The following is a 137,648-nucleotide window of genomic DNA, read 5'->3' as shown; positions in this document are numbered from 1 at the left end:
GCTGGGACAGCCCATCCTGAGGTGAGTGTGTGAACCAATAGCTGAGTGAAGTCAGGTAGGGAAGGCTTTCCATTTTAACTGCTAAATCAGGTTTCCTAATGGGATGAACAATTGTTTCAATGCAGGATGATTAGGAAAAGATACTATTTAATTTCCCTGGGATTATTATTTTTAATAACTAGCTTTTACATGTAACTCTCAGTGCCACCTTTGCTTTAGGGAAGGCAAAACTGAGTGCCAGGTGTGCTTGGCACATAGAAATAGAGGTTACCATGAAAGTAAGCATGGAAATCAATTGAGGTTGCACAGAGCCACATGTCACCTTGCAGTTCAACTACAGCATTTGCTTCTCTAGCTCTGCAAACCATGCACCCCTGGGAGTGTGGTTGTGGGAAGTCTTCTTTCTGCCTTAATACTGTGATGAGCAGGGCCATAGAAGTGACAAACCTGTCCCACCTACCTGGTGTTCAGAAAGCTCTGGTACAAGCTCATAAAGCAAAGCTCCTCATGGCTGTTTTCATCTTCTCTCTCCTGCACATAGGTGTTGGCTGGGGCTGGAGGGCTGGTTTAGATAGAGAAAATCATTAATCATAGAATCAAAGAATGGTTTGGGTTGGAAAGTACCTTAAGAACCTCCAGTTCCAAACCCCTGCCAGGGGCAGGGACACCTCACACTACACCATATAGTGTAAGCAGTACAGGTGTAAAGCAGCACTGCTATGGAAGGCAGGTTCACCCCCCAGCACCACACTGATGGTCCCATCTCTATTAATCTGCTGTCACCAGAGCTGTGCAGGAAGAAAAAGAAGTGTCCTCTTCAAATCAGGTTTCTGGCTTGCAAAGGGACAGGCTTTAATGTACACTTGCTCTCTGTCTCATTACCTAGGGCTGGCATGTCCTTCCACCCATGGATGTCCTATATATTTGCCATATATATAGGATTATGTCTAAAGCCTGCCCAGTTTGGCAGTCAGAGCCATACATGGGGACTGTGTTCGATTCTGGGCTCCTCACCCCAAGAGAGACCTTGAGGGGCTGGATGGGGCCAGAGAAGGGCAATGGAGCTGGAGCAGGGCCTGGAGCACAAGAGATGGGGAAGGGCTGAGGGAGCTGCAGGGTTCAGATGGAGAAGAAAAGGCTCAGGGGGGACCTGATGGCTCCATAGGAGTGACTGAGGAGGATGGAGCCAGGAGGGGCTGAGCTCTGCTCCCAAGGAACAAGGGATGGGACAAGAGGAAACGGCCTCGAGCTGCACCAGGGCAGGTTCAGATGGAGACAGGAACATGGCTCAAGCACCTTTCCATTCCCAGGAAGCAGAGCTCTTACCTGCGCTTGCCTCCCATCAGGTTTTGGATGAATTTCTGGACCTGAGCATTTCCTCTCATCTTGCTGTACTCACTGGTGAAGAGTCCATCTGAGTGCCTCTGGGACCTGGGAACATGCAGTACAACACCTGGTCCTCCCAGCCATGGGATGTGGGACTCATCACAAGACACAGGCATTTCTCCCTTCCCACCATCAATGTGTCCTGTATCCCTCCCCTTCACCTCTCCTGTCTCATCTTGAACATCCTCTGGATGAGGACAGTGCTCACACTGGCTCTGGAGCTGGAGACAGCTCACCCCCATGGACACCACCCTCATTGCTGGGATCCCATCACCCTCTGGAGACTTCCAGGCACCAGGAGAGTGGTTTAGACTGGTCCTTACCTCTCCTTGAGGCCCATCAGGTGCTTGACCAGCTGCCGCACAAAGGCATTGCCATTCATCTTGCTGAGCTCGCTGTGGAAGAGCCCATCAGCATGTCTCTCAGTCCTGGGGAAGAAGTCAGGAGAGGAAGAATGCTGAAAAGGAATGGGTTTAGGACCAGAGAATGAGATTTAAACTGTACCTTCAAGGAAACAGGGTTCCAAGAATGTGGCAAAGCTTCACACAAAAAAAGAGGCAAATCTTATAGGAACTCATCTTTGTTCATCCTCACACAGAGAAACTACCTGCACTTGCTTCTTTCTGGTGTGATCACCTTACCATAAGGATATGGGAATGGGAGGTGATCACCTTACCATAAGGATATGGGAATGGGAGGTGATCACCTTACCATAAGGATATGGGAATGGGAGGTGATCACCTTACCATAAGGATATGGGAATGGGAGGTGATCACCTTACCATAAGGATATGGGAATGGGAGGTGATCACCTTACCATAAGGATATGGGAATGGGAGGTTAATGCTGATGCAGCACAAAAGAGCAGGACAAGAGACTGGGGAAGTAAGAAGTTAGACACCCAGGTACCTGGTTGAGGAGCAGGTAGATAACAGCAGTGGTACCAAAGCCCAGCACTGGCAATCACTGAGTAACAAGGCATCAAAAGCAGCGCTCAAAGGCCCTGGTTGTGGCCATGGGAGGAGCCTCAGCTCTGTCCTCTTCCAGCCCAGCTCCTTTAGTCCTCTGTGCTTTAACTGTCCCTGCATAGGAGGGAGGAGGGACAACCCTGCCAAGGTGATACCCAGGACTGTGAAGTGGTGAGCTGACAAGACTGACTAGTTTTAGTTATGTTTTCATAGGACTAAGCTATTTGAAGTAGAAACTTCCACCTTTATCAGCCTGTGTAAGTACCTGGCAGGAAAACAGGCTCAAAAGTGTCTCTTTTCCTGTAGTTTGGTCTATCTGGGGCCCTGATTTTCTCTCCCAAACAAATCAGTTTCTGTTCTTAAGCAAGACAAAATGTTCACAACATTTGTCTCATTCAACTATATCAATTTAGGCAAGAAAATGCCCAAGATCCAAGCAGATGTGAAGATAAAAGACTGACTATAGCTCACAGGCTCTTTGAACAACAAGCCATGGAGAAAGGGAAGCAGAGGCAGAGGGAGCTCTTACCTCTCTCGGGATGGAAGAGATGCTGAGAGGTGTGATAGCACAATCATAGGAACAATCAGTTGCCACAGAGCAGTCGTCAGGGAAACCATGTTCTCTCCTGAGTTAAAGCACAAGCTTATATGAGCAGCAGAAATGACCTTGCTCTTTGTCTGGTAGAGGCCACAGGCCACACAGAATAAATAACACCACAATATAACAGGCAGAAATTCCTGCCAGGAAAAGTTGTATTATTTAAGATACAATAAAGAACAGTTCCAATCATTCATGTCAGTTCATTGGAGGTTGGTTGTAGTTGTTATCCCACCACTGTTGTAGTTGTTATCCCACCACTGTTGTAGTTGTTATCCCACCACTGTTGTAGTTGATATCCCACCACTGTTGTAGTTGTTATCCCACCACTGTTGTAGTTGATATCCCACCACCTGGAGCACAGGTCTGAGGGTGGCTCTGTGACATGATGGATGTGCTGGAGTTTTGCTGTGAGTCAGTATAATACGTATGGAATACACAGGGGAGTATCATGTAAGTTAATCCATCAGCAACAACACCATGGAGTAAACTCCATTCCACTACAAGTCTCTGAGAGCTGACCCTTCAGGGAGAGGATTTAGAGCCCCCACATCCTACAGTTATCAATATACCTGGAGGATGCTCAGGAGAAACCTATTTGGGATTTTCCAGACCAAATCAATGGCATGTACTAAGTGTTCATGTCCACCCAGGGGAAAGGAAGAGCTCTGTGTATGCCAATATCTGCCTGTGCCCTGACCTTTCAGGAAGGAGAAGAACAATAACCACATTACAGTAGCAGCAGAACCTCCTCTTTTGATTCCTTACTGAAATAAAAGCCCATTTTGTTCATCACAAACCATTGCAAAGGTTTTCCCTTTTATTTCCAGGCTCTTTCTGCAGCCTATGCCTGCAGAGATGGGGCTGTGCCTTTGTGGGTGCTCACATTTACCCAGGGATTACTAGGGAGCTGTATCTGTAATGTGTAATACTCCTGCACAGAAGCAAACCTGCCCTTCTATCCCTGTCCTGGAAACCCTCCCATAGCACTTGTTAATCCCAGACCAAAGTCCTCCCACTTTGGTTTTACTTTAGTCTGGAACTAAGTAATAAGAGCATTAAAGAACTGTCAGAGTTCCCTGAACAGGTCCTAGCCACCCTCCTGGTGTGTTTCCTACTCTAGGGATGGGAAGAGACTTTCTATACAGAGATGCATTTGCTGTAAGCCACAGCACAAATACAAACCAGGGCTCACAGAGCACACAGGTGAGAGGGTTTGCATGATTAAGGAGCCATAAGCTTTATCTCACACACACTTGTGATGCCCTAATGTGTTTTCCTGCCTGATTTGCCTTTGAGGAGGGTGGTATATGTAAAACAAGGACACTTCAAAGTCTCTTATTGGAGTCCAAGCAAACCAGGCTCCACAGTTCTGCTTCCCAGCTGAAGGGTGAGAAAGAGCCAAGAACAGCCACTGAAACCAGAGGACATCATCCATCCTTCAGGGGGGAAACCTGCATTCTGAGCCTTGCCCCCAGCCAGGGTCTCACCACAACCATTTGGCTTTCCCTGTGCCAACCCTGGGCTGGGTTTGTCTTAGAGCATCGCATTTAAGAGCCTGTTTTAACCCCAGCCCTAACTCCAGACTTTCCTCTCTTCATAACCTTCCCAGCTGCTAATCAAGTGGATCAACTTCCTTTTCCCTTCCCCTAACTTTGTCTTCCCTGTGCAGATCACACTTGCTACAGTTAGGAGCAGTAATAGCTGCTGGGGAGGAACTCCTCCTGTGTGTCAATAATGATGTATTGCATTGGGGTTTAAATCAGCCAGACCCCAGGGAGGAGGTAGATCTTCAGTGTCCTCATAGTAGAGCTGTTTAAACCTCCTTAAGAGACTTCTGAGCTTTCAATACATGCAAACTCCATAGCTAGCTGGGACCTATAGCTGGGAGAAGTGCTCACCAAGCCAGCTCAGGACCAGGGAGCATCTCAGACCTTCCCAGCAAATCCTAGGACTGAAGTGTCAGATGGTACCCAAAGGCTTTGCTGAATCAAGGCTCCATCACCCTGCAGGAGCTATACTAGTAGGAGAGCTTCCAACCAGGCCATTTGAGCACCTTCTTGCTCCTACCCATCTGCTGTAACCCTAAAGAACATGTATTTCTGGAAGCCATCTGCTCCAGCTTCTCTTTGGGTCCTGTTCTTTCCCCTGCTCACCCCAGAGGAGGAAACCCCCCCCTATAACCAGCACTGCAGTTCAATAGATGGATATCCTCATGGCAATGGCCAGCAAAGCATCACGGGGGCTGAAACCCACCACCTGAAACCTGAAAGAGGGGACAATGCTATGGGGCCAGCCTGACCCATGGTACTCACCACCCCTTGGTCACCCTGGGCTCTGTGCTGTCTCACAGCAATGATGCTCCACTGACCCACTCCTCTCCATGGCCCCCTATAAATGTGCAGCCCTTATCAGAAGCAATTATTTGGGTAAAGATATGAATATGAGTAATTGGGATTAACAGCAAATAACCAGTTCTGCTGATGGGCAAGAACTGCTGCTCCTGTCTCTAGTGACAGTAATTCCTTGGGCAAACATCCCTGTATGGATTGATTCATTGTGGTTGTCATCATTATCTCTCCTCCTGACTTTAATTACCTCTTGATAGCAGCTTAATCTGCCATTCCTTGTTAATCCTGGCTTGCCTTTTGTTTGCAGCTGCCAGGAACTGGTGGGGAGTGCATGTGTGTACTGGGATTTGCCTAAACAACGGGTCCCATTTGAGGGCAAGCACTGTCTGAGCAGTGGGATAAGGAAGGGACACCCCCATCTCAAACTGTGGTTTCACAGCTGTACTGGGGCTGTATCACAGCCTGCACCACAGCTTCAAGAGATGCATATTGATGCATGCATAGGAAACATCTGGCATAAATCCCCTGCTTTTCCAGGGGTTTGGAGCTGGTTGCATTCAAATACTAAAGGGGGCATGAAAATAGAGGGAGAAAACAGGATTATGACCTTTCTCTCTTTCTTTATGTTGTATAAAGTAGCATGAAAGGATTAATGATTCTAAATAAATCTTATCTTCCAGCTGGAGAAACAGGAGTTAATACTACACCACTTCTTATCTACTTACCTTGTCTTCAGAACAGCAGAGGGCATCCCCATGGCTGGAAGGCTGGGAAGGATCTGATTCTCCCTGTTACCCCCACCCTGCTGAGCACCAAGCCTCAGCACCACTGCCTGTGGCTGCAGGCTGCAGGCAGAGCCCTGAAGACGAGAGGGGAAGAAACAGCAGGGACATTCCATGTCCCATTCCAGGGCTGCAATATGGAGAGGTGACATAGCCACTGGTGGGACTGGGAAGCCCATTTCCTCCTTCAGACAGTGCAGGTCAATCCATCTTCCTCTCCTTTCTACAAGGACTGGTTTCCTCAGCTGCCTTTGTGCTGCCATTGCTGTCTGGGGACCAGGTCCTGCTTTGGGAGCCCCCAGTGACATTGGTGACATCTGAAATTCGTGTGGTTTTGTTCTCTGCATCTAAATCTTCATCTTTTCTGTATTTGTATTTTCTGGCTGTGTCAGTGATGGCAGCTTCAGTTTTAGAACCATAGAATAGTCAGGGTTGGAAAGGACCTTAAGATCATCCAGTTCCAACCCCTGCCATGGGCAGGGACACCTCACACTAAACCATGGCACCCAAGGCTTCATCCAACCTGGCCTTGAACACTGCCAGGGATGGAGCATTCACAACCTCCCTGGGCAACCCATTCCAGTGCCTCAGCACCCTCACAGCAAAGAATTTCTTCCTTAGATCCAATCTAAACCTCTGCTGTTTAAGTTTGAACCCATTACCCCTTGTCCTGTCACTACAGTCCCTAATGAACAGTCCCTCCCCAGCATCCCTATAGCCCCCTTCAGACACTGGAAGCTGCTCTGAGGTCTCCATGCAGCTTCTCTTCTCCAGGCTGAACAGCCCCAACTTTCTCAGCCTGTCTCCATACAGGAGCTGCTCCAGCCCCTGAGCATCCTCGTGGCCTCCTCTGGACTTGTTCCAACAGTTCCATGTCCTTTTTATGCTGAGGACACCAGAACTGCACACAATGCTCCAGGTGAGGTCTCACAAGAGCAGAGCAGAGGGGCAGGATCACCTCCTTCACCTGCTGGTCACGCTCCTTTGGATGCAGCCCAGGATACGGTTGGTTTCTGGGCTGTGAGCTTGTTCATGGTGCTGCCAACCACCTACAAGTAACAAAGAGGAACAAACACATAGGAACAAGGCAAGGAGGGGAAAAGTTCATTTAAAAAGGCTAAATAACATATAAGGAGCTAAAAATGAGTCATGTGATGTCCTTTCCTTCGCAGAGAACCTCAATGGGTCTGAACTGCCCCCAGCTCCTGGAGAAACTCAAGTTTGCTGTGGGCATCCAACCGGACATAGGGAAGGAGCATCCAGAAGAGGCTGCAATGATGAGGTGGCCCCATGATGGCAGCAGAGGGTGAGGAACACGACAGCAAAATCTGGGGCTGGAAGAGCATGAACCAAGCAACCTGGTGTCCCAAACACGGAGGTTTGCCTGGCACCAACCAGGCAGAGAGCGGAAAGGTGATGGGGTAGGAAACTGTGTGGCTATGACCAGTACTGCTGCAGCATAATGCAGGTGATAGCCACGAGCTTAGTCATAGAACCATAGAATAGTTAGGGTTGGAAAGGACCTCAAGATCATCCAGTTCCAACCCCTGCCATGGGCAGGGACACCTCACACTAAACCATGGCACCCAAGGCTTCATCCAGCCTGGCCTTGAACACTGCCAGGGATGGAGCATTCACAGCTTCCCTGGGCAACCCATTCCAGCTACCTTAATGCAGCTCCTGAGCTCCCTGATGAGGAAGTTATGACCCATGAAAGGAAACCCAAAACCTTTGGGAGCTGAAATGTACACCTGAATAAACAGGAACCCAAAGCAAATCCCCAGCCCTGAAACATCTGATTGTGCTTTAACTGGAATTAACATTAAACCTTCACCAGGAGACACTATGGAAGCAGGAGTGATAAACAGCATCAGCTGAATGGAGCCTTGTGAATCTACACCTTCCCCTTCTCCATTGGTGTGAGCATTCAAAGTGGGAGAGGACATTCCCCAGCCTGCCTGCAACAGAGATGAAGTGTGATTAGATCATCCATCACTGTCCTCTCTGTGCAGCATCATTACAAACTCCCCATCATGGACTAAGAACAAGGGAAAACAACATCACTGCCCTCATCCCATCCCTGCTCCTTGCCCAGTTGTCACAAAGCTGCAACAAGTCAGATCCTTGCCACCCACTGCCAGTGACCTACCTGTTCATGGGACATAACCCATTGTACAGGGTGTAGAGCACCAAAGAGGTGACACTAAGAAGCACTGAGGCCATGAGAGGACAGGGACACACATGGGTCTGTGAGCTTTGAGGCTGCTCCTGAGCAGGACATGAGCTGCCCTGAGGACATTGCCAGCTATAAAGCCACCAGCATCTTGGTGCAGTCACTTCTGCTTAGGCTTGACACCGACTGACATGCACAACGTGGGGAGCTGCATTAAGTAAATCCAGGTTCAATCCATTCACAGCAGCCACAGTGTTGGCTGGGAACAGCCTTGTGCATGGCAGTGAGCACAGAGCAGCCAGCCCCAGTCTGATAGCAAGAGCCTGCATTAAAGGGTACACACTGGCTAGTGCACACAAGCTGACCTATTCCAAAGGCATCAAAGCTAAGAACAGCAGAGAAGGTCCTTTCATTCCCCTTTACAGTGTGAGGGAGTCACCACACACACCTGCAGTGTGAAATGCAGCACCCTATAACCAGGTTAAATGTATTAGCCCCACAGCTGGCAATGCTCAAGGAGAGCACATGAGCCTGTGTTGGAGGAAGGCAGAAGGAGCTGCATTTGGGACATCCTGACCCCACAGCACATGAAGGATGCACGCAGGGTCTCAAAACCAGCACACAGAGCTTGGCAGGGATCATTATGGGGTTTGAAGGGGAGAAATTCCCCTTCACACTGCAAAGAAGTTAATACAGGAGAGCAGAAAAGCCTCTGGCTGTAGGAGCAGTGTGGATGCAGTCAGACCCCACCTGTCATGTAGACCCTGATGCTCCTCCCTGGACCAGGAAAACCCATTCAGCCTTTGGGGATGCTGTTTATCCAGGGCAACCCATTGCAGGCAGCATCTCTTGGGGTCAGTCCAGACCCCAGCTGTGTTACTGCAGCAACTCAGGCTCTGCTGTGACCACTCTTCCTCATGGAGACATCCCTGTTGGCACATCCCAAACCATTCCTACAGCCTCTGCACTGCTCTCATTGAGGTCTATGGCCTCAAAGCTAAGTGCACAGGGTCCACACAGGCTGAGAAAGGTGGGGAAGGACCAACTCATCCATCACACACATCCAGCAATGCTGCCACAAGCCCTGTTGGAGCTGCCTAGGTGCACTGAGCTATGAGGAGGCTGTGACCTCATCCAGTGGTGGCCCCTGCTGATGACACGGGAGCTGACTGGGGTCAGATGGTGCCAGGAACTGAATGGCTAAATCCTTCCTATGTAAAATACCCTTTAATCAGCTTAGGGACTGTTCAGGAACTTCTACCTCCCCCATTTCCCTTCCTTAACCTGTGTGTGAGTCCATGTGTGTGCTGGGGATTTGCTCTTGTACATTCACAGCTGAGCCTGCCCCATGTCAAGGAGCTGATCATGATGCTGCTGGCTCCTGAGAGCACATTGGAGTCATTGTCTAGCATCACTCCTGAGTCTGTAAGGGAAAGGATCCTAATTGCAATAAGGGGATTGGAGGATTTAAAGGTCTAAATGCTCCTTCCTTGCCCAGGAGGGTTTCAGGAGGGGTTTTAATCTTTACCACCTGATTTGGGAATTCTGGTGCAAAAGGGAAGAGAGGGATGGGAGGAAGGGGTGAGTAGGAGGCTCTATATGAGTCCTATGTGATTGTGGGACCATAGAAAAACACACAACATGCTCCCAAGCCCAAAGTGGACTCAGCTACTATTCCCAAACCCTGAATAGGGTAGGAAACAATCCTTGTCATGGGATAAACCCAGTGTCACAGAAGCATGCCAACCCCTCATGGTGTTCCTATCTCCATCTAAACCTGCCCTGGTGCAGCTTGAGGCCCTTTCCTCTTGTCCCATCCCTTGTTCCTTGGGAGCAGAGCTCAGCCCCTCCTGGCTCCATCCTCCTCTCAGGCACTCCTATGGAGCCATCAGGTCCCCCCTGAGCCTTCTCCATCTGAACCCGCAGCTCCCTCAGCCCTTCCCCATCTCTTGTGCTCCAGGCCCTGCTCCAGCTCCATTGCCCTTTGGGGCTACATGGCAGCATCTGATTCAGCAAGGGGCAAACTACCCTGTCTAGAGGGAAGGTGCTGGACACACCAGCTAGCTCCATGTTTGGCAGCATTACCCAGGGGCAACAGCATCCAAACCTTTGTGTTAGGAGCTCTGGGCTGTGCTACAGCAGAACTCAGCCAATCTAACCCATGTTGGATCTGCTTCCAGGCAAATCCTTGGGTGAAATCTGCAGTAAAACCAGAATCTTCTCTTCAAAGAAGAGATTAAAGGAAATATTTGGTGTGTGGCTCCCACTGGAGACATAAAAAAGCTTAAAACCTTTTGCTAAGAAATGGGAAGAGAAAAGGGAAAAGTTCCCCATTGGTGCACAGATGGTACCTGGGGCGCTGGGACAGTGCCTTGGTTCTCCATGGGTCCTTACCTGTCCATGGGTCCTTACCTGTCCATGGGTCCTTACCTGTCCATGGGATGGAATGAAGCCCTTAGGAAGCAAGCCAGAACATCTCTCACCCCATGTTCTGGATCAGGATGGGTGCTAGGCCAGAGGCTCCCCCAGGGATGCTGGGCTGCCTCTCTAGAGATGCTCTGCCTGGAGATGCTGGGGCCCAGTCTCTGTCACCAAGGAAGCCCAGAGAGCTTTATAAAGACCTGCAAAGACAAACTACCAGCCCCGTCAATCACCTGTTGCTTTTATACACCCTATGGGCCTTCTAAATCTCCCTTGAGGGCTATGAAGGTGGTGAACTGATGGTGCCCAGAGAAGCTGTGGCTGCCCCATCCCTGGCAGTGCTCAAGGCCAGGTTGGACACAGGGGCTTGGAGCAGCTGCTCCAGTGGAAGGGGTTGGAGCTGGAGGAGCTTTAAGGTCCCTTCCAACCCAAACCAGTCTGTGAGTCTGTGATATGATTCTGTGACTGCCAAAGTGGGTGCACGCTGCCTGTCCCCAGGTGTGTGCACGTGTTGGCATGCTTCTGTGACACTGGGTTTATTCCATGACAAGGATTGTTTCCTACCCTATTCAGGGTTTGGGAATAGTAGCTGAGTCCACTTTGGGCTTGGGAGCATGCTGTGTGTTTTTCTATGGTCCCACAGTCACATAGGACTCATATAGAGCCCCCTACTCACCCCTTCCTCCCATCCCTCTCTTCCCTTTTGCACCAGACTTACCAAATCAGGTGGTAAAGATTAAAACCCCTCCTGAAACCATCCTGGGCAAGGAAGGAGCATTTAGACCTTTAAATCCTCCAATCCCCTTATTCCAATTAGGATCCTTTCCCTTACAGACTCGGGAGTGATGCTAGGAAATGACTCCAATGTGCTCTCAGGAGCCAGCAGCATCACCCACAGTGTGGTGGATGGAACAGATACCACTGCAGGGACATGATGGGACAGGACACGAGGCCTCCTCCCCATGAGTGCTCTGGCCACCCATGCCCTCCTGGCCCAGCATTGCTTCTGCCCAGCCAGAAGCCACCTTGTATCCTAAATGGAAGAGTTCCAAGCGCCTCCAGTCCCCAGCAGGGCTCAATGCTGCTGCTCCCCATGCATGTGGCCTTAGCACAGCTCTAATTGGCATCAGCGTCTGTAATCTCAGCCTCCAGCTGTTTGCTGGGTCTGGGAAGAGGAGAAAGCACTTCAGAGGATTAGTTGTAATTATAAGGATGCCAGGGACTGTGGCCAGGCTCTGTGTGAGCCAGGCTCTGGGTTCAGCTTCTGTGTGTGGCCAGGCTCTGGGTTCAGCTTCTGTGTGAGCCAGGCTCTGGGTTCAGCTTCTGTGTGAGCCAGGCTCTGGGTTCAGCTTCTGTGTGTGTCCAGGCTCAGGCTCTGTGTTCAGGGTCTGTTGCCAGGCTCTGTGTTCAGGGTCTGTGGCCAGGCTCTATGTATGTCCAGGCACTGTATCCATGTCCAGGTTCTGTGTGGGCCAGGCTCAGTGTCCATGCTCTGTGCTCAGGCTCTTTATCCAGGTTTTGTGTTCATATCCAGGCTCTGTGTCCATGTCCAGGCTCAGTGTCCATGCTCTGTATCCAGGTTTTGTGTTCATATCCAGGCTCTGTGTCCAGGCACTGTATCCATGTCCATGTTCTGTGTGTGGCCAGGCTCAGTGTCCAGGCTCTGTGTTCAGCTTCTGTGTGTGTCAGGGCTCTGTGTCCATGTTCAGGCTCAGTCTCCAGGCTCTGTGTCCAGGCTCTGTGTCCATGTTCAGGCTCAGTCTCCAGGCTCTGTGTCCAGGCTCAGTGTCCATGTCCAGGCTCAGTGTCCATGCTCTGTGTCCAGGCTCAGTGTCCATGTCCAGGCTCAGTGTCCATGCTCTGTGTCCATGTTCAAGCTCAGTCTCCAGGCTCTGTGTTCAGGCTCTGTGTTCAGACTCTGTGTCCAGGCTCAGTGTCCATGTCCAGGCTCAGTGTCCAGGCTCTGTGTCCATGTCCAGGCTCAGTGTCCAGGCTCTGTGTCCATGTCCAGGCTCAGTGTCCAGGCTCTGTGCTCAGGCTCTATCCAGGTTTTGTGTCCATGTCCAGGCTCAGTGTCCAGGCTCCATGCCCATGCTGACAGGCTCACCCAGCTGTTCCAGATGTGCAGTACCAGCAGTGAAACAGCAGCTCCTGACAGCTACACAACTGCTGGGCTTCATTTTGCCTGTATCCCTCTTTGGACTTCATCAAGCACATGAAAGAACATCCCTTCCAGGTGAGCAAGAACAGGCTTTGTGAAGGTAGGGGTGGAAAGAGATGCACTCATCAGTGCTTGCTGCTCACAGGCCTGCCCTTCCCTGCCCATGCTGCTTTCCCCTTCTCCTCCTCCCCAGGAGGTTTCCCATAACAAGTGGCTCTAATAAGCTCACTGATGCTTTAAAACCAGTAGGAGCTCTTGAAGTCTATTAATGTGATTTGCCCTATGACACAAACCCTCAGATTTCACCAGGTTATCCCTGTGTGAGATCAATTATGTGGCTTAGTCTGAACCCTCAGAACCATCTACTGTTGTCTCGAAGCTGAGACAGACAATCCAGCCATGTTCCCTGTAGCTCCATCCCCACAGCTAATCCCCATCCCAAACACATTAGCTTTTACTTACATGGATCTATCCCAACTTGCCAGCACGTTGAATGTCCAAAGATCTATTTGGTGAGTACATAAATCCCTGCAGCCTATTGGAGGGGGCTCAAGAGAGCCTGAATAGCCAGGAGAGCTTTGCCATCCTCTTCCCCTCGTGCAAAGGTTAACCTGGAAGGCAGGATGCTGCTCTGGCTCCTCTGGGAAGTGCATTGCAGTGTGAAGCACGATGCCTTTGCTGCAGATGATGTTTTGCACAGGGAATTGCTCAGCTAAATATAACAAGTAAAAGGAACACGATTGGCCTTAAAAGCTCTTGATTTTCATCCCTTTGTTCCCAGCCTCAAGGTAGCCCCAGTGATCTGTTGCTCAGGTATCAGGGTCCTATTCAACAGTTGCCTTTTAGCTGTAACTCTGACAGGTGATTTTGTTCTCTTTTGCTGTTTGAGAACCCAGTGTCTCAAATGGGAGAAGCTACAGAGAAAAGCTCCATGTCTATGGGATGCTCACAGGTCTCCCAATTCACACCCTTCCTGATGCTTTGAACCGGCTCAGGACTGAATCCTCCACTAACTCATCCTATGGGAGTCTCTGTGGAGCTCCTGGCTCCTTGGCTGGCTGCTGGGGACCAGCTCTGCTGCCAAGGCAGATCTCCCACTGCTGTGTTGGGCTGCAGAAGAAATGGGTGTGTTGCTGGTACTGCCATGGGCTGGTCTCTGGCCATTGAGTTTGGAGGTGGCTGGAGGCAGTGACAGTGACATTGAGCTCACAAGCCAAGTCTTTGCATGCCAGAGGCACAGAAGGAAGGCAGAGGCCCTAAGAGGTATTGGGCACCAGTCTAATTTCCCCTTATTTGACAAGCAGTGACATGGGATTACACAGAGACTCCATCCCTGGTGTATGGACAGTGTTGTCTCTGGGATGGCTGGGGGGTCAATCTGATGGTTTCAAACAGGAAACTGAGGCACCATTTTGAGTGAGGTGAGATGCTGCTGTTCATACCTTGTGTCCTTCATAGCATGTCCTTAGGACAGAATAAACCCTTGTTTCCTGACCATAGAGCAGCTATGTGTGGCTTTCCCAGCCTCTTCCCCCTTCTCTAAGCCAGCAGCCTGTCAGTGTGACAGGGAACGAGGACACTGCAAGCTGCACATCCAAGCAAAACAGGGCTGCTCAGAACCACTGACCACATCACTCTCCAAAGGAGCTCTTAAACACTCACTGTCCATCTCTTTGATATATAACTCTTATTGCTTTCCATAAGAGTAACCAATGACTCTGTCAGTTGTCATCTGGTTTTGCTCACAGTGACATGAGTTCCATTACCTGAAGGGGGTATAAGGATGCTGGAGAGGGACTCTTCATCAGGGACTGGAATGATAGGACAAGGGGTGATGGGTTCAAACTGAAACAGGGGAAGTTCACATTGGAGCTAAGGCAGAAGCTGTTCCCTGGGAGGGTGCTGAGGCGCTGGCACAGGGTGCCCAGAGAAGCTGTGGCTGCCCCATCCCTGGCAGTGCTCAAAGCCAGGTTGGACACAGGGGCTTGGAGTTGGAAGGTGTCCCTGCCTGTGCCAGGGGGTTGGAGCTGGATAAGCTTAAAGTCCTTTCCAATCCAAGCCATTCCACAGTTCTATGACCTTCAGATATGCTGATGTATCACTGCATTTCCTTCTCCTCTACTAGGACAGATCCTCTTACCCAAGACAGGATTGTGTCTGATGCTTATACCTGCCAACAGCAAGAAAAAGGTGCTTTTCTGCTAACCTTTGCTGTGTAGGATTCACTGCTCCCCTGCAGATGCTGTGACACAGCAGATCCAAACTAGTCAGCCCATGCAGGATGTGGTGTCTGCCAAGGGATGTGCTATGGGCACGAGGAGGAACCATGGGCCTCAGTGATGGTGAGCAAGGCTTAGTGCAGCCTGTGAGTGTGCAGTGGAAGAGCCACCCTAACTACTGCTCTGCACAGCTGCTCGGGTTTGGGCATCAAAAGCCTTACTTCAAATTAGTTTAAGCTACTCCAGGATTATAGTCTAGGATTAAAGCACTGCTAGACTGGAATAAGGGTTTCCACACTGAGAATTAAGAGTCATTCTGCACTAACCCACAGGGAAAATCAAGATAATGAATAGAAATTAACTGCTAAAGTGGCTTAGATACAAGGCGTTAATCCCTGTGGGAAGGCAGCCTGCAGTCACAGCCCCATCCTGCTCTCTTTGCTGCTCAGGTAGTTTAAACACAGACTAAGGGTGTTCTGTCCACACAGGGTTTCAGTGCCATTAATGCACTCTAAAGCCTTCTTTACCTAATTTGAGTTGATTTCTTGGGGTAAAAGGGCTCTAGTAAGAGCAGTTCTGCTGTACTAGATCACTGAGTGAAGGCTGTGACAGCAGTGACATTCTATGACCAACCACCAGACCTGAAAGCTGTGATGTGACCAGGGGACAGAAACCACTGAGCACACTCAGACCCTCATGACACAGGGGTTTAAAAACACCATGGGGGTAGTTTTGTCCCAGTTCACTGCACTGGATATCAGTTCACTAACACTGGATAACACTGGATAACTGGATACAGATCTTCCTTGTCTGAACTCCATAGCAGATGGGGACACTCCATATGTGTCTGCCCACCTAAGCCCAACACCAACTGTTCCCAAAGGAGCACAGAAACACAGAGCCAAAGGTGAGAGTTCCCATTCCAGTGCTGTTTGGAGAGAGACCTGGTCCCACTCAGAGGAATAGAGGGAAACGTGCTGGTTTTTACCACTCACAGAGCTCCTGACCGCTGCTTTGAGGTGGGAAGTGCCAAATAGGGAACACCAACCCACTGCTGCTGTACCTGGAGGAGGGGAGCGAACCGAACTCTCAGCGGTGTCAGTGCACAGCTTTCCTCTTCCTCCTGCTCAAAGCCTAATCCTGAGAGAAGGAGACTCCTCCACTGCAGGCGGCGGCCGGGGTCAGTTGGACAGCGAAGGACAAGGCGTTAATCCCTAATCAACAAGGCGTTGAGCCCGGACCTCCAGCACTCACCTGGGCCACCGAATGAACCGGGCTGCAAGGGGGGACCGGTCCACGGAGAGCATCCTCAAGGGCTGGACGGGGGTACCGGGACCGGCACCCATGGAGGACCCTCCCGTCTCCGCCTCCCCGTAAGCCGCTCGGTGACCCAGTTGGGAGCGCTGGGGCCGGCTGGGGGGGACGGACGGAGGCTCCTCCCCGGTTCGGGTCGGGGCCGCTCCCATGCTCCGGTCTGCCGGGGCCGAGCCATGGTCAACGGCAGCGCCGGGGCCGAGCCCGAGCCCTGCAACGGCACCGCGCTGGCCCCGGCGGCCGCCGGGCACAACATCGCTGCCCTGGTGCTGGGCATCGTCCTCATCCTGCTCATCGTGGGGGGCAACGGGCTCGTCTGCCTCAGCGTCTGCACCGAGCGGGCGCTGAAGACCACCACCAACTACTTCATCGTCAGCCTCGCCGTCGCAGACCTGCTGCTGGCGCTGCTCGTCCTGCCCCTCTATGTGTACTCCGAGGTGAGCACCGGGGTGGAAGGGACTGGGGGTCCTGAGTTACAGAGCTGCGGGGGGGGGGGGGATCGGCAGGAGACCGAGTATTGAAGGTTAAAGCCCATCTCCCCTTTGCTCCTCACCTCCATCCCTCCGGATCGGCGCTGCCATCGCTGCTGCTCAGCCGCTCGGGACAGCCCCAGCCCTGCTCCGCTGCAGGGACATTGGTGGCTCTTTCAAACCTCCTCCGAGTCCCTTATGGCATCAGGGTCGTCAGCATCGCAAACCCACTGCAGGACAGCGAGCGGTGGCAGCGGCAGCCGGAGCCGGCGGCTTCGGGGCTCCCCCGTGTTCCTTTCGGACCGTTGCCGAGAGGCAAATGCCCCGAGTGGAGATGCCCTGGGGGGGAGAGGGTCCCCGGTCCGGATCAGCAGCTATGGGGAGTCCTTATGTTCCCATCAGCAAGTGGTTAGAAAGGGAGAAAGCTTCTGTGCTGTAAGGTGAGCAGGTTTTGGTGGTAAGCATAGAATAGGTTAGAAGGGGACCTCAAGGATCATCTGGTCCGACCTTTCATGGCAAAAGCACAGGGTAGACCAGGTGGACCATAAGGGAAACCTTTAGCCAAGAGTCAGGTTCCCATGTGGAGTTGAGAGGAGAAAGAGGTGTTTTTAGGGAGCTAAGTGGGATCTGTCACTGTACATCAAGGTGCTTTTGGTTAGGTTGCTGCAGGGCTCATCCTGGCAGCTCCTATGGCTTGCACACGTCTGACCCTGCATGTGCTGGAGCCACCGTGAGGGTCTTTGGGTCAGGTTTTCTGTTCACCTCCAAGACTGGGCAGCTGAGGGTAAGAACAGGAGCTCTGGAGGTTGAGTGGGTTTGGATGTCTCTGTGATAGGGAGAGAAATGCTTACTGAGAGGATTGAAGATGCCTTTGATTGAGGATGCTCTGTTGGATGGGGGTGAGGAGCCTCACTAGAGCCTGACCATTAGCACCAGCCCTCATCTCCTTCCCTGCTACTGTGGATGAATACACCACAAGCCCAAATAGCAGGGGTTTGTACCTATCCATGTGGAAGAACACAGTCCTCTTCTTTCCAGATATGGGGAGAGTCAGGACATAACCTTGTGCACAGTGAGCAGCCCCAGAAAGCTTTAGTCGGATGAGCCTTGCATTTTCTGATAGCCACATGAGCTGCAACGTGGTGGCTTAATGCTTCAGTGGAGAGTGAATGGGGTTGGCCCCATGAATGAGACTAAATGGTGCTCCCATCCTTGAAGGCAAACACGAGAGCACAGCAGCAGTGTTTGGTAGCATCTCCCTTCTCTCCCATGGCAGGGCTGCTGCTCAACACCTCACAGGGGTGGGGTTATACTTAAGCAAGGCAGGCTGAGGATTAGGGTTTAGGATGCTTTTAGCCTCTCTACCTGGTCCTAGGACTATGCAGGACACTGTGACCTCTCTGAACACAGGTATTCTGGAGGGACAGGCTCATCTGGGGACCATACCAGCAACCAAAGAAGAACAGGAGCATTAGATTCCCTTCTTCCCAAACCAATGAGAGGAATCCCCTCTGTGCTGTTTGGTTGTGGTGGGTTTGCTCTTCCTTCATAATCTCTCTGCTTTTGGTGGCTGAAATGTCTCTGTCTTCATCCTTCTTCACAGCTGCTTTTGCTGACTTGGATCTCCTTTTCTCCTTGCTCTTTCTGTTGTCTCTCCATGCTTGCAGCTCCTGTTTCTATGGGCAGCCATGCACACTACTGTGGTTTCCTCTTGCCTGCAGGCTTGGGCTTTGCTGACATCTTAAAATGCAGGTTTATATGCTCTGAGGTACTCTTCACTTGGGCATCAGCATGGTGAGGCTTTCCTTGGGTACCACAGCATCCCACAGATCCTGATGCTCAGGCAATGGGTGTCCAGCCCTGCCTTAGAACCTCAGAAACACACTAAGGGGAAGTGAGAGTAACCATTGAGGCAGTGCCTGGGGATGGGATTCTTGTGGAGTTCAGTTTTTCCTTCCTTGGAGGCAAATTAAACCCAGAATCAGGTGCTTGACAGGGGCTACAGTGGTTGCTGCGTTTTAACACCAGCTGGAATTCAACTTGCCTTCTGTATCACTGCATGTAGCCACTGATAAGGCAGCATGGGCAGTCCTGAACGTTCAGTTCCGGCTTTGTTCTTGGTGTGGGGTTTTCCCTTGGTGGTTGGTTTTAACTTCAGTGCAGTGTAAAGGTGACTTTGAGGGCTTGAGAACCAGCTGAGAGGGTGTTTTGCTGAACAGGAACAGTGAACTCTGTCCACTTCTTTCATTCAGCAGGAGATGCTTGTTCATCTTGTGCTTTCTTCCTGTAAGAAGGCTCCTTGTGTTAGGTGTTTGGACCCATCCCTCCCAGGCAGGGCTTTAGAAGACAGCTGGAGAGACTGAACCTTTGAGGTGAGATCTGACATCCCATCTCCCACTGGCTTTGGAGAGGATGGGATTCCTTCCTGTGAGATGTGAGTTCTCTTTGCTGTTCACAGAAGCTGGCACACGGTGGGAGAGGCCTTGATCTTGGCTGTTATCTCTAGTTGCTCTAAAAGGTGATTGTGATGGTTTAGCTGCAGTGGTTGTCACCTGTTCTCCTTGTGTTCTTCTGAATGAGCCTAACTTCTTGTCACAAATAAACCCTTAGTCCATGGGGAGGATTCAGGCTGTAGGAACCCAGATTGTGTCAGTTCTCCCTGGACACCCCCTGTTTGCCCCTGCAGGGTTGGAGGATTGCTGGAAGCAGGTGCTAGACAAGGGAAAACTGCTCTGTGTGGTCACAACTCCTTCCTTTCTGTCCCATTTCACTATCACTGCAGCCTCAGTGGGAACCAGAGCTTGGCAGAAGGGCAGGGAATGGGGCGAGCTAATGCAAACCTCCCCTGGTCCACAGTGTGCAGTGGTGTTCTCTGATGATGATGGTCCCACAACCAGTATAATAAAGGACAGTCCTTGGCTCAGAGAACTTTGGAACTAAGCTGAGTGACCTGGAGCTCTGAGTCTCTCCAGGCATACATTAAAGCCTATAGACCTCCCCAAAGCCCAGCCTCTGCTATGTGAGATGAACATTCCTGCCTGCTTTCTGCCCTGGCCTAAATCTCTCTCTAGTGCTCCCTGTGCATTGTTGGCAGTTCTTCAGGCTGTGTTTCTGTCCTCATTCATTTGTCCTGCCAAATTCACCTACCTGAGCAGCTCAAGGTGATGCTTTGGGCCTTGATGAGAAAGTGCTAAAACCGCTGTCACAAAGCTGGTCCTCCATAAACCCGAATGTTGCTGTCACTTGTCAGTCCTGATCCTTCACAACCAGGAAGCAACCTGTGGATGTGAAGGAAGAAACATCAGCTTTCCACTGGCTTAAAGCATCAGTTTCCAAGCTGGGCCTGTTGATGTGAACTCCAGTGTTTGCAGCCAGTTTCTCATCATTAAAGAAAAGCAGATGAACTCCCTCTGTCTGGAGTGTTGGCTTGGATGGAGGTGGATGTTTGCCATGTCAACCACTGCTATCAGCACACACACAGGGAGTCATACACCAACTGACAGTGTGATGATGCAGATGTGTCCAGCTCCATCCACTGACCTTGTTGAACACAGAACAGGGACATGTTCTAGTGCTTGCAGGTGTTGATCACTACACACCAGCCTGCCCTGATGTGCAGAAGGTGCTTCTCTTCCAACTTGCTTAGCAGTATGACAGGGAGAGGTAAAAACCCAGGGAGAAATTAGACTGCTCTTCTACAGCAGCCTTGTCTTTCTGAGGAGTGTGTAGGGCTCTCCTAGCAATCAATCTGGTGTCAGTAAGGCAAGGATGATGGGAAGTGTCATGGTTTAAACCAAGTCCACACACAGCTCATTCATTTACTCCCCCCCTTTGCTCCCCCAACTCCCAGAGAGTTAGGAAGGAGAATCCAAAGAATGTAGCCCCCATGGGTTGAGATAAGCACAGTTTAATAGCTAAGGTATAACACAAATCACTACCGCCATTACTACTACAAACAATAATGATACAGCCAATAACAAGTGAAGAGAATACAACACCTCACCAGCCACCAACCCATAACTCACCCCACCCTGCCCCACTGAGCACCGACCAATACCTCCTCCATCCCCCCAGAGCTCAGCCCTTCTGGGTCTCTCCCGGTTACATCCTGGGTATGATGTGCTATGGTATGGAATACCTCTTTGGCTAGCCTGGGTCAGGTGTCCTGGCTCTGCTTCCTCCCTGGCAGAGCATGAGCTCAGAAAAGGCCTTGGACAAACCAAACATCAGAGCAGTAACTCAAACCATCGGTGCTATCAGCACCGTTCCCAGCCCCAAAGTCAAACCACAGCAGTGCACCAGCTACCAAGGAGGAGGAAAATGATTGTTACTACTGAACCAGGACAGGAAGGAAGGGGAAAAGAGGTGGCCTGGAGCACTCCCAGCTGTGTACAATGATTCCCCTGCCTTTGTGTGAAGAGATTCCAGGACAAGATACCAGATTCAGCACTGACAATGGGGGTTATCACCCCCCTGAGCCAATGAGGACATATGGGAAAGCAGAGCCACATGTACTGTGGAGGTACTCCAGAATCTCCTTGAGCTCTGAGTGGCTTTGCCACTAGACATCTGCATGGCTCCAAGGCCTTGTCTGTGTTTAACTGCCTCCTCTGCCCAAAGGCTCCTTGACAATGGCAGGAGCCAGAGCCAGTTTCTCCAGTCCCCATTAACTGGAGCTATTCCCAGCAGAAGTCAGGCTGAGCAACTTGCACTGTGGTACTCACTGTAGAACATCCCTCCTACCTGCCTGCTCACACACTGCTCCTCTGATCCGCTCTCCTTAATCCACGCTGGTTTCCTGAGCTAAGGAACAGGAGCTGCTGCCAGGAGCTGGGTAAGGCAGCATTACATAAACATCTTTACCACTGAGACCTGTGTGAGCATGGGAAAGGGGAATGGTTTCAGCAGTGCTTACCCAGCTCCACCTCACACACCCCCAGGGCTGGACCTGTACTGTACCAAGTACTATTACACAAGCTGTGCTCTTGGTCAGGGTGATGCTGTTCTGCATAGAACTTGCTGGGTGTCATTTGTACCCTGGTATCAAAAGGGATCTTTGAAGCATCTCATGTGTATGTGTGCCTGTGATGCAGTCCTATTGAGAGGCCAGAGCTCTCCCCTCCTCCACATTTCCTATGGCTCTATGAGTGCATGTCATCCCTTCTGTGGCAGTGTTCAAGATTACTCATTCCCAAATCTTACAGCTTTAGTGGGAAGAGATGTTCCTGTAGGCCTGACTGGTGCCGGAGCACACAATACTGGGAGGTGATACCCACCAGTGCTAAGGATTCTATTTTCAGTGACCAGTGATTGTGGGGAGGTGTCTTAGAACTGTGGGGCCTCATGGTTCAGGTGGATGATCAGACTTCTCACTCTGAAAACCCTTGACCTTAATGCTTTTGAAGCCAAGAAAGGATGTTAGAGCAGATCATAGGATCATAGAATAGTTTGGGTTGGAAAGGACCTTAAGATCATCCAGTTCCAACCCCTGCCATGGGCAGGGACACCTCACACTAAACCATGGCACCCAAGGCTTCATCCAACCTGGCCTTGAACACTGCCAGGGATGGAGCATCCACAACCTCCCTGGGCAACCCATTCCAGTACCCACCTTTGTCTTGTGTCCCATCCCCTCACCTTCCTCTCCCCTTGCAGCTTCATTGTGTCCTCTGGAGGGTGCAGAAGTCATCACAGCTCATCACAAAGACCCAGCATCAGCTCCTCATGAGCATTGGGACAGTTCTTTGATGCTGAGCTTTGTTCCCTTGCAGGGTGCATTGCTCTTCTGGTTGGTGTTGTAACCTCCTTAGCAGGGCTGGGCTCCTCAGGGTAGCACCTGTAGTCTCTATGGGATGTGCTTGAGCCATGTCCTTGCTGAGGGCAGGAGGATGCTTGTTTGGAAACCCAGCTGGGCAGCTCCTCATTCACTTTGAGGTTGCTGGTGCTGGTGTATCTGTCTCATCATCACCACCAAGGACTAAAGGATGTCCTTGTGCCCTCTGCTTCTTTGTGAGCCTGTTTGCATACCTGCAAGAGGGGCAGGTGTGAAGCTGCTGTGTGGAAGCGTGTGACAGAACTGAGACAAGAGCTGTTGTCATCTAAACCCTTTGGCCCTGTCCTGGCTCATGCCCTCAGGAGCACTGGTGGTGTAAGAGCTCTTCAGGCAACAGGCTGGTTTGCAAGCAGGCAGATATCAGCTGGGTTTAGGGATAGGGACATCAAAATGACCCAACAAGGAAGGCAGCCTGCAAGGGTGTTTGAGGAGCCAAGTCCCATCTCCTGCCATCCACTATCCTACTAAATATCTTCCATAACCTCTTTGTATTCAGTTATAGAATGGTTTGGGTTGGAAGGGACCTTAAATCTCATCCAGTTCCAACCCCTTCCACTGGAGCAGCTGCTCCAAGCCCCTGTGTCCAACCTGACCTTGGGCACTTCCTTGTAAGAAGCAGTTGAAGTTGTTCCTCCTCTGCACATCGTGGTTGAACCTGAGCCTAAGTGCCATTTGTAATGAGATTCTGGTACCACATAAGAGACCACAGTGGCTGCATGTGAGCTCACTGACATTGCCAGCCCTGCCTGGATGAAGAAGCAGCCAGTCTGCACCTGGAATACCTCTGGGAAAGAGGCCTGTGTCTGCAGCAGTGACCATTATCACCTTCCTATATACCCTCCTTGTCTGCCATGGCACATTGAGCTATGGGCAGACCATGACCCTCCCTGCCCATACAGTTCTCCATCCTCTTCCAAGAAGTCCTGCCTGGAGGTTTTGAGGATGGTGGCCAATACCATCCCCATGTGAAGCTCAGCCTGAGCTGTGTAGAGTTACACAGAGCTCTGTGTAGGTACAGAGCTACCAGCCAGAGCTCTGTGTAGGTACACAGAGCTGGGTACCACCAGCCTTAGAAGCAATGCAGCAGATAGGTTGGCTTGGGGGGGGGTTATACTTGCAGCCCTGTTCTGCTTTGCTAGGGGAGGTCCTTTGCCTCCACATCATGTCCTGCTGAGCAGCATCACCATGATGAGCATCATGGGGGGAAACAAAGGGCCTTATGCTGAAAAAGGGAACCCAAAAGTGCCACTGGAAGTGGAATCCCTTTGGAACACATCTTAGAGGCAGCTTGAGCCATCTGTGGTCCCTAAAGCCCTACACTGTGTACCTCAATGGGCTAATCTCCTCCTGTGATTAGGTACCACTCAATCACATGGCCCTGCAAAGCCAGCCATGCCTCTAATCCAAAGTCACTCACCCATCCAAGAGGTTCTTGGCACGTTTTGCAGTCAAGAAGCATGGGACAACAGGAAGCCCTCACCCAGTATGGTCCCTCCAAGTCAGTGCTGGGGAAAGGGAAGGGTTTGAAGCATCTCCTAAGAGCCCAACATGAATCTCTCAGCAAAGGCTGCATCCTCTGCAGCCCAACAGCCCTTGTCCTTTCAGAACCAATTAGTTCCCCAACATCACAAGGTTCTGGAACCTGTAGACCAGAATCAGATTTGACCTTGGCAGGATCCCAGTTGAGCTTAGCAACAACTTGGGGGTTGGTTTTCCTCATTCAGCTCCCAGATTCACTGTGGGGTGGCTGATCCATGCTGCAGGAAGCATTGAGGTCTGAATCCAGCCCTTCCCAGGAGGCTCAGGCTGCCTCTCAAGGAGATGGTATAAAAATAGGCAGACAGTTTCTTCAGTCTCCTTTGGCTTTGCAGCTCCACTAATCATAATCCTGTGCATGACATCATTACTGCCTGGTATTAATCCTGCTCTGGCAGGGACAGGGGGTTCTGCTCCTGCCCAGCATTACATGGCTGTGTTCCTTGTGCCAGGATGGGTAAAACCAGAACCTGCTCTTTAGCATCTCTACATGAACAAATCCACACTCTCAATAGGTTGCATGGGGTCAGTAAGAACAAATCCACACTCTCAATAGGTTGCATGGGGTCAGTAAGAACAAATCCACACTCTCAATAGGTTGCATGGGGTCAGTATAGTTAGACTACACGGGTACTGAGTGACTGTTACTATAGGTTTGCTTTGGGGAGAGCCTGGGGAGTAGCAGTGTAGTAGGGGTGGAAGTGCCTGCCTCACTCTGGGGTCCCCTGGCTGTATGCCTGGGGGAATGGGGCTGCTCAGGGCATGTGCTCTCAGTTCACATCAGTCTCGGTCACGTAACCTGTGTGTAAGTGCTGGGAGGTGCCACCTTTCCAACCCTAACTATTCTATGATTCTATGATTCCTTAGCCTAAACTAAAGCCCTTTCCTTACTTTACCTGTTTTAGAACCAAACACAGTGATGGATTAAGTGTTTCTCTTCTTGACTTCATCCCATCACTCCTTACTTGGCGCTGGCACATGGTAGAACTCTCCCCATCCTTGGCACCTCCTCTGCTGTCCCCATGCAAGGTGTTGGGCTTATTCCTCACCCTCTTTAGATGCTGGATGGGGCTTTTTAGCTTCCTCTCCCATTTCTTAGCAATAGCCTCCCCTGGATGGTCAAAGCTGGTCCTGAAGTGTGTATTACAGAGCTAACCCAGGGATGTGGTGCTCTGGCTCCAGGGGATGTGCTCAGCTTCAGGTGTGCTTCCTGAAGGTTCATGTGCCACAGAGCAGCTCCACACACACAGATGGAGTATTGATGTTCTAAAGAGGAATTAATAGTATATAATCATATATTATGTATGGTTTATGTACTTTACTATGCATTACCATAATATAGGCTGTATTAATATAAAGACATTATTTATATATCATAGAACCATGGAATGGTTTGGGTTGGAAGGGACCTTAAAGCTCCTCCAGCTCCAACCCCTTCCACTGGAGCAGCTGCTCCAAGCCCCTGTGTCCAACCTGGCCTTGAGCACTGCCAGGGATGGGGCAGCCACAGCTTCTCTGGGCACCCTGTGCCAGCGCCTCACCATATGTTCTATATTATATTGTTACATGTTCTATAATACAATGATCCCTATATCTAGATATGTTCTGTATTTATATATTAATGCAGGGTATAATACATAATATTAATTAATTGATAAATTATATGGATTAAAATATAGGTATATAAAATAGAAGAAAGTCCCTAGGACACATATATGTTTATATATATATATACACATATTTTTATATAACACATTGCACACACACAAAAATATATAAGTTATATACATTGCAAATAGCAACATATTTGTTATAATATTTATTACTACAATAATATATATTTATAATAGTAAGAGTATATGTACACTATATATAGTGTTTGATGTTTTGCAAAGTTCCAGGGACATTTTATATTTCTTTGTATGCAATTTAATTTATAAATACATTAATTTTAAATCATATTTATAAATACATATATCTATGTGTGCATATATTATATATAAAAATAGATATATAATATCTATTTATTTATATATATATGTATTTGTACAGGCCAAGGGGAATGGCTTGAACCTGCCCAAGAGAGGGGAGACTGAGCTGAGCTCTGAGGCAGAAGCTGTTCCCTGTGTGGGTGCTGAGGCTCTGGCACAAGGTGCCCATAGGAGCTTGTATGGTTCTTGCTGAGCTCAGGTTCTCCTCAGTGTTCCTTCCCAGTGCCCTCCCTTTGTGTCCTGCTCCTCACAGCAGCAGCAGCCGGGCCCAGGACCCCATTAGAGCAGGCAGAATAGGCTCAGTTTGCTGTGCCTGGACTGGGTTGGACCAGAGCTGCATCCGGACTCAGTGTCTGCAGCCCTCATACAGTGCATGGGATCAGAGCTTGGAGTTAACATGGGAATGAGGGAGCCTTCCCTCCTCTGAGCTGCTGAACTGGGGTGGAGGGGGCTGAGCTTGAGCTGAGCAGGGGTTTGAGCCCCTCTTATTGTCAGGGGAAGACTAAAGCAGCTTCCCTTGTACTTACATTAGAACTCTGATCCAGATGCTGAGATGGTCTCGTCCTGGAGGCAGGTCCTGGTACAAGGAAAGGAAGGTGACATTTGGTGCTTTGATCCTGTGCTCCTTGAGCTCATCCTTGCATTCCCATCACCAGCAGCCATTCCATTCAGAGGACCCTGCTGAGCAAACATTCCTGTTCCATGGGCTGGTATTGACAAAGCACGAACCCTTGGGCATTTCCTGGCTTTTTGGGTTTCTTCTGAGGGTTATTTGGGCCACAGAAGTGTAGATTTCTACCTTAATACCCTTTAAATAGCAAAGCCAACACCTGTGAGTAATACAGACCAACCAACAGCACCTGGTCCTGGCCTCTCACTGGCACCACTCCTGCTTCACCCTGAGCACCTGGAAAGCAGAACAAGAGACAGTGTCTGACTGCCTTGAACAGTCTGAGCTTGGGCTTAGGGTGACAGACCCAACCTGTTGTGTTGGGTGACTGAACAGACAGTGTCTGCCTTGAACAGTCTGGCCTTGGGCTTAGAGTGACAGACCCAACCCGTTGTGCAGCACATGGGAACTACTCACATCGGCTGCAAACAGGGTGTTGGGACAGCTGGGATGTGAAAGAGGAGCTCTGCTCTGGCCCTTGTTGAGGAGTCTCTCCCTGCATCCTCAGTGACCTGTGGCTAGTAGTGCTGCGTAGGGAATGCTGAGCCCTGCATTACTGGGGGGGTGATTTTGGGGTGGAATTTGAGGAGTTTGGGGTTTTGAGCCCACTGGCTCCCATTAATGGGCCTCTGCACCCTTAGTGTGTGCCTGTTTAGGGTCCCACTCACTTGGCAGTGCTGGTGTGCAGCTCCAGGACAGGCTGCTCACCTGGAGGGGAGGGTGAGTGATGGAGGTGTCAGGCATGGAGCTGTTCCATGGCATTATCACACAGTGGGACATGGCACCTGCTGATCCCAGGGATCTTTCCAGTTCCAGGGAGGTGTGTGGTCCCTCAGCACGGTGCTGTGCGATGCTCTGATGACCATGGACGTGATGCTGTGCACGGCCTCCATCTTCAACCTCTGTGCTATCAGCGTGGATCGGTAAGTGCTTCCCTCCTCTTCCTCATGCCAGAGGAGGGAGTGCTGTGTCCTGGACCAAGCTGCTTGCCCACAGACCCCATGCTCTGCCCTTCCATCCTCCCCCATCACCACCTTCGTGTCCATCAGTATCCTTGCACAATGACGTGATAAGGGCAGAGCATGGGGTCTGTGACTGGTTGTAACCCAGGCCTCGATGCTCCAGGTGAATTAACCAGGGGCAAGGGCAGTGGCAAGAGGTTTGGGACCACCATACTGAGACTGACTCACCTGGGACACCTGTGTTGGCAGGTTTATCGCTGTTTCAGTCCCCCTGAACTACAACCGGCGACAGATCGACCTGCGGCAGTTGATCCTCATCTCCACCACCTGGATATTGGCCTTTGCTGTCGCATCCCCCGTCATATTCGGCCTCAACAACGTCCCAAACCGGGACCCCAGCTTGTGTCAGCTGGAGGATGACAACTACATCGTGTACTCCTCCATCTGCTCCTTCTTCATCCCATGTCCTGTCATGCTGGTGCTCTACTGCGCCATGTTCCAAGGACTCAAGCGCTGGGAAGAAGCCCGGAAGGCCAAGCTCAGGGGTGGCATCTACGGCCCCAACAGGAAGCTCTATCACCCTGGCACCTTCATTGCAAGCGAGCAGACCAGGCTGGACCCAGACGAGTGCAACCCCTACACCCTCTCCAGCCATCCCGGGGACTGTGGGATGAGCAATGGGATTCAGACTGTCTCCTACCCCCACCTCAAGTACCCACAGCCGGGACACAGTCGGAAGCAGGCCAAGATCAACGGCCGGGAGAGGAAGGCCATGCGGGTGCTGCCTGTTGTTGTTGGTGAGGAGTGGTTGGGGATGGATGGGCAGGGCAGGGGATGCCTTGTTTGAACCTGGTGAAGCCAACACCCTCATTGGCCTCCCCTAGCAGGAGCCATAGGGCCTCAGGATGCTGAGGACTGGGCTTTGTCCTTGCTGGAGGGGGTGCTGGTGAGACAAGAGCCACCTTCCTCTTGTTCCATCTCCCCAGTGCCCAGGTCATAGAATCATAGAATAGAACAGTTAGGATTGGAAAGGAGCTTAAGATCATCCAGTTCCAACCCCTGCCATGGGCAGGGACACCTCACACTAAACCATGGCACCCAAGGCTTCATCCAACCTGGCCTTGAACACTGCCAGGGATGGAGCATTCACAACCTCCCTGGGCAACCCATTCCAGTGCCTCAGCACCCTCACAGCAAAGAATTTCTGCCTTAGATCCAATCTAAACTTCCCCTGTTTCAGTTTGAACCCATTACCCCTTGTCCTATCACTACAGTCCCTAATGAACAGTCCCTCCCCAGCATCCCTATAGCCCCTTCAGACACTGGAAGCTGCTCTGAGGTCTCCATGCAGCTTCTCTTCTCCAGGCTGAACAACCCCAACTTTCTCAGCCTGTCTCCATACAGGAGCTGCTCCAGCCCCTGATCATCCTCGTGGCCTCCTCTGGACTTGTTCCAACAGCTCCATGTCCTTTTCATGTTGAGGACACCAGAACTGCACATACACTTGTTTAACACCCACCCTCCCCTTGTCCCTGTGCCTGGTTGTGGCATCTGCCACATCCATTGCCCATCATAAGGGAATGATTATCCAGGGAAAAATCTCAGCATCCCTTTGTGCAGAGCAGTGCCCCAACCACAACCCCATGGACACAGCAGGAGCACCTACAGCCTTTGTAACCTAACCTCTTGTGCAAGGTAAACCTGTGGCTCTTGGCAGCTTAAATGCAAATCTAAACTCATCCATAACTCAGGCTTTGCACCAAGGTTTAGGACAAGCAAGACATCCTTGTCTGGGTGTAAGCACAGCTCTCTGCATCAGCCCATCTGCTGCTTTCACCTTGGGGCCATCTGAGCTCTCTCCCTTCTTGTTTAGCCCAGGCTTGTGTTAAACCAACCCCTTTTTTGGTTAAGTTTATGCCTTTTTTGTTAAACCAACCCCTTTCTAACATTCCCTGCCCTTCCACAGGTGCTTTCCTCTTCTGCTGGACTCCCTTCTTCGTGGTCCACATCACCAAGGCTCTCTGCAAGTCCTGTGCTGTTCCCACACAGGTCACCAGCACTGTCACCTGGCTGGGGTACGTCAACAGCGCCCTCAACCCCATCATCTACACCGTGTTCAACACCGAGTTCAGGAACTTCTTCCGCAAGGTCTTGCACCTCTTCTGCTGAGCCCCTGGGGCAGCAATGGGATGGGGGGGTTTGTAGGGTTCATTAAAGCTCTATTTCTGCCTAAGGGCTGCTGTCTTTGCTGGGGGAGGAGGGAGAGGTGAAGGCTGCAGGGTCCCAGCTGCTCACAAGGAGTTACAGGTGAGTGCTTCTGGATACAGCTCTGGTACTTGTTTAACACTTGGTGCATGGGGTGAGCAGCAGAGGGAGGGCAGGGCTGGGCCTGGCTTTAAGTGGAGGGTTTTGACCTGGGCTCACCTCACCTGAGCCAGCATTGAAGGAAGTGAGTCACCCTGTCCCATCGTGGTGCCTGGAGATGGGAGAGCTTTGATCCTGGTGGCTCCTCAGGCCTGGAGAGTCACAGATGGGTCCCTGCACAGGACAACAAACCAGCCTCCATCCTATGGAACACAGGGAGTGACAAACCAGCCTCCATCCTCTGGAACACAGGGAGTGACAAACCAGCCTCCATCCTATGGAACACAGGGAGTGACAAACCAGCCTCCATCCTATGGAACACAGGGAGTGACAAACCAGCCTCCATCCTATGGAACACAGGGAGTGACAAACCTGCCTCCATCCTCTGGAACACAGGGAGTGACAAACCAGCCTCCATCCTATGGAACACAGGGAGTGACAAACCAGCCTCCATCCTATGGAACACAGGGAGTGACAAACCAGCCTCCATCCTCTGGAACACAGGGAATGACAAACCAGCCTCCATCCTATGGAACACAGGGAGTGACAAACCAGCCTCCATCCTATGGAACACAGGGAATGACAAACCAGCCTCCATCCTCTGGAACACAGGGAGTGACAAACCAGCCTCCATCCTCTGGAACACAGGGAATGACAAACCAGCCTCCATCCTCTGGAACACAGGGAGTGACAAACCAGCCTCCATCCTCTGGAACACAGGGAATGACAAACCTGCCTCCATCCTCTGGAACACAGGGAGTGACAAACCAGCCTCCATCCTATGGAACACAGGGAATGACAAACCAGCCTCCATCCTCTGGAACACAGGGAGTGACAAACCAGCTTCCATCCTCTGGAACACAGGGAGTGACAAACCAGCCTCCATCCTATGGAACACAGGGAGTGACAAACCAGCCTCCATCCCCTGGAACACAGGGAGCATCATGTAATGACACCTGTAAGACCCACACAGGAAGGAGCAGACTCATCAGAAGCTGCTGCCCTAAGAGTGGTGTTTTCTATCTCCTCTTTCTCTGTTATTAACTTTCCTGTGGCTCCAGATAGGATTTGTGATGCTGGATTGGGCCACTCCGATTCAGGGGGACCCCTCCTGGACTGTGAGCTGAACACTGTCCTCAGCCACCAGTACCAAACAGGAGTGAGTAACCAACAGAAGTGATGCCTGACAGCCATGAGGCTAAACCCCACACCCCCAGCAGTGTGATGGTGCCTGGTTTGCCTGAACTACTAAAGCAGCACATTAATAATGAACTGACCTTATTGCAGGTAACAAAGCAAATCACTTCCCAGTGCTCACCACAGCTGGAATCAGCCCTGACAGGACCAGGGCAGGACAACCCCCTGCTACTGCACAGAGGGTTAGATCTGATGAGGATGTGTCTGCAGCTGAGCAAAGGACATGCACCCATCACTGCTGCTGCCACTCTCTGCCTTCACCTATGGGAACTGACACAGAACCACTGGCACGTGGCTGCTTTCACCTCGTTTTATTTAACGAGTCCTTTTGCACTGGAGCTCCAGTGTAGAAGCCCCAACATGTTCCATGTTTGCCCAGCACAGAGGGAACACAGGGAAACACCCAACCAGAAGTCAGGCTTTCTGCTGCAGGCTCAGAACTTGTACCGAGCTCTTCAAGGCAGTCAACTAAACCAGAGGTCACTGTTCAGAGCAGAGGCAGGAGGGGACAGCAGTGGGTCCCATTGAGCCTGCTGCAGGCTCAGCTCACTGCTGTCCTGTGGTGGAGGCTCCCTCGGTGAAGCCAAAGCTCCAGCACTGGAGGATTTCACAGTTCCTGTTCCACTCAGAGTCCCAGAAGAGGCTCAGGATGAGGCCAACGAGGTCCCTGCATCCAAAAGGCTTTCCAAGCCGGATCTGTCCATGCACAGGGTGCAGGTGGTGGAGGACCCAGTCGGTGGGTGGCTGATCCAGTGGCCACACGGAGGTAGCTTTGCTCAGACACTGACTTTCTCCATCACGCTGTCTGTGACGTGCACATCCTCAGCCTGCACTGCAGCTGCCTGCCCACAGATGTGCTGATGGTCCTTCCAGTCCTGCACAGGGAGACATGGGAAGGGCTGAGAACGGATCCTTGGGAAGGACAAAACTATGCTGGGACCCCCCTGAGCTCCATTGGAGCAGCTCTTTCTCCAGCACTGCAAGGCTCCAGTGCTCAGCCCGACAGGACTAACAATGGGCAGGAAAGGGGCCGTGTGCTGGGTCAGTATGGGAGGTGGAATGTTGGCTTCTCAACCCAAACACTCATCTAGGGCATCCCTGTCAGCTCGAGGAGAATCCACTAGAACAGAGTCAGAACCAGACTTAAACCCTCTCCTGGACCAGCCGGTGCCCTGTGGGACAGCACCACACACTGGTCTTAGTCCAGCACCTGCAATGGAGAGGAATGGAACAACTTCCAGAGCTGACTTAAGCTTTTAGGCTGAAGCAGGAGAACCCCCTCTGCTTGCTCACAAACCTGGGGGAGCCTCGAGGAGCACCTCCAACCCTCCCACCCTCTTGCAGCACTGAGCACCAGCAGTGGCTTGGGCAGACGTTCCCTGGCAAGGGAGAAGCTGGTTTTTAGATCAGAGTTAGACCAAAGCTTTCAGACACCACCAAGAAGGTGCATGCAAGTGCTGAGGCCTCCCTTACCCTCTGCTCTGGGCCCGTGCAGCTGGTGCCTGTGCTTTGTCAGCCCATGTGGCACAGCCTGTCCCCAGTGTCACACACACTGCAACAACTGGGGGGCAGCTCCCCCCCAGTCCCTCACCTTCCTCTGGCAGTACGTGGAGCAGTAGTTGACTTTGTGGCATCCTGTGCACTCGTTGGTCGCCTCCCGGCCGCAGTTGACACAGGATTGCTGTGAACAGGCAGCAAAGTGACCATGTCAGAGAGGACAACACCAGAGGGGTCCCCAAAGCTCTGAGCTCAGCTCAAACGTGAGCTTTGACAGGGTTGGTTTATAAACCTGCGTATGCCTGCGAGAGGGTCTGAGGTAGGACAACGGGAGCAGGAGGAAGGATGGGGCCCTTCAGTTTAATCCTTTCTAGGGAGGAGGAAGGGATCTGTGTCCCTGCACCAGGCCCCATAAACTGTGTCCCAACAGGGAAACAGGAGATGGAGTAAAACTAAGAAAGCTGTAACAGGAGCAGGGACTTGAAGTGAGGCCAGACAAGATACATGGACTAAAACTCCCACCTGGTTTCTAAAGGCTGTTTGTGTCTATTGCTTTCATCTGTCTCAGTGACAGCAATTAACATAACCTGACTGTTGGCTGGAAACACCATTGAACTACCCCAGGAAACAGCACTTCAGAGAGGACTCTGCTTCCAGCTCATTAAATCCTGACACATCATTAGCACGTTGGAGCTGTGCTGGGAGCCGCTGACAGGCTGCTAAAGCCTTTGGTGTCTTTAGTTCCAGCAGCTCCTTCTCTCTGAGCACAACCAAGCCCTGACAGCACCTCCCTGATGTACCTACAGTTAATGGTGCCATGGAGCTGTGCTGGTGCTCCCGGTGTACACCGGGATTCAGGCCAGCAGAAAGGGCCAAGCCAAAGAGCAAAGACACAGGACACCCCCAGCTCACCTTGATGATGATTTCTGTCTTCCCATCCACATCTTCTGGTTGTTGAAATAACTGGTTCTGGTACTGCTGCAAGGGAAAAGCCACCAGGGCATGGAGTGAAGGGTCCTGACACTGAGCTTGCTTCTATGGCACCCCAAACTGCAGCTGCAAGAGGATGGAGGGGAACCTCATCCCCCTTCTAACAGAGGGGGACTGTGACCTTGTGGAGACAGACCAAGCAGCCTGTGGCAAACAGCCTGAGGTGACAGTGCCATTCAGGACAGCCCTCATTCAGTCCTGCTCTCACTGCACCCAACCAGGCCTCCTTCATGGCTTCATTACCACGAGAGAACAGCACCAACCACAACCTAAGGAGTTAGCACAGGGAACAGGAGGAAAATGCCAGTGTAGGAGGGCCAGGAGCCATCTCCATGAGCCAAAGTCTGGGTCAAGGCTGCAGACAGAGGAGTCTGCAGGGATGGCACAGGCCAGAGAATGGGTCAGGGGAAGAAAACCACACAAACCCTCCAAGGCTTCAGGAACAGCACCAGCCACAACCATTACTGCTCCTTCTAACAGAAGCAGAAAAGGGCTTTCCAACAGGTTTGGAATCAAGCAGTGCCCTGGGGGTGACACTTGGGGTGTGCAGCAGCTTCAAACAGCTCAAGAGGAGCCCATTGCCCTGCCATGCTCAGCACAGCTGAGACAGGAGCCCTGAACCAGAGGAACCCAAACCTGATCCCGACTGGATTATCTGCTGACCCCGATTTACACTTACTGGGAACAGTTGCAAAGCACATACAAAGCTGAACCCCACCTTCAGGCAAAGCGACTGCGACCCACACATAAGGAGATTAAGGGCTTAGTTCACAGGTGTCTCTGTGAGCCCACATCCCAGCAGTTATCCTCCTGTGGCATCACAACCTTTGCATCCCCAGGACACAAGTCAAATTAGAACATCCCAGGCGGATGGAGGTGGTGGTGACAGGAAACCAGGACTCAGTGCAAGTGAAGGGATGGGAATGCAGCTGCTGAAGTGGTGCTTCCCCAGCTGACACCTCTGCACACACAGCCCCAGGGTGCTGGGGCATCCAGGGCCGGAGCTGGTCCCTCTGCACCAGCCTGGGCAGGGCAGTGCCAGGAGGGATGTGCTCAGTCCTGCTCTCATCATAGAATGATAGAACAGTTAGGGTTGGAAAGGACCTCAAGATCATCCAGTTCCAACCCCTGCCATGGGCAGGGACACCTCACACTAAACCATGGCACCCAAGGCTTCATCCAACCTGGCCTTGAACACTGCCAGGGATGGAGCATTCACAACCTCCCTGGGCAACCCATTCCAGTGCTTCAGCACCCTCACAGGAAAGAATTTCTTCCTTAGATCCAGTCTAAACCCCTGCTGTTTAAGTGAGGAATTCAGGCCATGAAGAAACTATGGAGATGGAGAAGGTGTGATAAGAGAGAGGATCAAACCAGACACATCCAGATCTCCCATCAAACAGCTCCAGTAAACCAGTGACCTCCAATTCCCAACCAGTTCCCTGCTCCTCTGCACACACCAGTGTTCATTTGCTCACCAGAGCTGTGTTACCTACTGGTCAACCCTCCTTAGGTTAACTTCCTACTCCCTAACCCCAAATTGGTTTAATCTAAGGCTGCTTTAAGCTCCCAGGCTGTTTCCAGAGGGGCTGAGCTCCGAAGGCATCACTGCACCACACAGGAGCTGCTTCAATTAAAACACATCCCAGCACCAATTCTTTCCAATGGAGACAGAAAACCCCATGATCCCATTTCCTGAACGGCTCCATCACCTCCCAGCAGTGCCTCCTGCACTGAACTGGGGAGTCCATGTGCTCTGATAGAAACAGTGCCTTAATGCACACTCCAACAAACGGACCCACAGAGCTCAGTGTAAAGCTCTGCCTTTAACCCACCCCTTGTGGGCCAGCTCCTCTCTCCTGCAGGAGACCTGGAGCCTTTCCTGCCCCAGTCACTCTCTTCCCAAAGGCAGCACATCCAATGCTCAGGAAGTAACCCCAGGATCAGACACAGTCACACCTGACAATGGGCAGCAGCCGCCTGACGATGCTGTGATGGAGGAGCTGTATTTCCTCAACCCACACCAACAGGGCTCTTGGTTTGCTTTTCCTTCCCAATGTCATTGCTCCTACTTGGAAGTAACCTTATTGTAACTTACATCTGGTGTCTGCCCACACAAGGCCCTGCTCAGGCTGAGCCCCGCTGTGCAGGTGCCTATTCCCACATGGAAAGCACCAGGCTTGTGGCCACCACCACCACCATCATCATCATCTTCATGTCTGGAAGGAGCTCTGTGGGGGCTCCCAGCAGCAGCCCTGCAGGCAGCACTCCCATCAGGACACATTTAATCACCTCCTTACACTCTGCACCAACTCCATCCAAAGGGAGGATCTTCACAAGTGCTGGGCCTGCAGACAGCCCTGACTCCCTGGGCTGAGCTTAACGCTTCCTCCCACAGCCTTATACCCAGAGCCTGCACTCCTGGCAGGCAGGAAGCGTTGCTCTTGTGTCCAAGGGGAGGCTCTGAGGCCCAGAGAGGCCACGGACCCACCCAGGAGCATCGGAATCCCCTCTGGCACAGATGGAACCAAACTTTGGAAGAGATCTTCCAAGTGAAGAAACTCACCTTGAAAGTCACCAGCCAAGCCCCATCCTGGAGTGAACTCACAGGATGGGAGAGGACAGAGATGGATGCAGAACAAGTGAGGAATTCCAGATTATGTGCCAGAAAAACTGCCAGTGAAGCTGATAGCTCCAGCACTGGGAATGTGACCCAGGGGTCCTTCAGAACAGGACATCACCAGACCCTGACATGGGGCATTACAGGGCTAATGACAGCTACACTGTCCTAATGAAAACCTCTTGTGCCATAGAATCACAGTCACAGAGGGGTTGGGGTTGAAGGGAGCTCAAAGCTCCTCCAGCTCCAACCCCAACCCCTTCCACTGGAGCAGCTGCTCCAAGCCCCTGTGTCCAACCTGACCTTGAGCACTGACAGGGATGGGGCAGCCACAGCTTCTCTGGGCACCCTGTGCCAGCGCCTCAGCACCCTCCCAGGGAACAGCTTCTGCCTCAGAGCTCAGCTCAGTCTCCCCTCTCTTGGGCAGGTTCAAGCCATTCCCCTTGGCCTGTCCCTACATCCCTTGTCCCAAGCCCCTCTCCAGCTTTCCTGCAGCCCCTTTAGGCACTGGAGCTGCTCTCAGATCTCCCCTTCAGGAGCCTTCTCTTGTCCAGGCTGCCCCAGCCCAGCTCTCCCAGCCTGGCTCCAGAGCAGAGCTGCTCCAGATACATCTTGTAGCTGCCCATATCCCTCTGTCATCCCCACTCCCATCCTTATCGGTGCAGTTAAAGAAAGGACATGACTGCTGTGTTCTGGTCCCACTCACTAATGACAGGACTGTTCAAAGGAAGCTCAGGATTACATTCTTCCCCTTGTTGATATCATCTTGAAGGTGGCAATGCCAGCATCAGAGAGGAGCTGTGGCAGGAAGGGGAGCTGCTCAATGTAGCAAGTGAAATCCTAAGTGCAGCATGAAGATCAAAAGCACTTGAGCTCTGCATCCTCAAGAGCTGAGATGCTGAACCACAGAGTAGCTCTGCAGCACTGTGAAAACCAAAGGCACACATTAGTTCTGGCCATGGCAGTGACGTCTGTGCATCCAGCTGGGAAGCAGCCTGCTCCTAACAGATTCCTTTAATCCTGCTATGTATTAAGTCACTCTTCCAGGAAGAGCTGTTACAATAGCAGCTCTATTACAATTTAATCTGTTGGACAGAGCTCCCCAGCTTTGATCCATTGGCACAACCTCTCAGTGCTACACACCAGAACATGCTGCTGGATGGAACTCAAGGGCTGCAGGGGCACCCACGCTGGGGAGCAGGTTCCCACCATGCATTAACCCTTGGCAGTTCTGTCAGCAGAACAAATACAAAGTGGTAATGAATCATGGAATCCCAGAGCCAACCAGGCTGGAAAAGCCCTTCAAGCTCATCCAGTCCAACCATTCCCAGCCCTGCCCAGGCCACCCCTAACCCATGGCACTGAGGGGGGTGACCCCTTGCAGGGCCGGTGCCTGCAGCCCTGCCCTGGGCAGCCTGTTCCAATGCTGAGCACCCTGTGGGGCAGGAATTGTTCCTCAGCTCCATCTGAACCTGCCCTGGTGCAGCTTGAGGCTGTTTCCTCTTGTCCCATCCCTTGTTCCTTGGGAGCAGAGCCCAGCCCCTCCTGGCTCCATCCTCCTCTCAGTCACTCCTATGGAGCCATCAGGTCCCCCCTGAGCCTTCTCTTCTCCATCTGAACCCGCAGCTCCCTCAGCCCTTCCCCATCACACTTGGGCTCACCTGTTTCCTCCTCTGTGTGAAGCTGCTCTGGCAAAAGCCAGCAACAACCCAGGCAGGAGGACCCCTCCTCCCTCTCAAACACCCTCACTGCCAGAAGAATCACTTTGACCACACACATACCTGGGAAAGAGCCTTGAGTTATAAATCAGAATGAGACTGGAAAAGCACCTCTGACCACCACAGAAGCAGAGAGCCAATTCCTTGGGGATGCTGGTGAGGGACTCATCATTAGGGACTGTAGTGATAGGACAAGGGGTAATGGGTTCAAACTGAAACAGCAGAGGTTTAGATTGGATCTAAGGAAGAAATTCTTTGCTGTGAGGGTGCTGAGGCACTGGAATGGGTTGCCCAGGGAGGTTGTGGATGCTCCATCCCTGGCAGTGTTCAAGGCCAGGTTGGATGAAGCCTTGGGTGCCATGGTTTAGTGTGAGGTGTCCCTGCCCATGGCAGGGGGGTTGTAACTGGATGTTCTTAAGGTCCTTTCCAACCCTATTCTATGATTCTATGATTCTATGTTTATTGCAATCCCTTCCTGTACCCACAAACCCAGAGCTCTTCCCAAATATGGAATTCATCAGGAGGAATTCAGCAATAGGTGCTTGTGATAGGGCCCAGAGGGTTCCAGAATCCCACACACAACCCCAGGCTTGAGAATTGTTACTGGATATGAAAATAATGCCACCATGAGTGAGTGCTTGTATCAAAACACACACAGGGAAAGGGGCTTCCTCTGGCACCAAACAGGTGCTCATCCCTGCCTGGTGAAGTCAGCACTTTAACCCACACATGGCAGTGATTTTAACTCCCAGTCCTGGGGCAGGAAGGATCTGGAAGTCCACTGAAATGAACTGGATGTGGATCAGAGGCTGGGGGATGGACTCTAAACACCTCTTCCAGAACCCACTGCAGGGATGAACACAAGGGAAGACACAAATAAACTGGAACAAGAGCAGAAGATAAACCACATCCTATGTCCATCTCTAAACATGTCCAAGCTTCCAATTTTCCAGCATCCCACTCTGCAGGGCTCTCCAGCAGCAGATGGAGACACCCATCCTGCCCAGGCAGCAGGCAGGGAAGGAGCTCAAGGTATCACACACCTGCACATCAAGGATGCAGTGGACAGGAGAGTTTAGCAGAGCCAGCATGGCAAAGAACATAAAAGACACTGCAAGAACTGTCACAGGGGTTCTCAGCCTCCCCACACAGGGCTCTTGCTGCACACTCCTGCCTATGAAGTCAATGGAAAGGGGTGTTAGCAAGAACGCTGATGGCAATGGCAGGTAGTGCAGTGGTGCACAGGAAAGGGGCTCACCAGCTACTGACAATGACACCACATTCCCAGGATGTTGTTCCCACTTCCCTCCCTCAAGTCCACACCAGCAGCTGTGGACCTGTGGGAGAAGGGGAATATGGAGCCAGATTCAGAGTTCATGAGCCGGTGGTGAGAAGAATGAGGGTCCCTACCATGCATCAACTGAAGAGAAGCAGAAGAACAGGGAATTCATTGCAGATAATCCCTTACAGAGGAGAGCCACCGAGCACAAGCCAATGCTCCTGTAACACCAGCCAGTCTTCCAGTCTTCCATGGGACATCACCTCTGCCTGCACAACGCTCAGCAAGACACCTCTCAATGTCACTGCTCACCTGCTTCATAAACTCTACAGCTTGTTCTTGTTATCCCTCTGCCTCCTGGGGCCACCAAAGCCTCTCTGACAGCCCTGCTCACCTGCCACAAAGCAAGCAGCCACCACAGCGGAACACTCACCAGCTTTCCTACACCAGGATCCAGTGCCCACATCCCATGAGTTTATGGATAGCTGATGGGACAGCTCAGGCCTTGTGACACCCAGCACTTTGTGCAGCTTGCTACCCACAGCTCCTTTCCCCACAATACAAATAACTGGGGGATTTCTCTTGATAAGCCATCAAGGATCAATTCCTAAGGGTTGCCACTATGGCTACAGGCAGTGAAACTCAATGAGGTGCCACCCTCCATCCCTCAGCCCAAACGATGCCCTTGGCTGAGCCACCTCAAACCCCAGTGTGGTTACCTCCTTCCTGTCCACATCAGCTTGGATTTTGGCCTGTGTGACTGCAGCTTCCCGGAAGGAGGAGCTGGCCTGCTTGGCCTGCTCGATCAGCGTCTTCAGCTGCTGGGCTGTGTGCAGCAGGGAATTGACCATCTCCTCCAGGTAGAGCCAGCTCCGCTGCTCCGTCACCTCCAGGCCGTTCACCACCGAGGGGGATATGGCTTTGGTGGGAGTGCTGGGGGGCACTGCCAGGGCAGGGAGCGAGGTTAGCACTGAGGAAAGGGAGAAAAAGAGGATACAGGGAATTGGGTGTTTCGTTCTGTAAAGTGGGGAGTTCCTGGTTGTGTTTGGCTGTGACTCCCCTGCACCTCCTGAATGCTGATCTTAACCATAACCCTGATGCAAGACTGGAATGAAACCAACACACAAAATTCCATGTATTACAAACCTGCATTTTCCAAGCCATCTGCTATGAAGCCCTTTAAAATTTCATGTCTTTGGACCTCTTCATCCTGGATCCTACCCATAACACAAACTATGGCTGTAAAAATACATGTAGCACACCACATTTAGTAAAAGGTACTCACAGTTGTATGTGTCTGTTTCAGATACCCTGGGTATCTGACCAGCAATGCTCACTGCAGCTCTGAGACCTCTCCTTGCCCAGTCCCAAAGGTGAGAGTGAACAAGCACAGCCCAGGTGGAAGTTTTACCTTCAGACACTACCATGTCCTGACATGGATTTACTCTGCTTGTGGCAGTTTGCAAGAAGGAAATGACTTGCCTACACCCTTCTCCTCCAGAATGCCTCCTACAACCCTTCACTCTTGTAGGAAGTAGAGTGCTAGAGGTAGGAAATGAAATCCAAAAGCACAGAAGCCCAGGGATGCTCCTAAACACACTCCAAGGGACATTAAAGGAAGACCAAAAACCCCACCAGCTCCTGAGGTGCTGTAGCTTTTACTTGTCACCCTAACCACAACCTCAGCAGTAACTGCTCTGTGTAGGAAGCCACCAGAAGGAAGCTGAACTCCCATCCTGGTAATCAAGTCACACTTCCCTTGAACTTCATCTCCAACCCCCTCAGTTATTTGGGCCCTGGGGTTCTCCCTATCCCAAAGTCCTAGAACACCAACACTGCCTTAGCCTTACAGCTGCAAATGCTGCAAGGAACCAACAGTTATTGTGCCCCTAAAACAGCTCGTGCTCCCACCACCACGTCTGCACTGGGAGACCATGGTATGAGGGAATGAAATCTAGACCCAGGAACCCACCAGTACACAGTGTGAGCTCACCTCAGGCAGCACTTCCAGGATCAGATGTTACCTGGCTTTACTGACCTGACTTTTCCACAACTTAACTCTAACTCTAGCCATCTGCCATGAAAATAAGTCCAACACATTCCCATCTACCATCTGAGTTCCTCAGAGTTGTTTCTTAGAAGCAAGGGGTCTAACTTTGTCAGCAATCTCCCACCACAGCCCTGGGTGTCACTACAGAGACAGGCTTTCCAATCCCACTGCTCTGTCTCTGGCAGCTCCAAAGAGAAGGGCAGAAACAAGCCCCAAACCTCTCTCACTGAAGGACAGGGCCACAGGAGAGCAACTGCAGAGCCCAGTTACAAACATACAACAGGAGACCTCGCAGTCAGGGAAAACCTTCTGGAGTACCCTTCACATGGTACTTAAAACCCAACCATCAATACTGCCCTGAGCAGCAAGAGACAAGCAGACCCCCCTGCTGCACCAGTTACACCTGCAGTGAGGAGAAGCAGCTGCAGACCCACAAGACTTCCTGCAGGATGGATATCTCCCAAGACAGTAACTACTTTAAGTGCATTAAACACTTTAATCCTGTCCATGTCACACCTGGTGGTTCTCCATGTATGCAACAACAAGGATCCAGCACAGCTTTGGAGGAGAGGACAAACCTCAGACCCCATAGAGCTGCAGGCCACCACGTGTTAGACGTGTGACAGCACTGCAAGGCCACCACACAGGTAAAGGGATATCTGATGCTGAAGCCCTTAATTAAAACACTAATTTCAATCAGGTTGCACATGAATGGCACAGAACTATTTGCACTTAGATATGAGGAAGAGATAAGCTGGCCCTTTATCATCAATAGGTGTTTGCAGAGGAGCCTTTCCCACTGCTGCACTTCCAGTACAATATTTATCCCAGCAGGGCATTTGATAACTTATCTAACAGGAATTCCTTCCAATCCCTCATTCTGGCAGGGGGTATCAGGCAAGAGAAAGTGTTCACTGGTGGAAAACATCAATGTTTAATTAATAACAATCAAGATCTGACTAAGACTTAAAGCCAACAATGAGATTCCATTCCAGACAGAGCAGGAATGGGCTGTGCTGCTCCGAGTAAGGAAATAAAAGGTCATGCAGAGGGGAGAACACAGGCTTTGAACCAGAAAGGCTTCAGACTGCACAACAGAATACAACACGTCAATGTGCTCACTTCTTGATGTCTCAGAGAGCAGTAAGAGGGATCAAACCCAGCCTCTTACACTCCTCTGTGTCAGCAAGATCAGAAGTATCAGAGTAACCTCACAGAATCACAGAAACTAGAGAAGTAAAAGGCCTGTAAATCACATCACCAGCAGTGTTCCCTGCTGGATCTGCTGGCCAGGCTTGATGGAAACAAGAACAGCCCAAGCTGGCAATTCCAGTTTCTCCAGCACTGTCTGTTTCAGTACATCAACACTCAGACAGCATCGTGCTTCACTGAATTTAGCAGGTCTACCCATGGGAGGTCATGGCTTAGGGAATGTAATTACATTTGAAGAGATATTTGATAATCAGTTTAACCCATCCATCAAAACCTATAGGCGTGATGTGCATTATTCAACCATTAAGGGATGGGGAACTGACCCTGGGTGGGAGAACAGCAACCAAACCTGTCCAAAGGCACCTCCAGCATCTGCAGTGGATTCACAGAGGGATGTTAGAACAGTTGCAAAAGCTGCTGTGATGTGATTTTAGAGGGGATGATCTCTGGTCAAACCATAAGGACATGCTTAGCCACAGTGCCCAAGTGTGACAGCAGCTGTGGAGCCAAAGGCTTAGAAACCAAAGGGGATGGCAAGGATGTGGGAAGCAGGATCCCAACAGCCTCCTCGGGTGGAAACCACACCTCAAAGCTCTCAGTAACAGCACCAAAAGCTTTGCACAGAGCAGAAAATCTGCTTGTCCAGATCTTAATAACCTCCTGAGCAAAGTTTATTCTTCCCCCTCAATCTTTACCTTAGCTGAGAGAGCAGATTAGAGAGCAAGCTCAAGCAGTGCTGTCTCACACAGGGACATAACACATACCAATCTTGGGATGAGACGTTGGCAACGCAGCTTCAGGAAAAGGTGAGATCTGGCAGTTGTCCTGGTAACTGGGGTAGTGAGGCTCTGGGTGACTGACCCTGCATGGCTGCTGGCCGTTGGCATCCTGAACTGTGGAACAACAACACGGTGAACCCCTGAACCACAGCCAACAGGCTCTCCTCATGCTTCTGCCACCCTTCTTTCTTTACAAGGTATGAAAGTTCCTACACTCTGTGCTAATTCCAATGGTTGCAAATGAGAAACAGGAGCATGAACAACCTTGTACCGACTTCATCTCTGCTTCCACTTCTACAGGCAAAGGTTACTGCTGCTTCCCTCCTTCACCCCCAGGTAGTTACAGTAACCACAGGGCTCCAAAACACAGCTCTGGGAACAGGACAGTTCCCTCAGCAGAGCTCACAACCCCATCTATGAGTCAGACTGAAAGACCTGAAATATGTCATGTGTCTCTATTTGGTTTGATTTATTGTGGCATTTGCCAGCATTTACCCAGACTCTTCCACTTGTTTCAAGCACTCAGCTAGTTACCTCTTTCTTAGGGTAGTATTTTAGGACAAAGGAGGAGTGAAAGGATCACAGAGATGCCATAAACACCTAGAGCTCAGCAGAGATGAGCAGTAGCAGCTGCAGCACCTGGGCAAACTTCTGACTTCTGTGCAACTGAGAAGATTTCAAGCTGCCCAGATCATTCTGAAGGAAGGACAGTGAGTTATGAATAATCTCTCTGTAAACTACTGAGAAATAACTTCTTAATGCAGCATTCAAACTGCTTCTTGCCATAGCAGTGGGCATCTGATCCTTTATTCATAGAATCATAGAAAGCTTTGGGTTGAAGGGACCTTAAAGCTCCTCCAGCTCCAACCCCAACCCCTTCCCATGGAGCAGCTGCTCCAAGCCCGTGTCCAACCTGGCCTTGAGCACTGCCAGGGATGGGGCAGCCACAGCTTCTCTGGGCACCCTGTGCCAGCGCCTCAGCACCCTCCCAGGGAACAGCTTCTGCCTCAGAGCTCAGCTCAGTCTCCCCTCTCTTGGGCAGGTTCAAGCCATTCCCCTTGGCCTGTCCCTACATCCCTTGTCCCAAGTCCCTCTCCAGCTTTCCTGCAGCCCCTTTAGGCACTGGAGCTGCTCTCAGGTCTCCCCTTCAGGAGCCTTCTCTTGTCCAGGCTGCCCCAGCCCAGCTCTCTCAGCCTGGCTCCAGAGCAGAGCTGCTCCAGCCTGTTTCCTCCTCATCACAGATGTTAGCAGACATACGTACACCCCAACTCTTACCAGTGGCTCCAGTGAAAACATCCCCCTGGGATGTGCTCTCCGAGATAATGGCTGTGGCCTCCACTGTTGATGTGCGATCGAAGGTCAGAGCTCCTGAGGTCGTGATCTGTCCAGAGGGAGTCACCGTGACTGGAAACAGCAGAAGCACTTTCATGATTCACAATCAGCACAGGGGCCTCGGGGCTTTAAGTGCTCACATCCCTGTCCTGGATCATCCAGAACCAGAGAATTCACAGCCAATGGCCTCTGAGAACCCAAGCTGGGATCACACCAGAAACAGTTTCTGGTTGATTGTGATTTATTACAACTTTAGCAAGAGTGGTTCTTACTATTTAAATCAACACAAAAACCTGTGGATTACAACCAGTTCTACAACAGTTTGCTTAGCTGGGCAATTCTAGTGGGCTGTCTACACAGAGTAATGTCTTATGCTTGGGCAATGCAAGGAACAAGTCACAAAATCCTTTTGGATGAACATTCCCAAAAGGCTCCAAAAAGTTTAAAGCCCTTTTTACACAGGAGTAACTAATCTGGCACCATTAACAGGAAGGGGCTGATCTGTGGCACTGATTCTGTGGCACACTGCTCAGCCAGAGCAGAGCATTATTATCTGCCAATAATGATTAGTTTCAAGGCATTAAGCCTACAGATTCATGAACTATGAGCTATCAGATATAAAATATGGAATATGTGATATTAAATACGTGGCTACTATTGAACTGCCCTCTCTCAATGGCAGCATGAGCAAATGTGCAACCTCACAGCACCTCACATTAACAAACCACCACAGATTTGGGGGTGATTACAACAAAAAAGACCCTATTTGGGGGGATAAAACCAAAACCAACTCGACAGAATCCCTGTGTAAGTCTCTTCCCACCATTGCTGCTAATTTAACCTTACTGTTGGCTGGGTTTTTTGGCATTTCTGCTGCTTCCCCCTCCCCCTACTTTGCAGTTTTATCACCCAGATGCCTCTAGTGTGAGGAGAGCAGGAGGACACAGGGATGAGACTGGCAACGTGTGAGCTGGATGAGCTTGCAAATGAATCTGTGTCCTCACACAGATGGTTTGATCAAACTCAGTGAGTAACAAAGTGTGTCCTGCACGTTGGAGAGGAATGTGCAGATAAAAGCATCACCTTCTGCCTCCTTCATTAATGACTTTCAGGCTCTGGATTTCATTCCAGCTGCTTAGAGCCTACTTTTCTAGTTCAAGGAAGAGCACAAATCTTACTCCACAGCCCCCCCACCAGCTTCTCAAAGCCAAACCCCAATCTCAGGGGATGGAGAAGGGATTCCTGGCACAGCAGTAAATGTCCAGGCTTCTCTACTCCACTTGCAGTTGAGATGTGGCAACACTGTGCTAGTTTCTGCAGTGAAATCAGCCAGACACTCAGTCAATAAAACTACCACAGAAAAGGAAGTGGCAAAACAAAAGGCATTTCTCCCAGTTGGCCAGTTCCAAGGGGGCACTGATAGACATAAAATGTCTATATATAGACATAAAATGTCTATATATAAATATATATATATATAAATAGAGAATTACAGAATAGTTAGGGCTAGAAAGGACCTTAAAGCTCCTCCAGCTCCAACCCCAACCCCTTCCACTGGAGCAGCTGCTCCAAGCCCCTGTGTCCAACCTGGCCTTGAGCACTGCCAGGGATGGGGCAGCCACAGCTTCTCTGGGCACCCTGTGCCAGCGCCTCAGCACCCTCACAGGGAACAGCTTCTGCCTTATCTCCAGCCTGAACTTCCCCTGTTTCAGTCTGAACCCATCAAAAGGGGAAACAGTTTTTACCAGGAGAAAAGAACCTACATGTAGTAGCAGCTGTGGCAGGGAGCAGGGTGATGTTTTTGGAGCAATCCTTCTTTGCTGGAGCTGTAGGCATTTCATTCTCTTTTTTCCTCCTTTTATATGGCACAAAGAGTCGAACAGGACCACTCTGGGCAAAACAAACCAAAGGAAGGAAAAGAAAAGAGAAAGGAAAAGGAAAAGGCATTAGCTGAGGCAGCTCTTTGGAGACTTTGGCTTCACTTTCATCTTCCCAGATGCAGCTGTGCTCACACAGCACATATCCCCATGGAAGATGTGCAGCTTGCAACAAGTGATCAAAAAACTCATAGATCTCCAAAGCAAAAGAACTTTGTGGGGAAAAAGAAGTCCCACTCAGCTCCCTCCAGCTGGAGGGGCCCATATTCAGCCTCTTTCTTCTATTATTTAAAGAGTAGAACTGGCAGATAATCAACCACTGGTGGAAGACAAGAGAACTAGAGTGAGGAAGATGCAGGAAGCTGTTAGCTTCAAGCCTAGGAAACAAGCAAATCACGCAGTTCATGGCAGAACAGAAATGCAAACCACTACTTCAGGTCCCCCTGAGGACTGCAGCTTTCAGGACTTTAACCTCATGTTTGAAACAAAGAAACAAAAATCCAAACAAGTAGTTTAATATGAAAACATCAACCCAACACAGAGGATTTACACTGCATCCTTGTAAAAACACCTTTTCCACCTCAAAGAATTGTGGAACATCACAAATGGTCTTAACAGCCCCGAAGGCTTTTCACATAAATACATTATTACTTAGAAAAGAGAAAAAAAGAAGAAGAGAAAAGCAGTAACTACTATCCAGTCGTAGCAAGGCTGTGGTGCAATAGTACTACCTATTCCTTATCTCCTTTCTTTGGGAAGCACGGATGCAGCACAGCCAAACACAGGACTTGTGAATGCTTTTAGGACATCGTGACCTGCTCACAAACAGCTGTGGCAGCTGGAGGATGAACTGGTTTTAAACTCATGGATGTAAAGCCTACAGCTCACCAGAGTCATGTCGTCGCAGCAAGCAGCACAAGTACAAGAGGCAGCATGAGGATTTAAAATCCCATCCTGGAAGGAGAAAATGGCTCAGTGTTAGAGTCACCAAACCCATAAGCATAGCTGTAACCTGCCAGAAACATGCAGACAGCTCCCAGAGAGACAACTCATTCCCTAATCCATAACCAGCACAGAGGAGCACAGTGAAGGGAGAACAACCAAATCAAAAGGCACAAATGTGCCAATCTGAGACGTGAGAAAGCTTCTGCCCAAGCACAAATCGACTGCCACCCTAATGGCAATGCTGACTTCCCCATGAAGCTCCTCACTGCAGGAAATAAATGACCCAAAGTAATACCCAATCAATGCTGCAAGCAACGAAGATGTTTGTCATGCAAACAGAATTAAGCAGATCAGGTTATTGAATTACAGTATTATGGGTGAGAGCTTACAACTCAATTTCTGTGCTACAGCTCAAGGCTGGACTTCACCCTGCAGACTGTAATCCCTTTTCAAGTACAGGATTTGCTCTGTGCTGCTTGAAAACCCACCCAGAAAAACCCCTCTGACACCTCTGATTCTCAACCAAGGTTGCCCCAAGGCCCCATCACATGTAACTGCAGCAGCACACACAGCTTGGGCTGCTCCACCTGCCTCTTCAGCAGGAGGGAGGAAGCAGACTTACGTGGATAAGGCACTGCAGTGGCCTCCCAGCATAGCGGATGCTCCTCTTCCAGTCTTTGCTGCTGGCTCGTCCTGCCATAGCTTCAAACTCGGTAGGGCTGTACCAGTTGTCTCCTTGTTTAATGCACCTACCACGGCCTCCTGAAATAAAGCAGAGGAAAGACATTGTCAGTAAAGGTTAAGAATCATGTTGTTGTTTTCCTAAAGAAGGAAATACTGAACTTGCAGGACTAAATAGCAGCTCATCTGTGACTATCACCAAATACACCCATCTGCTGCTTCTCACCACTCCAGGCTAACCATGCCCATTGATTATCTTGGCTCCAGCAATGACTGTGCATGTTTAGAGAGCTCCATCTCCAGGCCTCACCAACACATCAAAGAGCTGGAAAAAATCCCTCATCCACAGGAAGGATGAGTCTTTCCTGTAAAACCACCAGGAAATGAAGCTCCTCCTTAATTTGCACTTCAATTCCTAATCCTTCTGGTGGTGAAGGCCACTCTGTCCATGATGGAAGCACTGTGCTGTGCTGTCAGGCTTGCTGACTGATGCTGCTGCTGTTGCTTCAGCTTTCCCACAGAGAGAAAAGAGAAGAGGAGGGGCTAAGGCAGTGAAGGAGTCCCACTAGGAGACAAGCTCTCTCTTTTCCCTTCCAGCAGTCATTCTTTAGAGAAACATGGGTCTACTGAGACAAAAAGAACATGTGAGGAGTCAAGCTATTGCTGGGGAGACTCACTGCACAGCAGCTGGGATCTTCACAGATTAAAGACAAGTTCAAAAGCCTCTGAAGACAGAGCAAACCAGAAGAGAACAAGGGATTGGAAACTGCCTTTTCTTCCCTCAGGAAGAGCACTGAAAAGTAACTTGATTAAAAGAAGAGAGCATCAAAGAGGAGCTGTCACGCTTCCTCCTCACCCAAGAAGGTCACTGTTACCTGAGCCAAGTCTGTTCTTATAGAGGATGCCACTGATGTTCCGGCACCTCACCGGGAGCTCATTCTCGTACACAGACGGGTCCCAGTTGTACTTGGTTCCAGTTTTCTCTTGGACAGATGTTAGAGGGGTAGGAGAAGATTGAGGTCCTTTGGAAAAAGAAAGAGAAAAGAAAGATGATGGCAACTGAAAAGCACACTGAAAGTACTGTTACCTGCACAGCTTGGCCACAGCAAGTGTCAAGCGATGAACTGATGTGATCAACAGCTCTCCACAGCCACGTGTTACATGGTGCACCACAAAAAAATCAGCTTCAATGTTCTCAAAATCACAGAATCCCAGCCTGGTTTGGGTTGGAAGGGACCTTAAAGCTCCTCCAGCTCCAACCCCAACCCCTTCCCATGGAGCAGCTGCTCCAAGCCCCTGTGTCCAACCTGGCCTTGAGCACTGCCAGGGATGGGGCAGCCACAGCTTCTCTGGGCACCCTGTGCCAGCGCCTCAGCACCCTCCCAGGGAACAGCTTCTGCCTCAGAGCTCAGCTCAGTCTCCCCTCTCTTGGGCAGGTTCAAGCCATTCCCCTTGGCCTGTCCCTACATCACTTGTCCCAAGCCCCTCTCCAGCTTTCCTGCAGCCCCTTTAGGCACTGGAGCTGCTCTCAGGTCTCCCCTTCAGGAGCCTTCTCTTGCCCAGGCTGCCCCAGCCCAGCTCAAAATGACTGACCAGAAAGCAAACTACCTCTGAGGAAACACTAACAGTGTGTTACAGGCTGAAACTGTAACCTGCAGAAGGCCTAAGCAGCTGGATGCCTCTTCCCCTTCCTAGAGGCTGAGCTGCAGCTTGTTGCAGACGGCTGCAGGTTTGTTGTGCCATCTTGTGGCAGATGCTTAACCACCAGCAAGTGGCCTGCCCAGAGATAAAACTGTATTGGAACCCATGTGCAGAACTAGAACTTTAAAATCCAAGTGCAGAACTCGCATTATCTATATTAAGGATCCATCTGCCTTTGGGTTGGGATGGATGCAGAAAGGTTTGTGACAGCTCAGCAGCAGGGTGAGACTTCCCCAGAAGCTTATTTGCAAGGGGCAAGGCAAATAAGAGAATTTAAATGTATTTCTGACATGGAAATACAAAACAAACCATAGAATAACTCTTGTGCTCCCAGGAAATACAAGCAGCACCATATGAAGAGGGAACAAATGATCCTTCTAAAGCCACTTTACATGACATCATGCACATAGTGGTTTTTACTCCTAGAAACACAATGAAAGTGGAGAAAAGTGACCCCTCCAGGCGAATCCCAGTTAAAACCAGAGTGCCTTATACCTGGTGTGAGAGGTGCCGAGGGCCCCTTCAGCCCCGTGGTGTCTACAATGCTGCCATCCGTGTGCACCACGATGAGAGTGGCTTTTTCAGGGTTCAAGCTGTCCCCAATCTGCAGGGCTGTTCTCCCAGACTGCGGAGGAAATACAGGCTTGAAATCCATGGAGTTACAAGACCAATGTGGTTTAAGACACCCTTCAATCCTCTCTAAGGTACCCTAAACCACCAATCGCTATGGCAGTTCTTAGGTTAGTTTGGGAGGTTTCAGCCAACCAGATTCAAATGTTACACGTTCCAGGTTCATTCCAGCATGAGTCTATGAGGGTAGAAAGGTAAAAATCACTTCTATAAGTGATAAAGGAGAAAACCACATCCCCCATCTAACGGTTTTGGGGCTTCAAGCCTGTATCCTGTGATATAAACACACCTTTGGCCTTCCCACTGCCCAAACCTTCATTCACACCAAGAGAGCAGGGGGGCATTGCTAACACCATCACATAGAAGGTCAGACTCACCAACACGTGTCCCGAAATGGAAGCTGCATTGGCCACGGACGTGGTGAACACGTTGTCTGCAGAGGCACCAACGCTGGCCACGGTCACTGTGGTGACTTCTGCAATGCAAAGCAGGCATGAGGTTAACACTGTGCTGTGTCCATAGGGCTTCGTAATGCACTAACCATCAAGGAAGGGCTTCACGTTTCCTCCTTCCTTCCTGTTCAAGAGCACTCGTGGGGTTTATGGCCCCTCACAGGTGTTATGAGCACCTTCATTGGGGTTTTATCAAGCTTTGGGTTAAATGTGCTTTAATCTCTTTGAGACCATAAAAGCCGTTATCAGCATGGGATGAACTAAAGGGGAAATGAGTATTGCAGCTACCCTGAAGCCCCAAACCAAACTGTGATGCTGTCTATTAGAGGAGGGGTGTCTGGCAAACATCAAGAGATCAGACTCTCCCTCTGTATCAGTTCCTAAGGTGCCATCACCTGCTCCTGGCCCAGTTAAAACCCATCCAAGCTTACCCCCTGTTCCATGTGTTGTACCTGCCTGGCTAAACCCAGTTCACCAGTGCCCCACAGGGCTGAGAGCGACAACAACCGCTCAGCTCGCAGGGAGCCGGCGCTGAGGCCTGAGGGGCTCCGCCATCTCCGGTGTCCCGCAGCTCCCCGCAGCCCTGCCCGTGTCGGGGTGTTCAGTTAACGGGACAGGGGCTCCCGGTACCCTGCTCGTGTGCGTGTTCCTGGGAGCTCCGGAGCAGTGTACGAGGCTCGGACACAACCGGAGCCGGGACACAACCGGATCCCCTCAGCCCCCCTCACTCTGAGGGGCGGACACCGGGAGGGGGGAGGGGGGGGAGCTGAGGGAGCTGCGCATGCGCGCTCCGCCCTCCCTGACCTGCGAAGGTGGCGGCGGCCTCGTCGGCGCTGGGCAGCGGCTCGGCCCCCATGTCGATGTGTTCGGTATCCGCCGCCATCACCGTCACCGCCGTCACCTGCGCGGCCGCCTCCGACTGCGCGGCCGCCGCTTGCGGAGGCTGCTGCTGCTGCTCGGGGCCGTCCGCAGCCGCCCGTACTGCGGCTGCCGCCGCCACCGCCGCCGCCTCCGCTAACCCCAACTGCTTCGCCGCCGAATCGGCCTCCTCCATGCGAGGCAGGCGGAGGGGGCAGACCGGGGACGGGCCCCACAACCGCCGCGACCCCCGGGGGGTGCTGTGGGGAGGGGGCCGTGAGGTGGGGGGGGGGGGGATTGGTCCTTCGAGGTCACTCGAGGGCTGTTTAGCGGGGGGGGCCGAACACGGCCGAGCGCTTCCGAACGCGTTCGGCAGCCGGACTCGAGCGGTTCCGACGGTGCCCGAAGTGTCCCGAGGCCTCGTCCGAAGGCTGCCGGTGGTTCCCGACGAGCGGGGCCCGTGTTTCCTGCCGCCTGGCCAATCCCGAGGCAGGACACGGCCGAGTCCGCAGGCGCGCGGCCCGAAGCGGTACCTTACGGTTGGGGGGGGGGGAACCCGAGCGAGCCCGAACAGGGCCGAGTCCCCGAGCGGTCCGGCCCGAGAGGGGCGAAGACTCCCGAGCCCGTGCCGGTGGTTTCCGATCTCGCCCGAAGGCGGCCGCGAGCGGAGCCGAGCAGAGCCGAGTCCTCTCCGAGCGCAGCCGAGCTCCGCGTCCAACGGAGACGCCCGAACGGGCGGCGCCCGAGTCCGCCCGAACGCGACCGAACCGGGCCGAGCGCTCCGATCGCAGCCGAAGGCGAGAGGGGCGGGGTTAGAGCGGCGCGGAGCCTGCTGGGACGGAGGAGGACCGGGGGGGGGGGCGGTGGGGCAAGATGGCGGTTGTGAGGCCAGGTGAGCGGCCCGGGGCCGTTGCTACCGGCAGCCGTTTATATGCACGTCCCGGTGGGGCTGAGGGGAGCGGAGGGGATGTTTGTTGTCTCCTATCGCCCCAAAGGGTGAGGGGACACGGATTGAGGAGGGGCTGAGGTGGAGCCAGGCCTTGGTGCTGAGCCAGGCCTTGGTGCTGAGCCCGGCCCCGCAGCTTTATCGCGACAGCAGCGATATGTTGAGGTAAATCCGGGCAGCTGGACCCCTTCCACTGGAGCAGCTGCTCCAACCCCTGTGTCCAACCTGGCCTTGAGCACTGCCAGGGATGGGGCAGCCACAGCTTCTCTGGGCACCCTGTGCCAGCGCCTCAGCACCCTCCCAGGGAACAGCTTCTGCCTCAGAGCTCAGCTCAGTCTCCCCTCTCTTGGGCAGGTTCAAGCCATTCCCCTTGGCCTGTCCCTACATCCCTTGTCCCAAGCCCCTCTCCAGCTTTCCTGCAGCCCCTTTAGGCACTGGAGCTGCTCTCAGGTCTCCCCTTCAGGAGAATCACTGGTTATGAACCACTGGGATTCAACGTTCATTCCTAATGAAGAATTCCCACTTCTTTCAAAGAACTCAAAGGTATCCCCAAAACATGTAAATTTCAGCCCTAGGTAGAAAAAAACCTGGTTTTGAAACGTTTGGCTTCAGTTAGTGTTTGCCATATGCTCCCGTTCAGTTCATCCCCCCCAGCAGCAACGCAGACTGCATTAATCCTCCCAGGGAGACGTCTCGGGGAGCTGGGATTAGCAGCCTGTTAGACCTGGAATTATCTATTTTAATGACTCTTTAAGGCAGGATCCCGTTCACGGGTGTGTTGGGAGGTTCCTGTGCTCAAGCCGGTTGAAATGGGCTGGCTTGCTCGGGGGGAGGCAGCGCGTTCCCAGTAATAGAGGCTGTGCAAGCCCTCCCTGGCATAGGGGCAGGAAGGAACCCAGAGCCCTCTGCTGGAAAAGGATGCGGAGAAATAAGCTTCAAAATAAAGCTTATTTATTATAAATTTTTAATAATTTATTTTTATAATGTATTATAAATTATTATAAATCCCCTGCAAACAGGGAATTCGCATGGGGTTGCCCTTAGGGTGGAATTACTGCTATGGGGCAGCGCGATGAGGCTGTGCTGGTAACGCTTCATACACAACATGCACAGATCCAGATGCTTCCTGTGGGATAACGACAGGTCTGCAGGTGCAGTTGTGCTGTTTGGATTGGTTTCCAGTGAGCTGAGCTCTTAGGCAGAAGCTGTTCCCTGGGAGGGTGCTGAGGCGCTGGCACAGGGTGCCCAGAGAAGCTGTGGCTGCCCCATCCCTGGCAGTGCTCAAGGCCAGGTTGGACACAGGGGCTTGGAGCAGCTGCTCCAGTGGAAGGGGTTGGAGCTGGAGGAGCTTTAAGGTCCCTTCCAACACAAACCAGGCTGGGATTCTCTGATTCTACTTCATATTCCCATCCTACTTCCCAGTCTAAACTGGAAACCAGAGATGCCTCTGTGAAGTGCATTGTCTTGGTGTGACTTTTGCCTGGGGGCTTATACCAGGGTAGAAAGAGAAACCCATTTTAACCATTAGTCACTGCAGCAAATGTATTTATGAAACCTTTAATTCCCATCCTGCAAAAAAGGAACTCAAGCATTTTGGCTAAGCAAGGGGACAGGTCTGTCCGTTTACAGAGAGGACACACAGACAGGAGCACCACCTTAAATTCTTCCCTATTGCCCCTGTGTTCCCAAATTGAATCCCTTAAATAGGTGCCTAACGTTAGTGGGATTAATTTGGGCATAAAGCTATTAGGGGATGAGGACATTAACGTTGAGGAGCTGTGGGACTGAGAGGGTATGTCCCACTGACTGGATGACAATGGGGTGTCTCAGGGCAGACGGATGCAGTGGCCTCTGATGGACAGTTCTGCTCCCTGTGAAACAGATCCTGACTTTTCAATTCCTCCTGTGGCTGAAAGAGGCCAAGAATGTTAATGAGTTATTTAAGAGCTGCTTTAGTAGGTCAGTGCCATCCCGTTGTAAGGGAATGCTACCTGTGCTTTTGCAGGAAGAAAGGAAGGGAAAATGAGACGTGTGGGTTCTCTTGTAGGAACTACAGGTAGGATTCTGTGGGTGATCAGAATAGATTACGGTTTTACATAGAATCACTTTGCTTTTGAAGGGAACCAGTTTGGAAGGCTGTTATTTAGAGGAACCGGGAGCCTGATGTGCTACACAAACACTTTCTCACCATTGAAAACCAAATGGTACCTTCTGGTTCCCTTCCCTGTCTCCCTTCTTCCTGCATGGTTAGAGGGGATGAATGTCATCTGCTGCGCAAGGACAGGATAAACGGGTTCTAAGTAACACCTGGGTTCTTCTTCATGTTGGGAAGGAGATGGGTTTGTGTCCAAGTCACTTTCACAGCAGGGATTTCCCCATATTAGTTCAGAATGAAGGGATTTGAAAAGGTTCTTTTTGGACTCTGTGAGCTGAGAAAATGTTGAATCATCAGTGACCTGACAGTGATTCTACAATCATGTCTGACCTCAAAACAGCTGTTTCTGCAGCACTTTGGTTGCATCAGTTGACTGATTCTCTTTTCTTTTTCCCTTCTCCACCTAAAGGAAGATCTGAATCAGTTGTATCCTTTTGGTACCTGTCCCCCCCCACACGTGGGAACCTTCCGGAAGCCAGGCTGAAATGTGCTCCCATCTTCCCACCCAATAAACCTGCTGGATTCGTGTTACTCTTTGGGTTTTCCATCCACATGAAGCAAAACTGGTAAAGCATTTCCCCTAAGACTGTTTTCTGCAGCAGTAGCTGAGGTTGAGTTGAGATCCTGCCCCTTTATCCCAACTCAGTCTTGACAGAGAGCTGACAACCCTGTTTTATGATCCCAGAACTCTCATTTCCCTAGGAAGCACGGCTGAAAATGGGATTTGTGGACTGCTGGACACAAACCCCATGCAGCAAACCCCACAGGCAGCTGGCACAGACAACAGGAGGTAGGAAAAGCAGCTTTCAGTAGCACTTCCTCTCATGTTAATTCTCCCCTTACTCCTGCCAAGCTCTAAGTATCTCTTGAGAGGAGACACCCTCAGCTTCAGAGATTTCCATGCTTAGAACCCATCTAGTAATTTTTCTGCTCCACCTTCCTTCAACTGGAAAAACACAAAAACCTGGTTCTGGTTTAATGACATGGGAACTGGGATACAGCCACTGCAAGTGGGTGGCTGCTCCATGCAGGAACAGGCTGGGCAGAGCCTCTAAAAGGTGCCTGGGATGAAGTCTCTGCTTGGAGATACTCCAAGGATTTGAGAAGGGTGGGAGAGAGAGGAGGGGGTATTTTGAGTACAGAAAGAGGTGGATATAATGAAATCAGAACAGATAACTCAATGTATAACTTAAGTTATATTATTTACAGCTAAGGAAGGCATTTGTCATCAAAAATACATAGAAGTGGATTCTTGGAGCCACATTCCATGTGGAGGTGAGCTCCAGGATGTCCTACACTGTCTGGCATTGGGAACATGCTGCTGTGCCTTAAGAACAAGATTCCTTCAGTACATATGGACCTGCCATACAGGGGCTGTGTCTGTCAGTGGGCTCCTGAAGGCATCCAAGATTGTGGTGTCTCCAATAAACCAGGCTTAACGCTGGACATGGCTCAGCCCAGCCTGTGCAGGAGCTTGTGGCTAGGAAAGGGCTCATCTCTGCTGGATCCAGAGGGAGCTAAGTTAGGCAGGATGGTACCTTTAGGTGGTTGTTACTTCAGGATGAGAGAATCAATCCTGAGCTTGCTGCTAATGTCTCACTGTAAGACAGCCCCTGTCCTTCAGGGACATTGTTAGGAATGTGTTAAGGCTTGTGGAGCTCTCAAATGCTTTGGCAGTGGGTCCATACAGACAAATAACCAAAGCTAAATATGCCCTTACACTATCCAACAGACAGCTTTGTCAGCAGTGAATTAAGGAAGTCTGTTCCTGATGGATTTGCATCTCCAAGTTGAGCTCGTGGCCTTTCTCAGAGGTGTAACCAAAAGCACAGCTTTCAGACTTCCCATCCTGTGGGCATGGGATGGGAAGTGATGGGGCCTGACTGCTTCACAGAGCCACCTCTCTGCAAAAACTCTGGAATTCGGTGTGTTGGGAGCCTGCCAACCCCCTGTCAACTGCTTCAAGCTGACTGAGAGGGAGAGAAGTTGTTGTGGAAACGAACACATGCACCTCCCTCATGCCCTGAGGCTAAGAACCACCCCACCACATACCAAATCACATTCTTTACCAGGAGCTGAAGCCCAACCTGAAACAGCAAGTTCTTATCCTGACTCCTGATGTTTGCAACCTCGGGTACTCTGAATCCTACCCCATAAACCCTTTGCAGCTGATCCATTGAGGTTAAAAGAACACAGTATTTTGTAGTTACTGGGAAACGGTGATTTTAGGAAGCAGATCCCACCTTATCCCTATGAGAAATCCTTAACAGCAGCTCTCAGATGGCAGCTGTTCCTCTACAGCTTCTGTTTTATGTAAATGGATTTTATTTAGTCTTTTACATCGTGGCAAGTCTCACTATGTTGATTTATAAAGGTAAGTTGCTGCTGTTGTAAGACAGGAGGAGGCTGGGTGCCTGTGGCAGAGCTGGCTTCTCAGTGTCCCTGCTGGCTTATCCTACCTCATTTCTGCTGCTTTCTTCTCCAGGTCAAACTTTCAGCTATCCAGGAGACTTTTTGTCTGTTGATCTTACCCTGCTTGTCATTATGGCCATTGCTGAAGTGCTCCGGTTGTACCTGGGTAGGTCATGTTGTCACTGTGCCTTCTCATGCAGCTCTAAGCACTGATCATTCTGGAATCAATGTGTGTCAAAACATGCCAATTGAGCAGAATAACAGGTATTTGGAGGCTGTTGTTCACTGATGTCATTAAGCTTTATCTACTGATCAATAGATTTCACCTCTCTCATGAAGACAGGCTCAGAGAGCTGGACTTGTTCAGCCTGGACAAGAGAAGGCTCTGGGGAGACCTAAAGGCTTCATGTGCACCAGTACTCAAGGCTTCAAAGGGCCTCCTGACCCCTGCCCAGATCTTGCTGAAACTCCATAAAGTCCTTTTTTAATAAGGAAACAAGTTAGTATTCAAATCTGTGCTTGCTGTTGCTGAGAGCAGGTGGGTCTGTGCTGGCTTCAGCTGATTTGCCATGGGGTGATCCCAGCCCGCTGCCTTCAAGCTTTGCACATGTTTGCTTGGAGCGGTTGGGGCATGAATAAAGAAGTGAATTTCAAGCCTAATGTAGTTAAACAGCAAAATCTACCGAGACTGCTTCAAAATAAGATGCAAGGAAGAGAGAAGAGAAGCTTCTCCACAATGGTAGTAACCTGAAATAGGAGTAGCAGGGAACAGAAGAGATTTTATAGTGTATAAGAGCTTAAGATGAGGATTGAATGCTCTCAGCTGTGCACTGCAGTCACACTAAGTGCAGGCTGTGCAGGTTGAGGGTTGAAGTTTGATGGTTGCCCAAGAAGCTGAGTGGTCAAAATGGGTTTCAGCTTCAGAGCTGTGGTAGGAAGAGGTGGGAGCCAGGACTTGAGTATCCACAGACTGCTCTTTGTCCACATTAACCTGGGTCAGCAAGAAGTGGATTGTCCACTGGTGCTTGGGTTTGTTCTGATGGTCACTGACAGAGCCTGCTCAGGCCAGTATGTGCTGAGCTGTAAGAACCAGAGCTGGTTTTGAACAGGAACATTCTAGACTTAGAGCTGTGATACTGTCAGAAGAAATCAGACTCACATCAGCTTTTCCTTTCCTTCAAGGTGTAAGGGGGAACCTGGCAGAAGAAGACAGTTTGTTGGGGCTCAGCCTTGTGATGATAGTGGGCAGTGTGTTTCTGGCTGTGTATTTCCTGGTGTGGCAAACCTATGTGCTGAAAACAGACGTCATCCTCAACAGTGTTCTGCTCGTCTTCTATGGGATGGAGTCAATTCTCAAGGTCTCAGCCATCGCTGCTTTTAACGGATAAACCTACAGGTCTTCAACGTGGTATCAACACATTTCTAGTATAAAAGGTTGGGGTTATAGTTCATACATTTAATACTTTTATATATAAAGTCCTGTCAAGCTTTCCTCTGTTTAAAGTACATGGTTTTGAGGGGCAGACCTGAGTGACAGGTAAAACATCCTGTCCAGCAGCTGTGTTACGCTCTCTGCACTGTCAGCTTATGGGCAAAGGCAAGAGGTGATTCAGCAAGACCTCTTAATGCTCTGGTATTCCTCCGGGATCCACACTCCCTATTCATTCCCAACACACAACAGCAACCAGGGCATCATCTGAGCCCTGTTGAGATGCTCGGATCACAGCACCTGCACCCAGAGTGACACAGAACTGAATCAGGGTGACACAGCACGGGCTCATTTCTGCTGTACCACCACGTTCGTGTTTGAGGGCACGGTTTCTCTGCTGCTCTCATTTGTGTTCTCAGACCCCAGTGGTAATTACCCTGACTTTACTAGGGCAGAACCTGATTTATCCCTGTGGGAATGAGCTGAATTGAGTTTTGTGCACAGTCGGAGAGCTGAGCTGCAGCGTTTGGGCAGCTGGAAAGACCAAAGGCCTCTGTAGCATGAGGGTGTGTTAGTTTAACTAGGATGGCTTTAAGATGAGCCTAAACATTGACTTGCTCTTCTGGCCTACTTAAAAGTTCCAACAGGAGTATTTCTGTTTGATGTTACACGTGTTTATACTACAAAAATGACTACATTTAAGTCTTGTCTTTCAAGTTATGAGCTGTGTTGAAGCTCAGGGTTTTTACTGTATCAAACCCATTTGTTAATGGGAAGTTTGGGGTGTTTGGGGGGGTTTGTACAAGCAGGTTTTATATTTGGAAGTTCTTATAGTTGTATTTACTTGTTCAAATAAATGAAGTTTTGCATTTAAGAAGTGTTTGAAGTGCAGAGCATCTTGGTGACATCCTAGGCTACAACTAAGCTACACAGAGGAGGCTCAGGTGAGCCTGGGGTGTTCACAAGACCCCTCTGATCCTGCCACTGCTCCATGTAGGCCATTCTCCTGCTCTGGGAAGCATGCCTGAGGTCTGCCCTTGTTGGCAGTAGCCAGGGGCTGAAAATCCAGCAGTGCAGGCCCTGTACAGCCCCAGCCACACTGCTGGCTTCTGGTGGTGGTAGGAGGCAGTAAAAGATGTAGCAGCTCCTGTGCAGGGGCCCAGTCTCATCATTTACACCCAGAAGTGCCACTTCAAGCACCAGATAACCTCAGCTCCATCCACATTACACCAGCTCTGTCCACATCATAGAATCCCAGCCTGGTTTGGGTTGGAAGAGACCTTACAGCTCCTCCACCTCCAACCCCAACCCCTTCCACTGGAGCAGCTGCTCCAAGCCCCTGTGTCCAACCTGGCCTTGAGCACTGCCAGGGATGGGGCAGCCACAGCTTCTCTGGGCACCCTGTGCCAGCGCCTCAGCACCCTCCCAGGGAACAGCTTCTGCCTCAGAGCTCAGCTCAGTCTCCCCTTGGGCAGGTTCAAGCCATTCCCCTTGGCCTGTCCCTACAGGCCCTTGTCCCAAGCCCCTCTCCAGCTTTCCTGCAGCCCCTTTAGGCACTGGAGCTGCTCTCAGCTCTCCCCTTCAGGAGCCTTCTCTTCTCCAGGCTGCCCCAGCCCAGCTCTCCCAGCCTGGCTCTACAGGAGCCATTACAGCAGCTCTGTACCCGTTACACCACCGAGTCCTCAAACTCAAACCACACACACTGACATGAACCCCCATGGCCAGGCCCTGCTCAGTCAATGGCCCAACCAACCTGCAGGAGCACAACTGCACCCAAAGAGCAGCAGAACTGGGTGCAAGAAGCAGCACGGAAGCTGAAGAGCTGAATGCTTCTGCATGACTCAAACACCCACTTGTCCTCCCAGGTTTGCTTGGCATGATGGAATGTACCCATCACACTTGTTCTGAGGTGTGCCAGACACACGGAGCTCTGTGTACCCCGTCAATGACAAACCCAGCCCAAGCCAACCCCTCTCTGTGTGCAAACAGAAGCATTTCCACCTGCTCTCCACAAAGCTCTGCAATAGAACATCTGAGAGCCTTGAAGGAAACACTGCAAAGAGGAAATCAGCTTTACCTGGAGGTGGTGCAGCAGATGGGGTCACATGTGTTATCCTCAAGGTGCAGCCTCCTTCCTCCTCCTGGTGCTCACTACAACAAGATCAATACAAACCATCAGCACAACTGGAGGTAGCAGAGAACCAGGGTTTAGGTTTAAGAGACATTAGAGTAAAGCTAGCAGGAGGTGTTCCTGCCATGGGGTGTTTGACCCCACCACAGATCACCACCCCCTCAGTCATGGCCCTGCATCTATTCAGGGTGCTGTGCCATAAAACTGGATCCCCCCTGCAGTCCTCATCCAGCTCTAGGGCAGCAGCACAAGAGGGATGTGGAGCTGATGGAGCAAGGCCATAGGAGGCCATGGAGATGCTGTGAGGTGGGAGGTGTTGGAACTGGATGAGCTTTAAGGTCCCTTCCAACACAAACCAGTCCATGATTCCATGGTTCTCTATGGAGATAGAGGGATATATATGATATAAAACATGCTGAACGCTTTGCTCCCTGACCATGCCATAGATGAAAACCAAGCAGCAGCACAGAGTGACAATATGCTGACAGTCAGCAGTGGGGTAAACAGACCCATATGGTAATAAACACCCATTTTGAGCTCATTCAGAGCAGGGCCTGGTGGCTTTCACACTGCTTATGGGGTCCTGGATGCTGTCAGTGCCTACTGGGGTTTCCTGGCACCAACCCAGACTCGCACCCTCACCAGGGCAGCATTTGAATGGAATTCTATCTTAAATAGTCCATGTTCTGGTTAGATAAGCAGATACTGGGGGTGCTTCTGCCACTGACAGCCCTTCACCCCATGATGAATGTGGGATGAAGAAGCTCCAGCAGCTCCTTCATCTCAGCTGTCTCCAGGCTTTGACTGGGAAATGCCACTGGTGCTGCTGATGCTGACTCCACGACTGCTCCTCTCCATGCTGAGCTGGAAGAACACCCCAAGTGGGAAGAACACCCCAAGTGGGAAGAACACCCAAGTGAATCAGGCCCTGGCCTCAGAGGGTTTCTCTGACCCTTCCAAACCATTCCCACTGTTGGGATAAGGCACAGTGAAGCCATTGATGACATTCACCAGACAGAAGCTTGCAGGAGGGTTGTTCACCAGGAGGCCCAACCCTCCTGGAACAGGACGAGCCAGTTGGATGGAAAGTGCATTAAAAACACCTATTTTGAGGAGCTGGGTTTGGGTGTTTGCTCTGCCAGGCAGAAGTCTTTGTTCTCCAGCCATCACTGGGGTGTCTGCCGCCAAGCTCATTTAAAAGGCTGATCCCGAGAGGCAAGTTTGGCCTCCCTGGATTTCCAAGCTGGAGATACTCTGGGAGATAGGGATTCATTGGTCCTCAGCCTTCCTGTGTTCCTCTGCAGGCAGGAACCATGTACAGCCCAAACGGAGCAGGGCTGAGGACGTGGTGCTCATCTGGAGCCAGCAGAGCAGGAATACCAGGAGCCCCCAGCACAGCAGGGAGGATGTAATAACCTCCACTGTGGTTTTCCTCCCTGCCCAGAGGAAGAGCTGCCTCCTCCATGCAGCAGTCAGAGGTTTCCTGTGGGTGCAGCACCTCACAGGAGCCCACTTCATTGTGGATGTGGAGCTGAGGCTGGTAGAGCACCCACAGTACCTACCACATCAAATGGCTTCTCCAGCAGAACCCTGCCACCTCCCTGTCTGCATCCCAGCAAAGCCAGTGCTCCCAGTGTGTTATCCCAGTGGTAGATGGCACGCTTCAGAGGGTAGGGATCTGCTGCACGAAGCCTTTCCAGTGGCAGGGATGGCACTGATGCTCCCACTGCATTTCCCTTCTGTTGAACCAATAGCCCTTCTCCTGCCTGGAATTGTGGCTGGCAGCCTCCAAGACCTGCATCTCCAGCGCATCCTTTGCCGAGGTCCCTGGGATCTCACTGACACCGCAGTGAGGATGCTGCTGGGTGCATCACACCGAGCATCAGTCCATGTTCCATACGGTAGCAGGGGCTCATCTGTCACATAGGGAAGTGGCTCTCCCACTGCCCATCCGGCTCACCCAGCAGCATTCCTCCTGCAGTAACTCACCTAGGGTGTTCCCTGCTCCTCCAGAGCGGAGCACAAGCCCCCTTTGCAAGGCAGGCACCGAAGGAACCCATAGGAACCCATGGGGCAGGGAGCTCAGGAAGCCTCCAGCCCCATGTCCCATGATGGAAGTGCCTATTTCCTTCTCTAGTGTCAGAGTTGCAGCTCGTTCTGCCCTGAGGCTGGTGACAAGGGGTCTCTCTACATGCTATGGGTTCAACACACACCATAGGGATGGGGGGTGGCCTGTGATGCACCTGCACTGCAATACAATGGTCTCCAAAGCCCCATCCCTGGCAGTGCTCAAGGCCAGGTTGGACACAGGGGCTTGGAGCAGCTGCTCCAGTGGAAGGGGTTGGAGCTGAAGGAGCTTTAAGGTCCCTTCCAACCCATTCCATGACTCTGCAAGAAGCTTTCCCTGTGCCCCACCTGCAGCCCTTTCCTCCCCTCCTACACCACAGCAATTGCTTCACCTCCGTTCCTCCCCAGGGTGGGTTTAGCAATCACCCCTCTCCCTTTGTAAGCCCAGCACAGCTCTGCCAAAGCCGGGTTTTACCTTTGCCCACTGCCAGGGGCCGAAGCTGGGGGCTGAGACGTGGGCACAGCCAGGCCCCACTACCCCCTGCCAGCTCCTGGGGCAAGACAAGAGGCTTTACAGCCCTGTAACCCTAAGGAGCACAGTGCCATGGTGTGGGGTACCCCAAGGGGCTCTGCTCCTCACCCCAACTGCTTCGGGGACCCCAAGAATGAGGCTCTGTGTCCTATGGCACCTTTCCCTGCTGCGGACAGGGCTGGAGGAGAACCAGCCATGACTCAGTGCGGAGGAGAGCACCGGGCTGCACAAAAGGTGCCTTGTTCCCCCCGCAAGCAGCCTGCCAGCGCATCCCCTCCCTGCCCGGCCATGGAAACCCAAGCCCCATTGCCACCCGTGGCTGCCTCCGGGCTCCCCATTGTACACAATGTTCTCGGGTGGGAGACACCCCAAGTTCCACACGTCCCTACCGAGCTCCCCTCGCACGGGCAGGGGGCGGCCGGCTCCGGGTTACACAGTAACCTGTTGCTCCGGGTGCCAGCTCCACCTCTCGCTGCCTGCACATCCCTCCCCTCCCTGCCTGCTCTGCGCTGCCAGGAAGCCTCTGTCACCTGCTCGCAGGCAGCCGGGCCGAGCGGAGCCGGTACCCGACGGCAGAGGGGAGGCAGCGGCGCAGGGACCCCGATCCAGGCTGGGATAACGGGGGTGGGCTCTGCCTTGCTCCGGGCTCGCAGGCAGAGGCAAAGGGAGTTCGGCTGCTGGAGAATGGCAGCAGGATTGAAGTAGGAAGTGCCGGATAACTGCGGGAGAGGACACACGGGAGCGGAGGGGACACGAGCGGCTTCGCAGCACCGGTGAGTGCCGTCCTGCGCACCCGAAGGCTCCACATCCCCCTGCCCAGCGTCCGTCTGCTTCCGAAGGCCGGTGGGTGCAGCGGTGGGGGGAGTGTGGCCGCAGGGGCTCTGCTTGGGATGTGTTCCTGTTGGGGGGTATGTGGGGAAAGGGGGAAAACGGCTTTTTCCAACGTTGTTTTTGGGGTCGTTCCCGTTCCTGCGCTTCCCACCGGGACGGGCCCGGTAGGTGGCACTTGTCTGGCAGCCGAGCGCCCGTTCGGCACCGAGCAGAGCCTTGGCTCTGCTCCAGTCTGGAGAGGGCAGCTGGGAGCTGCTGCTGCTTGTTCCCAACCCTCGGGGGTTCCTCCTATGGGATGTGCGTGGAGGGGATTCGGCCGTTCCCAATGGGCACCAGGAGCTGCTGCGCTGGGTGCGTGTCTCCATCACCGCATCCAAACCGGAGCTTGGAGCTGCCCCGTTCCCTCTGCTCTGCCTCCCTCTAAGGGCCTGGAGCGCAGTTTTCCTGTCCCCTTTCCCTTATTTGCCTGGAAAATGCCAGAGCAAACTCCACCGGGACAAGGCTCAGGGACGAGTCATTTGCCTGACGTGAGGCTTAAAGGCTGGGAATAACTGTGAGACAACACAGTAGTAAAACCCACTGATTGCCCTGTTGTAATTAGGGCACCAGGGAGTAACGCTTGAGTTGCTGGGCTGCTCCCAAACGCTGCATGGAGGGAGGGCTGGGACAGGGATCGGATCCATCGGTGGCTGCTTTGGTGGGATCTGCGCCTAGAAGGGCTCGTTTTGGGTTCCAGAATGACACTCATCAGCCTGAGGCACAGCCCAACTTTCACCTCAGCACATTCCTGGCTCCATTTAATGCAGGGATCAAGCTTTAAGGTGGTTAGGAGCAAACAGGAGTCCTTCGTGTCCAGAAAGGGCAGGCAAGGAGCCGAATCAAGTCCCAACACAGGGCTATAAAGAGGGGCTTGGGATCCACTGCAGGAGGATCTGTGAGTGGAAAGGTTGTTGCTTTGCCCTGCTTAAAAGCAAGGCTTAAACTGGGGATTAAGGTGATAGGAAGAGTTTGATCTGGCCTGGGTTATACCTGGTGCTGGTTCCACTGCTGAAGCTGGAGGAGGAAATGTCCTCTGGCACCATCCCTGTGCCATGGGGCAGACCCTGTGCCCAGCTTGGGTGACTGCAGACAAGCTCCCATCAGTTGGGGTGGCAAAACCCAGCCCCAAGGCTGGTGGAATGGGTCCTGAGCATCACTTCTGGGGCTCCGTCTGCCCCACTCCTATGGGTGCAGCACCCGAGCTGCACGGACCAGCTTGGGCAGCAGCTGCTTTGCAGGTGGATCAGAGGGAAGAAGACACTGTCTGCGGTAACATGAACAGCAGGCACCATTTTGTGGCTTCAGACAAGGGCTTAAAGAGCCAGGGAATGTGCAGGATGAACCCAAGCTCTGCTCCATTGGAGACCCTGTTTGAAGGGCCAAATCTGCCAGAGGTTTGTTAGGATCTGAGCCTTGATGGGCTGACTTTGTGCTGCAAACTGAGTGCTTTCCATAGGGTCATGGATAACTCAGGCCAGAAGTAAGAGATTCCAAAGAGAGCCGGATGCACAGAAGGTCTCGGGAGGTTTCAGTCCTTGTGGTAAGCAAAGGAAGGAGTGAACCAGGGTGAACATATGCATTGGCTTGTGTGGGCTTGAGAAACATCCATATAAAGTAAGTCCGGGTGCAAAGCCTGAGTGCGTGGGGAGCCTCAGTCTTATTCCCATAGAGCTGGATCCCGGCCGGGTGCTGCATCTCTGTTACACTCCCTCTTACTTCCCTCTATCCATGCCATGGTCTCCCTGGCAGTGGCAGGTCAGGGCAGTTTATGGGTTGGGTGGTTTTCTCCTTGGCCTCACGTCTGCTTTCCATGGCAGCAGTCAGCAATGCCCCTAACCCAAAGGTGCATCACCTTCAGCCTGCGCTTGATGTGATGGGCAATAAAACCATCACCATCCAAAACCACTCCAGCCCTGTGAGGCCTCCTTGGTGTCCCCATAGAAGTGCCAGGGGATGCCCACAGACTTCCCAGAATGACAGAGATGGTTTATCAGGAGCAGTGTATGTGCCTGGAACAGCAGCAGCACTGGGCAGATCCAGGTGCCCATGACTGTCAGCACAGCCTCCTGACCCTCCCTGCTTTGGCCAAGGGGCAGCAGGTACCCAGAACACTGCCCTGCCTGCCCAGGAGCTGCCTGAGCCTCCCAGTGGATGGGAGGGCACAGGTGGTACCTTGAGCATCCTCCCTGCTCATCCCTTGCACCATCAGCAATGGTGCCTGAGTGATGCAGGAGACAGCATCCAAGGAGGATCAAGGCTCCTGGATCTCCCCTTGCCACCAGATCACAGCTTCTCATATCAGGATTACAGCAGAGAGAAGCATTAAGGGTTTTCATGTAGCAGAGAGGCTGTGAACAGCAGCTCCATCTGCTCACAGTGGGATGCTCAGGAAGAGAGGATGCTCTCAGCCATCCCTGAAGCATTTAGCTCCTCTGGATCAAATCACTGTCAAGAGGGAGTCAGAGGGGATCCCAGAGGAAGCCAACCCCATACATTGGTGGTGTTCTGCTCCCATTAGAACAAGGGGAAAGTTTGTCCTTCCCCAATGCATCCAGACGCTTCCTTCCTCCTGGCTGGGGATGGTGCCACCAGCAAACCAGACACTCAATGCCAGGGGGTAACCAACAAGCCCTAGTGTTTGTACTTCCTGATAATCCAGATAAATGGGGAGGAAATGCAAGGAAGGAGGGAGGGAAGGGTGTGGAGCCAGGGGCTGGACTGGTTTGGGGCTCTTCCCCATTCACCTGCACTGCAGTTCCCCCGGAGAGCTGAGCCCTTGCTCCCATTCCCAAATGCTCCCATTCCCAAGTGCTCCCATTCCCAAGTGCTCCCATTCCCAAGTGCTCCCAAGGGTGTTACTGCAACGTGTTCATTGCCACTGAGGGAAAAGCCCAGAAGCTTCCCAGCCCATAGGAAGAGGAAGTCAGGAGGTGGCTGTTCCTGCAGACACAGTTGACTACAGAGGATGGTGACAAATCAGCCCCACTCACAGGCATAGAGTCATGGAATTCCAGACTGCTTTGGGTTGAAGGGAGCTTAAAGCTCCTCCAGCTCCAACCCCTTCCCATGGAGCAGCTGCTCCAAGCCCCTGTGTCCAACCTGGCCTTGAGCACTGCCAGGGATGGGGCAGCCACAGCTTCTATGGGCAGTGTCCCACAAAGGTTTTCCTTACCCTGTTGAGACATCTCCTGTGCCAGGAATCCTCATCTCAGGTACCACATCCAGACCATGGTTGGTTGGTCACTCACTGAGGCTTAGCCCATCTCTTCTCTTCTCCTTTCCCACTCCCTGAAAGGCTCCCACTGCTTATCCCAGCTGGGATGGAGGAGCTGAGCACCAGGACCCAGCAAGGGGCAGCCAATGGGGTTTTGGAACAGCCCTAACTCTTGTGATGGGCAGATCAGGTACAAATGAGCCCTCAGCACTCACAGGTGAAGGCAGCTCCTTTAATGGCTGCAGGAGCAGCAACACTCCACAGGTGGTGGGTTGGGGGCTCTCAACACCTTACAAAGGGCCAGCAAATGCTTTTGGTTTCCAGCTGGGTTCTGGTCCCCAGAAGCTTTTTATGGGGTGAACTTGTGTGGATTTTGTTCTTCCTGCTTCCTCTTTCTTTCCTTTTTCCTCCCTCTGTCCTATCAGCCTCAACCCGACCAGGTTTACATCCCAAAGAGGTAAAGTGCAGCCCATGCGAGGGGCAATAAACCAAAGGTCAGGCACCCAGCTCAGCACTGAGAGCAGTTCAGAAAGTGAAATTAAGAGCAAGGGAACAGGCACAGACCGAGTCAGCATCACCCATCCCAGAGCACTGACACGTACCCAGCTGAGCTGTTTCCAGCCTCTTTATGTGTTACAGGTGTTGGCTGCCACCAGCAAATGCAAAGCAAACCCAAACCCTGACCCACAACACAAAGGGCTTGTTCTGTTCTGCCTCATTGCCACCAACAGGACTGCTTTGGGGTCACTCCTCATCCCAGCACATGGGTGGCAATGAGGAGGGTGCTGCCCTTGTTCTGGGTGTTGCTCATAGGTGGTAACAGAGGGTTGGGGCTTAGGCTGTGGCTTGTGGACACAAACCCCCTCCAGGTCTGGTTTGAGGCTGTCAGTGGTAATGGATGGAGGAAGGAGCTTCTGCTGCAGGTAAACCCAGAGGTGTCCATTTGCTGAGCCTCAGACTCTGCTTCATCACTGAATTCACTTGTAAAAACACTGGGGAGAGAGGAGAGGAAAGGAATTGCACCCACAGCATCCCCTCATAATCCTAGGCTGGAGCCTGCTCTCAAGCCTGACACTGCTGCCTCTCAATGAGAGCTGTGAGGAGCCCAGCAAAGCCAGGCTTTGTGCAGCTCTCATGCTCCCTAGGAAGACATCCATGGTTTCCCCTGGGGAGGAAGGGAATGGACTCGTCTGTGGCTTAATCTCAAACACTTTAACCCATGGAGGCAGTTTGACTTGTTCCTGATGCTCCTGGTGTTGTTCCTGGCTTGGGATATGGGGCTGTGCAAACTCCTTGAAGAAGGAAGAGGAAAACCATGTGTCCAGGTGTACTGATCAGGTGTGGATGGTGATTGCTCTAAGGTTGGGTAGTAAGAAATGGCTCCTCGGTTGATGTACATGACCACAGTGATATTGCACATTGCTCCTTGCTGACACTGCAGCCCTTAATATCTGTGTCCCAGACTGCACCCAAGCAAAGCCTCTGATTGGAATTAGACCTCAAGAGGCTTGAGCCATGCCCAGATCCACATGAGAGGCAGGGGAAGGAGCCCTGTAGCACCAGGCACCTGCAGGCCAGCATCTCTTGGTGATCTCCAAATGGGCTTGGTGCATTGCTGACTCACCTCCACCTTCCCACCACCTGAGAACACCTAAGCTGCAGGAGACATCTGAGCTATGGGAAGGGCAGTTTGCCCCATTGATGTCAAAGGGCTCATTCCCAAGCAGTGTGAGTCAGCATCCTCCAGCTGGGCCTGCAGAGCTGCAGCAGCTGAGAACACAAGTCCAGCATCCAGCTCACTCCAATGAAGTCAGAGTAGGCTGGGAATAACATAGGGAAAATCATCAAATCCCAGCCTGGTTTGGGTTGAAGGGACCTTAAAGCTCCTCCAACTCCAACCCTTTCCCATGGAGCAGCTGCTCCAAGCCCCTGTGTCCAACCTGGCCTTGAGCACTGCCAGGGATGGGGCAGCCACAGCTTCTCTGGGCACCCTGTGCCAGCGCCTCAGCACCCTCCCAGGGAACAGCTTCTGCCTTATCTCCAACCTAAACCCTCCCCTGTTTCAGTGTGAACCCATCACCCCTTGTCCCATCACTACAGAAGGGACAGGTTGAGAGAGTCATCATGGCATGAGCAGCTCTCAGGGCTACTGTAGATCCATAGGACTGTCCAGTTGGATGCTGTGAGTTGCTGCTACTTGAATATGAAGCTGCTGAAGCTTCAGCAGCTTCAGTGACTGGCAGAGGAGCTGCAGCTCAATGGGATGAGCTGCTGCACTCACCTGGGCAGGAGCAGGTTGAGCAGGATCAATGGAGGGCAGATGTACCTGAGCTGTGCTGGCTGCTGGGCTCTGCCAGCATGAGCAGGTAACACCCTAGGTGTGGCCAGGGCACTGCATCAGCAGACATGGAAGCATCCTCTTCCCTCTGCTCCCAGCTTGGGAATGAAGAGGGAAAGTCCCTTATGTATGTGATTGAAGTTATGGGACATCCAATAGTCCAGCTTGGAAGGGAGACAGTTGAGGTGCTGCTGTCCTCGAGGTCTGGGATACAGCCCATGGTGTGGAGACAGTGAACAGTGCATTACTGACAGAGCTGGGGGCATCCCATGATGCTGGCAGCTGGAAGTGCCCCATGGACAAAAGGAGGTGGTCAGGCTGAGCATCTTGCCACAAGCCGTTCAGGATGCCAAGAGTTTACACGTAGCCAAATGCAGTTGGGCATATTCAGGGATGAGATGAAAAAGGGCAACAAAAGCTCCTAAATCCCAGTGCTGGAGGCTGGGAAACACTGCAGAGAGCCTCCCATGTGCCTGTCCTGTTCCTGTCATAGAATCATAGAATAGTTAGGACTGGAAAGGACCTCAAGATCATCCAGTTCCAACCCCTGCCATGGGCAGGGACACCTCACACTAAACCATGGCACCCAAGGCTTCATCCAACCTGGCCTTGAACACTGCCAGGGATGGAGCATTCACAACCTCCCTGGGCAACCCATTCCAGTGCCTCAGCACCCTCACAGCAAAGAATTTCTTCCTTAGATCCAGTCTAAACCTCTGCTGTTTCAGTTTAAACCCGTTACCCCTTGTCCTAGTCAGACTCCTGCCCCTGACAGCTCAATCTAAAGAGGACCTGGTTGGTCAGGACATCCAGCTCAGCAGTACCCCCACAGCAAGTACCAAGTGATCCATTGGGATCGCTCCTGCTTTCCCCAGCCCTGGTCTGCTATAGGGACCGATCCTGTTCCTTCCTCCTGGCCCTTGCAGCAGATCCGGGCGGGTTTGTGCCAAGGCTGTTAAAACATTCCTGCAGTGTAAGATTAGAAAGTGCCATTTCGATAAAGCCAACCTCACACATCCTTCTATTCTCCATGGAACAAAGAGCAAAGGGAACGTTCCTCTTCTGGCTTTGGAATGGGTTCTCATGGGACTGGTCTCTCCTTGGAACTGGCTGTTCACGATGCATCATCCAAGGGGATTGATGGCTATCCTGAAAGCCCAGACACCAGAGATCAGCCCAGATAGGAGCTGAGCAGGCTGCAGAAGCCCAGAGGTTGGTGCTCACATGCAAGGGGAAGCTCCACAGCCTGCAGTGATGCTGCTTGAGCCATTCCCAGCTCTCACTCCTGGGATGCTCCTTCTGGAGTCACATTCTGGAGCTGATCTGGTTGGAAAGTGTAGCAGTGAGTTAAGAAATGTCTATATGGGGGAATAGGGATCCAGCCCCATCAGTTCTTGCTCTGGTTGGTAGTGGCTGGGGCCAGCAGGAGGCTGGAAGGGCTGAAGCTGCTCCTGGAGCCAACACTGACTCCTCACAGTGGTGAGGAGAGAATCAGGACCATTTGCTTGTCTTCAGCCTGGGTTTCAGAGTGAAAACCAAGTGGGAATGTGGAAGCAGGAGGGAGGAACTGCCAGGATAAGGTTGCTGTATCCAGGAGCATCCCTAAGGGTTAATACAAGGAGCAGTTTGCTGACTGAAGGCTCCAAATGCCACATGCAAGGACATCAAGAGGAGTCCCTTAAAGGTGTAGGCAGTGCCTGAGCCCATGTGGATCAGCAGCACTTGTGGCCGTGCCCATAGGGATGCCAGGCACTGCCTGCAGCTCTTCGCTGAGGAACAGCCCATTGCTTCCTCCAGCACCAGTTCTCCAAGCCAGGTAGCACATCCCAAGCAGCCACCTGTGTATCCCCCTTGGTGAGGATGTAAATGTCTCTGGTGGGAGCAGATCCCTAAGGAAGCACAGGAGACCTCCATGAAGCCAATGAGCTGACATCCCAACTGTGATGTGTGGTTTGTGTCAGGAAAGGAGCCTGTTTCCTGCACAGGGATGTTGGGAATAGCAGATTCTCCTCCCATCACTGCTTCCTTGTCCTTGGAACACGAAGTCAGAGCAGGGATATCCCCAGCCGGGCAGGAAAGGTTGGTTAAACATTCCCAACAGAACATGGTTTGTATCAGCAACAAGCGAGGGGGAGACTGTGGGAATCCAGGAATGTCAGCACATTGCAGGTAACACAAAGACTGACAGCAAATACCCACTTGGATGAACTCCCATTTCTGCCTTTCAGAGGTGACTGGGAAGTGATAAATCCCTGTTTTCCATATGGAGTTGTAGCTATCTTGACATATCCAGAGGGGCTGGTAAAGCATCGATCAGAGCAGACATCCTGGGATTGAAAAGGCCTGGAGCTGGACTGGGAGCTGGGCTGGGGCAGCCTGAAGGGGAGAGCTGAGAGCAGCTCCAGTGCCTAAAGGGGCTGCAGGAAACCTGGAGAGGGGCTTGGGACAAGGGATGTAGGGACAGGCCAAGGGGAATGACTTGAACCTGCCCAAGAGAGGGGAGACTGAGCTGAGCTCTGAGGCAGAAGCTGTTCCCTGGGAGGGTGCTGAGGCGCTGGCACAGGGTGCCCAGAGAAGCTGTGGCTGCCCCATCCCTGGCAGTGCTCAAGGCCAGGTTGGACACAGGGGTTGGAGCAGCTGCTCCAGTGGAAGGGGTTGGGGTTGGAGGAGCTTTAAGGTCCCTTCATCCCAACCCCTTCCATGGTTCCATACCCCCCGTCCCGCAGCACCAACCCCCCCGCGCTGGCACAGGGCTGGAAGGGGACCCCCATCCCCTTACCCCAGTGTCCGCAGGGGGCAGGAGGGGCTCCGGAGCCACCGGCAGAGCTCCAGGACCCCATCAGCTCCCAGTTCATTGTCGCTCAGGTCCAGGCAGGTGAGCGGGGGGGTCCCCATAGCCAGCGCTCGGCGGCAGGCGCCCGTCAGGCGGCAGCTCCCCAGGCTGCGGGATGCAGGAGCAGGGATGTGGGATGGAGCCGCTCATTCCGCTTGGGAATGGGGAGGCTCTTACCGCAGGGTCCGCAGGCGGCAGGAACGGGGCTGCAGCCCCTGGCACAGCAGCTCCACACCCGCATCCCGCAGCCCATCGCTGAAGGACAGATCCAGCTCCTCCAGGCTCGGGCTGGTGCTCAGCACAGCGGCCAGGTCCTGGCAGCAGGCGCTGGTGAGCCGGGAATAGCGCAGACTGCAGGGAAAGAGCCTCAGAGACAGCCTGGGGACCCCCAGGACCACCCCACCGTGGTCCCCAGCCCGGAGCACAGGGGTGATGCCAACCCAGGGGACCCCTTTGGGTACCGTTCCAGTGCTCCCATCCACCCCGGGGGTTTGGTTGACTGGGGAATGCCCAGGGATGCTGTGGGGTGGCAGGAGGATGCTCAGGGATGCTGTGGGGTGGCAGGAGGATGCTCAGGGATGCTGTGGGGTGGCAGGAGGATGCTCAGGGGTGCTGGGAGGTGCTGGAGGGGATGCTGTGAGATGCCTGTAGGTGCCAAAGGGATGCTCAGGGATGCCAGGGGGATGCTGGGGATAGCAGGGGGGGATAGCAGGGGGTAGTGGGGGGATGATCAGGGATGCTGGGGCTGCTAAGGGGATGCTTATGTCTGTACAGGGATGCCCAGGGATGCTGGGGGGATGCTATGGGATGCCCATAAGTACCAGGGGGATATTCAGGGATGCCTGTGTGTGCCATGGGGATGCTGTGGGATGCCTGTGTGTGCCAGCTCCCTCTTGGCACTCGCGCTGGGCAGTCACTGATGGGCGTGTCCAGACCCTGAGTGGGCGTGGTCAATCCCCGAGTGGGCGTGGCCAGCTCCCTCTTGGCACCCGCGCTGGCCAGCCAATGATAGGCTTGTCCAGACCCCTAGTGGGCGGAGCCAGCTCCGTTTTGGCGCGCCCGCTGTCCCGCACGCTAACGGATCGGTTCCGCGTTCAGCCCGTTTGTGCCGTTCGGAACGGGCCTGCACGGGTGCCACAGCCACCGCTGCAAGGGGCTGATGAGCGGATAGACCCCACAACTGGTTAAAGGTGTAAAGCAGGTATGGTTTCATTCAGCGCTGAGGTGCATGGGGATCGCTCCTCCAACGCATGCACACCTCAGGGGTGTTCTCCCTTTACATTCATTCTCTTAAGGTATACATAGACATGAGGTTGCTCAATCCGCCTGTACATATTGATTATCTATCCCTGCTTCGTATTACAATGAGCCGGAAGGTCCTTTGCACCTGCGCAGTGCCCTTCTGGTCATGGGCAGGGGTCTCAGGATGAAGTAAATGTGTCTTCCTCTTCTTAAACTTTACAGCTTTTAACCTTCAGACCTGGCCTTAGGGTCTGGTCCGTGCCCAGTCTGCCTCTCCCTGGCTTATCAGTAGAACCAATCATCTGCTTTTGTCCCTTGTCAGTAGAACTGCATCTGCTTCTCCCCTCCAGCAGTGATCAATGCCTTGGCATGTTAGGTACTTAGGACAGACAATACTTTTGTTTAAGCAAAGGAGTTCCTTTAACCCCCTTGTCCAATTCCTCTGTATTACCCCCCTGTACATTGGTTACCCCTGTATCATGGCCTCTCCCGTGTTTCCTGTCTGCTGCAGGTCACCCCTCTTACACCACATCGGTGCCTTTGCCCGTCCCTGTGCATCAATGGGAAGCTGCCTCCGCACCCTCCCCATGTCCCCCTATAGCCTCCAACCCTGTTCAGCATTGATGGAGTCCTCCAGGTCAACCCCGGCCTCCACCGAGCCCTGGAGGCAGCTCCTGCTCCATCCGCTGCCTGCACCAGGTGGGTCCCCCCCGGCTGCGGCTCCGCTCCGGGCCCCGTTATCGGGAGCCCTGCAGGTGGCTGGGGAGCTGCATGTGGTCGATGCCGACATCGGGTCCCTGCTTGGAGGGGGGGAAACCACCTCCTTCCTGCCTGCACCGCTGCCGGCACCACCTGCAGGCACCGCGGGGGGGCTGCTCCCACCCCAGGGTCTGCAGGCACCCCATGGAGGGGAGCACCCCAAGGATGGGTGCTGCTGTGCTGGGGGCTTTGGGCTTTGCTCTGTGCTGATGTTAAGGGCGGCCCTGTGGGGGGTTGGGTAGGTTTTGGGGTGAATCCTGTTGCCATTGGGCTCTAGCCAGGCCCACAGCAGAGTCAGTGCCATGGGGGGATACCGGATGGGTCCATGCACCCCATTGCAGTGCTGGGTGCTACAGGGGGGAGTTACTGGTTCACACTGGGGACATCCGGGCTCCGAACCCCCGTGGTGAGATGTGTGACGCCAGAAGCGGAGCCGAGCCTCATATTTGGGCACAGAGCAGGTTATTGGAGGCTGGGGCCTCGCCACATGGGAGATAACCCAGCTGATAACGGGCTCAAAAGGTGCTGCTGCCTCCATTGGCTCCGGCACTGCCTATAAATCACCCAACCCACCCCACGGGGGGGGTCTGGGTGTGCGAGATGGTGCCTGTGATGGTGCTGGGGGTTCTGCTGTGGGTGCAGCTCAGTGTGGGGCAGCCATGGAGCACCCCAGAGCCCCAGGCTGAGCTCAGCACCACACAGGGCTCCCATGAGCTGCGCCTCGTGGGTGGTGATGGGCGCTGTGCCGGGAGGGTGGAGGTGAAGCATGAGGGTGAATGGGGCTCCGTTTGCAGCTATGACTTCGACTGGAGTGCCCACTGGGCCACCGTGGTGTGCCGGCAGCTCGGCTGCGGCACCGCGGCCACGTCGTCCCCGTACGCTCCCTTCGGGCAGGGCACCGGCCGCATCTGGCTCCACATCTTCTTCTGCCGCGGCAAAGAGGAGATGCTGCAGGATTGTTCCCATCTCGGATGGGGCCAACACTACTGCGGCCACGAGCAGGACGTGGGGGTGACCTGCACAGGTGAGCCGGGGGAGGCCGGTGGTGCCGGCACAGCCGCCATGTGCCGTAGCAATGGCTATGGCTGAGCCGGTGCCATGGTGCAGACGCGTTGGAGCTGAGGCTGGTGGAAGGCAGCGGTCCCTGTGCCGGGAAGGTGGAGGTGAAGCTGCGGGGACAATGGGGTGCGGTGTCGGATGACACATGGACCATGGAGGATGCAGAGGTGATTTGCCAGCAGCTGGGCTGTGGCTCGGCCACCAAAGCCTACATAGACGGCAGCAGAGCAGACAGCGATGACAGACCCATCAACGTGGTGATGGTGAACTGCCATGGGCACGAGAAGGCGTTTTGGGAGTGCAAGGTGGGGGACTGGGGGCCCTACAGTGACCTCCATGACTTTGACACCGGCGTCGTCTGCCAAGGTAGGAACCGGGAGCTGGTGCTGGCACAGCACAGAGCCCACGTTTGGGTTGGAAGGAAGCTTAAAGCTCCTCCAGCTCCAACCCCTTCCACTGGAGCAGCTGCTCCAAGCCCCTGTGTCCAACCTGGCCTTGAGCACTGCCAGGGATGGGGCAGCCACAGCTTCTCTGGGCACCCTGTGCCAGTGCCTCAGCACCCTCCCAGGGAGCAGCTTCTGCCTTATCTCCAACCTGAGCTTCCCCTGTTTCAGTCTGTACCCATTACCCCTTGTCCTATCACTGCAGTCCCTAATGAAGAGTCCCTCTGCAGCATCCTTGTAGCCCCCTTCAGACACTGGAAGCTGCTCTGAGGTCTCCACACAGCCCCAGTGTCCTCAGCCTGGCTCCCTACAGGAGCTGCTCCAGCCCCTGAGCATCCTCACGGCCTCCTCTTGCCTTACCCCAACACCTCCATGTCCTTCTTATGCTGAGGACCCTGTCTCTGCACCCAGTGCTGCAGGGGGTCTCCCCATAGCACAGCAGAGGGGCAGGATCCCCTCCCTGAGCTGCTGCTCACGCTCTGGGGGTGCCCCCAGCACATGGGGGGGTTCTGGGCTCAAGCTCACACTGAAGCTGGGTCATGGGGAGCTGCTCCTCACCCAGCACCCGAAGTCCTGCACCCCAAGTCCTTCCCAATGCCTGATCCTGTCCCTATAGGGTTCTCCCGTCTGGTCGGTGGTGATGGCAGCTGCTCGGGGCTGCTGCAGGTGCGGCAGGGCCGAGCCTGGGCCAGTGTCTGTGAGGATGCTGTGGACCTGAACGCTGCTCGGGTCGTGTGCCGGGAGCTGGGCTGCGGTTCGGTGCTGGCTGTGGTCGGGCCAGGGCTGTTCCCTATGGGATCCGAGCCTCAATGGGACACGGGATTCGAGTGCACCGGCACCGAGCTCCTCCTCAGCGCCTGCAAGCGACGGGCACGGAGCACCCAGGGCTGCAGTGCCCAGGCCAGCATCATCTGCTCCTGTGAGCACCGGGGGCAGTGGGGGGTGTTGGGGTCCCCCCCGCACCATTGTCACCCCCCAACCCTCTTTGTGCCGCAGCCTACGGCGGCTTCCGACTGGTGAACCACAGCTCCCACTGCGCTGGGCGGGTGGAGGTGATGGAGGGGGGGACGTGGGGGTCCCTGTGTGCCAGCGCCTGGGACCTGCCCGATGCCCACGTCCTCTGCCATCACCTCGGCTGTGGCTCTGCCAGCTCCGTGCCCCCGGGAGGCTCCTTCGGCAGCGGCAATGGGACCCTACGGGTGGATGCCTTCGGATGCAGCGGCACCGAGCGGGTCCCCAGTGAGTGCCCCGTGGTGGGGCTGGGGGAGCCGAGCTGCCCCCCAGGGCATGCGGCGGCCGTCGAGTGCTCAGGTGAGGATGGAACGGGGGGAAGAGGCTCAAGGGGCTTGGAATGGAGGATGGGGGGTCCTTTGGGGTGAAGGGGAGATGAGGTGGGGTCCAGCATCACCCCAGGACCCTGTGCTGCAGCCCCGTGGTACAGCCGGTGCTTTAGGGTAGGGTTTGGGTTGGGAGGGAGCTTAAAGCTTCTCCAGCTCCAACCCCTTCCACTGGAGCAGCTGCTCCAAGCCCCTGTGTCCAACCTGGCCTTGAGCACTGCCAGGGATGGGGCAGCCCCAGCTCCTCCGCTCCATCTTCAGGCGTTACCGACTCCCTGCGGCTGCTGGAGGGTCAGACCCGGTGCGATGGGCGGCTGGAGGTGACCACGAGCCCTAGCTCCTGGGCCGCTGTGTCCGCGGGGCTGCGGGACCCCCAGACCGGCTCCGTGGCCTGCAGGGAGCTGGACTGCGGCGAACCGGAGAGGGTGTACCCGGTACCGGCCCCCAGCGCCATGGGGCTGCAGGAGGTGCAATGTGCGGGCAGCGAGGATGCTCTGGCGCAGTGCAACCGGTCGGTCACGGCCGTCGCTCCAAGGCAGGCTCTGGCTGTCGTGTGCTCCGGTGAGTGCCCCGGTAGGGCCGGGGGGTGCCGGCCCCGCAGGCAGCAGCCCCGGTGCATCCCGTCCGTGTCCCGCAGGCAGCCGGCGGCTGAGGCTGGCGGGGGGCCCCGATCGCTGTGCGGGACGTGTGGAGCTCTACGTGAACGGCGCTTGGAGCCCCGTGTGCCAGGACGGGTGGGACATCCCGGACGCCACCGTCGTGTGCCGGCAGCTCCGCTGCGGGGCAGCGCTGGAGGCCTCCGGCTCCGCTCGCTTCGGGCCCGGAGCGGCTCCGCCGTGGACGGGAGCCGGTGGCTGCACCGGATCCGAAGCTTCCCTTTGGGATTGCCCAGCCCCGTTGGAGAGCGGCTGCCGGAGCGGCGGTGGGGCCGCTGCTGTGTGCTCCGGTCAGTGCCGTGCACCCGCACGGGCGGGGGGGGGGGGGGGGTGCGCGCACCCGGAGCGGCGGTGGGGCCGGTGCCATGTGCTCCGGTCAGTGCCGTGTGCTCCGGTCAGTGCCGTGCACCCGCACGGACAGAGGGGGGTGCGCGCACCCGGAGCCCTGCTCTGAGCCCCTCGTTGTCCCCCCCAGGTCACCTCTCCCTGCGGCTGACGGGCGGCAGCGGCCGCTGCAGAGGGCACCTGGAGCTGCTCCATAACGGGACATGGGGCCGCGTGTGCGCCGACGGCACCAGCCCGGCCACGGCCGCGGCCGCCTGCAGGCAGCTGGGCTGTGGGGACCGGGGCATCCTCGGCGCTGCCCCTGCCCCACTGCCGGCCCCCGCTTGGCTGGCCTGGGTGCGCTGCCCCGACGGGGCGCGCTCCCTGTGGCTCTGCCCCTCGGCTCCCTGGCGCCTGCAGCCGTGCGCGCCCGGCGGGGACGCGCATGTGGTGTGTGCTGAGGACGGCGCTGAGGAGGGGGGGGTCACCCCGACCCCGGGGAGCTCGTGCCCGCACGGGGGCGCGTGCACAGGTAGCTATGGGGCTGAGCCCTGCGCCGGGCCGGCCGCGATGCGCGTCCTCGCCTCACCCGCTCCCGTGTCCCCGCAGATGTCCCCACTGCCACCCCCCCGCTGGCAGTGCCAACGGTGCCAACGGTGCCAACGGTGTCAACGGTGCCAACGGTGCTGAACGTGGTGCTGGGGGTGCTGCTGTGCCTGGCGCTGGCTGGGCTGGCTCTGCAGTGGTACCGAGCCTGGGCTGCGAGGCCAGGTGGGTGCCGGGGGTCCCATCGCCATGGGGTGGCACAGAGGGTGGGCATTGGGTGCTCCGGGTGAGCGCTGCTGCTGTTCCAGAGCCTGGCAATGCCGTCTATGCTGTCTATGAGCAGCTGGATTACACCGTGGTGCCAGAGCACCAGCAGGTGCCCAGTCGCCCAGGTGGGTGCATGTGTGTCCATACTGGGGCAGCTCTGCCCCACGGCCCCACTGCAGCACTGGGTGATGCTGGTGTGTCACTGGCTCATCCCATGGCGTGCTGGTGTCCCCTGTCTCACTGCATCCTCTCCCCACCAGGCTCCCCAACAGAGGGCTCAGAGACGAAGCTGCCCTATTACACTGCAGGGGACGTGGAGGAGAGTGACCCCAGCACAGCCCCAGGTAAGGATATGGGGACAGGAACCCAGCGGGGACCCCCCTTAGGAGTGGGGAGCGAAGGGAGCACAGGATCCCCTAATGCCACGGCCTCCCCATCCCTGCCCCAGGCCCCCCTGCCCTGCCTGAGGACGGACCCCCCGATGGCTACGATGATGCTGAGGCTGTGCCAGAGGAGCTCCTTGGCACTGGGGACACCCCCGAGGGGGTGGCACTTGTAGGTGAGTGTCCCTGTGCCATGGAGAGCTGCCTTGGGGGGCTCATGGCTGGGGGAGCAGCAGCAAATCTATGGGGCTGCAGCAGACCCCACATGGGTTTTAGCAGCTCCCACTAAGGCACCAGCCTCTGCTGTCCCCAAGGTTGGAGCCGGCCCCCCCCAGGAGGCACAGGGGACCCCCCGGAGCAGCCGCCAGGGGATACAGGCTATGATGATGCTGAGGTTGGCACCTTGGGGACATTGCTGTGAGGATGCTGTGGTCACACCACACGAGGCCATAGGGACACAAGTGTGGGTGTTGGGGCTCTGACCCCAAGGATGGGTGGCCCTGGCTATGGAGGTCACCTCTCCCTGCCCGGGACCACAGCACAACAGCTCCAGTGTCCCTCTGCCAGCAGCACTGCAGGGATCTGGGTTCAGTTTCACTGTGAATTCCCATGGTTTTCCCTATTAAAGCTCCAAAGGTGGCTGGAGACTCACTTCCAGGTTGGTACCTTGCTCCCAGGAATATCAATCACCCTTGGGGATGTGGGGCAGGAGCTGGGTGTGACTGGGACAGGGAGAAGAGCAGTGGAAGAAAAGGGAATAAGGGCCCCAGTGCCTTTATTAGGCATCAGCCGACACCAACACGAGTGTTCCCACCAACAGATGGGGGTCTATGTAGATCTATATAGATCTATTCCCCACACATGGGGAAACAGGAGAGGGAAGGATGTGACCGGTCCTGCCCTGACCACAGCGGATGCAGGATGCAGGATGCAGGCAGCACCTCCTCCCTGTGCCCCATGCATGGGGCAGGCTCAGACCCTGAGCAGGTTCCCCCCCAGGTCCCCAAGCACTGGGCTGGGAACGGCTGCGCTGGCTCCAAGGGCTGTCCTAGAGGGGGGCTCCTCTCCGGAGCATGGGGGGGACCCTCCTGCCTGGCAGGGCCCCACGGTGGAAGGGGAGCCTGGTCATGGCCCCTGCCTGCGGTGCCTCCTGCTCCAGGAGGTACCCGACCCTCAGGCTGGGCTTTAGCTGCTGCAGGGCAGTGAGGTCCTGCAGCACATCCTGGGGCAGCCCAGCCGTGCTCAGCCTGTAAGGAGGGGGAAGGAGCTGTGGGGTCACCCTCTGCTTTGGGGGGGCTCAGGGAGAGCTGAGAGCAGCTCCAGTGCCTAAAGGGGCTGCAGGAACCTGGAGAGGGGCTTGGGACAAGGGCCTGGAGGGACAGGCCAAGGGGAATGGCTTGAACCTGCCCAAGAGAGGGGAGACTGAGCTGAGCTCTGAGGCAGAAGCTGTTCCCTGGGAGGGTGCTGAGGCGCTGGCACAGGGTGCCCAGAGAAGCTGTGGCTGCCCCATCCCTGGCAGTGCTCAAGGCCAGGTTGGACACAGGGGCTTGAAGCAGCTGCTCTATGGGAAGGGGTTGGGCTTGGAGCTGGAGTAGCTTTAAGGTCCCTTCATCACAACCCATTCCATGGTTCCATACCCCCCGTCCCGCAGCACCGACCCCCCCGCGCTGGCACAGGGCTGGAAGGGGACCCCCATCCCCTTACCCAAGTGTCCGCAGGGGGCAGGATGGGCTCCGGAGCCACCGGCAGAGCTCCAGGACCCCATCAGCTCCCAGTTCATTGTCGCTCAGGTCCAGGCAGGTGAGCGGGGGGGTCCCCATAGCCAGCGCTCGGCAGCAGGCGCCCGTCAGGCGGCAGCTCCCCAGGCTGCGGGATGCAGGAGCAGGGATGTGGGATGGAGCCGCTCATTCCGCTTGGGAATGGGGAGGCTCTTACAGCGTCCGCAGGCGGCAGGAACGGGATGCAGGAGCAGGGATGTGGGATGGAGCCGCTCATTCCGCTTGGGAATGGGGAGGCTCTTACCGCAGGGTCCGCAGGCGGCAGGAACGGGGCTGCAGCCCCTGGCACAGCAGCTCCACACCCGCATCCCGCAGCCCATCGCTGAAGGACAGATCCAGCTCCTCCAGGCTCGGGCTGGTGCTCAGCACAGCGGCCAGGTCCTGGCAGCAGGCGCTGGTGAGCCGGGAATAGCGCAGACTGCAGGGAAAGAGCCTCAGAGACAGCCTGGGGACCCCCAGGACCACCCCACCGTGGTCCCCAACCCCGGAGCACAGGGTGATGCCAACCCAGGGGACCCCTTTGGGTACCGTTCCAGTGCTCCCATCCACCCCGGGGGTTTGGTTGACTGGGAAATGCCCAGGGATGCTATGGGATGCCCATGGGTACCAGGGGGATATTCAGGGATGCCTGTAGGTGCCATGGGGATGCTTAGGGATGCTGGTGATGGAGGGGAGCACCGCAAGGATGGGTGCTGCTGTGCCAGGGTCTTTGGGCTTTGCTCTGTGCTGCTGTTAAGGGCTGCCCTGTAGGGGTTTGGGTAGGTTTTGGGGTGAATCCTGTTGCCATTGGGCTCTTGCCAGGCCCGCAGCAGGGTCAGTGCCATGGGGGTTTGCTTAGGGATGCCTGGGAATGCTGTTGATGCTGGGGGGATGCTGTGAGATGCCTGTAGGTGCCAAAGGGATGCTTAGGGATGCCAGGGGGATATTGGGGATGCAGGGGGGATAGCAGGGGGTAGTGGGGGGATGATCAGGGATGCTGGGGCTCCTAAGGGGATGCTTATGTCTGTACAGGGATGCCCAGGGATGCTGGGGGGATGCTATGGGATGCCCATGGGTACCAGGGGGATATTCAGGGATGCCTGTGTGTGCCAGCTCCCTCTTGGCACTCGCGCTGGGCAGTCACTGATGGGCGTGGTCAACCCCCGAGTGGGCGGGGACAGCTCCGTCTTGGCGCGCCCGCTGTCCCGCACGCTAACGGATCGGTTCCGCGTTCAGCCCGTTTGTGCCGTTCGGAACGGGCCTGCACGGGTGCCACAGCCACCGCTGCAAGGGGCTGATGAGCGGATAGACCCCACAACTGGTTAAAGGTGTAAAGCAGATATGGTTTCATTCAGCGCTGAGGGGCATGGGGATCGCTCCTCCAACGCATGCACACCTCAGGGCTGTTCTCCCTTTACATTCATTCTCTTAAGGTATACATAGACATGAGGTTGCTCAATCCGCCTGTACATATTGATTATCTATCCCTGCTTCGTATTACAATGAGCCGGAAGGTCCTTTGCACCTGCGCAGTGCCCTTCTGGTCATGGGCAGGGGTCTCAGGATGAAGTAAATGAGTCTTCCTCTTCTTAAACTTGACACCTTTTAACCTTCAGACCTGGCCTTAGGGTCTGGTCCGTGCCCAGTCTGCCTCTCCCTGGCTTATCAGTAGAACCCATCATCTGCTTTTGTCCCTTGTCAGTAGAGCTAAGCATCTGCTTCTCCCCTCCAGCAGTGATCAATGCCTTGGCATGTTAGGTACTTAGGACAGACAATACTTTTGTTTAAGCAAAGGAATTCCTTTAACCCCCTTGTCCAATTCCTCTGTATTACCCCCCTGTACATTGGTTATCCCTGTATCATGGCCTCTCCCGTGTTTCCTGTCTGCTGCAGGTCACCCCTCTTACACCACATCGGTGCCTTTGCCCGTCCCTGTGCATCAGCACCTCCTCAATGGGAAGCTGCCTCCGCACCCTCCCCATGTCCCCCTATGGCCTCCTGCACTGTTCAGCACTGATGGAGTCCTCCAGGTCAACCCCGGCCTCCACCGAGCCCTGGAGGCAGCTCCTGCTCCATCCGCTGCCTGCACCAGGTGGGTCCCCCCCGGCTGCGGCTCCGCTCCGGGCCCCGTTATCGGGAGCCCTGCAGGTGGCTGGGGAGCTGCATGTGGTCGATGCCGACATCGGGTCCCTGCTTGGAGGGGGGGAAACCACCTCCTTCCTGCCTGCACAGCTGCCGGCACCACCTGCAGGCACCGCGGGGGGGCTGCTCCCACCCCAGGGTCTGCAGGCACCCCATGGAGGGGAGCACCCCAAGGATGGGTGCTGCTGTGCTGGGGGCTTTGGGCTTTGCTCTGTGCTGATGTTAAGGGCGGCCCTGTGGGGGGTTGGGTAGGTTTTGGGGTGAATCCTGTTGCCATCGGGCTCTTGCCAAGCACCACAGCAGGGTCAGTGCCATGGGGGGACAGCGGATGGGTCCATGCACCCCATTGCAGTGCTGGGTGCTATGGGGGGGAGTTACTGGTTCACACTGGGGACATCCGGGCTCTGATCCCCCGTGGTGAGATGTGTGACGCCAGAAGCGGAGCTGAGCCTCATATTTGGGCACAGAGCAGGTTATTGGAGGCTGGGGCCTCGCCACATGGGAGATAACCCAGCTGATAACGGGCTCAAAAGGTGCTGCTGCCTCCATTGGCTCCGGCACTGCCTATAAATCACCCAACCCACCCCACGGGGGGGGTCCGGGTGTGCGAGATGGTGCCTGTGAGGGTGCTGGGGGTTCTGCTGTGGGTGCAGCTCAGTGTGGGGCAGCCATGGAGCACCCCAGAGCCCCAGGCTGAGCTCAGCACCACACAGGGCTCCCATGAGCTGCGCCTTGTGGGTGGTGGTGGGCGCTGTGCCGGGAGGGTGGAGGTGAAGCATGAAGGTGAATGGGGCTCCGTTTGCAGCTATGACTTCGACTGGGATGCCCATTGGGCCACCGTGGTGTGCCGGCAGCTCGGCTGCGGCACCGCGGTCACGTCGTCCCCGTACGCTCCCTTCGGGCAGGGCACCGGCCGCATCTGGCTCCACATCTACTTCTGCCGCGGCCAAGAGGAGATGCTGCAGGATTGTCTCCATCTCGGATGGGGCCAACACTACTGCGGCCACGAGCAGGACGTGGGGGTGACCTGCACAGGTGAGCCGGGGGAGGCCGGTGGTGCCGGCACAGCCGCCATGTGCCGTAGCAATGGCTATGGCTGAGGCTGGGCCGGTGCCGCGGCGCAGACGCGTTGGAGCTGAGGCTGGTGGAAGGCAGCGGTCCCTGTGCCGGGAAGGTGGAGGTGAAGCTGCGGGGACAATGGGGTGCGGTGTCGGATGACACATGGACCATGGAGGATGCAGAGGTGATTTGCCAGCAGCTGGGCTGTGGCTCGGCCACCAAAGCCTACATTGATGGCAGCAGAACAGGCAGCGATGACAGACCCATCAACATGGTGATGGTGAACTGCCGTGGGCACGAGAAGGCGTTTTGGGAGTGCGAGGTGTGGGACTGGGGGCCCTTCAGTGGCCTCCATGACTTTGACACCGGCGTCGTCTGCCAAGGTAGGAACCGAGAGCTGGTGATGGCACAGCACAGAGCCCAGGTTGGGGTTGGAAGGAAGCTTAAAGCTCCTCCAGCTCCAACCCCTTCCACTGGAGCAGCTGCTCCAAGCCCCTGTGTCCAACCTGGCCTTGAGCACTGCCAGGGATGGGGCAGCCACAGCTTCTCTGGGCACCCTGTGCCAGCGCCTCAGCACCCTCCCAGGGAACAGCTTCTGCCTTATCTCCAACCTGAGCTTCCCCTGTTTCAGTCTGTACCCATCACCCCTTGTCCTATCACTGCAGTCCCTAATGAAGAGTCCCTCTGCAGCATCCTTGTAGCCCCCTTCAGACACTGGAAGCTGCTCTGAGATCTCCACACAGCCCCAGTGTCCTCAGCCTGGCTCCCTACAGGAGCTGCTCCAGCCCCTGAGCATCCTCATGTCCTCCTCTGGCCTTACCCCAACACCTCCATGTCCTTCTTATGGTGAGGACCCTGTCTCTGCACCCAGTGCTGCAGGGGGGTCTCCCCATAGCACAGCAGAGGGGCAGGATCCCCTCCCTGAGCTGCTGCTCACGCTCTGGGGGTGCAGCCCAGCACATGGGGGGGTTCTGGGCTCAAGCACTCACTGAAGCTGGGTCATGGGGAGCTGCTCCTCACCCAGCACCCGAAGTCCTGCACCCCAAGTCCTTCCCAATGCCTGATCCTGTCCCTATAGGGTTCTCCCGGCTGGTCGGTGGTGATGGCAGCTGCTCGGGGCTGCTGCAGGTGCGGCAGGGCCGAGCCTGGGCCAGTGTCTGTGAGGATGCTGTGGACCTGAACGCTGCTCGGGTCGTGTGCCGGGAGCTGGGCTGCGGTTCGGTGCTGGCTGTGGCCGGGCCAGGGCTGTTCCCTATGGGATCTGAGCCTCAATGGGACACGGGATTCGAGTGCACCGGCACCGAGCTCCTCCTCAGCGCCTGCAAGCGACGGGCACGGAGCACCCAGGGCTGCAGGAGCCAGGCCAGCATCATCTGCTCCTGTGAGCACCGGGGGCAGTGGGGGGTGTTGGGGTCCCCCATGCACCATTGTCACCCCCCAACCCTCTTTGTGCCGCAGCCTACGGCGGCTTCCGACTGGTGAACCACAGCTCACACTGCGCTGGGCGGGTGGAGGTGATGGAGGGGGGGACGTGGGGGTCCCTGTGTGCCAGCGCCTGGGACCTGCCCGATGCCCACGTCCTCTGCCATCACCTCGGCTGCGGCTCTGCCAGCTCCGTGCCCCCGGGAGGCTCCTTCGGCAGCGGCAATGGGACCCTACGGGTGGGTGCCTTCGGATGCAGCGGCACCGAGCGGGTCCCCAGTGAGTGCCCCGTGGTGGGGCTGGGGGAGCCGAGCTGCTCCCCAGGGCATGCGGCTGCCGTCGAGTGCTCAGGTGAGGATGGAACGGGGGGAAAGAGGCTCTGGGGGCTTGGAATGGAGGATGGGGGGTCCTATGGGGTGAGGGGGGATGAGGTGGGGTCCAGCATCACCCCAGGACCCTGTGCTGCAGCCCCGTGGTACAGCCGGTGCTTTAGGGTAGGGTTTGGGTTGGGAGGGAGCTTAAAGCTTCTCCAACCCCAACCCCTTCCACTGGAGCAGCTGCTCCAAGCCCCTGTGTCCAACCTGGCCTTGAGCACTGCCAGGGATGGGGCAGCCACAGCTCCTCCGCTCCATCCTCAGGCGTTATCGACTCCCTGCGGCTGCTGGAGGGTCAGACCCGGTGCGATGGGCGGCTGGAGGTGACCACGAGCCCCGGCGCTTGGGCCGCTGTGTCCGCGGGGCTGCGGGACCCCCAGACCGGCTCCGTGGCCTGCAGGGAGCTGGACTGCGGCGAACCGGAGAGGGTGTACCCGGTACCGGCCCCCAGCGCCATGGGGCTGCAGGAGGTGCAATGTGCGGGCAGCGAGGATGCTCTGGCGCAGTGCAACCGGTCGGTCACAGCCGTCGCTCCAAGGCAGGCTCTGGTTGTCGTGTGCTCCGGTGAGTGCCCCGGTAGGGCCGGGGGGTGCCGGCCCCGCAGGCAGCAGCCCCGGTGCATCCCGTCCGTGTCCCGCAGGCAGCCGGCGGCTGAGGCTGGCAGGGGGCCCCGATCGCTGTGCGGGACGTGTGGAGCTCTACGTGAACGGCGCTTGGAGCCCCGTGTGCCAGGACGGGTGGGACATCCCGGACGCCACCGTCGTGTGCCGGCAGCTCCGCTGCGGGCCAGCGCTGGAGGCCTCCGGCTCCGCTCGCTTCGGGCCCGGAGCGGCTCCGCCGTGGACGGGAGCCGGTGGCTGCACCGGCTCCGAGGCTTCCCTTTGGGATTGCCCAGCCCCGTTGGAGAGCGGCTGCCGGAGCGGCGGTGGAGCCGGTGCTGTGTGCTCCGGTCAGTGCAGTGAACCCGCACGGGCGGGGGGGGGGGGGGGGGGTGCGCGCACCCGGAGCCCTGCTCTGAGCCCCTCGTTGTCCCCCCCAGGTCACCTCTCCCTGCGGCTGACGGGCGGCAGCGGCCGCTGCAGAGGGCACCTGGAGCTGCTCCATAACGGGACATGGGGCCGCGTGTGCGCCGACGGCACCAGCCCGGCCACGGCCGCGGCCGCCTGCAGGCAGCTGGGCTGTGGGGACGGGGGCAGCCTCGGCGCTGCCCCTGCCCCACTGCCGGCCCCCGCTTGGCTGGCCTGGGTGCGCTGCCCCGACGGGGCGCGCTCCCTGTGGCTCTGCCCCTCGGCTCCCTGGCGCCTGCAGCCGTGCGCGCCCGGCGGGGACGCGCATGTGGTGTGTGCTGAGGACGGCGCTGAGGAGGGGGGGGTCACCCCGACCCCAGGGAGCTCGTGCCCGCACGGGGGCGCGTGCACAGGTAGCTATGGGGCTGAGCCCTGCGCCGGACCGGCCGCGATGCGCGTCCCCGTCTCACCCGCTCCCGTGTCCCCGCAGATGTCCCCACTGCCACCCCCCCGCTGGCAGTGCCAACGGTGCCAACGGTGCCAACGGTGTCAACGGTGCCAACGGTGCTGAACGTGGTGCTGGGGGTGCTGCTGTGCCTGGCGCTGGCTGGGCTGGCTCTGCAGTGGTACCGAGCCTGGGCTGCGAGGCCAGGTGGGTGCCGGGGGTCCCATTGCCATGGGGTGGATCAGAGGGTGGGCACTGGGTGCTCCTGGTGGGCATTGGGTGCTCCTGGTGAGCGCTGCTGCTGTTCCAGAGCCTGGCAATGCCGTCGATGCTGTCTATGAGGAGCTGGACTACACCGTGGTGCCGGAGTACCAGCAGGTGCCCAGTCGCCCAGGTGGGTGCATGTGTGTCCATACTGGGGCAGCTCTGCCCCACGGCCCCACTGCAGCACTGGGTGATGCTGGTGTGTCACTGGCTCATCCCATGGCGTGCTGGTGTCCCCTGTCTCACTGCATCCTCTCCCCACCAGGCTCCCCAACAGAGGGCTCAGAGACGAAGCTGCCCTATTACACTGCAGGGGACGTGGAGGAGAGTGACCCCAGCACAGCCCCAGGTAAGGATATGGGGACAGGAACCCAGCAGGGACCCCCCTTAGGAGTGGGGAGCGAAGGGAGCACAGGATCCCCTAATGCCACGGCCTCCCCATCCCTGCCCCAGGCCCCCCTGCCCTGCCTGAGGACGGACCCCCCGATGGCTACGATGATCCTGAGGCTGTGCCAGAGGAGCTCCTTGGCACTGGGGACACCCCCGAGGGGGTGGCAATTGTAGGTGAGTGTCCCTGTGCCATGGAGAGCTGCCTTGGGGGGCTCATGGCTGGGGGAGCAGCAGCAAATCTATGGGGCTGCAGCAGACCCCACATGGGTTTTAGCAGCTCCCACTAAGGCACCAGCCTCTGCTGTCCCCAAGGTTGGAGCCGCCCCCCCCCAGGAGGCACAGGGGACCCCCCGGAGCAGCCGCCAGGGGATACAGGCTATGATGATGCTGAGGTTGGCACCTTGAGGACATTGCTGTGAGGATGCTGTGGTCACACCACACGAGGCCATAGGGACACAAGTGTGGGTGGGGGGGCTCTGACCCCAAGGATGGGTGGCCCTGGCTATGGAGGTCACCTCTCCCTGCCCAGGACCACAGCACAACAGCTCCAGTGTCCCTCTGCCAGCAGCACTGCAGGGATCTGGGCTTAGTTTCACTGTGAATTCCCATGGTTTTCCCTATTAAAGCTCCAAAGGTGGCTGGAGACTCACTTCCAGGTTGGTACCTTGCTCCCAGGAATATCAATCACCCTTGGGGATGTGGGGCAGGAGCTGGGTGTGACTGGGACAGGGAGAAGAGCAGTGGAAGAAAAGGGAATAAGGGCCCCAGTGCCTTTATTAGGCATCAGCCGACACCAACACGAGTGTTCCCACCAACAGATGGGGGTCTATGTAGATCTATATAGATCTATTCCCCACACATGGGGAAACAGGAGAGGGAAGGATGTGACCGGTCCTGCCTGACCACAGCGGATGCAGGATGCAGGATGCAGGCAGCACCTCCTCCCTGTGCCCCATGCATGGGGCAGGCTCAGACCCTGAGCAGGTTCCCCCCAGGTCCCCAAGCACTGGGCTGGGAACGGCTGCGCTGGCTCCAAGGGCTGTCCTAGAGGGGGGCTCCTCTCCGGAGCATGGGGGGGACCCTCCTGCCCGGCAGGGCCCCACGGTGGAAGGGGAGCCTGGTCATGGCCCCTGCCTGCGGTGCCTCCTGCTCCAGGAGGTACCCGACCCTCAGGCTGGGCTTCAGCTGCTGCAGGGCAGTGAGGTCCTGCAGCACATCCTGGGGCAGCCCAGCCGTGCTCAGCCTGTAAGGAGGGGGAAGGAGCTGTGGGGTCACCCTCGGCTTTGGGGGGGCTCAGGGAGAGCTGAGAGCAGCTCCAGTGCCTAAAGGGGCTGCAGGAAAGCTGGAGAGGGGCTTGGGACAAGGGATGTAGGGACAGGCCAAGGGGAATGGCTTGAACCTGCCCAAGAGAGGGGAGACTGAGCTGAGCTCTGAGGCAGAAGCTGTTCCCTGGGAGGGTGCTGAGGCGCTGGCACAGGGTGCCCAGAGAAGCTGTGGCTGCCCCATCCCTGGCAGTGCTCAAGGCCAGGTTGGACACAGGGGCTTGGAGCAGCTGCTCCAGTGGAAGGGGTTGGGGTTGGAGGAGCTTTAAGGTCCCTTCATCCCAACCCCTTCCATGGTTCCATACCCCCCGTCCCGCAGCACTGACCCCCCCGCGCTATCACAGAGCTGGAAGGGGACCCCCATCCCCTTACCCCAGTGTCCGCAGGGGGCAGGAGGGGCTCCGGAGCCGCCGGCAGAGCTCCAGGACCCCATCAGCTCCCAGTTCATTGTCGCTCAGGTCCAGGCAGGTGAGCGGGGGGGTCCCCATAGCCAGCGCTCGGCAGCAGGCGCCCGTCAGGCGGCAGCTCCCCAGGCTGCGGGATGCAGGAGCAGGGATGTGGGATGGAGCCGCTCATTCCGCTTGGGAATGGGGAGGCTCTTACAGCGTCCGCAGGCGGCAGGAACGGGATGCAGGAGCAGGGATGTGGGATGGAGCCGCTCATTCCGCTTGGGAATGGGGAGGCTCTTACCGCAGGGTCCGCAGGCGGCAGGAACGGGGCTGCAGCCCCTGGCACAGCAGCTCCACACCCGCATCCCGCAGCCCATCGCTGAAGGACAGATCCAGCTCCTCCAGGCTTGGGCTGGTGCTCAGCACAGCGGCCAGGTCCTGGCAGCAGGCGCTGGTGAGCCGGGAATAGCGCAGACTGCAGGGAAAGAGCCTCAGAGACAGCCTGGGGACCCCCAGGACCACCCCACCGTGGTCCCCAGCCCGGAGCACAGGGGTGATGCCAACCCAGGGGACCCCTTTGGGTACCGTTCCAGTGCTCCCATCCACCCCGGGGGTTTGGTTGACTGGGGAATGCCCAGGGATGCTGTGGGGTGGCAGGAGGATGCTCAGGGATGCTGTGGGGTGGCAGGAGGATGCTCAGGGATGCTGTGGGGTGGCAGGAGGATGCTCAGGGATGCTGTGGGGTGGCAGGAGGATGCTCAGGGATGCTGTGGGGTGGCAGGAGGATGCTCAGGGATGCTGTGGGGTGGCAGGAGGATGCTCAGGGATGCTGTGGGGTGGCAGGAGGATGCTCAGGGATGCTGTGGGGTGGCAGGAGGATGCTCAGGGATGCTGGGAGGTGCTGGGGAGATGCCCAGGGGTGCCCAGGGGTTGCTTAGGGATGCCTGGGAATGCTGGGGATGCTCAGGGATGCTCAGGGATGCTGTGGGGTGCTGGGGGGGATGCTGTGAGATGCCTGTAGGTGCCAAAGGGATGCTCAGGGATGCCAGGGGGATGCTGGGGATGCAGAAGGGGATAGCAGGGGGTAGTGGGGGGATGATCAGGGATGCTGGGGCTCCTAAGGGGATGCTTATGTCTGTACAGGGATGCCCAGGGATGCTGGGGGGATGCTATGGGATGCCCATAAGTACAAGGGGGATATTCAGTGATGCCTGTGTGTGCCAGGGGGATGCTGGGGATACCCATGGCTGCCATGGGGATGCTGTGGGATGCTGGGGATGCTGATGGACCGGCCACGTGCCGGGGCTCTCACCGCAGCACTCGCAGGCCGCAGCCAGGCTGCCGCAGCCCCTGGCAGAGCAGGCTCACGCCGCGGTCCCCCATTGCCGTGTCCCCCATCTCCAGGCGCTCCAGGCTGCGGTGCTGAGCCAGCAGCGTCGCCAGTGCCGCACAGCAGCTCTCAGGCAGGCGGCACCACTGCAGCCTATGGGACAGCCCAGACAGACCCCGCCCACCGCCACCGGCCAATCAGCATGGGGGAACCACACCAACCCGCCCCACCAACCAATCAGCATGGGGGAACCACGCCAACCCACCCCACCAGCCAATCAGCATGGGGGAACCACGCCAACCCACCCCACCAGCCAATCGGCATGGAGGGAACCATGCCAACCCGCCCCACCAGCCAATCAGCATAGGGGAACCACACCAACCCGCCCCACCAGCCAATCGGCATAGGGGAACCACACCAACCCGCCCCACCAGCCAATCAGCATGGGGGAACCACACCAACCTGCCCCACCAGCCAATAAGCATAGGGGAACCACACCAACCCGCCCCACCAGCCAATCAGCATGGGGGAACCACACCAACCCGCCCCACCAGCCAATCAGCATGGGGGAACCACACCAACCTGCCCCACCAGCCAATCAGCATGGGGGAATCACGCCAACCCGCCCCACCAGCCAATCAGCATGGGGGAATCACGCCAACCCGCCCCACCAGCCAATCGGCATCAAGGGACCATGCCCACCCACCACATGGCCAATCAGCATCAAAGGAACACAGCAACACACCACCTGGCCAATCAGCATGGAGGGAACACACTCACCCTCAGCACAGCCAATCAGCATGGAGGGGTCCCACCCTCTCACTCCCCAGCCAATCAGCACGGAGGGACCCCACCCTCTCACCCCACAGCCAATCAGCACAGAGGGACCCCACCCTCTCACCCCACAGCCAATCAGCACAGAGGGACCCCACCCTCTCACCCCACAGCCAATCAGCACGGAGGGACCCCACCCTCTCACCCCACAGCCAATCAGCACGGAGAGACCCCACCCTCTCACCCCACAGCCAATCAGCATGGAGGGACCCCACCCTCTCACCCCACAGCCAATCAGCATGGAGGGACCCCACCCTCTCACCCCACAGCCAATCAGCATGGAGGGATCCCACCCTCTCACCCCACAGCCAATCAGCATGAAGAGACCCCACCCTCTCACCCCACAGCCAATCAGCATGAAGAGACCCCACCCTCTCACCCCACAGCCAATCAGCACGGAGAGACCCCACCCTCTCACTCCCCAGCCAATCAGCACTGAGGGACCACCCCTCCTGTGGCCAATAAGAGCCTGGCCTCACCCCCCAGCTCCCTCTTATCCAGCCCCCATTCATTCCAGCCCCATTCCCTACCGGAGCACCCGCAGGTGGGTATCCGGATGCTGCAGTGCCCTGCAGAGCACATCAATGGGGGAATGCGGCTCCTGGTGCTCCGCAATGGGATCGGGATGGGCTCCGGTGTCCAACAGAGCAGGGCTGCAGGGCACAGAGCCATGGGTGGCATTCACCAGGAGCTCCTGGATGTGGCACCGGCAGGGCACAGGTTGGCATTGGCTCTGGGAAGGGCTCAGCAGGGATCTCTGTGGCTTTGGGAGCACAAAGGATGGTGACCAGAGCTTAAGGTCTCATCATTGGGGCTCTGCTCTTTGTGTGTGGGAAGGGGGATGTGAAGCCAGGTGAACACCTGGGCACAGATGGGGTTGTGAAGGTCAGGAGGTTGAGCCAAGATGCTCCATCCCCATCCATCCCACTGTATCCATGTCCATGGAAGACCCAGCATGATCCTTGCTCTCCTCTGCTCAGGAACTAAACCCCATGGAAAGAGAGGTGCTGGATGCCCCATCCTGGAGACATTCCAGGCTGGGATGGAGCTGGTTCTGGACAACCTGATCTGGATGAAGATGTCCCTGCTTGTTGCAGGGGGTTGGACTGGGTGGGATTTGAAGGTCCCTTCCAACCCAAGCTTATCTGTGATTCTATGGAAGGATGAGTTTAGGTGGGAGGAACTAAACCCCAGGCAAGGACAAGGGGTTTGGGTGGAAGGAGCTTAAGCACCTTTAGGACCATCCTTTGGGGTGGAAAAGGAGGAATCTCTGTGATTTGGGGTCTCTAGAGCAGTACTTACCAGGACACTGATGCTGCCACCTCATCCTTGGGGTCCTGGTGGTGGAAGGAGCATCCCCGCAGGGTGACAGAGCTCAGCCCAGGCCACTGCCTGATACAGAAGGAAAGAGCCATTTGGTCGTATAGGGTCAGCTTCAGGTCCTGCAGGTCCATGTCAGTGAAAGCTCCCAACGCCCTTTGTGCGAAGCCTTCATCATTCATCTCAAACAAGAAGTGGAACACATCCAACCGGGACAGCTTCATCCCTTGGCCAGGCTGGGAAGTGCCTCCATGTCTGCCCTGCAGCCACTGCAGCAGCTCCTCCTTGGCTCGTGGTGAAGTTCTGCACCCCATGGTGTTGTCCATGTACTCGATGGATTCTGGGCTCATCAAACCAAACAGGAACCTCACTGTTATGTTCAGATCCTCCCTGGATGTGCTGTAGGTCTCTAGCAACACCTTGATGTCCTTTGGGATACCCCTGGAGTCACCAACCACGTCCTCATCGTCCTCCAGGACATAGAACAAGGCTGCAAAGAACTCCTGGAGGTGCAGGTGGGTGAAGCTGTAGCTGTTCCCATGTTCACCTTTCCTTGGGATCCTCTCATTGAGGAAGAGGGGGAGAAGGTCTGGTTGGTCCAAGCCACGTTCCTTGATCTCCTTCTCCTCAAAGAGGACTTTGTGCTTCCAGATGCCATCAGCAGCCAAGGAGCAAAGCTTGAGGAGGAAGGGCTGGAGGTCCTTGGGGCTGTGCTTGCCTCTGTGCCTCACTAACCAGGAGAGGTACAACACACTCATCCATGTGCTGCCTTTGGAGCCCTCCATGAGGTCCTTCTCCTTGCGAAGCTCTTGCTTCAGGATGGTGCAGACGGTCCAGCTCACGATGGGGATGCTACATAAGCTGTAAAGGATCTCGTTGGCTCTGACAAACCCAAAGGCCATATCCGCCTTGGGGTCGTTCCCAAAGTACCTGTGGAAGTATTCCTCCCTTGTGGCTATGGAAAACCCCATTATATCCATGTACTCCTCCCCCTGCAGGCACTGCCCCAGGCTCTGCAGAGCCATCGGCCTCGTGGTGATGAGCAAGGAGGACTCGGGGACAAGAGTCTTCCTCATCAAGCTCATCAGGGTGACTTCCAGCGGCTTCACTGCCCTGGGCTCAGAGCTCAGCTCTTCAGGCTGGACCAAGGCACATCCCAAGGCCTCAAAGCCATCGAGAATGAACAGGATCCTCTTCTGGTCCTCCAGGATCTTCCCAACCGGTGCCCTCCGGTGCGGGCAGCACCAGGACACCAGCTCTGCCACACTGGCCTCCTTAGGAAGGGCCACGTCTCTGCAGTCTATGCAGAAGATGTAGTCAAACTGAGTGTACATGGTGCCTTGTCCCCACTCCACCATCACCTTCCTCACTGCCATCGTCTTCCCCATCCCTGGGGCTCCCACCAGCACCACGACCTGTGGGGTTTGCCCATCTCCATTGGAGTTAAACAGTGTGGAGATGGTGGCTGGGCCATTGCTGGTGTCATTGCATCCATGGCTGATGTCCACAGCTTCACGCTGGCTCCGAGGGTTCCTGGTGATGGTCAGGGGGGTGAAGTGGCTCCGGATGGAGCTGCTCTCCCCAGGACATGAGGACACCTCTTTGTACCGGAGGAAGCTCTGGACAATGTGCTCCTTGTACTTCTGCCTGTGCTCTGTGTCAGTGAGAAGCAGAATCAGTCCCAGGCACAACCGGATGCCCAAGGAGCTCCTCACCAGCCACACCAATGGGATGGGTATCTCCATGCTCAGGGCTTTAGGGCAGAGGCAATAAGGATGCTGCCTGCCAGAGCTTAGGGCCTTTGGTCACCTGGGGGGGTTCTCCCATTGGCCTGATCCATGAACCCCTGCTTTAACCACCCTGCAACCTTCACCCACTGGGAGCAAACGCAATGGTCTGGGGCCACCGGCAGCCTCTGTCCCCCTCTGCTTGTGCCCTGGGGACAAAGGCACCGTCCATGGGGTCCTGGAGATGCCTCCAGCTCCAAAGCGTTACCAGGATCATCCAAAGGGAAGTGACCCAGTGCTCCCAGTGCCTAAAGGGGCTGCAGGAAAGCTGGAGAGGGGCTTGGGACAAGGGCCTGTAGGGACAGGCCAAGGGGAATGGCTTGAACCTGCCCAAGAGAGGGGAGACTGAGCTGAGCTCTGAGGCAGAAGCTGTTCCCTGGGAGGGTGCTGAGGCGCTGGCACAGGGTGCCCAGAGAAGCTGTGGCTGCCCCATCCCTGGCAGTGCTCAAGGCCAGGTTGGACACAGGGGTTTGGAGCAGCTGCTCCATGGGAAGGGGTTGGGGTTGGATGCACTTTACAACCCCCTTCATCCCACCCCATTCCCTGCTTCCATGGTTAAGGATGGATGCTGGTTTCTCACCTTTCACCATCTCTCCCAGCAGCTCCTCAGCAAGGTCTCCCATGTTCATCTCTCGGAGCACCCCAATCACTATCTCCATCGCCGCATCCTCGCTGTATCTCTCCCCCATGCATCCAACCAATGCACCCGGATGGGCAGCTTTGGCCAGTGCATCCTTAGGGATTTTCCAGCCTCCTTCCATACAAACCTCCAACAGCTTCATCTTGAACTCCTGGAAGTCCTTCAGGGTGAGAGCCTGCAGTGCCCGCAGGAGGCCAGGTACCACCGGCTCCTCCTCTGCCATCCGGGTGTACCCTGAGCACAGCAATGACAACACCCAAACCTCTGTCACCATATGGGGGACTTGGGGACACCCCAGTGGGGAGCATTGTGGAAGGTGCTGCCTGAAATCCCTATGGGGTTTTGCTTCACATCTAGCTTGGAACTGGAGGAGCTTTAAGGTCCCTTCCAGACGGAACCATTGCAGGATCCCATAACCCATCCTATGGTGGAGGCAGGGAATGGGGAACTGAGATTGTGGCATGTGGGGGTTTGGTAGCTCCAGCTTTCATCCAGGTGTGATGGAACCGAAGTGCTCCAGGGGGATGCGGTCAGCAGAGCTCCCTGGAATGCCGGGATGGGATGTTTGAAGGCACATTGGGAATGGAAGGAGGAGGAAGAATGCACTTGTGATTGACAGCATCTTGGCAGCTGCTTGCAGACAGTGCTGCTCTGTGGTGGGAACAACTGCTCCTATTGGAAGCCCATGGCACAGCCTGTTCCTTCCCAAGGATGCTGCTCCATCCCAGCAGCAGGGGGTTCCCATAGCCAGGGCAGGCTCCCATCATCCCTGCTGTATCCCAGCCTGCATGAGCCATCACCAGCTCTCCCCTCTCCATCTGCCCATGGAGAAGCTGCTTTCACCTGGCTGGGTCCCTGTTGAGCTGCTCCCCTGTGCTGGGTTAGGGGCTGTGACCCACTGGTTGTATGGGACGCATCCTCTGCTTGGTACCAGGGGATTTCTGGGTGCTGCTTCCCCACTTCCCTCTGCAGTGGGCAGGGGGAGGGCATTGGTTTTACAGCTCATTTCCTTTACTTCCCTGTTGTCTACACAGGTCAAAATGCTTCTAAAACTGGGAATCTTGGAAAACCTTGGAACTGGATCATCTTAAGGTCATTTCCAACCCAAACTATTCCATCTGAGCCATAGAAGGTAAGTAATGGAAGCCTGAGGCTGGGAGTGCATTCTGTGGGGCTGGTTATCCCCTAGGGCTGAGGCAGCACATGTGAACATAGGAAACCACAGCCAGCCCCACACACCCCCAGCCTCAGCACATCCAGCCTCTGGGCACTGGAGCTGCCAGTTTCCACTTCCCCATCCTCCTGCTCTGTTGCCAAGGGGGGATGCAGAGGCCAAGGGTGTTTCTACATTGATGTACAAGTGGTAAATGGGTTTATGAGTGATGGGAGCAGGAATTTGGGGATTTCTCCTGTGTTAAATCCCAGATTTCCATAAGTTTTCCATAAATAAGCCCCTCTGTGCTGCTGCAGCAGGTCTGGGGATGCTGGGAAGGGAAGCACACACTTAATGCTCTGAACTGGGCCTGGCACAAGCCTATAAAGCAGTGGGGAGAGCTGGTGCTGGTGTGGGACCAGACAGGCAGCAGAAGGGACATCAGCATCAGGCACAACCACTCCTGCCTGTGCCAGCGCATCTGAGCCAAGCAGGCTCCTGGAGCCAAGGACTGCATCAAGATCACCTTGTGCATCCCTGCATCACTCCCAGCACAGCTGGGTCCTGGCATTGGGCCCCTTTGTTCCCTGCAGCTTCCTACAAGCAGGTTTTGAACTGACAGAGGGGTTTAAGCATCCTGAACACATGGGCAGAGCACAGGGATCACCCAACCCGAACCCCGTCCATTGGAAGGCTGAGTGAGTTATTGTGCAAGCAGCTGAGCTCAGGTTGGTTCCTCATGGATTCCTGGGTATAACCTCCTTCAGATCCATGTTTTCTACACAATCACATGGAGCTGGTCAGGGGTCCAAGGAACCGCATGGAGGAAGATGGACAAGCATCATAGAGCTTGGCAGGCTCAGGAAATCAGGGCTAAGTGATCCACAGACAGTCCCAGGACCTGGCTGCAGGTTGGGGTAAGAGCAAGATTAGAGCTGAGTGATGTGAACTGGAGACCTGGCCTGGATGGGGGAGCTGGGGCTGGGACAGGGAGGGCTCTTTGCTGTCTCCCAATGCTCTGCTCCTTGGGAAGAGGGATGTGCCACACTTGGAAACCCCTTGCATTGCTGTGGGGAGCCCCATACCCGTTTTCCCTTCTCCACACACAGGTATCCCAGTTTATCAGGCTCTTCCCATCCCATGTCCCCCAGTGTCCATCCTCCCACTTGTATTCACTGCAATCCCTGCTAACCCAGGCTGGCTGAGGGATGCAGGCAGGGACCCAGTGCTGCAGGGACATCAAACCCCAGCTCAGCCCCAGGTCATAGGGGATGTGCAGATGCAGATGGACAGCCCCAACCACCCCCCCCTTAGCATCCTGTCCCTCCCCACCCTAATCCCAGCCCTTCCCTCCGGATTGGAGCACTGGGTGCCCCCCCCTCCTTGCTCTCCATCTTCATGCAGTCTGCAGCAGTGCATTGTGGGAAACTCCCAAGTTTCCCCCCTTCCTCTGCCTTCTCCCTCCCTCCTCTCTGCGCAAGAGCCAGCTCCCAAGGTGTGACCGCAGGACACAAGGTAAGAGCTGCTGCTTTGCTCCCCATACAACAGCACCCAGTGGGGAGCGTGTCAGGGTCCCCATCTATGGGTGCTGAGTTCCTCCTATGGGTGACAGAGCAAAACAGAGACCCCCATCTACCTGCTCAAGGTGAGTGTCCCCCTGCTCACAGCAGCCTGGGATGGAGGTCAAGGGCTCAGGACCATGACCCCCCCCAGCTCCCCCTGTTAAACGGGGCTGCTTTCAACCCAAACCAGTGCCCCCCAGTAGCTCCCTTCCCACCCCAGTTCCCTGCTCCTGCTCCCTGAAGGTCAGGCAGCCGGAAAACCCATTTCCGCATACGCAGCGCATGGGATCCCGTCTGCTCCCGATGCTTCCGCGTACCTGCGATCCCCTTGGCTGCGCTGATCCCGATCCCGATCCCACTGCTCCCGGAGGGGCCGGGATGGATGCTGGGCTCCGATGCTGCAGCCGGGCTCCTCCAAGCATGGAGATGCGGAGCCATGTGCCGGAAGCGGCGCTGCCGGGAGGGAGGAGGGGAAGCAGCAGCATCCTCATCAGCCTTCAGCCTCGGCAGGAGCCTGAGCCCTCCCCAGCAGGGTTTGATCCGGTTTCCTCTTCCTCCTGCAGGGTTTGTGGTGCTGGTTTTGCTTTGTGCTCTGCTTGGAGGGGGTCAATGTCTCCTATGTCTCCTATGGCTCCTATGGCTGCAATAGGAGCAAACAGCATCCCGTTGATCATCTTCCCAAGGGAAGGAGGTGGGGATGGTCCTGCTAGGTTTGATATTAAAGGGGTGTCCTTTGATACCAAAGGAGCTGGGGCTGGAAAGGAGCTCACAAGGTGAAATCTGCCCCCAAAACAGCCTAAAAGAGAGCTGACAGAGGGAATAGTGCCTGTGCTGCGCTATGGGGAGAGCATCGCACTGAGGAGGGTACCAGGGCTGTGTGCTCCCAGGGATGCAACGCGTGGGGATGTCCTGGCTTCTTCGGTCTCATGTCCCTGCTGCTCTATTATCCCTGTGTTTGCAGTGACCTGTTGCTCCGGTCCCTGCTCCTGTTTAGCTCCTGATCATCCGGCAGCTTCTGATGGGATTCAGGGGGGAAAACAGGATCTTTATGCTTGGATCGTGCCCAGCCTGGCACTGGGGGGGTTGGGGAGGAGGAGGAGGAGGAAGCGCTCCCATTGCAGCCCCGTTTTCCTGGGTGGGGCTTGGGCAGGATGCTGCGGGAGAGGGAGGATGCAGCAGCCTGGATCCAGCTCCCGGCTCCGCTCTGACCTCCCCAGGTTTGACCTTCACAGGTTTGACCTTCAGCGTTTCCCATCTTTCCTCATCCGCAGCGCTCGGCACCAGCCGCTGGCACCGGGATAACGTGTTGGGATGGGGGAAGGAGCCCGGAATTCCCCTAAATGCGGATATCCATCCCTCTGCATCCATCCCCTCCCTGCCAGGCTCTCCCCATCCGTGGTTCAGCATGGGGGTCGGTAGAGGGGAGGGATGGAGCTCTGTGAGGGAGCATTTCAGGGCTGGATGTGCCCCATCCATCCTCTCCCAGGTGCTTCCCAGCTTTCTGCAGGCAGGGATTGGGCTCTGGCTCTGCCGCACGAGGTGAGTGATGGGTTTTATCCCAGAGCATCCCGGGAATGTCGCTGCCTGGTGCTGTGTTATCCCCTCTGTTCTCAGGTTGGTGCCTGTGGAGCTGGGGACTGATAGATGCAGGTCCTGGCTCTGCACATGCAGAGTTGTCCCTGTTGTCATTTGCTGACCACAGCAGAGCCACAGAGCAGGGTGATGCCACCAATGCAACCTGGTGCCATTGATCCCAAGGGATGGGTTTAGGATGGAGCTGAAGAGGGATGTTACATTTGCTGCTGTTTCCTGCAGTGGCTGGGGCTGTTTCACCATCTCAGATATAACCCCCATCATCTTTGCTTGTGGATGCTGAATTTGAGATACAGGAGATGCTGACTGTCAGGAACAGGCCTTACAAGCAGAGAGGTGTTAGAATCAGCCTTCTATATGTGGGTACCAGCTGCCTGGGGAGCAGCATCCCAAACTGGAAGCATCTGTCCCCTTGCCTAAGGCAGTTCCCAAGTGCTGGCAGGCTCAGTGCAAAGAGCAGGGCTCTGGTGGGAAGGGATGAGCTGTTCATCCCTCTCCAGGAGGCAGAAAGGAGGCAGGCAGCACTTGCTGACCCCATCAGTGTTATTCCATGGATGGCACCACTGAGCCATTGCTGAGCAGGGACCTGAGACATGGTCCCAACCATGTGTTAGGGTGGATGTGGTTGGGGAATTGCTCATCTGCTCCCTCCTGGAACACCTCCAAGTGATGGAGGAGGAGATGTCACCGATGCTGAGCTATGAGGCTGCGCTTGGAAGGGTGACAGCTCCATTTCCAATAGCAGAGCTGCTGCAGGGGCTGCTGGGCCAGCTTCTTATGGGGTTTTGGGCTCTGGTGGCCTCTCTGATCATACAGGAGGTGCCAGCCTGTCCCCAGGAAGGGATGTGCCACCTTCTGATGCAGCAACTTGTCCCCAGTGCCCCAGGGCTGGTGGCACTGGGAGGACTGGAAATGTGCCATAAAGAAACAAAGCGAATGGGTTTGAAATGCACAAGCCAAGAGGTGCAGTGCCCAGGGCAGGATGCAGGGGTACCACATTGGTCTGGGATGCAGGATGCACCCAGACCTGTGCCCATACCTGCCTGTGGGATGCCACACTGGTGGGTTAAGGCTCTGTGGTTCACGTTGCTGGCTGTGCATCTCCCATTGCATCTCCTGAATCACTCCCTGTTGGGAACTGCTCCAGTTCCAGTGTCCTGCAGAAGAGTTGCCATGGAAAACAGTCATCCCGACTGGAAATCCTTGCCTTTGTTCCCTTCAATGTCTGCTTTGGGTGAGTGATGCTCAGGGGGAGGTTTAATGTTTTAGCACCGCATTGTTTTTGATGGGTGAAGCTCCAGTCCTGTTCCACTACACAATATGGAGCTAGACAGTGGGAAATCGGGGTCTGATTGTGGCTGATGTGGGGCTCAAGCCCAGGCTGGAAGCTGAGTCTGCCCAGCAAAGTGAGGGGCTCTGGAGCTCTTTGGCCTATGACAGTGTCCCCTTTGGGAGGCTGTTTCCATCCCAAGCTCAGCAAAGCATCCCCAGCTTCTCTCTCATCCTGGATGCTGTGGCTGAGATTGCAGCAGGTTCAGCTGCACCCCAAGGGCTGGTGGCACTGGATGGATGGGGGACCAGGCAGCTTGTCCAGCCTTTGCCAAGCCTGACTTCCCCTGCCAGCACCATGCTGGGTACAGCTCAGTGCCCACCCCCATAGACATGAGTCAGAGCATGTGATTGGCACCAGTGGAGAGGCTGAGACAAAGATCTTCTGTTTCCCAATGCTGGTTTGGTGACTCCTTCCTCTTTGCTGCTGTGTTTTGGGAGCCAAAGCACAGGGAAGGGGTTTGTGCTGTACCAGTGCAGTGTGGGGTCTGGGTGATGTGCTGCCCTTTGGGACCATGCTTATGGAGGGCTCTTGGTTGGGGTATCCAGCAGCAGCCTGTGTGTGTTGGACAGGGCTGTGGGCAGGAAGCTGATGTGTGCTGCAGGGCAAGTGGCTGGGTTTGTACCTGCCCTGGAAGCAGCAGGATCTGTGCACCAGGAGCTCACTGGTTGTACTGGTGGCAGGGGAAGCAGCATTAAGCCTCACTGCCCTCAGTGCTGTGGGGTGAAGAGCAGAGTCAGATGAACCACTTCTCATGGGCCTTGTGGCTTCATTGCCATGTAAGGGAGATAAGCAGGAGCATGGTTGTGCCATGCAGGTGCCTGAGCAGTGCAGGTTAGAGCTGTGCTTTGGGTTCACCCTGGCAGAGTATGGGGTGTCTGCAGTGGGGTTGGACTGGGTGATCCCCAGAGGTCCCTTCCAACCCTAGTGATGCTGTGAATGCCACCTCCATGTCTCAGAGAGGGGTCAGGACAAGCTCACCCAGCTCAGACGTGAGCATCTGCAGAGGTCATGGTGTGGAAGAAGATGGGGTTGCCTTTCTCTGGGCTCATGGTGGTGGGGAGGGCATTGGGGCTGGCTGTGGGACCCCAGACTGCTGTGTCACCCATGCAGGACACTGGAACCAGGCTTGTAAGCTGGGACTTTGCCCCATCTCTGTGCCTGTTGTGGTGCTCAGGGCCTGCATCCCACCCCATTCCCTTTGCAGATATAAGGCAAAGGTACAGGACTCATCCTGCTCCCACATCCCACCTTGGTACTGGGGATAACCCAACCTCTGAACTGATGCATGACCCAGAGGGAGGTGAAGATCCTGGTGGCACAGGGAGCAAAGGCAGGGTCCTGTGGGGCTGGATGTGCTCCGTGTGGTGATGGATGCAGCCTGGTCACAGGATGGATGCAGCAATGGAGGTTTGCTGGCAAATCTCCCTCTGTGGCAGCCTTGAAGCTGCTGCTGCTGCCTTAAAGGGACTTCCAGCATCTGATGCTCTCCATGATGGAAAGGGTTTGTTGGAGAGGGAAACGTTTAATCCAGGAGGAATGGGGGATGTGGGAGCAGCAGGAAGCACCTGGGAATGGGATCCATAAATATCCCATCAGTGAAGTGGGTCAGCAGCCTCTGGTGCTGTGTCTCTAGTGGGGCTGGAGGGCAGCAGGTCCCTGCTCTGGTCCTGCTGCCCATAGGCTGCTCAGCAGCATCCCTAAGGAGCATCCCTCTTGCTGTGCTTGCCTTGTGGTTGATCCCATTTGCTGTGCATGGTGTCAGGAATGGGGGGGATAAACCAGGCTGTGAGGGAGCTCGAAGCCTCCTTGGGGAGCTGCCCACGGCTGCTGAGCTCCTTATGTAAAGCTGGTTTAATATTGATGGTGGTAGCGAGGCACTGCATTACCTCATCTGTCTTCACAGCACCTCTTGGAGATGGGGAAAGGCTTAGTCACACTATGGCATCGCCTCTCTTGGGTGCTTGTCTGGCATCTCCCTGTCTTTAACATAGTTATTCCCCCCCAGCAGCTCAGGAATGGGGGGAAGTGCTGTTTGTGCCCATTGGAAACAGGGACTTGAAGTACTGAAGCACAAAATACGCTGCTCCATTGCTGGGATGGGGCAGGGACTGAGCACAGATCCAGCCTGGATGGGTCACCCCCATCTGGCAGAGGAAACGGGCACAGCCCCTGAGGATGCTTTCAAAGGGCAGTGTCTGCTGCCCCAAGCTGTTAGCTGTGGGTTAGGCAAGAAGGTTGAGGGCTCAAGCACTGAGATCCTGGAGCCATCAGCAGCTCCCTCCCCACTGCAGCGAGGGGAAAGGTTGGGCCTTGCCTATCCTAGAGCATGGAATGGGTTGGGTTGAAGGGACCTTAAAGCTCCTCCAACCCCAACCCCTTCCACTGGAGCAGCTGCTCCAAGCCCCTGTGTCCAACCTGGCCTTGAGCACTGCCAGGGATGGGGCAGCCACAGCTTCTCTGGGCACCCTGTGCCTCAGCACCCTCCCAGGGCAGGATTCCTTCCTTACATCCAATCTGGATCCCCCTGTTCCAGTCTGAACCCGTCACCCCTTGTCCTGTCCCTACAGTCCCTGATGCAGAGTCCCTCTCAGCATCCCTATAACCCCCTTCAGGCACTGAAGCTGCTCTGAGCTCTCCATGCAGCTCTGCTCCAGGCTGAACAGCCCCAGCACATCCCTGCCTGACTCCCCCTGGGTTTCAGAAGCAATGGGATGTGCTGGTCCCTGCCACAAGCTCTCTGATGGAGATGGCCTCAGAGAACAGTGGAGGTGCCACATTGAGCTGTGTTTTAAGGTGCATCCCATGCAGGAAAGCAGGGCCAGGCTGGAACCAGCAAGTTCTTTCTAACATCTACCCTAGAATAAGTGAGGGGCATGATTCCAGCTCTCCCTTCAGCTGTGGGGCACAAACCCTGGGTTACCTCAATGGGGTGGGATGGTTCCTTACGTGATGCTCAGCTGAGCTGGCCAGGACTGCAGCACACACTCAGCCCTTCCTTCCCTTCACTCTCTTCCAAGCCACTTTGGTGTCCTGGGAGATTTGGGAGAAGAGGATGGATTTAAGCCTCAGGATCACAGGAGGGACCCCCCAAGCCCTGTGTTGTGGTGCTCTGAAATGCTCCCTTCTCTCTGTCAATGTGCCATGATCACAGCCTATTTCTTTTGCCATTAAATGGCAAGGGGCAATGAACCAGCGTTGCCCTCTGGCCGGTAACCCTGGACCACTTTGGAGAAGCCTTTATCCCTCAGAACAGGCTACCTTGCCCTCAGCACATCGTGAGCATCCTTTATCCATGTGCTCCAGCTGATTTCCCCCTCACCACTTCAGTCCTATGGTAATATTCCATACGACTGCTGGTTTCCATCTGAAGGTCTCATGTGGGGGGGTTCAGTCTCCTGGATCACACTGGTTGGCACTGGAGGGTAGGGTTGGACATGCATGGGTTAGGCAGCAGCACTTGATCCCCCCTGTTTCTAACAGCTTGGTCCAGGTCATTTCAGCCCATCTCACCTTGTGTAGTCACAGCCAAACTGCCCTTCCCAAAGGGAAGCTGTCTGAGGAGAGCATCATTTTGTGTCCCTTAGGATGCTCATTTGGTCCTAAAACCAGCCAGATGCCAGCTGAGGCTCCAGAACCTGCTGCAGGACATGACATGAATGGGGTTTGGGGTCTCTTCTTCCTCCATGGCACTGAAAACCTTTTGCTGTGTTGGTGTAAGGGCAATTGGCTTAGGAATATGATGGGGACTGTGTTCAAAGCCCTCCTTTAGCTTCAAGAAGGAGGGTCCTGCAAGGCACAAGCTGTGTCCTCCAGTACTGCTCAGTGCTTTCAGCTCTCCTGGCTTCCAGCTATGTCCTTCCAAAGGGAACTGTGGGCAGGCTTGGCTCTGCACCTTATCTCCTTGCTGATAACCTCCATCCCCAACCCATGGGTGCAGCCGTGCTTGGCTCAAGCAGTTTGGAGTTGCAGGAAGGTCTTTGCCATGGTCCAGCTGCTCCAGGCTAAGGGAGTGGGGATGAGGCAGGAAGAAGCATTAATGCTGGCCTAGTAATAGGAAGCCAGTTAATTCTCTGCCCAAAAGCCAGGACAGGCCATGCTGCCTATGAGAATGGGGCTTTGGTGCTTGTAACTCTTTGTCCCATACAGGCAAAGCTTCCTGCCCATTTCCCAGCCAGGTAGGAATAGCAGAAACAGAGGAGAGATTAGGGGCTAAGGAGGAAGATGTGAGGATATATAAGGTCTGTTCTGCCATCTCTGGCTCTTTCCCCACAGCATTTGCTGCAGGTCTGATGTGCTCAGCAGCTATTTCTGAGTGATGCTTTCAACTGGAGGACACCCAGAGTGTCCCATTCAAACCATGTAGATGAGACCCTTGGTGCCATGGGGCAGTGGTGGCCTTGGCTGTGCTGGGGAATGGCAGGACCTGATCTCAAAGGTCTTTTCCAGCCCTTAGAAACCCTTCTATTGCTGTTATGGTAAAGCTGTCGGTGACTCATCTGCTCCCATTGGTGCAGATTGATGCAGCTTTCATGGGTGCAGCAGCTGAAATCCATGTATTCCACATACAGGAGGCAGATGAACACATGTATTTGCTAATTCACTGTAGGGAGAAGGCAGAAAAGGTGCCCTTGAGGGAGCCAAGGAAGGATGCTCCTCATATCAGCCCTATTGCACTGCCCTTGAGAGCCACACCATTAGCATCCCAGGGGGGGGCTGTGGGGTTTGTGTGATGCTGCTGTTGCAGGGGGTTTATTCCCCCCTTTTCCTCCTTGAATCACTGCTTCCATTGCCTCTGCTCCCTCTTGCCAGCCTGGTTTAGCTGTGAACCCCCCCCCAAAGGCACAGGTTGTTAAAGACATGGCACAGGGTGGGGGGAATGGGGGGGAATGAAACCTCTGGAATGCTGCTGTCTGTGTAGGAGGCAGAGGGGGAGGAAGGGGGAGAGAAAGGCACTGAGGAGAAGGGAGGAATAAATAGATGTGAGGAGCTCTAAAGAAGAAAGCAAAGGGAGAGAATCAGGTCATTGGAGAGCAGCTTCATGTGATGGAATGAGGGGAGAGGGGGAGACTGTGGAAAACCCTCATCTGCATGTGCAGGATGAGCTTTTGGGGATGAGGAAACATGTGGGACACTGAAGGGCTCAAAGTGGAGCACAGGGATGGAAAGGGAAAGGAGAGGGGGTGATACCCAAGGTGGGGGAGTCTGCTTGGGAGGAAGGTGATAGCTACAGAGGGGGTTAAGTGCTGTGATGGGGGAGGATGTGCTGCTAGAGGAGCTTGGGTCAGGGCAGGAGTAGCAGGAAGGGAACCTGAGCTCAGAGGCAGCATCTCAGCCTATCTGAGGGGTCAGGAGGGATGCTGGGGTCTGGAGGGATGCTGGGCACTTGTGTGCCTAGGTCCAGACATAGCAAACCAGGTCAGGAGGCCCTTTCATGTGGATGCTCAAGAACTGCTGATATTGATTTCTTGCCTTACTTTGATTTCTGCATCTTTTAAAACCTTTCCTAATCTGTGTGTGGAAATTCCATTGCTTTTAATGGAAACCCACCTGGAGATTGAGGCATCCTCTGTGTGTAACAGAGCAGGGCTATGGGACAAGGCTCGGAGCAAACCCAGCTTTCCTGCTTCCAGGAACCTGGGAAGCAGAGCTGATCACTGAGGGGTGAGGACTAACCATGAGGTTCTTGGATCATGCAGAGCCCCCAGTTCTCAGCAGAGGGACCAGTTTCCCCTCTCCATGGTTTACCCATCACCTCCATAGGCTGCACATGGCTTTCCTAAGGGAAAAACAGGTGTTTAATGCTTGGCTTAAACCCACAGAAACAGGGGAGAGTGTGTGAGTAGCCCAGCTGATTGCTATCAGAGTGACTGAGCAGGTGATGTAGTATTCATGACATGATGAATGTGACTCTCCCTGCTTTAACCTGCTTCAGGCTTGGGCTCCACTATTTCCTCTTGTCATCCTTGTACCAGATGTAAACTGAGGATGGGTTGCTCCCAAAATGAAGGGCAGAGCCCTGTGGGTGACTGCCATGGAGCTACACTGAGAGCTCTATGACTGTTATGGAGGCAGTAGGCAGGATGAGGGGGTACCTACAGGAGGATTACAACCGGAGCAAGGAGAGGATGATATCCCTGCAATGATCAGGTCCATGTGTTTGTCTACCAAACCCCAGAGAGGGTCCTAAGCTTGGTGAGCACCTGGGGTTGTGTTTGTGGATGCCCAAGTGGATGCTGCCTCTTCAGTGAAGCAGGAGGGGAGGGTGGTGGTGCTTTGGGTTCCCAAAGAGGTGTAATATCACCTCTGTGATATGTGAGTGTGGTTTGGCTGCAGGCAAAGAGACTGTGCTCTTCTTTAACACACAAAGTGGGTTTGGATCATATAGAGCTGCTAGGGAGATCTGCATGCTGTTTTCTCCATAGGAAGGGCATGGACTTAGACTGAGTTACAACTCCAAGGCAAGAGTAGCTTCTATCCTGCTTAACCCTGGCTATAATAACCCTGGGGCAGGTTATCTGCCTCTCACCTGTCCATGTGCTATCTCAAAACTGGCCACCTGGGGCCATCTAATGCCTTCTGGAGGCATCAGGCTCCATCTCAGCAGGTATCACCCAGCTAGAACCCATCCTCTATGGGAGCTGTGTAAGGTGAGTGCTGTGAAAAGCCTTCTGCAAGTGCCTGTCCCCATTCCATGGCAGAGGAAGAGCTGAGAGCATCCTCCCATGTAACTGCCAGCCTTTCAGACAGCCCCTTTGGTATATGATGTACCAGCCTGGTGCAGTGATGGACTGCCGTGATCTCAGTGCTGCAGCTCCCTCAGTCAGCTCCAGTTGAGGAGCTGGTGCCCATCAAACAATGGCTTACAAGGGAGAGCAAGAGGGGGGGTTCTGTCTTACACTAAGCTTTGCTCTGGCATTTCTATGGGTAGGTTCCCTCCAGACCAGTGTTTCTATGGGGATGGAGGGTGGAACACCACTGGGTTTGCTGTATCCCACAGGAGTCAGCAGCACCAACCACTGCTGCAGCCCTGGGATCCTCTTGGCTGTCATTAAAGCAGCGATCCTCACTCTGAGCTGCTTTGGGAGGAGCATTTGTATTGGGGGAGGGGGTTTGAGACCTCTTCATGCCCAAATCCAGGCCGTGAATAAGCTCCTGTATCACTGAGCAGGCAGGAGGGGATGAAGCAGGAGGTGATGAAGCAGGAGGTGATGAAGCAGGAGGGGATGATGCAGGAGGTGATGAAGCAGGAGGGGATGATGCAGGCTCGGACCCCACTGCTGCCTCCTGTTTGCTCATCACTGCCCAAGCTCAATGTGGTGCTGGCAGCCACCTCCTAACCTCCCATCGCACAGAGGGGGAGCTCCATGTCCTGGCTCCCTCTGGGTGATGCTTCCATTGTGTGTTTAGCACCTTTTGAAGCCCATTATGTCCATTAGTGTCCTCTGTGTGTAGCTCTGCTGTTCACTGCCTTCATCAGAATGGCTCCAGTTAATCCCCTGCAGCACATCTGACATCCTGCTCAGCTCTGCAAGGAGGCAGGAGTGAGAGCTCTAAGGCTGTGAGATGCAGCCTTACAGTCCATGGATGCACTTGCACTGGGGTCAATGGGGTTGGCACCAGCTGAGGATCTGCTGCTTGCCTCACATTGTGGCTGCACCAGAACTGCTGACAGCAATAATCCTGCCATAACTGAGGACCTAATCCTGCTTTTCCTGCAGTATCCATGGGGAAGGAGAGGATCAGACAGGATCACACATTAACCACGTCCTAAACTGAACTGCTGCCAGAGGGGAGAGGGTGATGTAGAAGCAGGGAGGAGCTATTGATCTGCTCCCCTATGGAACACAGTGTTCTCTCCTTACCCAGGAGGAAGGGATCTGTGCTGAGAAATGAGAAGTGAGATTTATGTGGTTGGATGTGAGTATCTCTCATCACTGACAAATGGCATCACATGTAGAGCTGGGATGGACTTGGCTGTGGCAGCAGGGATGACAAGCAGTGAAGCAGTGCAGCGTGCTTGTTCTTGCAGGTACAGGGTTAGGGTTAGGGCTAGGGCTAGGGCTAGGGTTAGGGTTAGGGTTAGGGTTAGGGTTACTGTAGCAGAAGCTGTGAATAGAGCTCAGTTACACAAGGAAGATCCAGCACCTTCCAGTTGTGTTCCTGTCCTCTGTTACCTCCATGTAGGCTGGCACGGGATGCTCTGGCCTCCCCCTCACCTCACTGCTCTGCTTCCTCTTCCAGGTGCTGTATCATGCCCAGATAGGACCCTGCCAGTGCGAGAACCATCCCAAGACCCCACTGCAAGGGGCTGAGCTCGGGTGGTCCCTCTGCCTTCTACAGCATCCGGAACAGCAGCAGAGGAGAGCCGGGATAACCCCATACACTGCACCAGCTCACAACCCACAGCGCTCATAGGGATGGATTCCAAAGGCAACGTCCGGAGTGGGAACAAACCCGACCCCAAGGCCCCCAGCTCTGGGAAGCAGGAAAAGCCCAACCCCACTGCCACCAATGCAGACAAGAAGGATGCCCCCAAAGAGCAACCGGCTCCGGCCACCAAGAAGGCAACAGGCGACGCTGCCGTCACCAACAACCACAGCAGCCTGAAACCCAGCGAGGCACCGGAGCCCACGGGCCCATCCCCTGACTCTGAGCACAAGGGAAAGGGCTCTGAGGAGTCACCAGGCAGCATCTTTGACAACGTGAAGCCCTTGCTCATCGTTGGAGGGGTGGCAGTGGCTGCGCTGGCTGTGGTGGTGGGAATGGCTTTCCTAGCCAGGAAAAAATGATGGAGATGGGATGGGGATGAGGAACCGGCCCCGTTGTACAGCTCCTGTTGAGACCAATGCATGCCGAGGAAGTCTATACATATCTCTCTATATACATATCTATACAGTGAGCTAGATAGGTCAACAACAAGCACCGACTGCAACTCCGAGTCTTGGTGAAGATGACTGTGTGGTTTGAGCCGGTGCGGGGTAACTCCATGCACTCAGTGTGTTCTCTCATGTACTATATCTTGGCTTCTACCACTGTGTATAGGTTACAGCTTCTCCTGATGGGTGTAAATGACGGTGTCCCCTCCCCTCCCTCCCTGGGAGACACCCTCACCTCTCTTGCAGTCCCCTGTTTTCGAGTCCAAAGTGTCCTATGTCCCATCCAGAGTCCCTGCTTTGTCTTTTGGTTCCTGTTTGGATTGGTTTGAAGTTGGGTCGTGGTGAAGATGGTGTAAGGGGGAGATGGAGCCTTGTGCTAAGACCTGCTTTGCCTGTCGCTGTGTGTTGGGCTGGTGTTTATCCACCAACCCCAGGGCAGGGGAAGCACTGGCTCCATGGTCCATGGCTCCATGACCAAACAGCATCTCTAATAGAGGTCTCATGTATCTGCTGCTCATCAACCCACCTTGACAAACCCAACTGGAAAGTGCCCCATAGGAAACAGGCTGTGACTGAGGATGCAACGTGGGATGTCACATCAAGCCACTTCCCTGCTGAGCTGCCAGTGGGGTCTGAGCAGAGGGGCTGTACAGTGCACACAGATACCTGGTGATGCCCCATGCTGAGCTCAGGCAGGCAGGAGCTGCCATCTGCTTGGCTCATTGCATGCTCCAGGCAGCCTTCAGGCTGCCAGGGCTCAGCAGGGTCATACAGCAGTGTTTGGGAACAGAGAGGCTTTGTTTTGGATCTAGTATTTCCGAGGTTAGGCTGGGCTTTGCAGGATGCTGTGGCCTGAGCTCCTGCAAGGTCAGCTGGGCTCTTCCTGGTCATTTCTTTGGGCTTGGGATCAGGCTTTTCCCCTGATGTTTTCCCTGCTAAAGGCTCTGGTCTCTTGGTACATGAGAAGGGAGAAAAGGAGCCAGGAGCTGGTTTTAGGGGCAGAGAGGACTACACTGATCTGCTTTAAACCCTATCCAAGGGCTCTAGATGCCCATCTGCCCTGGGGGGATTTCTTCCCTCCCTCCTCTGACAGTAACAGGGATTTGTGACTGCTCCACACATTGGGAATGGAGACAATTCCCATCCCTTGGGAACAGCCTGGTTTCATTGGTGAGTACCTTGGCTCTAAAGCCAGACCTTGTAAAGGGGAGAGGGAAGGCAGGCAATGAGAGAGGGTGTTCAGTGCATTGGCTGATGCCATTAACACCATGAGGTGAACAGACCTGGGTCTGAAAGCTTCCATTAAGACTATTTTTGGCTGCTGTGCTACTGCATAATAGAGCCTCATGGGTTTAAATTAGGCCAGAGCTTAGGAGAGGTCAGAAGTGGGGGGTCCCCAGAGCTCAGCAGCAGTGGGAGCTGATGGGCAGGGGTTGGAGTGATGGTTGGCAAGAGGTGATGGATGGGTTCAGGTGAACCTGGGTTGTCCATGTGTCCCTGAGCCTGGATGGGGGGATGCAGGTGATGCAGAGGAAGGTTTGTGTTCCCCAGGTACTGCCCCTGGGGTCAGTGCTGCTGGGGGGGGTGTATAACCTGATCTGGCAATTCCCTTTGCCTCATGTCTGTCTTATTTACCTCCAGGAAGCTCAATGCACACGGCTTCCCCAAGCCCAAGGTATTTTAATGCAGCCTGGCCACCCCTATGCTGAGCTTTGCCATCCTCTTTTCCCTAAAACATTCCCAAAGGTGACTGTGGGACTATCGGATGCTGCCTTCTGATGAGCCCCAGGCTGTGTGCTGCTGGAGTTTAATGCCTTCCTCTATCAGAACAGAGCCAAGGGGTGGGCATGTTGGGTTTGGAACCAGTGCTACAGCCCCTGGGGATACCCTGGTAGCTTGAAGCACTGTGTGCCTGTATTGTGGATGCACTACATCACTTACAGCATGGAGGGTCTATGTGGTTTGCAGCAGAAGGCTCCATTGTGGGTGTTTCTGCAGGGGTTTGGATGGATGGGGGGTCCTGGGGGTCTCTGATCTCTGCAGCACAAAGCTCTTGGCAATGGGGAATCATTGCTTATGTTGCCCATGAGGAAGGGAAGGTTGGAAGGATGCTTTGATTCGTGTTTGGCCAAAGGAGGGTGGTGATTCCAGACAGTGACCTCTGGTTTCAAGGGGAGGCCTGACCCCAAGAGATGCTTCTGCCTTGGCCTGTCTGTTCCCCCCCCTCAGGCCCAGCATATGATCATCTCTTTAGCAGTGTGTGACACTATCTATTACAGACAGAACATCTGTCCATGAGCAGCAGAGATAGATGAAGGGAGAGGAAAAGGAAACTCCTATTTGACTTTCTGAAGTCCCCTATTAAATTAAAGGGTTCTTTATTTCCTTGACTTAACCTTTGGCAACAGAAGAGAGGAAACCCAGTTCTCAGCCACCATGGGCCTTAACCGTTCCTGTCCACCTCCAACATCCCCCTGCCCCTTTTTGCCCTCAGATGCCAGGGATTTCACCCAGAAACACACCACAGAGATGGTGATGGGGCTGCAGCTCATCTCTGGGGTATGTAAGCACATGGGAGGCATCCCTAAGCACTTATGGGGTACATCTTGTTCATAAGGGGGTTTTCACCTACTGTGATGGCTTAGCAGTGCTCAGATGTGGTACCTGGGACTCACCTCTTTGGCAGTTTGGTGTGGAACATACCCATGGTTGTGTATGTACACACCACCCTGCCTTGAAGCGTATTCTGTGTCTATGTATGTGTGTATGACTGCAGTCTGGGAGAGGGGGGAACAGCCAACCTGGAGATGCCCCTTCATTTGTTGCCCTGCATTCCCACCAAGTGTCTGTGTTGTGCCATTCACATCATGCCATGTAGCACCCGCACTCCTTTCCACTCCTGGTTTCTTCTCAGTGCACAGGATGTATGGCTAGTGAAGTGCTGAATGTATGGCTAGTGAAGTACTGAATGTATGGCTAGTGAAGTACTGAATGTATGGCTAGTGAAGCGCTGAATGTGTGGCTAGTGAAGCGCTGAATGTGTGGCTAGTGAAGTGCTGAATGTGTGGCTAGTGAAGTGCTGAATGTATGGCTAGTGAAGTACTGAATGTATGGCTAGTGAAGTACTGAATGTATGGCTAGTGAAGTGCTGAATGTATGGCTAGTGAAGTACTGAATGTATGGCTAGTGAAGTACTGAATGTATGGCTAGTGAACAGCTGAATGTATGGCTAGTGAAGTGCTGAATGTATGGCTAGTGAAGTACTGAATGTATGGCTAGTGAAGTGCTGAATGTATGGCTAGTGAACAGCTGAATGTATGGCTAGTGAAGTACTGAATGTATGGCTAGTGAAGTGCTGAATGTATGGCTAGTGAAGTACTGAATGTATGGCTAGTGAAGTACTGAATGTATGGCTAGTGAAGTACTGAATGTATGGCTAGTGAAGTGCTGAATGTATGGCTAGTGAAGTACTGAATGTATGGCTAGTGAAGTGCTGAATGTATGGCTAGTGAAGTGCTGAATGTATGGCTAGTGAAGTACTGAATGTATGGCTAGTGAAGTACTGAACGTATGGTGTGCCCGTCGTGCTAGAAGCTCAACGTTCCTGTTCCCCCTCCCTGGGTAGTCGTGTGGGCTACTTGCTTTAAAACAAGGCACCTCTAGACTATACCAGCCTGTGTTGTAGTGCTCTCTGAAGTGTGGGTCTAGTGTGTATCTGAGTCAGGTAGCTCGAGTGTCGATGCCATACAAGCCCCATAGAGGCAGCAGGGGCAATGCACTCCAGTCCTGACTTGCAAACAACACCCTCTTAGCAAACACCTCCTGTTCTGCCTTAATGTGCCAGGCTGTGCAGTGAGATACAACCAGCGAGGAGTAGGCTGAGAAGAGCACATTGGCCCCTCTCAGAGCTGAACCTATGGAAGCAGAGGCTCCGATGCCTGAACTCGCTGTGCTAAATAAATAGTTGTCTTTCCTCGTACTGAGCACACGCTGTTCTTTGCTTGGTGTTCTTTGTGTGGTGTTTGTGATACCAAGTCCTCCTTAGTGCTGTCTCCGTGGGGAGAATGAACTAACGCTTAACTCGAAGCAGATGCTGTGCTTGGGGTTTGAAGAGATCTAGATTGCTAGTTTACTCTTGATTAAGTCTATAAATTAGGAATCTGAAGACATTGTAGCTTAGCACTACAACTAGAGGTTCAATTACTACACCTGATCTCAATGTGTTTTCAAGGAGCTCTGAGTCAACTATAAAGATGTCATTATGTTCTCTTAGTAGAAGGTGTTCTGGTGCTTCTAGCTTGAAGATGAAATGGATCCCACTTCTGCTTCCTCTTTTCTCCTATGGATAAGTCCTGTTATTCCTGTTAAGTTCTGTAGTAGGATGCAAGCAAATCTGGAAGCTGAAGGATAATGCAGCAGGTGCTGTTTGCCTCATGCTTAAAGCACTGGGCAGGCACTTACCCTAAGCCCTTCTTAGTTCCCTTAGGTTGAGTGGTAAGTTAAAACTGGGTTTATGTCTCTGCTGCATCAGAGTTTAGGGGCTGATCCATGGGCTACTGAAAACAAGTTTTCCATTGGCTTCCCCATGCTCTGCTCAGGCCTTTGAAGGCACCAGGGATACAACTGCAGGTCACTGTAAAATGAACACTCATCCCAATGGTTCCTTTGTGAGCTGACAGAAACATTCCTTAGTCCTGCTTAGTGTAAGGAATGTGTAACTAAAGCTCCAAGAGCTTTAGAGGGATGATTCCTGCCTTAAAACCTTCCCTTTCGGGAACCATCAGTGATGTTTAGAACTCAGCATCCTTCTATTCTGGGAATTGGCTGGAACGAACAGTCCTGAGGATGTGAGAGGAAAATCATCCTTCAGGAAGCAAACCAAAGGAAGGCAATGACAAAATGTACTTGGGAGGTGGAATCCTTGGAATTCCAATCAGCTCTACACCGAGATTCAAGGCAGTGCTTCTGAGAGGGTACAAGGAATGGTACAGATATGTGCAGAGAAGAGAACAGCTCCATCATCTTCACAGTTATCATAAGGACACATTAACTTCTATACCCCGTCCACTTCTAGTTATTTCTCTAGGACATAAGGAAACATGGCCAGCTGATTCCATGCGAGTTTACCTTCACTGACTGTTCCAAAGGGATTTTTGCTGCCCCTGTTCCATGTTAAAGGGTTTGTGAAGGACCCAAAAGGCCTGAAGTTTTCCACAACCAATTTTGTACAATTAAAGGTATTTTGAAGGGCTTTGTTCTCCTTTTTGACATCCTAAAAGGACCCACGTGCATTTCCATCCTCTCAGGCTGGGACTTCACGCTAAGGCAGGGATGCTGGTTCCCTTCCCAAGCCATGTGGCATCTTGCTGCTGTCTCATTCCCATCACCATGAAGCACAGGAGAAGGCAAGCACATCATCAGCTGGCTGCAGTTCTGCTTTACAGGTTGGGCATGTCCCTTTAGGAAGAGAACTGGCTTTGATCTGGATAACAAAGACTCTGTATCTGAGTTGCTGAAGATCTGACCTGGGCTTCCTGCATGTTTTAGGTCTTATAAGTGGCACTCAGTTGATGGCTCCACTGCAGAGAGTGATGAAGCTTGTGCAGTAACATCCTGTGCTGCCATCCAGCCCTTGTGCTTCAGGCTTTATGCTCTTCAGGCTAAAGAAACCAGGAGAAGGCAATGAGAGCAGTGTCTGCTTAATACTGTGGCTCAAATACTGCTGCTCGGGGCTTTCCAGCTCTTACTTCTGCCATTCTCAGCTCTCTCTTTCTGTTTAATGGACTTTTCAGCCCATCATTAGTCTCTAAGTACTTCTCCTGCAGGGTTTCTGGCCTATTGTTCTCTTTAAACCCTCTCCTGCCCTCACTGAGCTGGTGATTAGTTAGTTCTCTCCTGCAGTTTATCTATTTGAAGTATTATTTGATCATTAATGGGAAGTTATCTTTTAAGCTTAAAGGGCACAGAATAAGATGTCTGAGCTGTCATGGCAAAAATGAGAGGGTACTTAAGCCAGGTTCATCACACTGAAGGTAGTCATACAGAAAGCTGAGATCACCTGGAATTGAGATGGTGACACAAGGAGCTACTGAGGGTACTGCAGTATAACTGAGACCTCGGCTGGGAACATGCCCCACATGCCATGCAGCTGCCCTTGGCTCTGTCCAACACTGGTTTGCTATGTCTTTTACTGCGTCTTGCTGTGGTCTGCTCGGTCACTTTGCCTTGACTGGCCCTGAGGAGTTAGATCTGTTCATCAGATTAGGATGAGTTTAGGATGGGTTTAGGATGACTTTTTCCTCTTTGGGATCATCAGTCCAGCCCTGTGACCTGGTTTCCTGTTTAATGCCCAAATTCCTAGGCTCAAGATGCCAGATGTGGCTCCATTGGTTTCTGGTTCTAATTCATTGCTTGTCCTTCATGGATTCTTTGGCTACTGCACTGTATTCCCTTTCCTTTCCCTGCCTTCTTCCCAGATGTGGGCTCTCCACAAACCCTGCCCTGGGGCTGGGACAGGCATAAGCTCTGCTCAAGGTGAAGCTGCCTGTCAGTCAAGTGGGGGGTGTTGTGGCTGCTCGGGAGATGCTGACACTAGTGCACACTACACTTGGCTAAGGCCAGTGCTGCTTCAGTCCTACAGTCACTGGAGCACCACAAGTACAAGCAGAGAAGAGAGGTTCTCAAGTGCTGATGGCAACCACCTGTGTTTCTGCTGGCCTTGAAGAAGCAGCTCCAGGAGCCTCCTGCAGGATTGAGGATACAGAAGATGGGAAAGATTAAGGATGCAAAGGTTGAGGATGCAGAAGACTGCAAGGATCCTTTGGTGTGAATGGGCTGTTATCACTTGATGCAGGAATGCAAGAGTTCTGGGCCTTGAGAATCCACACCTGATTCAACTAACCATGCTGATAAGCTGGTATCAAAGCCTGCAGGATCATAGCTGTTGGCTTTCCAAATGCATGAGTTTGGTTCTCCTGCATGTTATAGTCCCACTTGCTGCTTTGTGCTCTGCCTGGATGCTCTGGCACACGGCACCTGGGGACTTGTGCTCTCCATTCTTTGATGCCCTTCAAATTAAGTATTTTTGGGGTTTTTTGCTGAAAACCATAACTTGGGTTAAAGAGGATTTGGACCAACACGTTCCTCTTGCTTCTGTTCCTCCTTCAGTTGCTTCCAGCTTGAAAATCACAGAAGACCCCATTACTTTTTCATCACTCACAATGCAGAGCCTTGATGCAGCAGAGCAAGAATAAAGCCACAGGTTCTGTCTGTGCATGATGCTCCAGTACCAAACCTCCCATGGGGAACCTTTCATCACCATTGCAGCTGTAAAGACCTGCATTGTATCCCTGGTTTGGCAGCTTCAAGCACTCAAGGTGATGTGATCACAAGGGTGCCCATGCAGTTAAAACCCAACCAAGAAGTGAATAATTTGGCTTTCTCCAGTTTTGAGCAGCCCTTCTAAAACCTGATGCCCTTCCCCAAGTCACTGCTTAGGGACCGTTCCCATTGATGTCTAAGAGTTGCAATCTGGACCCCCCATTGAAAACCAACTCTGTTCTAGCGGTAGGTGCAGGTTGATAACACACGAGCGGAGCAACTATAAGAGTAGGAAGGGAACATGAAGGTCACATTCCAGGGGATTTTGGTTCTTTTCCTTATGGTTTGCTTGGATTCTGTTACTTTTCCAGGGACTGATCCAAAGCCCTCAGGAAGTTCATGCTGGTAGCAGGGAATTGCCTGTTCCTACCCCCCAGGCATCTTCCCAATGGCACCAGTGGGGTTTGAGTCAGCCCCTACATGTGTTTTGCAAGGGATAGTGATGCTCAGAGCAACACCTTGATTCCTTCCCTGTACAACCAGACCTGCTGGTCACTGACACCTCTTTACCTGGGTTCAGCAGCCAGGTTTGGTTTGGGTTTTGCTTTCAGGCACAATATGCTGCTAAGACACATTTCCTGGAGGGAAATGGACACCTACCTACACACAAAGCTATCCAGCTGATTTCTACCTTGTTGGATTTATAACCTTGTCTATGCTTCTATGGACACTTTGTATGGGCTGCAGCTCAAACCCTAAAATAGTCAAGAATTTTCCTTTCCCATATAGTATTCTATTTCCTTTGACTTAAAACAAAAACAAGCGTATAAATGCAATAATGCAGGTAGACTAGAAATACTAGATTGAAAATCAAAGTAGTTTAGCTTGTCCCATTGTGACTGACGGTGTTGTCCGACACCCAACGCTGTACCCGACCATATTCCAGGCTTTCTATGTAGCTGAATCTAGTATTAGCTTTGATAACCCATTGTATGAGTGGTGGGTGGATGGGTTTGGAAACGTGTGCTCTCTACACATTGTATGTTACTCACGTCAGAAGCTGTATGGCCACTCCATATGCTGTGAAACTGTAAATGATTCCCAATACACCTGTAACTCTTACCAGGATTGTGAGAAATAAACTATATACAGAGATATATATATACACACATAGCTATATTGTATGATTCCTCCTGTGAGCATCTTTGTGTATGTGAGCTGTGAGTGAAAATGGCTGTAATCCCTTTACTCATGCCCATGCTTCTGACAGGTTTAGTGTTCGCTAGGAGCAGTGATCCCAGTAAGAACTGTAAGCAGAGGCAGTTCCTACCCAGATAAATGCCTGAGGAAAGCAGGCAAAGGAAGATGGTTGTTATTCCCACATGGAAGCTAAAGCATGGATTACACTTGTCTGCAGCCACAGAGGCAACATTACTGATCCCACTGATCCCCTGGTCTCCAGGCTTGGCTGGGCAGTTTGCTGGGACCTCTCTCCTCCCACATCCCTGTGGTTTGATGGGTTTTGTCTTTAGGTTGGCCCAGGAGCATCCATCCTCATGAAGAAACAATCCCCTGAATACCTGCTGATATCCAGGGAGGTTCCTGCACACCAGTGAGCCAGGGGTTCCCTTGAGCTTCAGGCTCAAGGAGAGACCTTAGAACAGTCTTCCAATACCTAAAGGGGCTGCAGGAAAGCTGGAGAGGGGCTTGGGACAAGGGATGTAGGGACAGGCCAAGGGGAATGGCTTGAACCTGCCCAAGAGAGGGGAGACTGAGCTGAGCTCTGAGGCAGAAGCTGTTCCCTGGGAGGGTGCTGAGGCGCTGGCACAGGGTGCCCAGAGAAGCTGTGGCTGCCCCATCCCTGGCAGTGCTCAAGGCCAGGTTGGACACAGGGGCTTGGAGCAGCTGCTCTATGGGAAGGGGTCCCTGCATGATGCACATTGGAGCTGGATGAGCTTTAAGCTCCATTCCCATCACAAACCCCTCTGGGGTTCTAGTTACCTTCCTGTGAAGGGGAAGGCAGCAGGGATGCTACAACTTGGAAGCTCTCCCTATAGTCTGGCCTCAGTGGAGGCACCTGCACAAGGTGTCCTTGGCCTGGGATTAAACAGCACTGCTGACTGATAGAGAGGAGGGGAACGGGCTGGAGGATGTTCCTCTTGGGTCTCCTTCATACAAACCCCATGTCTCTTCTCCCTGCCAAGGAAGGCAGCGGCAGACACATCAGTGCAGTTGTGGTGCCAGCACAGGCAGCACTAACAGCAGCTCGGTGCTTTCAAGCTCTGCTTTGGCTGTGTTCCATCCATCCCGTCTGTGTTTCATCTACTCCCTCCTCTCCATGTATTTATAGATATTTATGGAGCATGAAAATCAGAGGCTGTGTTTAGAATTAGCTTTTCCCTGCTCCCTTCCACTCCAGCCTTTATTTAGCCACAGAAAACAAGGTAGTGCCAAGTCACTGTGTTCTATGTGCTGTAATGTGTCAGTTCTGTGCTCTCAGACCAGATCTGAGCAGGAAGCAGTCATCTCATCTGAATTAACCACAACGTCCAGGCTCTATCACAAAGAATGGTCTGTAGGAAGAAGCAAACAGCTCCTTATTGTCCTTGTGATCCCATTGCTGTGCTGTAAACTACTCCTATTTGTTGAGCAGAGAGGGGCTGCAAAGCATTTCCAGTGCTTGCTGGAAGAGAATTCAGCAGGAGACCATTTGGAAAGCAGGGAAAGATCAAGTATTAGGACATCACTGGACAATTTAATCCCCAGCAAGTGAGGCCTGCTTAATCTCTTCCCCTTAAATCATTGTCCCATCCTCTAATGCTTTGGATTTGGGGCAGTTTAGGGAGGGTGGGAGGAGCTGATGGGGTAGGATTGGAGACAGGAGCTTTAGCAAAGCACTGGGCTCACAAGCGAGGATTAAGGAGCATAATGTGATGCTGTGTGCCAGGAAGGCTTTGGCTGATGGGGCAGCACTAAGTCCCTCGCTCGGTGGCTAAACTCAATAGTCAAAGATGCACTTTGGGTTTATTTGGGGTTAGACATGGTTTTGTGGGAGTAAAGATGGACAAAGCAGGAGGAACCTCCAAGTATTCCCATAGCCAGAACACGCTTTAGGAGAGGAGACTGATGGAGAGCTGATTGAAGACACGGACCAGCAGGCAGCCCATGGCATGAGCGACATTCCCTTTAGGAAAGCTGGCAAATAACCAGGAATAAAGGCAGAGTTGTGCTGTCCTCACGGTGTCCTTATCATTTTATAATGGCACTTTCACTGTAATACACGGGGAAGCATTGAGATAAACCAATGGAATTAACGGGGAGGACAAATGTGAATCCTGAATCTGAACAAGGGTTGGAGAAAGTAGAGAGCCCAAAGCAGTGAAACCTGCAATGAACAAACATGTTCCTGCAGGAATCATATCTCATTGAAGATACAGAGCATACACTGAGGGCACAATCCAGACCAGCATCGGAAGGGCTCTGGGTCACTTCATTTAGCTTGCAGTTCTGATGCTCTTTCCAGTGGCTTCAGGAGATGACCCAAGTCCTTCATCCATGGGTTTCACCCAGCATCTCTTCCAGCAGACCACTCTGAAGGCTCCACATGTGTCTCATACCCTCCCATATAACATAACTAGTTGGGGGATTAGTTCAGGGCTGTGAAGAGTCATAGAAGCAAGGAATGGTTTGGGTTGGAAAGGACCTGAAGATCATCCAGTTCCAACCCCTGCCATGGGCAGGGACACCTCACACTAAACCATGGCACCCAAGGCTTCATCCAACCTGGCCTTGAGCACTGCCAGGGATGGGGCAGCCACAGCTTCTCTGGGCACCCTGTGCCAGCGCCTCAGCACCCTCCCAGGGAACAGCTTCTGCCTAAGAGCTCAGCTCAGTCTCCCCTCTCTTGGGCAGGTTCAAGCCATTCCCCTTGGCCTGTCCCTACATCCCTTGTCCCAAGCCCCTCTCCAGCTTTCCTGCAGCCCCTTTAGGCACTGGAGCTGCTCTCAGCTCTCCCCTTCTCTTGTCCAGGCTGCCCCAGCCCAGCTCTCCCAGCCTGGCTCCAGAGCAGAGCTGCTCCAGCCTCCATGGCCTCACTCCATCAGCTCCATGTCCCTCCCTTGCTGTTCCCCAGAGCTGGATGCAGGGGAGATCCCAAAGGGATTTTGTTCCTCCTTATCCCACGTGTCAGGAACACGGCACCATTGGAATAATGTGGTTTGGGTTTGGGTGTTGTGGCAATCGGCTGAGGAGGGACTTGGTGTAGTTTCAAGCATGAGGTTTGGAGCCCAGCGCCGCAGCTGGATGGGGGCATTGAAACCCAGCAGGCATTTCATAGGATCATCATGGAACCATGGAATGGGTTGGGTTGGAGAGACCTTAAAGCTCCTCCAGCTCTGGGCAGGGACCCCCTCCACTGGAGCAGCTGCTCCAATCCCTATGTCCAACGTGCCCTTGAGCACTATCAGGGATGGGGCATCCGGACACGAAGCCTTCCCATTCCCAATCCACCGGTGATGTCACCCGCTCACCCCCCCATAGGTGGACGGTCCCTACACCAACCCCTCAGTGTTTCCGCCCTATTTAATGAGGTAAAACCCATCAATACACATAGAACCCCCCGGGGCACGCAGTGGGGCAGGACACGGCACCAGCTGCCCCTATGATCCGCCCCTATGGGTCCCATTGCTTTAAAGGCTCCGCGACCCCATTGCCTTCCTCCCCCGATCCCTCCGCCACCGCTCTGCGCATGCGCTGTCCACTGCCTCCCTACCCCGATCCCTCCGCCGCCGCCCTGCGCATGCGCGGCCCCCTGAGGGGACGGCGGCCGCCATGTCGGAGCGGCTGGGCAAGCCGAGCTGCCTCATCGTCGCCAGCGCTGCGGCCGCGGGTGAGACGCTCTCGGAGGGGGGGAAACCTTCGGTTCACCGGGTCCCGTTCCCCGGTTCGGTCCGGTGGCCGTAAGCGATCCTGCGGGTCCGCTGTGGCCATCCCCCCTTCCCCGCTTCGGGCTTGTATGGCCGGGGCCCTGCGTGCGGGGCCTTTGCCTTGCTGTGTATGGGTGCCCTGCTGAGAGCAGTTCACTGGGAAGGGATGGGAATGGAGGTGGGTGATAAGGTGACTGTGAGCCGGTAATGATGCCAGGAGGGACAAGAGTATCCTGGGTGCGTGGGGAGCAGTCGAGGGGGTGATGTTCCCCCTCTGCTTGACCCTGGTGAGGCCACATCTGGAGCACTGTGCCCAGTGCTGGGCTCCTCAGTAGAGCAAAGACAAGGAGAGGGTCCAGGGGAGGCCCCGAGGATGCTGAGGGGTCTGGAGCATCCCCCTGATGAGGAGAGGCTGTGGGAGCTGGAGGGGGGATCACATCAATGCAGATCAGTGCTCAGTGGTGACTGCACTGCTTGTGCAGCTGTGTTGTGCACAGATGTTTGCCCTCCACATGTGCTCACCTGCAGTGCACATCTGCACGTGTGCCCTGCACAGCTGTGCTGCTCAGTACCTCCTGTGCATCCCCTCTGCACCTGCTGTTGACACGGGGGCTGTTGAATTGTGCTTCCAGGTGTATGGACCGGGGTGACCCCCTCGGGGTACCCAGAACACCTTCCTCATGTGTTTCTCAACACACAGTTTGCTGTAATGAAGGGTCTTCATTTCTAATACCTTAAAATACCCCCCTGAAATTACTGGGAGCTTCAAAGATGAGCAGTAAACCCAAGCTGATGTACTTTGCTAGGTGAAATTCCCTTTCTGTGGCTGGGATTGAAGTGTGACTGTTGTGTTCTGAAGTCGTTGGGCTCTTGTTTTTCAGGTGTGTCAGCCCAGTCCTTCCTTCACTGCTTTACATTGACGAGTTCTGCTTTTAATCTGCAAGTTGCCACTCCTGGGGTAAGTAAAAATGAGCAGTAATGGTGATTTCAGCCTGAAACCAGTTGATACTGTGATTGACAAGAGTTATACTAAGTCTTTTTGAGAAGTGTTTTATAGGTTTATAAGGGTTTATAGGTTTATAGGTTACTGGGCTCTTTTTAGTTCTGTTTTCTTAATACTGAAGTGTATGAGTGCTTCCTGTATAGTTCTGTCATAGATTGAATCCCAGACTGGTTTGGGTTGGAGACACCTTAAAGCTCATCCAGTTCCAACCCCCTGAACTGTGTTTTTCCTAGGGAAAGCCAATCGATTTTGTGGATGTGAACGAGACCAACATGCGCTGGGTCCAGGACTTCCGTATGAAATCCTATGCTAGCCCTGCCAAGCTGGAGTCCATTGATGGTAAGAGCTTCACTGCTCACCCGTGTATCATCTCCATCTCTCAGGGTAACAAGTGCTTCCTAGTATTGGGAATAGCACCACAGAAAAGGTATAAAACTTCTGTTACTAGAAGAAGCCATAGCAAATGCAGATGTTATTTTGTATGTAAGAGGAAGTCCTAGCAACTGCAGTTGTTGTTGTCCTGTGTCTTGGATTGATATATATTCATATGTATTTTTATGTATAAAACATATATATTGTGTATATATATATTTTATGTAGACACAACATATATTCTCACATGTGTGTGTATATATATACATGATATATACTGTTATTTAAATACTTGTTTAAAATAAGTATTTTGCTAAAATAGAACCTAGCAGACATAGTGGTTTTAGGTTTTGCTCAGCTAAGAATGTCATTAAAAATCACAGAATCCCAGACTGGTTTGGGCTGGAAGGGATATAATCTTAAAGCTCATCCAGTTCCAACCCCCTGCCATGGGCAGGGACACCTTCCACTAGAGCAGCTTGCTCCAAGCCCCATCCGTTCCTAGGTCCTTTGTCCTAAGAAGGACCTTTTTCTCCACATAGATCATTAAGCTCAACACAGGTTTTGACTGGCTTATGTGGGATTGTCTGAATTTTGTCAAATCTGAAATAGGTTTATGGTCAGGCTCATTTGGTTGTTACTTTTATCCCAATGAGTTTATCCTTTCCTCCTCACCAGGTGCTAGGTACCATGCATTGCTGATTCCAAACTGTCCCGGGGCTATGACTGACCTTGCAAACAGTGGGTACCTGGCGAAGATACTGCAGCACTTCAGCACTGAGAACAGTAGGTGAACATCATTAGGTGCTTTGTTAAATAGATAGTAATAAATGTGAGACTGTGACCTTCCAGTGACTTAAAAATGTATATATAGCTGAAGAGCATTCAGAACTTTAGAGATATGTATCTTCTCTTTAGAAGTAGCCTCTTAATGTAAAATGCATACAAAAGAATACCAGTAGCTTTTTAATGCTCATGTCTGAAGAGTGATACAGAAGTGGCTCTCTCCAGGTCTTTGTGATTCAACATTCAGAGCCAGTGTGGAAGATACCAAGATCATCATTAAGGCTGTAGTTAATCAAGACTTGTGTTTGCCTCTCATTTACCATTTGAGCACGTGTTCTCCTCTTTGACTGATGCTGTCTCTAGGCCTGAAGATAACAGCTAGTAAATCTTTGCAAGACTGGGGCTATTCTGTGGTGTATAGGAGAAACCTTACAGCTTGAGAGAGTATGAACTGTGGGGGATAATCTTACTGCAGGAAGGGAACATGCTGTAGCATGAAGAATCTCCTTAACCCTCACCTGTGTTTTGTCTGTTTGAAGATGCTGCTCAAATATGCTTTGGTTTTTCTCTCACAGAGCCCATCTGTGCAGTTGGACATGGAGTCGCAGCCTTGTGTTGTGCCACCAATGAGGATAAATCCTGGGTGTTTCAAGGATACAGCCTGACAGGGGTAGGTTGAGCACTCACCTGGCTTTTGCTGTGTGTGAGCCTGTGATTTCAGGTGATGGAACTGATATTTCTCATATAAATCATCATTATGGTACCCTTGATTTATGTGGAAGAGATAGAGAGTTGTCATTGGAAGGGGGCCCAGCACTGAGTGCATGAAGGGATTGTCTCTCCTGTCATGTGGAGCATGTTTTCCTTCTGATTGTTCAGTAAATAATCTTGGATGCTTGAAACTGAAGCAGTAAAAAAGCTGGAAGTGGCTGCTCAGCTCTGTGCATTCCTTGTTGAGGGCTTTTAAGAACTGCTTTTGGGTTTCATGAGTGCTGGAACTAAGTTTTTGTTTCTTAAGGTGCTCTTTCATTTTAAAAGGCAGAGGAAGTTGTAGGGGAAAAAGCTGTTAGTACAGACTGGCTTGTGATTAAAGTAGATGCTGTTGGTTTATTTAATGCAGCCTTCCAGTATCTGAAGGGGGCCTACAGGGATGCTGGGGAGGGACTCTTCGTTAGGGACTGTAGTGATAGGACAAGGGGTAATGGGTTGAAACTTAAACAGCAGAGGTTTAGACTGGATCTAAGGAAGAAATTCTTTACTGTTAGGGTGCTGAGGCACTGGAATGGGTTGCCCAGGGAGGTTGTGAATGCTCCATCCCTGGCAGTGTTCAAGGCCAGGCTGGATGAAGCCTTGGGTGCCATGGTTTAGTGTGAGGTGTCCCTGCCCATGGCAGGGGTTGGAACTGGATGATCTTGAGGTCCTTTCCAATCCTAACTATTCTATGATTCTATGATTCTGTGTATTCACAGGCCATTTATATGGCAGTTGTACCTGTGTTCCAGAGTGATGCAGACCTCTCTAGTACAACTTCTGGGATACTCTGGCTATGGAAACCATAAGAAAAACAGTGTCCACCTGTGCAGATAGAAACTGAACTTGGGATTCCAGTTTTTCTCTCTTAATTTAAGCTGTATCCCATGTTAATTCCAAAGCAGAATCCTGTTGTTTGCAAGTGGCACAGCATTTGTGTCCAAATGTTTGTGGCCAACACCCAAAGAAGTCTGCACTTTGATAGAGTTAATTCCATGCACACTGCTCAGGGTCTGGTTGATGTGCAGGAGTTCCTTGGTGCCATTCTTGCCCTTAGTTTCTTTCACTTAAGAGTTTTCAGTTTGTCCCCTGTAGAAAATCCATAGAAGCTGATTGTGGTCATTTGGGTTTATGCTTCATTGCTCTCTGATTTCCTGTATGCAGCTGGGAGAATTGTAGGGGGATGTATGTGTTGGTTTTGCTTGGCTTTTCCTGTAAAAGCCAAGCCAGACTTCCTTCCTTTTGTTCTTTTCCAGCCCTCTGTGTATGAACTAGTCCGACAGCCCAATTTTGCCAGTTTGTCCATTATTGTGGAAGACTTTGTGAAAGATTCTGGAGCTACATTCAGTGGTATGGCACTCTCCTCTTGTCCAGGATTACCTGTTTCATGGCTGCGTTTGGGGAATGAATGTTTGTGTGCTGGTTTAACACAAGACTCTGACAGGACATCTCATCTTGCATTCCCATTTCATGATAGGAACAAATAACCTCGTGGATTAGAAATGGTGAGTTGGACCTGCTTGAGAAAGCCATGAGGAGGGCCACCAAGATGCTGCGAGGGCTGGAGCAGCTCTGCCCTGGAGCCAGGCTGTGAGAGCTGAGCTGGTTCAGCCTGGAGAAGAGAAGGCTCCTGAAGGGGAGAGCTGAGAGCAGCTCCAGTGCCTAAAGGGGCTGCAGGAAAGCTGGAGAGGGGCTTGGGACAAGGGATGTAGGGACAGGCCAAGGGGAATGGCTTGAACCTGCCAGAGGGGAGACTGAGATGAGCTCATAGGAAGGAACCTTTGCTTTGATGGTTTTATCATGGAAAATCTGATCTATGCACTTTATCCACCTGATGTTAATTGTATCAAGGGACCAGTCCCGCTGTCCTTCCATAGAAAGTCTTCCTGGTGAAATCATTTCAGCATTTGGGCTTTAAGATTGTCCCTGCCTGGGGTTATAGATCAGCATGTCTGTCACCCAGCAAATCTGGTCAAAATAGTCCTCTTTTGTGTAAATTCCATGAGAGATGTGATACTGACACTGAAGTAGTGTCCACTAACATGATGCCTGTTGCTTTTCCTCCTGCATTTAGCCAGCAGTCCGGATGCTGTGCATGTTGTACTGGACAGGCACCTGGTGACAGGACAGAATGAGAATTCCACTCTTCCCGCAGTCCAGAATCTTCTCATCCTTTGCAATGTCAGGTGAGGTCATATGGGAGATAAGAACTAGGGACCCGTAGTGGTGAGCAGCTTTAGTGTCAGGAATATTGCCCCAAAAGAGTGTTTTCTCCCCTTGGTTAAGTGCTGAAGTGTCATCTGTGTTTTGATGCAGCTTTTCAGGTGGTCGTGTCTTTTGGTAAATAGCGTTTGTGGTTATTAAAAGGTAAAATGGGTTGGGAAATGCACAGCTGTATATCAGGACTGGTAAAATAAAATGCACAATAGGCCCTACTAAATGTTTCAGCTACAATAAACATCTCTTGTGTGTCATTCATTGTGCTTTGGCAAGTTATCAGTTGGTCGGTGATTGTTTTAGGATCTGGGAATGAATGGATTTAACTTTGGTGGTGGCTTCGCTGTTTGACTGTCCTCATGTAGCAGAACACATATAAATAACCACCCCAATCTTCTTTTGTTCAGGTGAATGTGTGTTAGAAGTCCTTTCCTGGCTGTGGACTAACAGGTCGTGTCATGTTTGGATATGTTTCCTTCAGCAGGAAATGAAGGAGCAGGTCTCTTTGCATAGGATGGATGAAGAGCCAGCAGGTTAAGGAATTCCTTGTCTGTGAACTGGATAAAACATCCCTATAAAATTGTCCTGGACTGTGGAGTGGCTGTGACAGTGAAGTAACAGTGTCAGGCTTTGCATAGATGGAAAGGATGAAGGTTGTGACTGAGAACTCTGAAATGCATCACACTCCAGAAGCAATGACGAAACCATCTTGTATTTTTGTTGCTGTATCTTTTTGTTTCACTGCTCTCTAGACCAGACAATTTTCAGATGTGGGAATGTCCTTTTAAAGGGAAGTTGGTGCTATGACTTCAGATTGCTGAAGCTGAAGACCTTATACTAGGCTGATGTTATACTGATGGTTAGTAACTGCCCTGAAGAGCACTTGGAACAATGTGAACCATGTGGTGGTTTTGTTTCAAATAGCAAAATCTACACCCAGAGCTTGACTGGAATGCAATTCCGGATGCAGGGAATGAAGGGAACCTTTCATTTGGTTACTGTCTGAACTCTGAATGTGATGGGCACTTGGATGTGCTTGGAATAGGATGGAAAATGCTCAGCTGCTCTCTGAATAAAGCTAAAGAGGTTGTTTGCAGCAGCTCACGCTATGGTGATGCTGTTTGCATAATGAGCCCTTGTTTCTTTTGCCTGTTTATATTGTTGGACTTGTGTTTAAAAAGCTTGCTCAGCTGTTTCTAAATGGTCTTCTGATGGCTATTTCTCCTTTGTGGTGCTTATGTTATGGTGTTTGTTCTCTTGAAATGCTTGAAATCCTTCTCTTTGGCACGTTACATTGCAGTTGTCTCTTGCTAGAATGTTATGAACAAAGGGTCATTTGGATCGTGTCTTCTGAGGGCCCAGCTATAAGATGGGAGCTGGCCTTCTCTTTCCTTCTGAGCTGCAATGGGGCCTGCTTTTTGGGCCTGGAGTTAGTTAGATCTATAGAGTTAAACCATTCAAGTTCTTGTTTAGTTCTCCAGTCTGGAAGAGCTTTCCATGCAGCAGGAAGCCTGTTTTCAACCACACATCAGGCTATTTCTGTAACTCCTATTTATTTTTAAAGGGCTGAAGTCTGGGTTTCCAAGGCCACCCACATAGCCATAGCTGGGGGTGCTGGAGCATCCATCCCTCCTTCAGTTCCATGTTCATTCTGTTCCTCAACTGTAACACTTGGCATTTTTTGTTACTTTATCTTTTGCTTCAAGTTATCTACATCAACTAAAACATGAAGTGACATTTACAGTATGAGTAAGGATTTTTGGCTATCTTGCAGCTGAAACTTCCAGTGTGAGGATTTGAATACCTCAGCCTGTATCTTCTGTAGCCTGCATGCTGAGCTTCCCTCCTGGTCAAACTGAGAAGCCAGACTGAAGTATCACACCCCAGGCAGCTGAGCAGGTTTGGGTTTTAGCACTTGGTTTAAAATGTTATGCCTGAAAATGGTGTGTGTTGCCCTCTCTGGTTAGGAGAGCACAGATGCTCAAACTGCTCAAGTTACAAGGCTTTTCTCACCTGATTATATCTAACAAGACTGTAAAATAACAGCAGCTGGGGTTGGGGGCATTAACTTAGATGAGGAATGTTCCTTCTTGTTGCCTTGTGTCTGTTGGCCTTTATCAGTGCCTTAGCTTGTGGTGCAGTTGGTGGTGGTGCTGCTTTACCACCATGTGTGCTAATCTTTAGCTGAAAGTTAAATTGAATGTTAAGCCATGTGTATATCGTCCATCTAGTGATGTGGGTTAGAAATGTGGTGTAACCGACTTGTGTCTGCTGAGGAGATGGGAATCATAGAATCATGGAATGGTTTGGGTTGGAAAGGAGCTTAAAGCTCCTCCAGCTCCAAGCCCAACCCCTTCCATGGAGCAGCTGCTCCAAGCCCCTGTGTCCAACCTGGCCTTGAGCACTGCCAGGGATGGGGCAGCCACAGCTTCTCTGGGCACCCTGTGCCAGCGCCTCAGCACCCTCCCAGGGAACAGCTTCTGCCTCAGAGCTCAGCTCAGTCTCCCCTTGGGCAGGTTCAAGCCATTCCCCTTGGCCTGTCCCTACAGGCCCTTGGCCAAAGCTCTGTCTCCAGGTTTCTTGTAGGCTCTTGACGTACTTAGCATATGATGTGTATTGGTTTTCCCCTCTACCTGGCTTGAGTGTAGCAATTGGAACAGCCACAGGGAGGACAAGCTGCTGGTGATGCTTGCAAATGCTCAGTGTTCCACTGTGATCAGCTGCTTACAGAGGACTCTGGCATCTCAGCCATGTGACAGCTCCTTTCATCCCAGAGCCAGAACCTGCTTCTCAAACAGATGGAAAGCTTCAAGTTCTGGAGATGTTCAACCCCCACAAACCCTGATGGTTTCAGTGCTGTGCTCTGGGGTGCTTTGGTGCTTTGATCCCATGGATGGATGTTAGCAGCCAGGCTGATTTCCTTAGAATCTCATCCTGGAAACACCAGCTGCTGATTTATTTTGTTTAAGGAACCACACACACAGGGTTATGTCTTGTCTGGACTTGATTCATGGGAGCATGTTCTATGTTTTCCTCTGTTATGGGAGACATAGAAGCCTCTGCTGGAAACACCAAACACAGAGACCTCTTAGCAGCCTTCCAGTATCTGAAGGGGGCCTACAAGGATGCTGGGGAGGGACTATTCATTAGGGACTGTAGTGATAGGACAAGGGGTAACGGGTTGAAACTTAAACAGCAGAGGTTTAGGCTGGATCTAAGGAAGAAATTCTTTGCTGTGAGGGTGCTGAGGTACTGGAATGGGTTGCCCAGGGAGGTTGTGAATGCTCCATCCCTGGCAGTGTTCAAGGCCAGGTTGGATGAAGCCTTGGGTGCCATGGTTTAGTGTGAGGTGTCCCTGCCCATGGCAGGGGTTGGAACTGGATAATCTTGAGGTGCTTTCCAATCCTAACTATTCTATGATTCTATGATGCTGTATCATGTGATACATGGAGCAGAAACATTTGTGGGATAAATAAAGGGTTAAGGGGCTTTCTCACAGGGTTTAGCCATAGGATAAATTTTAACAGCTCACAGCTGTAAAGAAACATTTCCTGTATTGCAGCCCCATAAAGGATTTCTTCGCCAAGAAATGTGATCTCAGCGTTGATCCTTACATTAAGTCCAGTTTTGCCTCTAACAGTAGTGAAAAGGTCTTTGTAGTTTGACCAACCTGATATTTACAGGGCATAAAGAGATTGAGTGACGTGAAAGGTGATGAGCAATGGCCAAATCCCCAGCAGCTTAGGCTTTGATCGTGAGTCCATGATGAGTCTGATCCATGGCTCTCCTATAGCTCAATGCTGTAGCTGCCATCAGCAGAGGTAGCTTGGATCCTGTGAAGCCAGAGGTGTCAGACAGCTTGGGCAGACTTCTGAGGAGAGGAAGTGTCTCTTTAGAGCCCTCGACAAAGCATTTGCTTGTTTTAGGGGCTCCCTTACAGGATGTTTGAACTCTGTCCTCTTTGCTGTCTGCAGTGAATGGTTGTGAGTCATGGTAGATTCCATTGGTGGATTAAAATGTTTAAGTAGATTCTTTCCCTGCAGCTCCCACAGGATAATCTTATAAGAACAAGGAGGAAAAATGTGAACCATCTGCTTTCCTGACCTTAGGTGCTGTGTGATGAGCTCTGCTCTTTGAGCCTGGGTACCAAAGTGCTTTTCTGTGTTGCTGATGGCACAGCCCTTTTGGCTTTGTACAGTGTTTTCCACTGCCCTTAGTGTGGGGTTCTGCCAGTTCTGAGCTCCCTTGCAGGCTGTCACAGCCACAGCAGTGAGCCAAAGGGGGTAATTCCAGTAGGATTGAGTGCCACAACTCCTGTAAGAAGTTGCTTATCTGCTGAATGTGTCACCCCCTTGTCCCAGGAAGCTCCACCTGAGTGTTGGGCTGTGTCTGAGTGCTGTGGACTGCACAGAGTACCCTCTGCTCTCTGGAAATCCTGCTTTTCCTTAGGTAAACCTGTGCCTGGAGGCTGCCCTGAGTGTGTGGATGACACAGGACAAATGGGAGACCCCTTTGCAAATGCTCTGTGTGATCTGAATCTATCTGAGCTCAGGCTGTATCCTACCCCGAGCAGAAAAGTGAAACCGAAGTCCAGACCCCAAAGGTGAGCTCATAAACTTCCTTCAGTTACACTGAAATCAAGTTGGAGCAGCAGAGCCCCCAGTGGCCTCTGACAGTTGTCACCCTGAGCAGAGTGGCTGGTTCAGCCTAAAGAAAAGGCTCCTGAAGGGGAGACCTTAGAACAGCTCCAGTGCCTAAAGGGGCTGCAGGAAAGCTGGAGAGGGGCTTGGGACAAGGGATGTAGGGACAGGCCAAGGGGAATGGCTTGAACCTGCCCAAGAGAGGGGAGACTGAGCTGAGCTCTGAGGCAGAAGCTGTTCCCTGGGAGGGTGCTGAGGCGCTGGCACAGGGTGCCCAGAGAAGCTGTGGCTGCCCCATCCCTGGCAGTGCTCAAGGGCTTGGAGCTGGAGGAGCTTTAAGGTCCCTCCCAACCCAAACCAGGCTGGATTCTGACTTGTCCCTTGGCTGTACTTGAAGTTCAGTTTCCTCTCAGCAAGATGCCCATACTCTGTGAACAGCCTGTAATGACTCCAATGATACAGAACCCAGGGCAGGCTGTGACTTGCAGGGACAGGTCTCATGCTGTGTCACAGTGCAGGGAGGTGGGGCCTGGGCAAAGCTTTTAATGCCAGCTTAACTCTGAAAGGGGAAAGGTGATCTCCCTCCAGAGAGCTTGTTCCACCCTGGCCCACTGGTCACTGTTACCTCTCCCTGTAGAACAGAGTGGTCTCCATCAGTCCCCTGAGGTGGCTTCATTACCCTCTGGCAGACAGGCACCTGGGAGTGCAGCATCACACACATCTGTATGGTTGTTACCAGACCTGTATCTGGTTTGTGAGCACAGAGCTGGTATCACTTCAGTTGAAGCAGCAGTTCCCAGGCTGTTATGGCAGTGTTGTGCCAGTGGTGCTGCTGTGGCACACTGCTGTCAGTGATCAGATGTTCCCTTGGCTTGTTTCTCTTGTATTACTCAAGCTGGATACAGTGTGTGTGTGTGTGTCTGTGATAGTGTTGTAACCTCAGTGCTGCTTCCCCCTGCCTTTTTAAAGACATTAACTTTAGGCAACAGTTGATTGTGTCTACATCTAAGCAGGAACCTTGTAGCATCAATTAGATTGGAAAGAACCTTTAAGACCAACCCTTCCCCAGCACTGCCAAGGCCACCACTAAACCATGTCCCCACGTGCCACATCTTTTAAATACCCCCAGATGTGGTGGCTCCACCACTGCTCTGGGCAGCCTTTTCCAGTGCATGACAACCATTCTGGGGAAGAAGTGTTGCCTAATACCCAGTCTAACCCTCCCCTGGCCCAACCTGAGGTCATTTCCTTTTGTCCTATTGCTTGTTTGTATCTGCTCTTGATGGAACAGGACCTATATAAACTAATAAGAGTTTTAATTAGTCTTAAGAAAATACAGCATGGAATCTCATCCCATGCAGCCCAACTTAATAGAAAGGCCTATAACTGGTAAATGCTGCATTAGGATTAGGTCATTCCTGAGGAAGGCAGCCACAGAGCTCTTCCTCTTTTCCAATAGCAGCAGTTTCAGGGCAGTGAGGAAAGGATGATAGAAAAAACCCAAACCAAAGCAACCCACAAAACACAAACCCGCCTCATTTGTGGAGCTGAGTTGGCAGCAGTTCCATGACTGTTGCATAAAGAAAAGCAGTAACTCCTCCAAAGACAATATACAAAGCTCTTAACAGATGATCTTGAGCTGTGGCCACATGTTTGCTCTGTCAGCTCAGATTAACCAACTGTCAAGTGCTTTATTAACTGCTTGAGAGACTTAGTTCATTTTGAAAGCAGTCTTCACTCCCATCAGGGTATGTGTAGCTTGTGCATGTGTTGTAATCTCAGTGGGCATTTTCAGCTCCACTCAACTCCCTCTTCTTGCTGTTCCCTTGTTTTAGGCTCTCAGACAAGTACTAAGCAATTACATTGGATAAAATTCCTTAGGATACAGTTTTCCCCCATTTAAAAGCATTGAAATACTCATTATGAGGGAGGCACCAGATTTGCCAATCAGCAAGTCACTACTGCTGCCAGCTTGGCTGCAGAGAGGGGAAAGGAAGGGACTGGAGCCTAGTTGTTATATATAGTATCATAGAATGGTTTGGGTTGGAAAGGACCTTAAGATCACCCAGTTCCAACCCTCTGCCATGGGGAGCGTGTGTGTGTATGCATATATATCCGTCCCTGTGTATGCAATATATCTGTGTATCTTGTAAGAGTACTTGTGGGTTTAGTATCAAGGAGGGCTTTTGAAAGCTGGGTCTTCTCTTTAGCCACAGTAAAACAGGATGAAAGGCAAAATCACTTCTTAATGTGTTAAGGCTGTAGACTTAATGAGGAGTTTAGTATTAAATCAGTGTAAAGAAGTGTGACCTCGTGTGTCAGGTGTGTCTGCAGCAGTGAAATGACCAGGGGACAAGGACAGGCTGTTACTTTGCATGTATTGACGAAAGTGCCACCAAAATTGGAAATGCTGTTTGTCCCTTTGCAAATAGATAAAAAAAAGCATGATACAGAAATCTATCCATGGACAGCATGAGACTTGTACGGGTAAGACAGTTGTACATCCATTTACCCTCGGGTGAGCCTCTTCCAGCCCTCAGGAGCATCCTCGTTTTCCTACTTCCCATTTTCAGCGCTGAACATTCGCTCCTAGAAAGAGAGGAGGAAAACACCAGAAGCTGAGGCAGAGTTTGGGAGCTGAGCTTTAACAATGCAGTTCACTGTGAAGCAGTTGTCTGTAGCAGCAAGTTGTGGAGACCTCGGAGCAGCTTCCAGTGTCTGAAGGGGGCTACAAGGATGCTGGAGAGGGGCTCTGCATCAGGGACTGCAGTGATAGGACAAGGGGTGATGGGTTCAGACTGAAACAGGGGAAGTTCAAGTTGGAGATAAGGAAGTTCTTCCTTGTGAGGGTGCCCAGAGAAGAGATGAATGCTCCATCCCCAGCAGTGTTCAAGGCCAGGTTGGACAGAGTCTTGGGTGACACGGTCTAAAGTGATGCATCCTTGCCCATGGCAGGGGTTGGAACTGGATGATCCTAAGGTCCTTCCCAACCCAAACCATTCTATGATTCTAAGTGCTAGTTCAGGTACACTTGGTGTGTATTTTTCCCCCCCAAAATGTTAATGCCCTTTGAAAGCTTCCCCATAAGCTGACACAGGACTTCCACATGGCCTGGCTCTACTCAGATCTGCTTGTGGTGCCTCCTAGTGCCAAGTACAGACATGATTTACTTCCAGCTCCATATCTAGAGATTATTTACATGTCTCCTACCACTGCTGACAACTAAAGAGTTTCAATTAGACTTCAAGGCCTTTTCACTTTGACAGCAGTGTTGTCTTGACCAGCTGCCAGCCTAAACACTGCCTCGGGCCTCAAGCACCTGGTGTGGCTATAGACATCCCATTAATTCTTTCTTGAGATGCAGGGAGGTGTTACCATGTTCACTTCACTTAGGTGGCCAGTTTGCAAGCTGCCTGTCCTACATAACATGTACCACCTGCATAGAAACCTGACCAGACTTGCTCACAGGTTCCTAATCCTTGGCTATATCACAGGGAGCTGCAGGGTAGCAACATGAGAGGTGGCAGTGTGAGTGGTGGGCAGCTAGCATAAGGCAAGGGGGAATGGCTTAAACCTGCCCAAGGGGAGACTGAGCTGAGCTCTTAGGCAGAAGCTGTTCCCTGGGAGGGTGCTGAGGCGCTGGCACAGGGTGCCCAGAGAAGCTGTGGCTGCCCCATCCCTGGCAGTGCTCAAGGCCAGGTTGGACACAGGGGCTTGGAGCAACTGCTCCATGGGAAGGGGTTGGGGTTGGAGCTGGAGGAGCTTTAAGGACCTTTCCAACCCAAACTACTTGGATTCTATGCTGTAACATTTACCTTTAACATCCTCTCCAGCTTAACTGCATCTGCAGCAAACTTTCTGATCCCATCAGATAATTTCTCCACAGCCATTTGGTCTTCATTGTGGTGCCAGCGGAATGCCTTCTCATCCAGATGGAGCTTCTCGAGATCACATGCCTGAGCTGTACAATGGGACGTAAAAGAGAGACAAACCCATCAGATTATCATCAAATAACCACCATCAGAAATGATTTAGGAAGGAATCAGCTCCAGCAGTTGAGTCATTCCAATTTCCAACATGACTTGCTACAGGAAGACATTCTGGGATGCAGGACTGAAAGTGCCCCTGATCTGCTTTTGGGAGAGGAACAGAAGGTAACCTAGATAGTCAGTTTCTCTTAAAATACAATGTTTATGTGCATGTTATTGTCTTGTATCTGCTTCCAAATGGAACTTTCAGGCCTATTACAAAGAATCATGCAACAGTCCTGTTGCAGTGAGACTTTGTAAGCAAATATGCTGAACAATTTGGTCTTTGATCATTTAGCAAGTCCTGAACAAAAGCTCAATTGATAACACTCCTCCAGGCCAGCTCCGTCCTGTACCCAGCAGCCCATGGCTACACTGTGCACAAATCTCTCCTGAGGTGTAAAGCAGCATTTGAAAAGGAACAGCAGTGCAATGGGTATGTTCATTCAAAGCCATTGTGGTAGAGTATCACTAAGTCTTGTCTACAATTCACTTCCAGAGTTTCTGGAGGGAAAACCCCACTTTTTGGCATGTTTAGGGCCAATTCCATCACTGATGCAATATTAAGATTAAACCAGGTTTGTCATCTTTGCTAATGGCCAGTAAAATCTTATCCCAAGTGTATAATGTACAAACCTCTTCCTGCCCT

The 137,648-nt window shown here is 53.5% G+C and overlaps 9 protein-coding genes across 16 annotated transcripts in view; 5 read left to right on the top strand and 4 right to left on the bottom strand.

Annotated features, from left to right (window-relative positions):
- Nucleotides 1-16,540: 16,540 nt before the first annotated feature.
- Nucleotides 16,541-30,067, top strand: DRD4 (dopamine receptor D4). The gene is made up of 4 exons (XM_034061536.1): nt 16,541-16,809; nt 27,683-27,795; nt 28,084-28,631; nt 29,801-30,067. Exons 1-4 carry the CDS (start codon nt 16,549-16,551, stop codon nt 30,001-30,003), a joined length of 1,125 nt encoding a protein of 374 aa, XP_033917427.1. The 5' UTR covers nt 16,541-16,548; the 3' UTR covers nt 30,004-30,067.
- Nucleotides 30,068-31,691: 1,624 nt separating this feature from the next.
- On the bottom strand, nt 31,692-52,212 carry LOC101868066 (DEAF1 transcription factor). 4 transcript variants are annotated; one of them, XM_034061506.1, is made up of 13 exons: nt 51,963-52,212; nt 51,084-51,181; nt 50,572-50,701; nt 49,251-49,397; nt 48,317-48,456; nt 47,638-47,703; nt 46,636-46,762; nt 44,816-44,944; nt 43,526-43,654; nt 40,219-40,469; nt 33,805-33,870; nt 32,987-33,076; nt 31,692-32,270 (listed from the first exon to the last, which is right to left on the bottom strand). In XM_034061506.1, the coding sequence occupies exons 1-13, from the start codon at nt 52,210-52,212 to the stop codon at nt 32,172-32,174; spliced, it is 1,722 nt and encodes a 573-aa protein (XP_033917397.1). In that variant the 3' UTR covers nt 31,692-32,171. The 4 variants fall into 4 exon arrangements, 2 of the variants coding, with proteins under 2 accessions (XP_033917397.1, XP_033917399.1); XM_034061508.1 differs by lacking the exon at nt 40,219-40,469; XR_004549533.1 differs by having other exon boundaries at nt 32,213-32,270; nt 32,987-33,870.
- A 677-nt stretch (nt 52,213-52,889) lies between these two features.
- On the top strand, nt 52,890-59,484 carry LOC101867902 (transmembrane protein 80). The gene is made up of 4 exons (XM_034062116.1): nt 52,890-52,908; nt 57,375-57,491; nt 57,603-57,695; nt 58,712-59,484. Exons 1-4 carry the CDS (start codon nt 52,890-52,892, stop codon nt 58,915-58,917), a joined length of 435 nt encoding a protein of 144 aa, XP_033918007.1. The 3' UTR covers nt 58,918-59,484.
- A 13,387-nt stretch (nt 59,485-72,871) lies between these two features.
- Nucleotides 72,872-73,798, bottom strand: LOC117436073 (NACHT, LRR and PYD domains-containing protein 12-like). Its single transcript, XM_034062112.1, has 3 exons — nt 73,765-73,798; nt 73,121-73,484; nt 72,872-73,051 (listed from the first exon to the last, which is right to left on the bottom strand). The coding sequence occupies exons 1-3, from the start codon at nt 73,796-73,798 to the stop codon at nt 72,886-72,888; spliced, it is 564 nt and encodes a 187-aa protein (XP_033918003.1). The 3' UTR covers nt 72,872-72,885.
- A 2,418-nt stretch (nt 73,799-76,216) lies between these two features.
- LOC117436072 (antigen WC1.1-like) lies at nt 76,217-89,468 on the top strand. The gene is made up of 24 exons (XM_034062108.1): nt 76,217-76,369; nt 77,063-77,365; nt 77,443-77,757; nt 78,045-78,344; nt 78,421-78,729; nt 78,915-79,295; nt 79,373-79,534; nt 79,618-79,701; nt 79,837-79,920; nt 80,025-80,135; nt 83,511-83,808; nt 84,664-84,893; nt 84,983-85,300; nt 85,996-86,298; nt 86,376-86,690; nt 86,978-87,277; nt 87,354-87,662; nt 87,753-88,133; nt 88,211-88,372; nt 88,476-88,559; nt 88,695-88,778; nt 88,883-88,993; nt 89,132-89,211; nt 89,388-89,468. Exons 1-24 carry the CDS (start codon nt 76,264-76,266, stop codon nt 89,418-89,420), a joined length of 5,163 nt encoding a protein of 1,720 aa, XP_033917999.1. The 5' UTR covers nt 76,217-76,263; the 3' UTR covers nt 89,421-89,468.
- Nucleotides 89,469-89,610: 142 nt separating this feature from the next.
- On the bottom strand, nt 89,611-100,147 carry LOC101875179 (NACHT, LRR and PYD domains-containing protein 12-like). The gene is made up of 8 exons (XM_034061470.1): nt 99,474-100,147; nt 96,382-96,675; nt 93,997-95,668; nt 93,225-93,347; nt 91,843-92,013; nt 90,832-91,005; nt 90,514-90,675; nt 89,611-90,062 (listed from the first exon to the last, which is right to left on the bottom strand). The coding sequence occupies exons 1-8, from the start codon at nt 99,592-99,594 to the stop codon at nt 89,864-89,866; spliced, it is 2,916 nt and encodes a 971-aa protein (XP_033917361.1). The 5' UTR covers nt 99,595-100,147; the 3' UTR covers nt 89,611-89,863.
- Nucleotides 99,065-114,944, top strand: CEND1 (cell cycle exit and neuronal differentiation 1). Its single transcript, XM_034061595.1, has 2 exons — nt 99,065-99,109; nt 110,324-114,944. Exon 2 carries the CDS (start codon nt 110,500-110,502, stop codon nt 110,869-110,871), a length of 372 nt encoding a protein of 123 aa, XP_033917486.1. The 5' UTR covers nt 99,065-99,109; nt 110,324-110,499; the 3' UTR covers nt 110,872-114,944.
- Nucleotides 114,945-123,081: 8,137 nt separating this feature from the next.
- Nucleotides 123,082-129,547, top strand: GATD1 (glutamine amidotransferase class 1 domain containing 1). 5 transcript variants are annotated; one of them, XR_004079633.2, is made up of 8 exons: nt 123,082-123,166; nt 124,085-124,161; nt 124,440-124,545; nt 125,257-125,364; nt 125,940-126,034; nt 127,371-127,619; nt 128,189-128,300; nt 128,816-129,547. XR_004079633.2 is itself a non-coding variant. In XM_005141792.3 (8 exons), exons 1-8 carry the CDS (start codon nt 123,109-123,111, stop codon nt 128,820-128,822), a joined length of 657 nt encoding a protein of 218 aa, XP_005141849.1. In that variant the 5' UTR covers nt 123,082-123,108; the 3' UTR covers nt 128,823-129,547. The 5 variants fall into 5 exon arrangements, 3 of the variants coding, with proteins under 3 accessions (XP_005141849.1, XP_030898396.1, XP_030898397.1); XM_005141792.3 differs by having other exon boundaries at nt 127,371-127,464; XM_031042536.2 differs by having other exon boundaries at nt 127,371-127,464; nt 128,813-129,547.
- A 5,785-nt stretch (nt 129,548-135,332) lies between these two features.
- The window catches only part of TALDO1 (transaldolase 1), a 7,699-nt gene continuing 5,383 nt past the window's right edge, over nt 135,333-137,648 (bottom strand). The window contains exons 7-8 of the mRNA XM_005141790.3: nt 136,787-136,932; nt 135,333-135,560 (exon numbers count right to left, since the gene is read on the bottom strand). Coding sequence (XP_005141847.1) covers nt 135,528-135,560; nt 136,787-136,932 — 179 coding nt within the window. The 3' untranslated portion in view covers nt 135,333-135,527. The remainder of the gene's footprint in view (nt 135,561-136,786; nt 136,933-137,648) is intronic.

The sequence above is a fragment of the Melopsittacus undulatus genome, chromosome 4 (genome assembly GCF_012275295.1).
Source record: "Melopsittacus undulatus isolate bMelUnd1 chromosome 4, bMelUnd1.mat.Z, whole genome shotgun sequence".
In the NCBI taxonomy this organism is placed as follows: domain Eukaryota; kingdom Metazoa; phylum Chordata; class Aves; order Psittaciformes; family Psittaculidae; genus Melopsittacus; species Melopsittacus undulatus.
The sequence above is the reverse complement of the archived record's forward strand: the minus strand, read 5'-3'. Positions and strand labels throughout refer to the sequence as shown.

Coding starts and splice junctions, on each gene's coding strand:
- DRD4 (XM_034061536.1), top strand. CDS start 16,549: ATGGTCAACGGCAGCGCCGGGGCCGAGCCCGAGCCCTGCAACGGCACC. Junction 27,796..28,083: donor TGTGCTATCAGCGTGGATCG/GTAAGTGCTTCC, acceptor CTGTGTTGGCAG/GTTTATCGCTGTTTCAGTCC. Junction 28,632..29,800: donor GGTGCTGCCTGTTGTTGTTG/GTGAGGAGTGGT, acceptor GCCCTTCCACAG/GTGCTTTCCTCTTCTGCTGG.
- LOC101868066 (XM_034061506.1), bottom strand. CDS start 52,212: ATGGAGGAGGCCGATTCGGCGGCGAAGCAGTTGGGGTTAGCGGAGGCG. Junction 44,945..46,635: donor TGCCACAGCTGCTACTACAT/GTAGGTTCTTTT, acceptor TGCTGTTTCCAG/TCACGGTGACTCCCTCTGGA. Junction 40,470..43,525: donor AACGTCTCATCCCAAGATTG/GTATGTGTTATG, acceptor CCCTTTCCTCAG/TGCTAACCTCGCTCCCTGCC.
- LOC101867902 (XM_034062116.1), top strand. Junction 57,492..57,602: donor CACTATGTTGATTTATAAAG/GTAAGTTGCTGC, acceptor TTTCTTCTCCAG/GTCAAACTTTCAGCTATCCA. Junction 57,696..58,711: donor AGTGCTCCGGTTGTACCTGG/GTAGGTCATGTT, acceptor CTTTCCTTCAAG/GTGTAAGGGGGAACCTGGCA.
- LOC117436073 (XM_034062112.1), bottom strand. CDS start 73,798: ATGGCACACACAGGCATCCCTGAATATCCCCCTG. Junction 73,485..73,764: donor CATCCCTGAATATCCCCCTG/GTACTTATGGGC, acceptor CAGCATCCCTGA/GCATCCTCCTGCCACCCCAC. Junction 73,052..73,120: donor TGCCGCCTGCGGACCCTGCG/GTAAGAGCCTCC, acceptor TGCATCCCGCAG/CCTGGGGAGCTGCCGCCTGA.
- LOC117436072 (XM_034062108.1), top strand. CDS start 76,264: ATGGTGAACTGCCATGGGCACGAGAAGGCGTTTTGGGAGTGCAAGGTG. Junction 78,730..78,914: donor GGCCGCTGCTGTGTGCTCCG/GTCAGTGCCGTG, acceptor TGTCCCCCCCAG/GTCACCTCTCCCTGCGGCTG. Junction 87,663..87,752: donor AGCCGGTGCTGTGTGCTCCG/GTCAGTGCAGTG, acceptor TGTCCCCCCCAG/GTCACCTCTCCCTGCGGCTG.
- LOC101875179 (XM_034061470.1), bottom strand. CDS start 99,594: ATGGCTCCGCATCTCCATGCTTGGAGGAGCCCGGCTGCAGCATCGGAG. Junction 92,014..93,224: donor ACCCACCTGCGGGTGCTCCG/GTAGGGAATGGG, acceptor GCTGTCCCATAG/GCTGCAGTGGTGCCGCCTGC. Junction 91,006..91,842: donor TGCGGCCTGCGAGTGCTGCG/GTGAGAGCCCCG, acceptor CTTTCCCTGCAG/TCTGCGCTATTCCCGGCTCA.
- CEND1 (XM_034061595.1), top strand. CDS start 110,500: ATGGATTCCAAAGGCAACGTCCGGAGTGGGAACAAACCCGACCCCAAG.
- GATD1 (XM_031042536.2), top strand. CDS start 123,109: ATGTCGGAGCGGCTGGGCAAGCCGAGCTGCCTCATCGTCGCCAGCGCT. Junction 124,162..124,439: donor TGCAAGTTGCCACTCCTGGG/GTAAGTAAAAAT, acceptor TGTTTTTCCTAG/GGAAAGCCAATCGATTTTGT. Junction 124,546..125,256: donor CAAGCTGGAGTCCATTGATG/GTAAGAGCTTCA, acceptor CCTCCTCACCAG/GTGCTAGGTACCATGCATTG.